We start from the raw sequence: 125,587 nt of genomic DNA on the forward strand, positions 1-125,587 counted from the left end.
TTTAAAAATGTACTCAATACTGAATGTTTTTATTCAATAATGAAGGGCTACTAAGTGGCTGTGACTGGAAAACACCATTTGGGGAGAAATACAAAATAGAGAAGACATTATCCTTACTTAAGTAACCCCAAACTCTACCAAAATAGAACACACATTTGAGAGGGTGCTTTTAATTAAGTTGTTTTAAACAACAGAGACCCATTCAAGCTGGCTCAAGTGAAAGCATATTTATTCCACGATCCAAAGGATATCTCATGACTAGGAAACAGAAAACACCGATATATAGATCTCAGAGGGTAGTGGCTACAAGCTGGGGCTCTGGAATCAGACAGACCTAGCTCAGCTCTTCCACTTACTAGTTGTTACTTCGACAATTTACTTTTCTCTAGGCTTTAATTTCCTATTATTTATAATAATTATTGTGGTTATTTCATGGAGCCTCAAGGATTAAGTTAGGTAATATATGTGAAGTGTTAGGTAGATAGGCTTTCTCAAAGTAAATGCTTAATATATGTTAGCTAATACTGTTATTCTTAACCCAAGAGCAGTTGTGCTCGTAAGGACTATATCTGGTATCAGACTGAATGTTTGTGTCCCTACAAAGTTTACATGTTGCAATTTAATCCCCAGTGAGATGGTACTTGCAGGTAAGGCCTTTGGAAGGTAACTGGGTTGTGAGGGTGAAGCTGTCATGAATGGGATTAGTGCTCTGATAAGAAATTAAAGAGCAAACGTACCCTCTGTTTGCCGTGTGAGGACACAGAAAGAGGGCACTCACCAAGAACTCGACAATGCTGGCACCTCCATCTCAGACCTCCAACCTCCAGGACTGTGAGAAATAAGTTTGTTGTATAAACCACCTTAGTCTATGGTAATATGTTATAGCAGCCCAAACTAGGTCACCTGGTCTTCAGAGAAACAGAATTAACTGGATATATGCATAGAGAGAGAGCAATTTTTTTTGAAGGAATTGGCTCATGCCACTGTGGGGGCTGGCAAGTCCAAAAATTGTAGCGCAGGCCAAGGCAGACTAGAAGTTCAGGCATGTGTTGATGTTTCAGTCTTGAGTCCGAAAATCATAGGACAGGACAGCAGACTGGCAGGCGTTTGTTTGTTGGGGCTTATTTTTGTCTGTAGCTGTTGGTGTTTCCATGTGGCTGGCTTCTTCAGCTCCAAGACTAAGATATAGGAGGCAAAGAGAAAACCCAGAGAACAAACCAAGTGTCATTTAGTAGGCAGACCCAGCAGGTCTGTCTTTGTTTGTTTTATATGTAACATCTAGGGATTTTAGTTTTACTTAGGCAGAGGAATAGGGAAAAGAATATCTATTTCATCTTTCCAGAAAGAGAAGTGTATGCATGATTTTTAAAATGTAGCTGAATTTGTTTCTTTTTGTGATTTATGGGGTTACTATCATATTGAGGAAGGCCTCCTTCATACCAAAATCATTAAGCATTCTCTCATGGTTTCTGGGATTTAAATTTTCACATTTAAATTGTATCCATTTGAAATCATCCTAGGATTAAGTAGTTTTATATGAATTTATCAATTAACTAGCAATATTGCCCTGAAGTGGCCAATTATGTACTTATCTTAAATATTCTAGCTAAGTTATGATCACCATTTAAAAAGATGCCTTCATTTATAAAACTAGAACTTTGTCTTTAAAAGAAATAGAAACTAAGTTAGAGCTATCTTTTGGGGGTAAAAAAATACTTCCTGTATATCTACTGAAGAAATTCTTATAAGGAAGAAATAATTTGCTTTCTACTAAATTAAGATATTGCTTTTTGTCTATGCAAATGATGCTTTAATCGTATACAATGTATTGGAATAGGAAGACTATTATAACCCTGTAGGTCCTATTTTTGTTTGAGAAAAATTTCTTAATGGCATTGTGAAAATAATTCCAACATGGTAAAAAAAAAAATAATTGAGATGACTACCTGTTTTGATGGTAACATTATGGAAACATCTGTTTTAGGTTATTTATGACAAAGGAACTATAATCAGAACCAACCTCATTTTCTCTTAAATCCTATTTTATGGTCACCTCTTCCCTTAAATACATTTGTGGAAAATTTTTTTTTTTTTTTTGATATTGACATGGTTTATACCTGTAGTTCTCTTTGGACAATGTAAAAGTTCCTACTTATGTCAGTTATAGCTGTTAGCGAGTTCTGATTCACATCGACATTCATTTCAATGAAACGGAAAATTACCTCTGCCACATCTCTTGATTTTCCTATTTCCTTCTGCTTTTTTTTTTGTAATTCTCCATGGTATCCAAAGATAGGGAACATAATGATAACACACAGAATAATGTCCACGCAAACACACATCAAAAAAAAAAAAAAACATTAAAAATCAGGGAACTCAGGTAAAAAAACATATTTGTAGGCAAGGACAGCCTGGGAGGATTATTTTACTATCCAAAGATAAATGTGTATCTGTGTGTAAATGAAATACCTTGAAGAATGAAGGGTGGCTTGTCATGACTGACAAGTTCAGACACAATCTGCCCACTGAATTCATAACCAGTTACATCCCTTAAATCTGAACTTACTCTCATGAGGCTTTCCATAAGCATAATGGTATAGGGTGTGCAGGAGATATATGTAAAGTTTGGGGCTGGGAGAAAAGAAACTGAGTGTAAAGAAAAAGAGAACCAGCAAGATAGAAGAATTTAATCAGTGAAGTGAGGTAAGAATTCTTGTCATATTGATTTGCAATTACACATATTAAAATAATGTTTATTCTGTTCTCCAATATTTGCTAAGTTTCATATTTGTTGAGTTCTCTAACACTTCTCTAATATTTGCCAGCCCCTGACAGCAACAAACTATGAAACGAGATGTGAGTTGGTTATATTAATAGGCACAATTTATTTTACAATCAACAGAAACTATGAAACACAGCACTATCTTCAGCTATCACATTCTAGCTCTGTTTAAATACTGCACACTCGAAAGACTGATGCCAGAACATTCTATAAATGACAGTTATAAATCAGTTTCTGGACAGGAAGGGTCGTAGGAAAAGCTTACAGGAAGATAAAATTCAGCCTTTCAAGTGAAATATGGCACATGAATTAGTTTTATGATAATTGTGGAAACAGTATATTTAGCCATTATTTAATCAAAAATTTTATGATACATTTTTTTAATGTACATGCTGAGATAACTCTGGCAATGCCAGAAATTTGACATTTCTAAAGGTACAAATACTATAGATGAAACATCACTGCGGGAACTACATAAAGATCAGATTGCTCAAGATAATTTCTATAGAAAACTATAATTAGCTGAACTATGACATAGTTCTTTTAACAAATAGCCTTTCTTCATTTTGTTACATCCTAATAAGCAGAACTTCACTACTGTAAATGCTATTTACATGCAGTTTATTCACATATAAGTTATGATTCTTTTAACTACCTATATCTGTGGCTATGAGTTTTCTTTCCTAAAACTCTTCTCTGTCCTGCACCTGTTCTGCTTTCCCCTTTGTTCCCTAGAGCCTGTATTTCTTCTTTAAGGGGATTTATTTGCCTTTGAGAACAATTGCTGGAAAGCTGGCCTCAGAAGGGAAATAGAAATGTTTCTCCTATATTTTGAAAAAAAAAATTTTTTTTTTCCCTAGGACTATCTGTCCAATTATAGAACAGAAACCAGTAGAAAATTAGGGCACAGTAGACAGAACTTTGCTGGAAAGCTCTATTCTATGAAATCCTGCCACGGCGCCATGCAGGTGTCACAAGGCAATAGGGACACAGTCACAGGAGTTTTCCAGCTATCTGCCAAGGTGAGCAGCATCCATGCTGGCACTGGCTCTGTCCTTCACTCCTCCGATACCTGCAAGCCTGCAGTAGCATCCTGTGAGCACTCCGACCCAGCATCAGACTGAAGAGACTCTTTTTCCCCTTCCACTGAATCCTTAGGACCACAATCTTCTTGGGAGATTTTTGTTTCAGCCTCTGACTGCTCTTCATTAACACAATTAGAATTGACATCAAGTTTGCCATCTGACAAAAGAAGGAAAAAAAGTCATTTGTTCTTATGTGCCAGATACTCTGCCAAGTTCTTTACATGTATTAAATTATTTAATCCTCCTAACAACCAATGAGATAAATTATTATCTCTATTATCATTATCAGTATTTTACAAATGGGGAAACTGAGAAGAGAGACATTTGGTAACTTGCTCAAAGCTTCCTAGCTTGTAAAGCAACAGACTGGCATGTGGATTCAGGTCTCTGGCTCCAAAGCCATTGTCGGGGATCTGACAAAATCACCATTCGAATGCAGCTTTGCCATGAATTAGCTTGATGTCTGTGGGTAGATAACTGCCTGTACGAAGTTGTCTTTTTTACCTACAAAGTGGGGGATAATAAAGCCTATCCTATGTTTGTGGCAAATAAAGGTGTCTGTAACACTTAGAATAGCATATGGCGCATGCTGACGGCTACCAGCTGGGAGTTCCCACTCCACCAGCAGCCCTATTCTCTCACATGCTTGTTTAGAACATGACGAGCTATTATTCACTGCTCAACACACAGGACACAAATTTTGCCCCCCCAAAAGGGGAAAGCATAGCAGTCATTTATTTATACAAATTAAATTTAATTTTGTACAAGTCATTCAATCCCACTAATAAGTGTTTCTCAACTAAGTGGTAAAGGGGACACGGTCCCTTGAGGGGTGAAAGTGGAAGTGCTCAGTATCAAAGTTACCTGTGCAACATTTTCCATCTCCAATATGCGAATCATTGCTGAAGCGACTCACTGTTTCTGATGAAAATGAGTTCTATATTTCATGAAGAAGGGAGAAGAAAAATACTATGGAACTGACTGCCCTGACACTTGTAGAAATTTAATCTGTGCATTCACAGATCTGCAATTTAATTTGTAATTCATAAATTTGCTCTGTAATTTCACCTGCAGTTTTATAATTAAGAAATTTAAAAGCTTCCAACCCTAATTTCTTTAGGTAGCCATGAGGGGACAGTTAATTATTCCTGCAATTCAGAGATTTTAAAATCTTTTATGAGTAGAATATGAGTAAATATTCACTGAAGGTCCCACTGCTGCAGAGCAGTCTCAGGAGTCAGAAAGCAGAATGTGGAATAAACTACATTCCTCAGACTTTTATGTCTTTTGCTTTCCAGTGACATCTAGGCTGACCACATTCTACACATTATCCCAAAGATTCAAAATAGCGACATTTTTAAGTGTGATCCTTATGTTGGTCACCCCCAAGCTTCCTTGGTCCCCAGAGAAGACTCAGTTCCTGAATGCCCTGTGTTAGTATCACCTATCTTCCTCCCCCCACTAGGAAGCATAATGAGCTCGGTTTTTATATACGTACTATTCTCCTTTTCACTCTTTTCTTTGGCAGCCTCCAACTGTTGTTTCTCATAAATGTCCTTGAGATTCTTACACATTTTCTTATGTGCAAACCAGTGTGTTTTCTGGCAGGTTTGATCACAATATATTACCTGAAAACAATTGTAGGTTTATTTTCAACAGCTGTGATTCCAGGACTTTCCAATTATGACATTAAACCAAGAACTACGCTGTAAAAATGTTGTTTTCCATATTTAAAAACCATGATGTGTGTATGTCTATTGATTTACATTTGTAATTTTTAGCTTACACTTTATTACAATAATGGGTATATAACAAATGGTCTATCAAAGATTCTAACAAATGATTTATCTAAGAATCTACTATTTGCAAGAATGGGTACCGTACAATGACAAAGAAGGTACCATTGTTATCCCAGAGGAAGCTAGGGTTGAGATAGAGCAGGATGGGGCAGCATGTAGGGAGGCAGACACCTAATGATATAATTTATGTCCCAGTACAGGATGTAACAGCAATGGGAGCACAGAGGAAGCAGTGACTCACTCTAGCTGGAGAAGTCAGTAGACAAAGAGATGGATAAGAAGCACTCCAAGTGCAGGGAATATCTTGTACAAAACTTCAGGAATAGCAAAATGAATGATATATTAAAGGATAGCAACCAGTTTTTGTAAATGGAGGTTAGATTTTTGCAAGATTATATGCCAGGCATTGTGCTAGCCCTTATACAGGGATGGTGTCACAGACCGTATCACTGGCCCCAATTCTTCACTCTTCCCTGCATCCATACACTTTCCCGCGTTATCACAAAATTCTTTTCACTGAAGGGGAGGAGAATTAACTTTAAATTTGGCCAAAGGAATGAGACAGCATGGCAATTTCAGGAGTCCTCATGTGTTCTTGCTCACTGATACTTCTGCCATCACCATGAGGACATGCTTAGCCAGGCCCGCTGGTTGAAGGAGGATGAGAGACACACAGAACAAAGTGCTCTGGCTGAGCCCAGCCAACCACAAATGTGGGAGAAATAATGACTGTTGCTGTAAAAACTTAATTATGGAGTGTTTTTATATGCAGCAATATGCTCTTTACAAAGATAATTCTGGCAGAAGTGGGTAGTGTAGTCCAGAGCTTAAAGGTTGGTGAGAGTCAGAAGGGAGTTATAGTTCTACAAGGAAGAAGAGATTGTAGTTAAAGTCAAGGTCAGAGGATTTACAAGTGTATATTTATGAACTGTCCAATGCTAGGTTCTCCTATCTGGATCAGCCTCCATCCCTAATGGATAATCTTTCTCTTGTTTTCCCATAGGCATTGATTTATTCATATCCTTTCTTTCTTTGGGGTGGTCAGCATAGATGTTGAGGCAGCCTGGGTGTTTGGCACAAGATAGGGCACAGAACTACATTGATCCTATAGTTCTCTTCCAAATTACTTTTACGTATGAGATATAACATTTTATATCTAATGTATTAGAATTTATTAGAAAACTAATGTCAACCATTATATTTAAAGAATATTATAACTGGATTATAAACTGGATGAAATCTAAACTCGATGTCTATGAACTTCAAAGAGCTGCTTTCTTACCGTTTTGCATACTGAGCATCTTTTACTTGCTCCTTTTTCTCTGCAGGTGGTGCAAAATTCAACATCCATAAAACCCACCTGACCAGTAATGGCTTGGGTAAGTACAGAGAATGCAGTAGGATCAGAACCCTAGAGTGGGAATAAAGAGGAGAAAAAACACTCTGAAATTACCATAGAAATACTGACATGATACTCTATGAACAATGCTGCCTAGAAGCAGACAAGCAAGAGACAAAATCATTAAGACCTGAGATCACACAGACTTTACCTACGACAAAATGATAAATACCCTTTTGAGTATACCTTTTTCTACACAGAGTATGTGGGAGGTAAGTCGTTGCTCCAAATACTGAAAGAGAAAAAACTGGCCCTATTTTAGAAAAAACGTATTTTCAATTAAGATTATTCAATAAACCCACAAAGATTTCAGTTATAGGACAATGAAGTGGAATTTTCTTAGAACATTGTTTTACATTGTTCTGTCTACTCAAAATAGTCAAACGAAATATTCGAAAGATTTAAGAAGTATTTTAAAAGTAGCACTTATTTTGAAATTTTCACGCTCCTCCTGAAAACAAATAATGACTGGATTTCCTTTCCTTTAAAGTGCTAAGAATTCTCTTTTGGAATAAAGATAGTAAAATGGTAAAGGAAAAAAAATAGATGAAACGAAACCTCAGATACCAGATATTTAAGTTAATAACTTCACCAGGAATGCAGGTCTATGGCGGTTGTGCTCAAATGATGGTGTGCCTCAGAGAATTTGTTAAAAGTTCACATCAATCCCGCCATCCCATACTTTCTAAATTAGAACCTCTAAGGATGTGGTCGATGTACCTGCATTATCACAGATAATTCTGAAACATACCAAAACTTGGGGAATTACTGGTACTTGATGCTACACTAAACACTTATTAATCTGTATAATCTTTTTGCCTTTAAAGTAGAGTACTGGATTAGACAACAGCCTAGTCTACAAATCAAGAGTATGATATAATCAAGAGAGTATAATATACTCAACAGATTTACAATTACATTTTTATGTTCAAATATTTTTTTTTCACAAAAGTGACTGAGACAAGTTCAAAATCCTCCCCAAAATAGGACTTTTGTGGGAGTCTGGACACAGTAACATTCTCACAGATGTAACTGAAGACAGTATAAAAACTAAAAGATATTTTGCTAGAAGCATGGCTGTTAATGTGAACTACTGCTTCAGAAAAAAATTGATGGCACAGCTGAGTAACCACAAGGAACCTTTCTTGCCACTATTTGATGACAAGCACTCTTTCTTGCTATATAAAATCTTGTCATCTACTCTCTTAAATAACAATCTGTTTAGGTCCTTACGTCCCACCATGAAAGGCTATCTGGGACACTCACAACCACGAGTATTCCAGGTAAAGTTTTCCAGAGAGCAGAATATATGTCTTAAAGAAAAAACATTTTTAAAGAGAGAAATTTTTCTAAAATGCATTAAATACTATCTTATCTTTATTAATAAACCTTTTCTCAATGACTCAGATCACTAGGATAAACTATCATTATACTCCATAAATTCTAACTACATTATTCAATGATATAGGGCTGAGATCACGAATTGTTGCCCCCCTACACTGACCTGCCTTGACTCTTTTTTCAGTACTCTGGGCTGCTACTTTTAGTTTTTGTTTCCCCCCTTGAAGGCAGAATGTCAACTACCACTTGTTAGTGCTGGAAATACCCCATAGCAGCCACTGCTAGTTGTTTCTCTGATAGCCATTCCCCCAACTTCCTTACTAATAGAATTCTGTTCAGTGCAGCAGTGTTTAGACCAACCAAAAATACTCATTTCCTCAGATGCTTGTGCAGCTAAGAGTGGTCATGTGGCACAGGCAGCGGGTTTCTCAGACAGCTTATGTTTTTCAGCTAGAAACTCCTTTCCCTTTCTTGCCTGCCAGGGATAGGAATGTGAGCTTGGAGGAAGAGCATCAGATGATTTGCAAGCATGAGGTCAAAAGCATAAGTGTGATAATCTATATGGCTAAAGAATATTGAATGGAAAATGTTTGGGTCCCCAATCTATTTTTGAGCCACTGTGCCAGATCTGGTCTGCCTACCTTGGGGTTCTGAGTATAAGTAAATAAACAAACTCATATTTATTTAATTCCTGGTTGGCTGAAGTTTGATATGTACAGCCAAAACACATTCATAATTGATAAACTACTCTCATAATTTGCTAACTTTAATCTTCCAAAAGCTTAACCACCAAATAGTCAAGTATATTAAAAAGGGTAAAGCATCTCTATGGAAAATCATGGAGAGCTTCCATATAGAGATCAATGCATGAACTTCATGAGATCACTGTCTGCTCGGGTCTTTCTTATGTCATGGTTCTGAATAAGTGAAGTCTTAATGTATAAAGGAGCATGTGGAACCCATTTCTAGTTTTGATTTTTCCCACTGACAAGGATATAACAGCCTAGAGAAGACAGAGAAGAAACGACATTGCCAGAGGAAGGGAAGAAGCCATGGATGGGACTAGTGTCAGAATCAATTTCTTGCCTAATAGATAAAAGCTGATAAAGGATTTGATTGAAATGTATAAAAGCATGTCTGGTGTAGAGAAGGTGAACAGAAATCTATTCAAAATAGTGAAAGCAGAGTGTCTTATGAAATACTACTTAAATAAATAAATGACAAAAAGGCAAAAAGAAATTTAAAGAACAGATGATAAAGTTAAAATTTACTTCCCATAGCTATAAAGTATAAATAGATATTTTTTTTCTTAGAGAAGGAAAATCTTTTAAGAAGAGGCATTAAGGAAGAATATAAGAAGCTGGGACATGCTTTGAGATTGTTTATCAGACATACAACGAGCCTTCTCATTACTTCACACCTACCCTGACCGGAAATCATCAACCTAAACAATCAATTTGTGCTTTCATCTAGTGTGGCACTTTGAACTGTTTTTTCACAAACTACAAGTGAATATGTGTGTGTCTGCATTACATAGCAGATGTGTATCCATCTTTACAGGTTTCCAATAGTTATTTAAAATGTAAGTTTTCACTGTAACTATCTATATTACAACAAAGGGAAATACTGTTTATTAAACCACGAGCTACATAAATGGGAGAAAAGGATCAAAGAATGGAAATGGATAAACAGAAACAGGGTTAAGGGGCAGACCTATCTCCATGTTTATTCCTGAAAATTTTCTAAAGTAAATAATTACTGGTTTATTAAATAATTACTTAATACTAAAGGAAACTTGCCTTTAATTGTACAAAAGTAATTATGTCTTACTGATAGAGTTAACTTAGTTATTTATTAAGAGTCTTACAATTTCAACAGGAGCAATGCTTCGCACCAGCTGCTGGAGGAGTGTAGCTTCACAGTAAGGAAATTTTCTGATACTTTCTCTAATGATCTTTTCTTGATATATCGGAAAGCCATCAGAAGGTCGGCCTTTTAACAAGCTGAAAGATATTTTTTAAAAAGTAATTGGAGTTGAATCACTAAGCATTTCCTCCCAGCTGAACCTATGAAGTTTTGGCAGTTTTCTTCTTTGCTACTTATGATTTTCAGTGTCTCTTCAAATCACCATGATAGACTCAATTCAAGCTCCACACTAGGCTAGGCTTTATCAGGTTTAGGGGCCTGGTGAGGTATTTATAAAAGTAACCCCTGCCATAAAACACACTAAACACTGTTAGCAGATTAGCCAGTTACTTATTACCCTGTCAGTTATCTGTACAAAGAATGAATATTCTCATCACACCATGCCCTTCTGCTTTAGTTTGCTTTTCTCAGTAAAACTATAAGATAATTCAATCCCTGATGGTCAGAAAACAGGTAAAACAGCTCTCCCACGTAGAGTAATGGAAATACACAGTGTCATTATGGGTCCAGAGTAGCAACCAATGGCATCACATACCTATCTTCACATCTGGAGTTGGGCTACCTTCTAGTCATATGATCTTATGAATACTATTTAACCTCTCTCAACCTTAGATTCCTCACTTGTAATTGAGATAACAAAAGTACTGTTGTAAAGAGCACAGAATGGAATAATCCCTCAGTCTAAGTAAAAAATTGTCCCTGTTTCTTGCAGACTAAATGTAATTCCAATGATAACAACTGCTGCTAAAATGCTTAAGCTTTAAATCTATCACAAGGCTTCATATAATAAAACATCATCCATATGAGTATATTTTATATATGACATGGTAAAAACAGTACCTTTTGATCAGAGTGTCCAGTTTATTCTCTCCGTCTTTTAAGAAGTTAATACATTTCTGAAGGATACAGCTGATGTAATGCATTTTCATAGCCAATACTTCATTCATGTCTCTTTGCTTCATACATTTCTCACAAATCAAATCCATCACCTTGTAACATTTATTCAGAGCTGCTTCTTCTGCCAGCAGAGGATTCTCATTTATAAGCATCACGATCTAGAAGAAATTCTAGTGAGCTTAGAAATCCTGTGGGACTTTTCCATGTAAAAATTAGGTAGTCAATTTTAGTGGCTTTCAAAAGATTACCAAATAAAGTCTTTCCTACAGTCATATGTTTACTATGTTAATTCAAGTCAGAATGCAAATTACCACTGATCAAAGTTATAAAACCAATATAGAAAAAGATCTTGATATTCTGGAATCTCTTGAACTCTTTGTCAAAGTTATCATATGATCTGCCATCTAGCTAAACCACGGCATTAGCATGCTACTTGGAGTCACGGCTTTATCATCTCTGATAAAAGCACTTTTACTAAGAGAAAGATGGCATAATTTGCACACCCTTTCTATATAGAATCAAATTAACAAGCAAAGTAATGCTAATTAGTTAACATTACTGAGCTTTAGAATTTCATGGCTAGAAAATTTTTTAAGAAAAGGCATTAAGGAAGAATATAAGAAGCTGGGGCATACTCTTTAATTTGTATTAATTACAAGAAAATGAGAATTTTACAGAAGGCAGTCTAAAAATAAAAGGTGTATTATTTTCTGATTAATTACATTTCTCTGTGGAAATTTTCCTTATATCTTCAAATCATCTATAGCAATGAGAACAGGTCAAAGAGGAAAGCAAAAATAGCTTTAAATTGAGGAATATTAGAGAGTTATTAAATCTGATGTATTATAAGTGCCATAGTTCCCATATATGCACGAATTAAGCTCAAATTTAGTGTACTGAGGAGTATCTTTTTTTTTTTTTGGCTTTGTTATTGGGTAGATTACCTGCAGTAAGTCTGCATTGGGTAGCTGTAAAAATTCCTAGTGACAGAACAGTAATGTAAACATGTGTAACATGGGCAGGATTGTATGCACAGAGCAGAAAGTCAGTCAGTATTTTTAACCTACGTGTCACAGCTAAATAACTGTCCTGGGTAATTAAATGTTAAGGAAGAACAGGTAGCAGATTTCATGAATTAGATCCTTTTCTTTAGACATGAAGAGAGATAATTTGTTAAGTAAAACCCAGGGCCTACCCTCCTACTTGGAAATTTAATATAAAGTGCTCTTGTGAAACTAAAATATGATTTTTAACTTATTTTTGACACTACTAGATTTATACATAACCTACTTAAATTCTACTTAAAATATAGCATTCAATAATAAATTGTTAGAGTTCATGAAATAAGTACCATTAGAATCCCTGTTGGTCAGTTTGCTGACAACTTTCCCTACCATAACATATATCAAAAATTAACTTGTGGCAGAGAAGACTCATTAATTACCAGTTTATATTTCTGTGTTAACCACAATCTTTGAAACTGTTTGCTCAATATTTTTGTATACAACATTTATAATCAAAGCATAAGGTCTTAAACTTACAAGTAGGAATTCTTCAAAAAAAATCTCAAACAACCTAGATTAACGATTTTTTTTTTGTTGTTTGCTAAAACATTAGGCTTTATTTTATAATATACAGCAATATATACAAAGAAAAAACGAAATGTAACCACAGCTCTACCATGAGCTTACTGAAATATTTACATAGCTACACACGAAAGAATAATATGTAAACTGGTTTCCTTACTTTAATCTCTGCAGCATTATAGTAATACATTTTAAAGAAAACCCTTACTTTTAATTATTGAGGAGGAATGAATACATTCCAATAGGCATAAAAGCCATATATATCACATCTCCCAAAGTGTGGCTACCTTAGAATATGTTTATACAGTAACATTTTGAATTCTTTTTATTTTTTAATTGCATTTAAAAAAAATTACCAGATCAATAATTATAGACTTAAAAATCATGTTAACAATCAAAAATGGGATCACTTGCACACATCTGCCTCCTGACCACTTAGATACCCTGCTCAACTCTGCTGTCATTTTGTCTGTGACTCTGGCTTATTCCTTCATAACCTCTGTATTCTGGGCATCAGCACAATTCCCTAAGTCCCTGTTGAAAATAAACATCCTTATTGCTATAGTAGCCACTTAACCTTGACGCAAATGTAGCTGTGTTAGATGCACTGCATTGAAAAGATGAATTGTGTATAGAGAAGCATTTCTATGCGTATTTTAAAAGGTTTTTAACTTTATAGAAAGGCTGGTAATTACGTTTTGATAATGCTCCCTATGAAAACTGATGCTGGCTTGAGAAGGAGTAAAGCAATGAAAATGGGCCACCACAAAAGCAACTGGGCAGCTTTTATGTGAAATGTGGACAAAAAAATAAGGTTTTCAAGTGAATAGACTATTTATACCTACAAAAAGCAAGGTCTGGTCTGAAATCATAGAATAGTCTCTCTTCTAAGACCAAGTGCTCTAAAAAACATACAATGTAGGCTATTTCAGTTTATATACCTTTTAATGTGTTGCCTGTATAAATATGCCCTTAATCAAACTTATTCAAAATATATGCCTTTAAAGATAATCGGACATACAATAATTCTTAGGACATTTAACCCTGAGAGACTAGGTTCCACGTAAACATCAAATTACTCCACAGACTCGATTACTGCAATAATTGAGATTACTACAGTCTCAAGGGGTAGAAACAGATACAAAAGACGGTGAACCAGAAAATGTGGAGAACTTCTTCAAATCGATCTAAACCAGAACATCCTATAATGCTCAGGCTGAAGGGGAACAACAAGGGCTTCGTAAAACCACATACATTCTCTACATTTAGAAATATTGTATCCTTGGGAAAAATCCTGACTTCTAACCCCGGCCTGTCCCACCCCTAAGAGAAAGAGAGCCACAGAGAGGAAGTAGCTACTATTTACAGTTCTCTCTTTCCCTGTGTGCTGGGTGGGCAAGAACCAGACACAGAAAAGGCTAAATATCTCTTAAAGGTTAAATTCCAAGTCACATAAAATCTCCGCTAGAAATATAAACGTGATTCACAGCAGAATTTCTCTTTTGACCACTTAGGATCACAAGTGTTGCCCATAGCGATTTTTTTCAGAATGTAAAGTAAAACATTTGAGTTTTGAAAAATAAAAAAGGAATAGATTCTACTCATCTGTCTTATGGGAAAGACCTGCTCCTTTGCCATCTCTATCAATGGTCCAGAAAATTAATTTGGGTGAAGGGCCACATGACAGGTATTTTTTGTTGGTTTGTTTCTTGAGCTTCAAAGACTATACACAAAGGTAAGTATTAATAAAGTAAAAAGATTATATATAGTTTGGAACTTATATCTTCAAATGAGTGTTAGCCATCAAAAGAGTTCGTTTATGAGAACTATCCACTTATTTTAATGGTGTTCAGTATACTCCACAGTCCTTTTGTAATACACTCTAAGAAAATCTATTTCACTACATTATAATGACAACTAATATTATTAAGGGAAAACCTCAATTTTTGACCCAATTTATTGTCCTGCTCACCAAACAGCTCTGAATAACTAGGAAGACATATGATGGACACTAATTTTGACAAACAGCGGCATCATTACAGCACACGTGGAGTTTTCTAATAATGTCTCACTAAAAAAATTATGTTCATTTGAATTAATTTTAAAAAATTATTTTATAAACAAACAAAAAGGCTGTATATAAAATACAAAGAAAATAGCAGTGAAAATAATTCAGAATAATTATTGGAGTTTCCCAGTTAAACCATTTGAACTTCCAGGTTGGTTTGCAAAGTTTGAAAATCTTTGTGAGCTGACTAATTATTGGAAGAATTGGATTACTTAAAGGCATCAAATAGCTACTTGCATTAAAAAAAAATGTGTTCATGACTGCATTTCAGAACATTTCTTGGAAGATAATTATTGTAGTGCATGCTGTTGATGCCCCACCCAAGTCTGCTTTACCAGGCCTGTCCACCAGGTCCCAGCTGCTGGAGTGTTGGCTGTTATGGGCTCAGAAGTGCCTTTTTCTCCAGGGAACTGCCTACATCCAAAGAGAGCCACTTGACCTGGCACTAGCTGGGAGGCTATCCTTTGCCTCTGGGGACAGGCTTCAGCCAATGACATATGAGCACCTGGCTCCCTTGCTTCTCTGGAGACACTTATGGTCCAGAGCTCCCTATGAGATGAAGTGGAAGCTAGGCTTCGGCTAAACCCACCTCTTTGCCTAACTTTTCTTTCTCTCTCGTCTGCGTCCCTCTCTTCTAGGTTTTGACTGAGAACACTCCTTCACTGGACCAAGTGAACAAGAGAGCCCATTGTAAGCTCTGCATCTACAAACCCAACTCAAGACAATTATGACCCTATATCAGAGAGGTTTAAACTCAGAATATTTAAATAAAAAGCAAATATAATAAACACTATACTACCTTGACGGGATGAAGGTTTGTTGTGGTGATAATTTTGTGCAGTGGGCCTGCCAACTTTGGGGGCAGTTTCGGCTCTTTATCCAGTCCCTGGGGTTTAGTGTAATAATCCAGTCTCTCTCGAGGAAAGAAATTGTTGATTACAGTCACACAATCATGTTGACCTTTTAACAGAAAAAGAAGAAATTTGTTATTTTATTCAAAATAAGACATTTTCCAATTTTTTCATTAATTATGCTGCTCTGTTTTCTTGTGAGGTAAACATGCATTAACATCTTTAATTTTCAGGAAGGAAGAGTACAGGAAGAAGAGGAAGAGAGATGTTCTGGGGAACATCTGTGAAGTCAAGGAATAATCTTTTAGAGACACAGAATGCATATGTATGAAGATTATGTGGATTATTAAAAGAGCAGTGTTCGACTTACAATTTATCCTAAATATTTTATAAACGTTGCTTAGTTGCTTGTAATTTAAATGTTTCTTCTTCCCCCCTACACCAGTGATGGTCATGATCCCCTAACCACATCTGGCTTTCTTTACATAGAATTTAAATTCATTCTAGAACTTTTTTATTATCGTTATTCTTCATATTGGAAAACTAATCACCCCTCTTCTTGAATTTAAGAAAAGCTTGACCTCCGTGTGAAATAAATTAGAGAAAAACCTTTTGCTCCCATAAGCCTGGGATCCACATTATGGCTTCTCTTAGATCCAGTACCTCTTCCCTGAGCCATGTCTAATCATAAATATGGTTCTATGAAAGCCAAACCTTCCATAGCGGAGCTGGTGGTCTGCATGTGTGTTGCTGGTGCCTACCTCTCTCCAGGTCCCTCTCGGCTACCTCTCTGGAGCAAAGAAGTGGCCATTTGGGCCAGCAGGCAGAACTTGCGGGGCACATTTGCAGGCAGGTCTTCTGGGACCTCCATAAGAGAGACTTACACTTCTTCCTCTTCGCTGCCTGATGAGGGCTGAGGGCCCAGCAGCAGAGTGGTCTGGGAAGCTCAGATGCCGGGGCTCCCGGAAAGTGGTCTGCCCTAGGCAGCCTGTGTGGCCCCTGCCCTCTTGTGCACAGTCCTGAAAGAGTCTGCTTAATCCTGCCGACAAGAGGTGATGTGCAGAAGGACTGCACTGCAGGCTGGGTGGACCCCAGACTTGGGGCTGACAGAGGGCTCTGCTTGTCCAGGAAGACCTGGAGAACAAGTTCAATGGCTTCCTGTTTGTTGTCTCAGCTGAGGGCAAAATATCTACTGGTTTGTTGACCCTGGGCTCACAGGTTTAGAAATGGGGCCACTTCCCTTCTCTGCTCCATGACCCTGTCAGCTTTACCTGACTGCCCAGGAGATACAGAGCAAAGTACCGAAGGGGAATCCAGCATCTTGGAAAAGTATGCAATGTCTCTAGCAGAAGCCTACTTCAGTAAGAAGTATACTGATAAGATTAATCACAAGCACCACCAAACCATAACCACAACACCGAACAAGAACAAATTAAGCAGAGTAATTAAAGTATGTAAAAATATTTTCATGGATCAAAGAAAGAGTCAAATTTTAAAAGTTAATAGACAAAATGAAAGAGGTGATCCTGGTGACTATTTATTAAGAACTGAAATAGTAATCTAGAGATGAAATAAATGAAATATCTCAAAACAGAAAAATTAGGAGATAGAAACCATAATGGAAGTGATGAGAGAGCTGAAAGACAGATACAGAAAATGTAGTAGCAAAAATAATAGAAACCATAGAAAGAAAAAAAATGGAAAAAAAATTAAACAAATGACAGAAAATATGTCCCTGATTTGAAGGTAAATTTTAGTAGTGATCATAATATTTTTGGTTCAATACTATTTCTAAGTACTGAAGCTTCTTTTTTTTTTCTTTTAATCTTTATTTTATATAAAATAAGCTTTATTTTCTATAAAAGTCAAACAATAATTGGACAGATTAAAAACCTGAGGTGCTCTGTTTAGAAAATGGTAGTCTTCAAGAAGGGAGAAAAATGACAGTCAAGCAAACCTACTGCAAGCAGGATATGAAAACAACTGCATCAAAATTAACACAGATAATTGTGTAGGAATTTACAACTGTATATGAAGAAACTAGAGTAGATGAAGACAAACTCTTGCTTCCTTAAAGCACAATCTAATCTACATCAAGCTTCAATGAAAAGATAAATGTTCCTACTGAAAAAAGAAAGGCGGTATAAAACAGCTCCCAAAACGTATCAAAATAGACATAGGAAGATCTGAAGATAAATGGGTGAGAGGAAAATGTGGAATTAGCTTGTAAGTATATCTTTTCATCAGTCCCCCAACAGTATAGTTAGAAATAGCCCTGTTAGCAGATGAAAGTATTTGTACATAACCTAACCACTGTTACAGGATGAGGGGTTTCTTAAAATTACACCTTTGGAAGGAGGAAAAAATATTACTTTACTTTTTTTCAAGATTAACCTTTTTCATTTTAAGTAAAAACAAGAAAAAACAGATTACAATTATCACTATTATTTCTTGCTTTGAAGGCTGAAGCTAATTCAAATAAAAAATAAAATTAAATAACTATATAACCTAGGAGACTCTTATAAAAATGACAAGAAAAAAAAAAAAAATCAATAGCTTTCTCTTTATTACCCGTAACCAGCTAGAAATGACAGAGTGAAGAAACAGTGGTGGGATTTATCTTTACAATATGGAAAATAACTACCAATTACTTCAAAATAAATTTTAAAAGAAGATATTTTAGTTAAATAAATTTTAAAAGAAAGTCTGACATGAAGGAATCTAATAAATATTATTGAAGGACCAAAAATAATTAAAAAAACAAAAAAACAAAAAACCATAGAAGTATACTAGATAACTGGATGGCAAGTTTTAAAATCATACAGATGTTAATTCCGGCAACTAATTACATAACCATTTAATAAAAGTCCAACAAGAACTGAAAAGGATTTGGGGAAAGGAGGAATTGCATTCAAAGAGGGATAACTAAGAGGACACTTGCTTTATTTTAAAGTCAATGTGATGAAAACAATATGGTATTAATATAGAAAGTGACAAACGTCTGTGGAAGAGAATATTGGATCCAGAAATAAATACCAATACATAAAAAAGTTTAACTTACTACAAAAGTGTCATTTCAATTCAGTGGGAAAATGTTGAGTGGCTTAATAAATGATGCTACCAAGATTAACTAAACATCCAGGGGGAATGAACTCTAAAATAGTTAGAAGTACAAAAGAAAAAGTTTTTTAACCTGAAGGACATTTAGAAGAATATTTAACCCATAGTCAAGAAGACCTCTTTCAGCAAGACAAAAAACACAGAAGCTATAAAAGGAAAGCCAGGACCACTTAAAAATAAACTTTCTATGGCAGAAGTTCTCATAAAGTCAAAAGAAAAACAAGACTGGCATAAAATATTTGAGACACATTTGATAAACAAAGGATTAGCATCCATAATATACATAAACCTCTTCAACTAATTGCATAACCATTTAAAGAAAATGAGTAATGAATAGGAGCAGGCATCCACAGAAGAGAAAATATAAATGACCAGAACAGAACCTTAATTTCATTAATAATAAAAAAGGAAATTCACAATATAGCATCTTCTCAACTATCATGTTGGCAAAAATGAAAGCGAAAACACCCAGGTGTGATGAGGACCTTAATGTGAATGTGAATTGCTATGCCCTTTTGGAGAGCAATCTGGACTTGCTTTAAAATTAAAAATACACACCCTGTGTCTCAGCCATTTTTCTTCTGTGAGTATGTATTACAGATATTAATGCACTACCATGTAAAAATATAAGATCAAGGATCATTATTACATTATTTGTAGTGAAGTGATTACAAAACAACTGCAAAATCTAGCAATAGGGGAGCTCTAAGTGAACTGTGGTACATCTATGTCTTGGTATATTAGGCAGCTGTTAGAATAACTGGATTTATTTTTAACTGCTGAGATGGGAAGGACTTTCACAGTGCATTGGTGAGTGAAGAAAACAAGTTTCAAAGCATATATTTATGTGATCATATTTTTCAAAATAACAAAAATCTTGCACAAGTGTGACTGTATATACACACATATATATACATGCATATACGCACACATACAAATATATGCTGTTCCACTTGAGGGGAATAAAGGGAGAATGAGTTTTTAAAAAAACTATATTGGAAAAGAAAATGTCAAGTCAAAGGGTGTAATTTTCTGTCTATGAAATTTGTCTAAACAGAGAATGAAAATTAAAATACAATGAAAACATTACTCTTATTTTAGGATGAGATTGTGGTCAATTTCAACTTTAGATTTTTATTAATATGGCTGTGTTAAGAAAAAGAAAAGAGCATTGTATTAATGGTTGAAAGAGCAGGTTCCTCCAATTTCAGCCCTGTGATCTGGGGAGTTACCTAACCTGTCTGAGCTCTGTTTGTTACATCATGGACATAATGAAAACTTGCACTTAAATAGAACTTCAGATTATCTTATTCTCCATCTTCATGGCACAGATCAGGAAACAGAGGCCCATGGAGGTGAAGGGATTTGCCTATGATCTTGTGACTTATTAGCAGTAGACACAAATTAAAATGAGTCTCAAGATCACTAGTTTAGTGTTCCTTTCTCACTGAACTGACACCCTCAAAATTAATTAGCTGAGAGGTGAGTTAGGGGCAACTGGAAAGCCCCTAACTATGGGAGATAAATATTTCTCTGAAGTCTTTACAGTAATGCCATACCTTTCTCAAATCCTCCTGAAAATGAATTAAAATAAGAATACTTGTTCTCACAGAGCTGTCATAAAGTGACTCACTGACTGTCTGACTTAACGAACAGTAGCTACTAGTAGTTAAGATAATTTGATAGTAAAATTTGACAAAATATACAGTTATCATTCCCCACAGCTGACTAATTCTCACTCTATCTCAACTTAAATGTAATTTCTCTCAAAACCCCCTTGGAACAGCATAGGAGATCCCTCTCTTTGATTTATTTCTATAGAAGTTTTAAGTCATCCCTTGGAGTATATTTCACAATACCTGCCTTGTTCACCACTATAACCAAAGCACCTAGAGTGATGTTTGGTATCCAGGTTGTGAACATTAAGTATTTGTTTAATGATTTATTAGTCCCCACAAGGCCACTTACTGAACTCTCAATAAGTCAGATATTTATAGCTTTGCTTTTCTATCAATGGACTCTGCTAACTGCCAATTCAGTGGGGCCAAAATACCAATGATCAAATATTCACTCCCACTCTCGTCTAAACCCCCTAAACTAAATTATATCCAGTAACAAGATTAACACACCAAGAAATTTTGGGCACACAGTAAATATTTGTGGTTGATGAGGATGATAATAAAGCAGCTATATATTATTATTAATGCTCCTTCCTATGAATTACATTATTGTTGTAATTATTACTAACAACAGTAATTGATGGCATTTATTTAGTGCTACATATAAAGCTCCTTAAGTCTATCTCATTTAATTTTTTCAATAACCACGTAAACATGTTATAATGAGGAAACCAAAAGTCAGAATCATTAAGTAACTTACTATAGAGTAGCACAGCCAGAATTTAAACCCAGGGCTATTGACTCCACAGGTCATATTCTTAAACATTAAGTTAAATCACTTCCCTTAAAGAAATAAAATATATTCCATCAAAGATTTGATTTCAACTAAAATAGCCCCACCATTCCTTGTACCTCACAGAGTGGAAATTCGAAATAGCTTGTCCATTTTCTCCAGAGTGCCACTGGGTATTTCACTAAATTAGACAAAACCTAGTGGGCTGTAAACAGTTTGTTTTTTAAATAAACATGAAGTATTTGTTCTCTGAGAAGCCAAGTGGTATTTTTTCCATGGAGAAAATCTGGTATATAACCTCATGTAAAACTGCCATAAAAACTTACCCACAAAGGCTGCCATCTGAGCTGCTGTTCTTCCTACAGAGTTGACAACATCTGTCTCAGCACCAGCTTCCAGTATTACCCACGTGATGTCTTTATTCCCTAGGGTTAAAAGGGAACACATTTGTTAATATTAAGGAATGCACAATTCGAATATCCCCTTCAGAATGATATGCACCCTTTTTTTTTAAGTTTTAGTTTTCATCTGATGAATATTCTCATTTTTTTCTAAAATATAAATCATAACTATGCTAAAGAACCCACACAGAAATTAAACTTATTTTCTGGAAAACACGTCAGGCAATACAAAAAAATTGAGTATCACGTTTTTAAAATAAGACAAAATACATTTTTCCTAATGATAATGCCTACTACAAAGTCAAAACAAAAAATATATATATTAAAACAAAGACAGAAAAGATAAAATGAGAAGAAGTCTCCACTTAATATCCACTAACCCATCTCATCTCTCTCACCTACGGGCCCTGGAATAAATATTAACAGCTGGGGGTCTATCTTTCTGCCCTTTTCTCTCTCTACACATCCATTTGCATTTATTCTATTTGCATTCTATCACCAATGAAATCACTGCAGATATTAGCTATTATAAACTATACTCAGGAGCAGCATTTCCATTAATTTTTGCAATCTGAACTACAATTTCCTTAGGAACAGTTCCTGGAAAACACTGTGGGATCAAAAGTTATGCATATTTTAAATGCATTTTGCCAGGCTGCCTTCCAGCAAGGTTGGGCTGATGGACCCAGAATAGTATAAAGAAGTTCCTATACCAATGCTGGGCATTATCATTCTTTCTTAACCACTGCCAAAATGGTAAGGGAAAAATGATCATTTATTGTTCTAATTTGCATTTCTCTGACTACTGTTTATTAGCCACTTTTATTTCTGTTTTCTATTCAATTTTCTGTTTAATTTTCTACTGCAGTATTTTCCACTTCTAATTGATTTCCAAATCTAATTGATTTTCATGTATAATAATACGACCCTTTAATATACGTAATAAATATTTTCCTTAGTTTTTCATTTGCATTTTAACTCTAAGTGGTATATTCTATTTATGAAATTTTAAAATTACATGTAATCAAATTGATCGATGTTTTTTTTGAATTCTGTATTTTATATCACTTAGAAATTCTTTCCATGATTATAAAAATACAGACTATAGCTTTTAAAGTGTGATATTATATTATATCTTCATTTTCTTAAAAAAATGGCAACAATTATAGATAATGCCACTTAATTTTAGATAGTTTCTCCCAATTGTCTTTATTCAGCAAATCATAAGCAACATGAGTCAGAGTAAATTTCTAAATGGATTGTCCAATTTAGTACATAAATATCAGTGAAGCAAACATATACCTCCATCACATCATCTATTTTCTTAAGAGAACAAAAAAGTTTTCATATTACTACAATATACAAAGATACAGGACATTAAAAGACCTAACTTGAAAGAATAGATCCAGCTCCTTAATTCCACACAAAATATATTATCAATAAAAAGAATCAGTTGATTTAAATAAATAAGTCACCAAATTAACTATAAAACATTTCATAACAAGTTTTCAAAAACCAATTCTTACCATTCTTTTCCATTAGAATTGACCTTAAAATTACCATAATAAAAATGTTATTTAATTTAAAAATATATATGTACTTATAACAATTTGTATAGGTGACTTATAATATGTTAAAATAAATGCTAAAACTTCACCAGAAAGTGCAGCAAACATGAGGGCTGTGTATCCATGCTCATGTTGATGACAATTTACATCAGCTCCGTGTCGCAAAAGTAATTTGCACATATCAAGTTTTCCTTTATATGCAGCATGCATCAGAGGAGTCATCCCACTCTTTAATAGAAAGAAAAAATATATTAATTTTACTTATTTGCTTTTTCCCCTATCTATGAGCAATTCCTGCAATTAAATTAAAAACATAAAATAAACATGAATGAATAAAATCATCTTATAATCTGTATTTGTATATTTACTTCCCTACTTGGATCTTCCATGAACTGCTGAGAGAAAAAGATGGTCTCATTACCTGATTTTTTTTTTTTTTAACAGATTAGCAAAGAGACTTAGACAACCTCACATAACTAGTCAAATGGCCAGGGCAGGGACCAGGATGCAGATCGGCAGGACTCTCATCTCTACCTCACATATTTAGTTCCTGAGGAAAAACTGAACAGACACAAATGCATTTTTTTTTGTTTTTAAATCTAAGGAAAAACCTCAAACAAATAGAATGCCTACCAAAGGGAAAATTAAAAAGTTATGATATATCCCTAACAAGGAATGGTATGAAGCTATTGACTGAATTCATCTGTATCTATTGAACTGGAGAAATTTCCAGGAATTACTGGCAATGAGAAAAACAAGATACAGGAAACATATATTATAGTGGTTTCATTTTTAAAACAATGATCTCCCAAACCACATTTATATTCCGATCATATGTATCATTTGGTCATATATATGATTGTATAAATATGGAGAAATGGTTGGTAGTATTTATATTAGGCTACATTGTTTAATCTCATAGGTTTTGTGCATATCCAATGAAACATCCAACCTTACATGTACTGGGTACCTAATATTATTTGCTAGATAAAAGAACTGTTCCCTGTAAATAAATTTTCTCAGTTATCCAGATGAAACTCTATAGTGTTAGAATTTCAAAGTTGTTTTGGATGAAAACCTCTCTAAAACATAGTCTCTTATAGTAAATCTTAGAATGGCAACATAATTTGAATTGTCCTTAATGATTCCAGACTATTATTATGAACATAAGCCATCAATATTCTAAAAGAATGTGAGAATGATGTGAGAATTATAGGGAAGCTGGGACCTTTCAGGTTTGTTGTATAAGAGGCAACTTAATGAGAGTAGTCAAAGTTTCTTGGAAAAAAATGATAAGAAGATTATAACTTTAAGACTCCTCTAGTTCAGTATGTCTACAAGGATGAGGTATTTGAATGCTGGGGGTGATCCGGGTGGGTGTGGGTAATCAGAATCTCATTGTACAGAGATAATTTAAAGGAAGTGGAACTGAATTGTATGGTCATTACCTTTTGAATGAGGCAAAAAATGCATTCAGAGCATAACTAGGGTGATAGACCCTAAAAGATGATATCATCTGTACATAAGAAGCTAGTATGTAGTCTTGGGGAAAAGGAAGGACACAGTACAGGTGGACAGTCAATCACTCATCAATCCCATCCTACAATGAGAGGTTGTCTAGCTCAGAGTGAATAATCCCAAGACTACAGAACTATCCTATAATTTAAAAATTTTTAAAGCAGCTTCCAATGCAATGAGATAATATGCTTAAGAGCAAGAGATGTGCAAAGTTTTTGGCTCTTACATTATAAACTGTCCTCATTTTTTTATGTCTACTTGCGTTTCAACTGTTATCTGTGTTAATAATGTCAGCCCATTTATCTGTCTGCCTGTTTCCTGATACTCTCTTTCCTCGCATTAAAAAAAAAAAAAAATTATTTCTTTTTTTTCATTTTTCTCTTTGGAGTTTCTTGTTTGCCAGCTGTCTTCTTAGCAGGAATTGGTATTCACAGCCAACCAATGAGAGAGCGTGTTTCCAAAGAAGGAACGAGCTACCCAAATCCTGTCATTCGCTATGCAATCTCTGAGCCTCTTTAAGACAAAGTATATTTTTCCCCATATCAATTTTTTGATAAAAGTTGTTTTCAGTTCTAAGGAGTAGGCAATTTCTAATTCTGTTTCTTCTTTTACCCAAGAATTATTTAGAATTAAAAAAAAAATTCGTGTTACATGTTTTATTATTTGGATCATATTTTTGTTTATATTTAATGTATTCTATGGCATTTCATGAATTTATTTGCAATTAGCTAAAATTTCCTTTATAAAATAGCATAATATACTACCTAATATTTTAATCAATGTCCCATGTAAAAAAACGATGTACTATTTTTTTCTGTCTTATGTACAGTACTCAGAGTGTTAATTAGGTTATTCAAATTTTGTCCCCTGAATTATTTTTTTCTACTCAATCCATTAGTTTTTGAAACATGCTATTATGGTCTTACAAATTTCTCCTTTTAATTCTATCTTTTTCTTTATAAACATTAAAGCTTATAAGCTTATGAGTGAAGGTTTAAGGCTGGTATGCTCTCGGTGGATTATTAATTTAATCCATAAGAAACAATCTTGATCTATTATTATGATTTTTTTGCTTTAAACTTTAATTTTGTCTGATATTAATTTTGCTACCCATTTCTGGGTAAAGGGTTAACAAAACCCACTCCTCTTCTGTATGAGAAACTGAAGTTCAGTTAGCTTTCTAGCATTAGAACTGTGCTGTAAAATAGAATAGCCACTAGCCATACAGAGTTAATGGCTAATATTGAACAGCTAAGTATAGAATTACCATCAGCAAGTGTTCCAGAAAGTTGAGTTTAGGTATAGTTAACTTTCCCTAGAAGTAGAATTGCTGATAAAATCCTAAAATTTTCTCCAGAATGTGATGCCAATTTAAACCTAATCCATTAGCATATAAAGTCCAATGTTTCTCATACTTCATAAGAAATGACATAATTTTGGTTTAATTTGCACTTATTTGTTTACTATAACATGTCCTTACATGATTATTTGCCTTTGTGACCGGTCTGCTTACATTTGGTTTAGATATTAGTATAATCTGAGCACTAATGCTAGAAAACAATTCATTAGATTTTTATATTATTAGATTCATATCATATTATCCATTCTCATAGGAAGTAAAACATTTCATTAAACTTTTTAAAATTTTACCTCATCCAAACAGTTGACACGAACATTCTTGCTGGCTAATAGTGTTCTAGCTTCTTGGACGGTACCTTAAAAAAAAGGAAAAAAGGCAAAGTAAGGTTATTTATCATTAGAACAGAAAAAAAAAGTCTAACATCAAGGAAATAAATTTTAAAGGGTTATCTGTAAAACTAAGACTACTCAGGTTAGGTTGTTAAGAAATAAAGTATCAATCACACGCTATTTATTCTATAAAGTAATAATCCAGAAGAACAGATTTACAGAAACTAAAATAGCTCCATCTTATTTTTATTTCCACTGACTTCAGACTATATTAAATCGTCCACATTTTCCTTTTGACAGTAATACAATAACCACAAAGCATAATATACTTAATACTGAAACAAATTTTAAAGGGCACCTATCTAGTCCAACCTATCATTTACAGCTTACTTTCCAGTCAATATAATAATTGGAGTTCAAAATAATCAGTATTTATATACTTTGTCACCACTAGGCCCCGTGAATTGATGGGATACTTACAACAGAATTCTTGGTTTGGAAATGCTTAGGTAAACATATCTTTAAAGTCTGATATTATATAAAAAGTGCCCTATGGTCAATAATCAGAGTCTCATACTGAAAAGTCCTCTAATGTAATCCTGAAAGTCAGTCCTCTATAAATTTGGAAATGAACTATAATTTGGGCATAACTGCCAGGTTTTTCCAGTCTTCTGTAAGACATACTGACAGAAGCAAGTAGTTGCAGGAGAGAATGTTGCTATTATCATTAATAAGAATTGGCCACATATTGTGCCAAAAATTTCTGGTTTGACAGGGAAGAGAACAATGAAATCGGATGTTCTCAGGGAAAAAGGATGAGATAAGCCTCTCCTTTGAAAGGATATAAAATAACAGGAGCATCCCCCAACTAGGAGTTATTTCTTTTTAAATTTAGAATTATAGTTCAAGAATATACTAAATGCTGCTAGTCTTCCAGTTAAAAGTGGAATGCAGAATAAAAATAAGCATGCTTCTCTCTCCCTGATCTGCTTCTTAGGCAAGTCATCTTGCCCCTCACCAATCTGGAATAGATAGAGAAATGTCTCCTAGATTGACAGAGAAATAGCTCTGTTGGGGAAATGTCAAGTGAATGATCTACAAATCCCTGGATTATGACAACAGCTATTTTGCAAACAGCACATTTTCTGACTCAGTACTCCACCTGAGAGCAGTTGGTACCACTGGCTAAATGACTATGGAACGAGGTGAAGGCCTTCAAGTATGTAGGCAGCATGGAACTTTATCTATCCCTGTGGCTTCTTCTCAGAGACTTTCTCAAACATCTTTAGAGAGAAATTAAAGCAGAACAAACCCTTCCCCATCCCCCGCCACTCCAGTTTCACCTGAGGAAGATGCTTAGCTGAATCCCATTGTCCTCCAAGGAATAAGTTTATTTTCTATCTGATCAGGAGATGTTTGAGCAGTAAAGCAAAAATACTATAGGGATTATGAGCATGTCAAGGCCTGCTAACATGTTAGGTTAGGGGAGGATGAAGATTATAATCAAACAAAGGCTCGCATTAGACAATAGGCCTATAGTTCTATAAAATATTTAGCCCAATGGCAAACAATCCAAGTTAAATCTGTCCTATCAAAGAACAATTAAAAAAAAAAAAGATAAAGCGTGCACACACATATTACTGTATACCAGTTAGCCTTTGAAATGCAGCGACCAGGATGAGAAATTTTTTTCTGAAATGCTTTGGGCTTCTAGGGAATGAAGATAGATTTTGGAAAATGGATATGAGAAAATACTCAGAAGAAAAATTTGTGATGATTTCTAATTTGATGTTCCTAATGTAATACCACTAATTTAAAAAAAAAAAAAAGAAGTCTAGAATAGCACAGAAATGTGAAACACGTGGCTCACAGTAAAAGATTTTTATTTTCTGTCATTCCTTACTGCCCACAGTAGGCTCTCAAACAATATTTTGCAGTTAAGTTTAAAAGATCTTTACTCCACGAAATATGTTAAATTTGATTTAACAAACTCTTAAGATGAGGGATACAGTACTCTAAGGGTGATGTGAAATGAGCCAACAATTATCTTCCATGGAGACGAAAATTAACAGATATAGCAGATGAAAGTAATATTAAATGTTTTCCTTTTGAGAATTTCTGACATTGCTCAACCAAGGAAGAAGATACCTGCCTCATTGGGGTGGATTGATCAATTTATCTGGATAGAGCAGTGTTTTAGCAAAGAACTGATGATACTAATCGTGATGTTCTCACTGTTAACTGCCCTCTCTTCTACCACACTACAGGACAACTATGAAATCGAACAAGTCCCATGAAATCCTTGGTTTTCTCAACTGTGAAGCAGAGTTAGTAGTATCCATCCTGTAGTGTTCTGAGGAGAAGGGTTTGTCCTAATGCAGGACCCAGAGAATACCTTCAGTGCATATTAGATGCTCTTGTTATTTTATATTCAGAGCAGCACAATTTAATTGTTACATTTCCAATATCTAGACTGGGACCACAGATTTCTTACTGAAGACAAGCAGATGTAGTCAAACAAACAAAAAGGGAGAAACAAAAATCTTTTTACATTTCTGTTTCCAGTAATCCATCAGATAACCATAAGATTTGGGTGTATATATTGGTTTCAAATATTTAGTGGGATCCACAAAAAGGGATGCTTTAAGGAATCTAAATCCAAATTAAATATTTAAAATACTATTTGTCTTGTTAGTTGCTGTAATGTGTATGTTAAGTAAAATCATGTATAAAATAATTAACGTGTCTAAATTTTAAATAATAATGTACAGATTTAGACTTAATTATAGATATATAATTATAAGTGTATTTTAAAAGTACAGACTTCTAATTATAACATATTTTGAAATAACTAAATTAGTTTAAGTATAAAGTTTCTAAAAGTTCCTACTTCTATTTTCAGACTTTGTAACCAAATGACCTAAAAATTAGAATATCTAAAAGAACTGTTGTTTTGTACATGAAGACAATGAAGCACATAGAGGTCTCACAACCTGTCCAGTTATTGAGTTAATGGTAACTACATATTTGTTAAAATTTTTCTTTGATCTCTATACTATAATTATTAGACCGGAGTCTTTCTAAACCATAAAGGTACTAGAAATAGTACACAGGAACTTAGAGCAGGATCTTCTTTTCATAGTTCAAAATTGGAAACAACTGAAATGCCCATCAAAGTGAACAGTTAAGCAAATAGATGTATATCCGAACAATGAAAATTTTAAAAAAAAAGGTAGTAAGAAACAGATTATTGATACAGCATAGGTGAACCTTAAAATCATGATGCTGAGTGAAAGAAGCCATGGCAAAGAAAAAAAAGATTATTTACTATAGGATTCCACTTAAATAAAATTCTAGAACAAAACAATCTGATCAATAGAGACAGAAATCTATCAGTGGTTGCCTGGAGACAGTGGTGGAGAGAGTGCCAGGTTATAAAAGGCATGAAGAACCTTTTGGGGCTGATGGAACTGTTCATTATCTGGACTGTAGTGATGGTTTCATGGATGTATACTTAAGTCAAAACTGATTTTTAAAAAAGTGTACACTGTCAATGTGCACCATTTATCATACTTAATTACACCTCAATAAAGTTGATAGAATAAACCTCATTATCCAACCCTGTTTCACAAATAATGAGAATGAAAAGAGTAAGTACACTGATTTGTTAAGTCAGCGACAGTGATTCCAGGGATCTCAAGTACTAAACAAGGTAAATAATGGAATATCTTCTGGTTTGTATCCTTAAAAAAAGGTTTCATTTATCTTGAAATAGTGCTTCCTCAGTGCTTAAGGAAAAAGATATCAGAACTTAGAAGAATGGGTCAATCTACAAGTAACATAAGCCAGTCAAATGCACGTCAATCATTTCAATTTTCCCTTCTTAAATGTTGCAGAATGGATGCCGTCATTAACTCTGATTTAAATGGGTAAGAAACAGCTCCTCAGTTTCGCCTGTAGTTTCTTCTTGGCATTCTAACAAATACATAATCTGTAGAATACTTGGCATGGGAATTCACTTAGACAATGAAATTGTTCTAAAAATGTCCAGAAGCAATGTGTAGTATTTTCTGAACTTAAGTTCCACATACAATCAGCTTAACTTCTGGAGAGCAGTGACTGGCAGAAGGGAGACACTCAAACACTGGCCGAGTTTATCCAGATTGGCCAAGATGATAGGTCACGCTTGGCTGAAAATTTATTCTTAGTTGTAAGTACTAGTACTGACTTATGTAGTGCTGAGTTGAGTAATGTACAAAAGGGGGTTAAAAATTAAGAACCCCCACTCCCTTAAAAAAAATGCTTCTTATGAGTACAAATATAAATTTTGCTTATGACCTTCATTCTACTATCGATCAAATATTATTTTACAAATTAAATGCACTCAAAACTACAAAATCAGTAACATTTAAAATTGAACTTAACTTGACAGATGACAATGTTTTGCTGAAATTAAATTACCTCTCGAAGTGAATATAGTATGAATTGCTCTGGGGCTGGTTTCATTGTTTGTTTAGTTTTCAAGTCCAGCATATTTCTAAGACTATGAGCCATATGATATCTCTGCTATACCATTTATTACCTATGTGACATTGGGCAAGTTATCTAATTTATCAGTTCCGTGGTTTTCTTGTCTATAAAGTGCAGATTATCTATTTACCATAATAAATCTAAGTGTAAAGAGAAAAAAATCGAATTTGAACTCAACAGGTGCTTACACAAATAGTATTTTAAATGTTTTACATATAACAACTCATTTCATCCTCAGGATTTTGTTGTGAGGTCATTACCATTTTTCACATGGAGAACCTGAAGCTAAGAAACAGTAACTTGCCCTAGGCCACATCACCAGCAAAAGACTGAAGCAGGATTCCAAACCAGACCTGCATGGTTAAACCACATCCCACAGTGCTGTAGCTGAAAAAAATTCTCAGCTCATCAAATGCTAACAGTTACACCTGGCTCATAATAACATTCAATAATGGTTGGCTATACTTATTATTTTCTCCTATCTCCCATTACTTTTTTTGAGTATAATGATATCCTATGGACGTTCACTTGACAAGAATGTATCATATATACTAAACCCATCCATCTCAGTTTTTTCATTAGCTTGGACCAAAAGAATCAGTGAAAGTTTCTGTGCACTGATGGTGCAACTTGACGCAGGATGTGTGCCCAGAAATACCATAGCATTAACCTGATTAAATTCACATTAATTCTTTTATTTAATCTTTAAAATAAAAACTGGTGGACACCTAAGAATACATCCAAGGATTCCCCACCACTACTACCACCACCTGCCCCTTTCAAAGACCCATCTTATAAAACTGCTCACTTGTTTAGACTTTTAAGAGAAAGTGATAGCTCTGGACTGATTAAAAACAGAATTTGCATCCCTCCTAGATTGAGTTCCTCCTTTGTCTTCTTTTTGCCCAACACGGTACTTGGCACATAGCTGGACTCACATGTTTGCTGAATTAAATCCCTGAGCCACCAAAGGCAGGGAGAAATTACCCAAAGACAGGCAGAACAGAAAGGCTGCAGTGCCAAATAGGTCAGTGAGAACCGTGCAGAACAAACAAAATCACCAACTTCAAATCCCACAATTCCAGGCAAAAAACACTTATGATACATGTAGCTGTGACTGATGTCAGATGGGGTGGGCTCAGCTCACCAGCACCTGTTGAGTTCAAATCCGATTTTTTTTTTTCCTCTTTACACTTAGACTTTCCTTGTCAGTACGAAGAATAAATATGCCTTACTCTTTGGGGGTCCAGATTTCAGCCTGGCTACTCAGAAAGAAATAAGACTGGAAACTGGGAAGCCTTTACGTTGTAGTGCCTGGCCTCTCTGCCATTTGAGGGCAGACGTGGATTCTCATTCTTGAGTTTATAACTACATTAACTATACCCGCAGTCCCACGCATCCCCATCCCCGAGCGTGACCGTACAGAAGAAGCCATGTAGCCACGTTGATGTCACTTGCCAGGCAATGAGACTTAGCGGGGAGCTCCTCTGGGTTGTCCACTCCAGGAATGAAGGGAAAACATGGCTTCTGGGCTGGTCCCTGGGGCCTGCGTCTCCCTCCCTACGACTCGGAGGGGCGGAAGCGGGACACGCGTTGGGAGAGTGGAAGGGAAACCGGGAAAAGCGCGATTAAAAGGTCGCTAAGAGTGCTTAAGGGTGGACGCCCAGCCAAACTCCTCACTTCTCTGAGGGTTCCTGGGCTTCTGGAAGAAAGCTCCAATGTGGCAAATTATAGAACTTATTTGTGTCCTAATAAAGAATGCTTCCCTTAGTCGCTTCCTCCACCCCCCAAGCGGGGGCGGAGACAGCCAAGGAATCCAGATCTTTTGGCCTCCGGAAGTCGAAAGGGCCCTTTAGACACCCGTCTAAAAGACTGAAACTACCAGGTCACTGTCGCCAAGACGGACCGTGGGCAAAATCACCTGAGGAGTGCTGAACGCACATCCTACGTCCCACACCCCGGGGTCGCCCATTATAATCCGAGATGGGGCCTAAAAATGTGCACCTTTCCAAAAGCTGATTTAGAGGACGAGTTTGGCAACGTCCGCTCTCTTCTCAGCAGTGCTTCTCCCTCCCCACCTCTCCGCCCCCGCAACCGGTCCCAAACCAAAAGGGAGAGACGGTATTTCCCGGTCCCGCGCTGCCAACCTCGCAGAACCGCAGCCCAGGGTCGGCGGGGCCACGGGCGCCCCCAGGGCTGCGCCACGCCCCCTGCCCAGACCGGCAGCGCCTCGGGCGGAGCCCAGCACCCACACCTTTTCCGATGACTTCCAGCAGCTCCTGTTCCTCCTGGGTCAGTTCGCCTTTCTTCACGTGAACCATTGCTCCCGCCAGCTTGAAGGTTATTCTGTTTCTTTGGAAGTATTAAGAAGAAACGAGGTGTCTAGATTTGGAGCGCCGGTCGCAGTGGGACGGCGTGAGGCCAGAACACTGAGTTGCCAACCGCGGAAGCATTCGAATTCTCCCCTCTCTCCCGCGGCCCGGGGAACAGCCGGCGAGCTCTGGCGAGCCGGGCGGGCGGTCTCTGCAGGCCCCGCGACAGTCACCGCCCCCCGCGCCTCATTGGCCCAGCCAGGAGGAGGAGCTGCAGGAGGTGGCAGCCGAAGACTCCCATTGGAGCAGCCTGGGAAGAAAAAAACAAATGGAGAAAACCAGAGGGGGGATATTAAATTCCTCTCACGTGTTCCCCATCCCCACGCTGCCCGGTTCAGATATTTAGGGACACGCAATATTTAAATTCTCTGTCTGTAAGTTCTGTGTCCGGCGGTGGCTGCTTAAGGCGTGCAGAGGTCATCGGCCCTCGCGACTCCCCCCCGCATTTCCTCAGGAATAACGCGCCCCGGCCGAGGGCGGACTGGGGGCGGGGCGGCACTGCGCGGGAGGCGGGGCTGCGCCGGGCTCCGTGTGTCGATGTCAATGTGTCTGTCCTTCACTCCTCCATTGTCTGCCGCCGCCGCTGCTGTTGCTGCCGCTGCTGCTGCCGGAATCGCCGCAGCTCCCAGCCTCGCGCGTCGCCGCTACCTTCTCGGACAGGTGAGAAGCAACCCAGGTGGGGCAAGAGGAGCAGGGAGGGCTGCGGGAACCGCGGTGGTCGCCCCACTGGGGGCTTCCATCCTGGCCGGAGCTGGCGGAGAGGAAGCATGTGCCTGCTGGGGCGGCTTCCTGCCTCTTGGTGAGGAAGCATCCCCTCGACCCCATTAACCTCACATATACCGAGTATCAGTGCCTCAGAGTGAGGGCCCGCCACTCGCCACATTTGGCCGCCCGGTGAGACCCTAGGACTGCGAGCGGGTGGGCGCCCGCCATGCGGTGGGAAGTGGCGGTGCACATCGTGTTGTGCGTGGCCCCGCCAGATGCGTTTCCCGGCGAGGCCGGGGTTGAGGCTCTAAGCTAGGGGTGGGTGGGGAGGAAGAAGGTAGTTATCTTTTGGCAGCCCTCTCCCTTAACCACCACCGCTTCATGCACACTACTTGTCATCTCCTCTGGCCTCTGTGGAAGCTATGGAAGAAAACCGGATCTGATTCGCTTTATGGTGCCTGTTAAGGATATTTGGAAGCAATTTACACTTGCACTGATACTCCGTTTATGAGAGACGGCCTAGTAGGAGGGGGTTAGGAAGGGCCTGTTCGCTCTGCTGGAGTTCCGAGTCTCTTTGTAACTCTGATCTTGAGATTTATGGAAACAGGGAGGGGAGAGAGAGGGGGCGGAGATTAAATTGGTCTTGGTGTCTATATATAGCCTTAGATTAGCCTCTTAATCCATTCTTCATTCAACTGCAATACGTAGCCTCTGAGCTTAGACTGTAGGTAGCTAGGGGGTAAATACAGGTGTGGACCCTCTTGTGGCTGGGAAACAAGACTTGCTTGCTAATATGAAGTCAGTCATCCCTCCATGGTGCACATCGGTAACATGTACAGAATCAGTGAAAGCTGTTTTAGTGTGTACATATTACTGTTGTTTCTCTACAGCTAGTATTGATGTTTCTTCCAAGACCCATCTGCTTCAAAGAGAAATATTTGAATAATTAGATGGTTTTGTTAAGCATCCCCACCACTCCCCACAGTGCTGTACATGAAGTGAAATGCATTTTTCTCTGGCCTTATGTTTTCATTTTTTTTGAAGCATTCACCGACACTTCTGAAATCCTGGAAGATGTTCATCATTATTTCCTGCCTTTAAAATTTTTTTCCTTAAACCCCAGCTGCTTTCTTCTCAGTCTGCTTCATCTTTACAGGCTGAGGCAGCTCTGACCCAGAATATCTCACATAAAAATGATTTGAAATTATTCATCTCAACGTATAACAAAGAAACTTTTGTTTGATAATGCTTTAATGATGTGGCTGTTCAAACAACATGTAGTAAGGCTTTTGAGAGTGACCAATTTTTTGTAACACGTAGAATGCTGTTACTGCCACAGTCTCAATTGATTTAAAACATAGTATTGTGTAGAAGAACCTACCTAAGAAAACCCACCTAAGAAAATGTTTGTAGAGTAACCTCTCCTAACATATGACTTAACATCTTACAGCAATGCATGGCCAGAATTGGGTACTTCATTGCCAGTATTTCCATCTCTTGTGCCAAATTGGGGCCATGGTTACTTGAAGGTCACACCTGTTTGTCTCACTGAGGTTGTCAGTTAGTGGAGGATAGCAACTTATTATTATTTCTTGGTGCCTTATGGCACCTAGTTGGTCCTCTGTGAATACATGACTTCAATAAATTGAGTCAATGACATTTAAAGACAAACTAACATCTACCTAGAAATGTAGATAAATGTTAAGTTTAAATTTCTAGAAACATATGTAGTGGATAGTGTTCATCAGATAGATTACATAAATCATTTTGTACAGTGTAAATATTTAATGTAGAGATAAGATTAGCTAATGAGTACACCTTAAACTAGATCGAGGAACTTTTCTTGTACCAAGAATAAAGAATACATCCACATCAAAGAAATTTTTTGATAATAAAATAGCTACTACTTATCGAGTATTTAGTCTGTGACAGATATGCTACTAGATGTTTTGTATAGGATTATTTTAATTATTGTTATAACAACTCAGGAATTAGCCAATATCATCCCCATTTCTGCAAGTAAGAAAACAGAAACTAAAAAGTTAATCAGTTTGCCCACACTCTACAGTTAGGAAGTGTCAGAGCCAGAATTGGAACCTAGATCTGTCTCCAAAACCTTTTCTCTTTTCCCCATTTTCTGCCTATGTACCTGACAGTGAGAAGTTATATATTAACTCACTAATAATCATGTGGTTCAGCATGCCAAAGGGACAGAAGTCTTTCTCCTCTCTCCCCAATCCCTTATCCATGTCCTACAACCAATGGTATCTATTTCTCTCATATCCTTCCTGAGAGATATTTTATGTGTTTATACTTTATATATATATTTCCACTTTCTTTTTACAGAAATGGGAACATCCTAACACACTGATCCACACTGTATAATAGAATTTGTGTGATGCTTAGGTCTTCCTTCTGTTTCTTTCTTCACCTTCTTAAAAATAATGAATTCTGAAATTCTTATGTGTCCCCTCATCTCTTTTATACTACTGTCACCCTAGACCTCACCTAGCCTATTACAATGGATTCCTAAGAAGCCTGTTACTTACCTCACTCCATCTAGCTAATTCAAGCCACTACAAGTTCAATAAACACTGAGCACCCATCATCCAGGCAAGAGTGAGACATATTCTGTCAAGACAGAACTGATTCACTTAAAACATGTCAATGTCTCTTCTCTGGCCGTAGAATTGAGGCTCGGTTCTGTGCCTGGAAGCCTCCAACTTTTGGTCCCAGCAGATATTTCCAGTCAGCCAGCCCCTCCCACACACTCTGCTGTAAGGTCACCACAATGCTGGTTCCCTAATGTGCCCGTAATTTCCACCCATTTGTTCCTGCTTTTCTCTTCCTGGAACGACCTCCCTTCCCTCTTCACTGAGTCTCCTTCCCAGATCTGAAGGACTGCTCAATTTTCAAAATGCTGCTTATATGTAACCTCTTCTCTCCAGCTTTCACGATCACCTCTCCCACCCCATTTAATGAGGGGAGTACAGACACTGGTAAACACATTTTATTAATGTCCTTCAACTAGAGAGATAAGTAAAATCTTCCGACAAGTTGCTGGTACAATTATCAACATCCTCTACAATTCTCTCCTATCTTCCTATGACCTCTAGTGCCCCCCACCTATGTGACATTTTTGCTTCTTTATTAGAGCCCCATGCAAATACCTACAGCAGGCCCCTTTCTCATGACATTCTATTAGAGCTATTATTAATCTAATGGCCCCTTCTCCTAGACTATAAATTAGCTAGGATTAATATACCTTTGTTTATCAAGATTGTAATCCATTATCTTACATCTACTGTATGCTCAGTACATGCTGAGTGGAATTGAGTTTGATCTCTAAATTATTGTAGGTGTATTTGTTGCTCTACTTGACTAATTATTCCTAGCACTGTTAGGCGATAGTGGCAGAATCACATAATCATAACCAAGGGCAGAGGATCTTTAAATGTTTTCAGTCTCAAGCTGTTTGACATTCTGATAAATGCTATCAACCAAGAAAAATCCTCATGTGCACACATTACAGATTTTGCACACCATTCTCGATTTCCCACATTGAAGCACCTGACCTCCAGCTCTCTGCTTTAAGGAAATACTGTTTCCTTTTTATTGCAGGGGAATAGCTTATTTTTGAGTATTCTATCTTCCAACGTAATGCCTTCCTTGACATTGACTTTCTTTTCATAGATTTAGGTCCATTTCTTGACTAGGTGGATATTTGATGGTATTAAGGAATTTTGTTTTCCTTTAGGTGTGAAAATAAAATTATAGTTATAGTTTTAAAAGATCTTCATCTTTCAGAGACATGTATTGAATTATTTAAGGAGGGAATGATATGACCTGAGATTTGCTTCAATGTAATTCACTGACAGTGGAAGACAGGGAGTGAGAAAACAGAAATGAGACAAAGTTGACTGTTGTTAACAATTGAAGCTGGACGATGAATGATGAGTACGTTGACTTCATTGTACGGTTTTACTTCTGGATATGGTTGAAATTTTCTGTAATGAAGTTTTTAAAGTAAAATTTGGAAATATTACAGCCTCTAAGAAATTGTTGTTTTGCTTTTTTTTAACACAACATAAGAAATTTGAATACAAATGCTCTTTCTCTATACATGACATTTAGCTTATGCAATTATTCATTTAAATGTTAAAACAGTTACACCTAAATCTGCAAGTGACTGTTTTCTGAACAATGCATTTCCATAAACTGTTCATATCACATTTTAACTTCTCCACAAAATTAAAAGGTAGGTGGCGTTACTCAGTGCTGTGTCACAAGCTTATGAATATCTTACTGGCAGCTAATCTTCATCTTTTTTGGAAACTGACAAAGTAATTTGCAGACAAGTCTGAACAGGGGTGCAAAAAAATACATTTAGTTTAACTGAGAAAATCACGACGTGAATGAAGCAGAGATACTAAATTTCTTTTATGTCTCATAAAACAAGTAGGTGCTATTTCCAAAATAAGGTGTACCAAAATGGTCCTGAGCAACATCAGCACTGTAAACATAAAGACATTGATGTACAAAATCAGGACCAGACTCATGGCCACTGTGCCTGCTCCGTTCTCAGGGTTTGCTTAACTAACTGCTTTCGGCACCGACTTCCTGGGGTTTTGCAGCTTATAACTTATGTTTCTTGAGGTTTAAGTTTCTTTTATTATGTTTCAGACTTATTAAATGTCAATGTTTCCAAAGACCAACGATGTAAAAAAAAATTTTCTTTTTGTTATTTATAACGTGTCTCCCCAGACTGTATTAAAGGGTTTCTAAGTACAAAGCCAAATCTTCACAATGTCTAAGGACAGTGTAGCCAGTCCAGTGTTACTGCCAGGTAATGTTGAAGCACACGTTAGTATATATCCAACTCAGACTTATATTTATATTAGGTATGTCACTGTGGAATTTAAAACTCTGGGCCAGTGCCTCTTATCTCTGAGTATAATAAAACCGTTCCAATAATTAAAAATAGAAAGCTATTTCTGCATCAGAAGGAAAAGGTAGCATTTACCTTCCCATGAATAGATTTAAGCAAGAAAATTGGAGTTTTTAATGTCATTTGGTTATCTATTGTGGGATTATATTAAAGCCTGCAGACAAAGTAGCCCTTAAAACTATATTCATCAGCCTCTGAGTAAAATCTCTTCCTGGTCTGTTGGTTTGTAGAGTAAAGCAGTCCCATTAAGTAGCCTCTTTTGACCTGGTAGGAAATGATTATGGATGGTCCCTGGGAGACAGTCAAGCACAGCCATAGACATGGGAATTGGAGTGAGAAAACCAAGGTTCCAACCTCCGGGGTCAGATTTATTTTCTAAGGCAATCTCTCTTGCTTTCACTTTCTTCATATATAAAACAGGGATGTTAACCTTACTTTGAGGACCCTTGAGGATACCCGTGGATTAGAAAATATTATATAAAACATAAATTGTTATCTTTAGGGCCGATTCTGCCTATTTTTGCAGTTGGGAGATATATGAATAACATAATTATAGGCCTAGTTGATAAAACATTTCAAAGTAAAATTGTATAGACATTGGTGTTTGCCATAAGCTTATCTTCCTACATTTTTTAAAGTAAAAATTATTTTTAAAATTAAAGAGAGACTTTCATAAGAGAGGATTCTAGTAATTATGTAATTATATCTCAGGATTAACATTTTTTTTTTTTACATCAATAAGAAACTTGGTGTGCATCTATTATGTTCAGTGAATCACAAAGAATAAGACATGATCTTTGTCCTCTAGAGGCTTATACTATCCTACAGGAGGCTGGCCAGCTCCCGAAACAATAGGGACTAAGCTCTGCCCACTTACCTCAGGCCACAGGTTAGACACCTTTGAGAACTTAACCTTTGCATGGTTAAGTAGCTGTCTAGCTCCGGCCAATCTTTCAGCTCTAACTCCAACAATATCGTCACTTTTCTACCCACCCACCCCACTTCCTGCTCCTGGAATGCCCTCCTCCACCCCTTTCTGCATATCCGATGTTACTCAAATCCTCAGCTCAAATGACGCCTGCTCCACAGAGCCTTCTCCAGTCCTCAGCCAGAGCCGGACAGACATAAGGGTGGAGCTCAGTGGGAGGTCTCATTCCTGGAGACTGGTGAATTAGAACAGGCAAGCCAGAAAATTGAGAGCATTACAGGGAGAACACCCCCCAAGAAAACTATAAAATATTATAACATAAATATTTTAAAAGAAAACATTGGCTGTAATTTTATGGCCAACCATACTGGAACTAGAAATGATTTAATTTAAAGGCATGTTTTCCTCAATGTCCACTTTTTAAAATCAACAATATAGTAGGTTATGTTTTAAAGAACACTTTGATGGTATGTTTATGCTCTTTAGGAATTTGTAAAATGTGACATCGCAAGTTCAAGACTCAGTTGCAAATTATAGAACGGTATCTCCAGAACTGGTGATAGCAGGAAATTTGGTAATGGACATTTTTTTAAAAAGGAAGAGAAAATTATATACTTATTAGAATAGTTTTCCCTTTAATACAAAATGATTTGAAATTATCCAAAATAGCTAGGATATAACTAGCCAAAACAGCTAGAAAATTAAACAAGAAGGAATTTCTTTGTGGAGTTTATTTTGCACATGAAATGTCCGACTATCCTATCCATAGAACCTGATCTATCCCTTAAAGGAATTTTAGGATTTGTTATTCTCTCAATTTGACTTTTTTCCAATTGGACTGTTTTTGTTTTGTTTTGTTTTGTTTGCCACTTTTATGGATGAATGTAATAAAGACATTGCTGAAGCAGTTAAACCTGAGAGATTTAATGACTCCAGGATTTAATAATCAGATTACTGTGAATCATTTTAATGCAGAATTATAGTTATCATTAGGAGTTCTCACAGTTTTTTTTCTTTGTATCTATTAGGGAAAAGAACACATGATGATTTAGAATAATTTATAACTTTTTAAATATAAAATCTACCATTATTAACATGGTACACATACACAAGACTATTTTTCATTCGTAGCTCACTCCGATGGCTATACTGAGGCCATGGGTCTCTTTAGCCAGTATCTTTTAGGCAGTAAAATGCCCAGTGGAATGGTCTGGCCTGTTCTAAGTTTGGCCTGTGTTGAGTGAAGAATGCCAAAAAATATTCTAATCATTATATTTGTAAACTATCTACTTTGAAAATAAAAGTTTAGATAATTCTCTGAATGAACCATTCTTTTTAGTAAATCCCAAGAGACAATGCTAAATTCTTTCTGGATTTTTGATATCAGATGTATCTTTTGTTTGGTTTATGTCAGAAAGAAAGAAAACAATGTAATGATTCCATGTAAGGAAGAGTAATACTCCACCTTAATATTTAAACTCTAATCCTTTGGCTATCTTTAATTCTCTTAATTATGGAAATAATATTTTATTAGGAAAACAATAATTACCTAAATCTGTGAAAGATTTAAAGTTATGTTTCCACTTTTCATATTTCAACTTATTTTTACATTGGGTAAAGAAAGGCTTAAAAGTAATTTTTAGGTGTCCTTTTACTTTGAGAACTTCTAAATAAATCTCAAAACCACCAGGCAGAGGTGAATAATAATAAGGAATACTAACTCTTAGCACTATAGGGAACATATCATAAGCCACTATGGCCTGTGCATTTTATGATATTCTACTGTCATCCTCTTCGTATATTCACACGAAGGACTTTAATAATTTTAAAACTAACCTTGATGGCTTCCTGGATTTGTGATTATTTCTAAGGAAAATAAAAAAAAGATGACATATGTTGTGTTCTTTTTCCTCAGTATACAAGGTAGTAGAATGGGGTTATTATAAACAGGAAGGAGAACCTCAAGTTGACGGTACAGAGGAAACTGCTGGCTAGAGGAAAGGGATGCAGGGTGTGAAGATTGCGTTTTTGTTAGAGTTGAGCCTCAGTAGGAAACAATTTGAGAACTGGCTCCTGTCATTCTAGAAACCATGGTGCCATAAATTTCCTACTATTAACATGTCCCTAAGAGGCAGGATTTTTGTTAAATCCTCTCACTAAAGACTTTTTCTTTTTTTTTTAATAGCAATCCATGTAGAAATCTTTTGCATTTTGGGGGAAATATATACTAATCCAGTTTATCCAAGTGCTGAACTAGACTTTAAAATTAATATTTATTCTTTTTTTTCTATCTAATTCTAAACCATAAAATCTGAGGCAGAAAATGAAAAAGCTGCCTTCAAGAGTCATATAAATAATTTCCCAAGACACTGCACCAACTTTGGTAAGCAACTGGGAAAGGGCACTGAGTAGAGACTGAGATAGTCAGATTCTGGCCATGACTATTCCAGGCATGTTCCAGGCATGTAAGCCCCTGATGGATAGGGATTTTTCAGTTTTGGTGTCTGCTGTATCATTGTTAGAATGCAGTGCGTGACTTCAAGCAAGTGGTGTGACATCTCAGAGCCTTACTGGAGTGTTAGATGAGGGTCTGGGTTTAGGGCCATGGTTTTCAATCATGGATAACAATTATAAGCGTAAAAGCAAAAAACATTTACTTATTAAAACATTCATAAACACAATTGCAGCTCAATGCATGTGATGTACTTTAACATACTGGAGACCAGTGATTCTTATTAATTCGCAGTGCCAGACTTTTTGTGCAGTGCTTGGATCAAACCTCCACCTGCTAGAAAGTGAGCACCATGCAACTTGTCCGATTAGGCCCTGCTGCATCTCTATTAAGTAGTACCAGATGTATGTTTAGTAAATGAATACAAATGAATGATTTTCTATATGTTTGGACCTTTTTTGAAAAGTATACTTGAGAGAGTTTATAGTGCTCTGCTGTTTTGGGTTTTCTGTTTGTTAATTGGTTTGTTTTTTTCCTCCTCTCTCCTTTAATTTGTAATGTGTGGTCTACTCCTATAAAATTGCATCGGAGTGCAATCCCATATCATCCATGTCTCATTAAATCCAAGGCTTGGCTTTGGTATTTATCCAGTTCATGCTCTCCTCGTTGTGCAATAGGCATGTGTATGATAAGTAACTTTTTTGTGTATACAACTCTTCACATAAAACTTCATCTGCTAGACAGGCTTAGGCAGGTTCCTTCCTGGGAGGATGGAGGATGCGGGGAGGTGGGATTTGGTCATGAGAACTCAGAAATGAAATGTTTGGATGCCTGCCTACCACCTTTGAGCATCCTGAAGATCCATTACCATGGTTTCAAAGCAATTGCTCCAAAGAAAGTATCTCACTAATTACCAGTCTAGGGTGTTATTTTTTCCCAAAAGATTCTATTTTCCTATCCTGCTTGATTAAAAGGCTAAGAGAGAAACACACTTCAATCCTCCTTGCTGTAATAACTTATTTTCTAACTTCCCATTTGAATCAGTAGTCATAAACGCTTCCATCAGCAACAAAATCAGCCTGCATAAACTGAAACTTTCTCTCTGGCCTTTGACACCACTCCCTGCAGATTTTTTTAAAGACTATCTTTTTAGAGCAGTTTTAGTTTCATAGCAAAATTAAGAGGAATGTACAGAGATTTCCCGTATACCGTCTGTCCACATGCATACATCGTCTCCTCCATTATCATCATCCCCCACTGCCCACCAGCATGGTACATTCGTTGCAGTTGATGAGTTTATGCAATTGCTGAAGACTGTTTCATAGCACATGGTTTTATGTGCTTTTATGCTGTTAGTTTGACATCAGGGTATTAGTACTTTATAGTTTAAATGAACCAATTAAAATAATATAGAGAGACCATCTTGTTTTTTCTAAGCTTGAAAATACAATTTGATTCAAGGATATTTTTCTCTTCAGGAAAGGTTTCTGATTTTCCTAAAGTGATGCATTAGAACACATGGCTTTTAAAATAAATATACTAGAAGATGTCATTGAATAAAGTCACATAACTGCAAGTTCTAATGCAAGAAAGTTTTTTTGAAGTTGTGCTTGGGTGTAGTATTAGAAAAGATGATAGAATTGTATTGACAATTTTTTTTTCTGTGTGTGTGCACTAAAAAAAAAAAGAAAAGAAAGATTATACCATTAAAATGTGTACAGTGGCCATTACCGAGAATTAGAATTACAGATACTTTTTTTAATCTCTTTCTCAATTTTTCCCTATTTTTCAACATTGTGCATGAACTGATTTCATAATCAATGATCTTTAAGGAATTATTTTCTCTACAATAAATATTCGTTTTTTACATCATTATCAAATAATCAAGTAGTATGTATTATATTAAATGTATGATCATATATTAATGAGATAAACAAACATAATGGGTAACATGAAGCCATATCTTGGTAGATATGGACCTTCCAAATCATCACCTTGTAGGATTGCATATTTACTCTGTTAATAATTGAATTGATCAATAAATACTTTAAACTGCTCTTTGAAAATATATTCATTGCCTCTGAACACTATATAAAATATTCAGAAAAATATTAATCAGAAGGAGTTTTGATTAATGAAATCATTATTAGTTTAATTTATAGCTATCCTGCATTTAAGGAAGAAATTATTTGATTGGTAAATCCTGGGATATGTTTTCTAATCAGTAAGTTACTACATAAATTTTGTACTTATATGTGTTTTGCTTTGATAAATATTTTTTAAATATATAGAAAAAGTAATGGCCTTTTTTATTTAAATTTTTTTAAAACCTTTCCTGTTTAGGAATCATATCTTTGCCTTTAGGTATTTGTTTTGGATTAGTAGAAGTTAGAACTTCTTATCTTTAAAAAACTCAAGTCTTGTTTTACATACCCGCACATTTTTTTCATTGTTGACTTTATTCTTTCTCTGATTGTGATCTTTAATAATATTCAGTTTTACTTGATATACTATTTTGTAAACTTCTGAATCGCTCCTCAATCAGGACTGCGATGTAGGAGAATATGTCCATGACAGGAATGATCCAGGTGGTGCAGGGTGTGGTTGAGCAGTTCACAGCTCGCTTATGCCAGGGATGTTCTCTTGTCTAGGAATGCAGCAGAATAAAGAGCCCCCTCTTCTGATGTACCAGTAAGGGCATTTTTTGTTTTTTTAATATTTAAATATCTCATCCACAGGACAGTCAAATACAAAGAATATATTAACCAGAGTAATATATTATAAGCATCTTGAGATTAAGAGTTGAGGGGGTTTTGTGCGTGTGTGTGGTTTTTGTTTCCTGGTGAATGTAGTCAGTGCAGTAGGGTTATTTCCTTCTTTCCAGCTGAGCAAATCCTGAAGGATTTGAAGTTAATGACTTCTCTCTCCATGGTAAGGTTTATTTCTAAGCGGTCCCAGAAAATACAAAATTCCTGTGTTGGTCAGGTTCTTGGGCTTTTTCAGCTCCCCTAATTGTTCTCCTTGCACATGTTCATTCCCTAAAATTCGTATGGCTTGCAAAGTTTGCCTTTGCTCTCTGTGGTTCTCCGCATACATACGCACTTTTATTTCTGAACCATATGAGAACAGGTTGCATACACTTTGCCCCTTATTACTTATCCCTTATTATTTCACTGTGTATTTTCTAAGAACAAGATACTTCTTTTATAGAAACAGAGTGTAATAATAAAATTTAATGAATTTACTATAGGTACCATACTAATTACTGTAGTCTACACTGCAATTTTATCAATTATCCCAATAATGTTATATATATATGTATATGTATATGTATGTAACCCCCCAACACCACTTCCCCCGCAAGTGTAGCATCCACTCCCAGTTTACATACTGTGTTTAGTAGTGTCCTTTTAGTTTTCCTTTAATCTTTAAATTTTTTTTAAAGGCATTGACATATTTGAAGAATACAGGCCAGTTTTGGAGACTGTCCCTAGATAGTGTATTTGTTTCCTCACGATTAAATTCAGGTCACGTGTTTTTGTTTGGAATGCCACATAAACAATATCCTGCCCTAAGTGTAAAACATCTAGAGATATGGGATGGCTGTTGTCTCTTGGTTAAGGTAGCTCGTTTCTCCACTGTGTAGTTACTGTTTTTCCTTTCGTAATTTATGTGAAGATGCTTTAAGGCTATGTAAATATCCCATTGATTGTGAAGCACCCCTGCATGTGTATGCACACACACTTGTCAGGGTACACTTAGCATACATCGATGACTCTTGTGTGAATCAGTTTTTGGACAATGTTTGAAAAATGGTGATTTTCGAACCGTTTCCTTTTCTATTTATCAATTGGAGTCTGCTGAAAGAAAACTTTCCCTTCTGCCCAGTTACTTCCTTTCGCTTGTGCACTGATAAATTTGCTTTTGATCTTTTTTTAAAGCAGTTCTGTGTTTTCAAGCACAAGATGTCTCAGGATCATATTGAATCTTCTCTGCTTCAACCTTGGAGTCAGCCATTTATGCAAGAAACGTTGGTTTCTTTTAGTAGGAATGATATTTAGATCCTGTGACATACTTATTTTTATGTACAATATTATTACTTATGACTTTTGAAATTGGTTTGAGCTTAAAGAAGAGGCTAAAGATATTTTTATTTAAAAATATATAATGATCTAATTATAAAAGTTACATATATTATAGAAAATACAAACATGTAAAATGAGAGGAATAAAATGTCCCTTGAACCTGCTGCTCATGTTGACCACTAGTGTATTTTATGTACCTAAGATCCTACCACATATATATGAATTTGATTTTTTCCTGTTTTTAGCATCACTGTTTTCTCCAAGTCATAAAAATTAAACAATTGTCTTTTTCATAAGCCAGACAGAAAAAATTAAAAATCACATGATATCACATATATGTGGAATATAAACCTGAAAGCAACAAATAAACAGAGACTCATGGACATAGACTAGTGGTTACCAGAAGACTGTAGAATAGTGGTTACTAGTTGGGTAGGCAAGGAAGCGGGAGGTAGATTGGATAAAGAGCGCCAAATATAGGGAAATAGGGAAAGAGTGAAGAGGGTAAAGGGGATCAAATATATGGTAGCTGAAGGAAACTGGACTTTGGGTGGTAAACACGCAATAGAACATACAGATGTCAAATGATAATGCACACCTGAAAATTATATAATTGTATTAACCAATGTTACCCTAATAAAATTAATTTTTTTTAAAAAATTGGTTTTTTTTTTCAGTCATATATTGCATTTTAAAGTTCCTTTTTTTCTTGTCTTTCTGTTCTTACTACTGTGATATCAGGAAGTAGGAAAGTGTCTGCTGATGCTCAGCTTTCTCTGTTCTACCTTCTTCAAATCCTAGATTGTTGCCTATTTTCTGCCTTCCCTTTGAATATCAGAGAATATAAAATTATCATTGTGGAAGCACATCAATTAGTATCAAAGACCGTAGGAAGCATTTATTTTGTATACTAATTATACTTTGGATTTTAGCTATGACAAGATACTCAGTGATAAATTTGTGTTCTCTAAACTTGACATCAATATTTGGCAAACATAGACGAGTCATTCAAAGAAAAATCTGTCTGGTTGCTGCTCCGGTATGTTTAGACCTGTGCGTATAATTTTTAACTCTTGAGAGCAAAGAACGTGCCTCGTTTTATTCACCATTGTTTCCTCTTTAGTGCAGAGTTTTCCCACTTTGGCATTAAAATTTTGGACCAGATAATTCTTTGGGGGGAGGGGGGCGGGAAAGGGGAGGAGTTGTCCTGTGCACAGCAGCATTTCTGGCCTCTACCCATTAGATTTTAATAGCACCCCCCTCCGCCACGGCATGACAATCAAAAATGGCTCCAAACATTGCCATATGTTTGGGTTATTATGTCCCCTGGAGAACAAAATAACCCTTAAGTGAGACCACTGCATTAGTGGTCTGACATACAATAATCACTCCCAAAATACTTGATAGATTAATAAATATACTGAAACGACTGCTGGACAGTTTCTTGTTTTATGCTATCATTTCCTCTAAATTCTCAGAATTTATACTTTGAAATATTGTAGGTATGCAGTCTTATCTCAAAATTCTGTTGTAGACAAAAGTTTTAAGGGTCTTATTTAGAATAGAGGTTTTCTGGCATTTTGCTATTAAAATTCCCTAAATCATTATATTTGAGGGATAGGTTTTCCAGAAGCCAAAATATAGTTTATGTGTTTGTGTCTTTCAAAGTATTGAGAGTATAGAATGACATCAGCAAGATTAGATCATCTGGTGAGTTGTTGGGGGAAAGGGAGGGATCTGAAGGGATTCCATCTAGGGGAAGTGGAAGGGCCCAGAGAAGGGAATGTGCATGCCCTAGGGCAAGGATCCCCAACCCCTGGGCCAGAGACCGGAACTGGTTTGTGGCCCCTTAGGGACTGGGCCGCACAGCAGGAGGGGAACAGCAGGCAGAGAGCAAAGCAGCGCTCCGGAGCGCCATCATCATCACCTCAGCTCCACCTCAGATCATCAGGCTTTAGATTCTCATAGGAGCACTGGTCCCTGGTGCCGGAAAGGTCGGGGACCGCTGCCCTAGGGGACTTCTATTGCTGTGACGAGATTGTACATTAATACTTAAAATGTAACTTGCGGAATCTTCTATTTTTATTAAAAGGGAAGTAAAAAATCAGCATTCAGAAATAAGATAGCTATATTAATAAATTTGATAGTTTTGGAAATGTTATAATGAAAATTTTATCGTGATGCCTTTATATCTTAAGAAAAATTTAGATGGACATAGTTAACACTTAATGCTGTTTTTACACAGCACAATTCCTTTGAGCTTTGATCATTCTTTCCCTACAAGGTAGTTGCTTCGCACAATTTATGTTTCCACTATTAATGTCTCACGGGAAAATAAGCTGTAAATTTTTGAGGAGAGAACTGCTGTTACGTTTCGTGCTTAAGAAAGATTTTTGCTCTTTTATATCAATAGAGATAAGAATGAAGGGGATATGAATATAATAGTAATATTTCTATATTAAAGAAATGAATATTTGATTTTATTTAGAAACATTTTTCTTCTATAGGCTATCTGTTCTTTTAAATTTTTAATGCTTTTTTTCAATTATTGTAAATGCTAAAACATACATAGAATTTGCTAGGAGACATGAAGCTTTTTGTAGAGACAGTGATTTTGATTATAGAGAGGTTGTTACAAAATCGTGATAAGGATATTAAACAAGTTAATGTAATTCTGGGCAACAAATTATATAGTATTATTCTAGGCATATATTTACTTTATTGCTATAAAGTCTTAATAACTTAAACTTTTAGAAAGCAATTTAATTATTTTTGCTTCTTTTGAGAGAATGGTGGTGCTACAGTGTTATTATCAACCCAAATGATTCCTGGATATGATAACTTTCTGTAAAGGATTTTATGATGTTTGTTCTTGCAGTTTTAGCTTTAATGGAAAGGAGAATAATTTATAATTATGGGCATTTTTTTAATTTTTTCTTTTTTATGGTAAATTATTTTGCTCATTTGGAGTATAGAATAAAAGGTAATTCTTAAGGCTTGCAAGTATACACAAAGTATTTCATGAGAATGTTGCAGCGGTGGCCGAATTATATTATGAGTTCGAATTATATTATGAGTTCGTGTGCTAGTGTTGTTATATCTCTATGAAACACTTTATCCTTGTGGGATGCTGTTGCTACCCAATAGTTGTTATTATCTTAGGACCAAAAGATTTTTTTCTCTATTGTCTTAAATAATATTGACTCCACACAGAGTTTCACTTTAAGTTTGGTCCTTTTTCTTTTCTTTCCTGCTATAGCCACGTGGTTTTGAAACTTGGGCAAAGTGCTCCTCAAAGTTACTTGATTTGAAAATTATTAAATAATTCCTTTTTATCAAATTAAAGTGTGTTGGGCCATAAGGAATGCTTTAAAACCAGGGTGCCGAACATGATAGCCGCTAGCCCCACTGGCTATTTCAATTTTAATTTTAAGTAATGAAAATAAAAGGAAACAAATATTTAGTTCCTCAGTCACACTAGGTATATTTCAGAGGCTCGATAGCCACATGTATCTAGTAGCTTCCATATTAGACAATGCAGATACAGAACATTTCTATCATTACAGACAGCTCTAGAATGAGCGCTGGCAAACTATGACATGGGGACCTAATTTAATCCACCACTTGTTTGTAAATAAAGTTTTATTGGAATACAACCACGATCGCTTGTTTCCATATTGTCAATGGCTGCTCTCAGGCTACAACAGCAGAATTGAGTAGTTGGAACAGAGGCCATGTGGCTCACAGAGCCTAAAATATTTGTTCCTATTCCTCTATAGAAAAAGATTGTGACTTCACGTTAGAGTATTCATATTCTTAAAGTTGGGGGTGTTTGAATAGCATAGTTATTATACATATAGCATGGATTTGTAGAACAACATATTATATAAGGCAGTTTATCATAGTTCAAAGATGAACCAGACCAGAAAAACAATCTAGAATAGAGTATCAGGCCAATCCTCTGGATTACTAGTTAAGAACAGTCATTCCCTTCCAGAGACAGCTAGAAGGTAAGTCCTCTCATAGATCAGATTCTTTTCAAAAAGAGGATTAAAGACAATACATAAAAATGGTCAATCTACTCAAGGTGAGCTGGGCAACTGGCAAAATTGGTACACAGTCGGCACGAGGCCCATTCAAGCTGCTGGCCCATGGTCACACTTGGGCCCAGAGTCTGATTGGGAATGAGTGATGGAATCTGCAGAGGACTCAAGGACAGTTAGAAGATTAAGAGTGAAATGGGGTGAAAGTTATCTAATATGTTAGACCTGAAAATCTTTCAATTAAACCTTTTATTTTATTTAAACAGAAATTTATTTTAAAATGTTTATTTCAGTAATAGAATACCTGCTTTCTAATTTTTGATTTTCATTCTAGTATATTTATGGTCTTTTATCTTGTGGGATATCCAAGGAATTTAGTCTCTTAGATAACGTGAAATACTTCAATCCATTTTATTCTAGCATTTTGCATGACACTTTTTAAAATGTTTTAAACTATGGAGCTTTTCCAATTTGGGTGAAATGTGAACTCATTTTGTCTATATGTGTTTGGCTTATAGTTTTTTTAATGGAAGCCAAATCATAAAGTATAGGTTGTACTCCCAAACAAATTTGTCCTGGAGGAGTCTGCTAAATACTGATTTTAAAATATATATATATTTTTTTAATTAGTTGATTTCAAGTTGTAAATGGTAATGCAATCTGATGAAAGTAAGCTTTTGACATTGGCCTAATCGACTGTCTTTGCTGCTCTTTCTTTGTTACTTTCTCGGGTTTACGGTAGCACAGTTTTTTATTGAAAGTGCCCTTGCTTTTCTTTGGCCAGAGCTTCAGTGAATTCCTTATAAAGGCTGACCCTCACTGGAGCAGATTATAATGTAGCAGTGAGAACTAAATTTAGAGGGAGGCAAACCTATGCTCTAAATAGTAACAGCTTAAAGGATAGAGACTTTAGGTGAACAGAGTATCTTCATTTAGTCTTTCAATACTAATAGGTGAGTCCCTGTGTATGTGTTTTAATTTTTGATGTTTTGTGTGTACATCAAAATCTTAGCATAGTTTTTTTTTTTAATGTTGTTTTTGTGTGATTTTCCACACAGTATATTGAAGGTGTGAAAAATAAGCCATCATAGGCTATGAAGAAACAAAACTTTTGTGTTTAGAACTGAAGAAAGCATAAACAGAGCTAATGATTTTTATAATAGAGTAATTATCTCATAGGTAGGCTGTGTTTAGTGGTAATTCTTTACTAGCAGAAAAAATAGAAACGAAGTGCAAAGGTAGAGTTAATTGGGGAATCCTGTGTGTTTATATTCTGGACCCTAAAATAAAACTTTTAGAGAGAGGTCACACTTTAAAACTTTTTTTTATTTCAAAATAAAAATATCTTTGGCAAAGAGTAACTCCTTCCTTGCATGTTTGCCTACTAGAGAAGTTTCAGGCTATTTGTGCTATGTTTTATAATTTTGTTTTGTATCTTGGTATGAGAACTAAACTCTTTAGCAGGTATTCTCAATCACTAACACAATGAAACATTTTAAATAGTATTTGTTGTGTTTTGGGAGGTGTGACAACAATAAGAATATGCCAGCATCCATGTATATATATACATACATACATACATACATACACACACACACATATACATATGCGTTACTTGTCCTTCGATCAAATACTTGCTGATCTAGAGTAAAACTGTTGAAAAGACCAACAGGGAAATTTTTGAATAAACTTTTGCAGTACATATATTGCATTAGAACTTCTATTTCCAGCATCTATCAAATAAAATGAGATTTCATTGGTTAAGTTCACTGCATTTATAACTATTTCAATATGTAGCTGCTGCTCTGTGCACAAACAGCAGTCACTTTCTGTACCTTTGTTTTAGGACGGTACCACTGATGTTTCACTTATTTCACTGTATTGTAAATTTGGGGATTTTATCCCCATAGGCTCTGTGCTTTTTGAGAGAATGGAGTCTGGCTTAGTCACCTTTATATCTCAAAGCACATTGTAGTAAGTTCACATTATAGGATTGCTAAAAATTCTCTCTACTTAAACCATAAAAGAAATTACTTTTGAGGTTCGTTACTTTATTTTTAATTAGTTTCATTTTAAAGTTATGATTAAAGTTTTCAATGGTAAACAAATTGCTCTCTATGTGAAGATAGAGTTTCATGGGCAGGAAGAAAGATTTGGTAATAAATTGAACAATAATTTTTCCATGTTCTTAAGATTTTTTTTTAATTTTGAGACATAATTAAATAATTTACTTGAATACTGCAAATTTTCTTGATTGTTTAATGATGTAAGTAATGGAGAAAATCTAGACATTTTCAAGCCATAAATTTTAAAAACTTTGAAAGGTTAAATAATTTGCTTGACTATCTTAAGTGTTTGCTCTTCATGATTTTACCAATCTAGACATATTTTTAGATTATAATATTTATGCCAGAAAATTTATTCTCAATTTGTAAAATGTCTTACAGAGCAGGTATTTCACTTTTTTCAAAGATAATTTATTATATTTTTAATTGCATACAAAATCCAATAGAAGAATACAAAATATCTAAATTTCCACCCTCTGAGATAAACAAATGAAAAACTTAACAGTTTCTTGTATCTTTCTGAAATTTTGCTTGCTTGGAAAAGCAGATATTACATATACCCCCTTTCTAACTTAAAAATCATTATATACCCTCTTATTCAACTTGCTTTTTCCCATTAATAATATGCCTTAATCATCTTTCCATATCAGTGCCACAGCTTATTTGACAATTATTTATTAAATGCTTACTCTTTATTCAGTGTTGTTTTAGGGCTAAAGACACAGTATTTGGTAAACCTTACAAAGTCCCTACCCCCATGGAGTTTACACTCTCATGGGGGGCAATAGGCCATGGGAAAACAGAATAATAAAACGGGTACTGCCAAGTACTGTGAAGGGTAATAAAGCTAAATAAGGAGAGAGAGATAGAGACCAGAGACAAGGGGCCCCCATTATTCGGGGTGGTCAGGGAAGGCCTCTTTGAAAAGGAGGCATTTGAGTGGGTACAAAGAGTAAGCCAGGTGAACGGCTGGGGAAAGATTCTTCCCAGGAGAGAGGTGACCTTTGGCACATTGGAAGAAGAAAGGGCAATGCGGCTGGAGCACCGTGAAGGATGGGAAGAGAAGTAGACACAGGAAACATAATCAGAGAGGAGACCGGGGCAGATTTGCAGTACATTCAGATCTAACTCAGTCTTTAAAGCTTCATAATGCTCCATTTGATAGCTTGTTATAACTTATTTAACCAGACTCATGTTTATGTGTGATTAACTTTTATTTTTAATCTATGCTGCAACTAAACCCTTTTATACGCACATACAGACACACATGCACACACACGAATACAGGTATATTTGCATATATGTGTGGATAAGTATAGAATAACTACAGAATAAATTCCTAGTAATGGAATTGCTGGACCACAGGTTATGCACATGTAAATAGTTATAAATATTTATCGAATGCTTCCTCAATGTAGTGCATGGAGTTATGGAGTTTATCCCCTATGCCAAAGTTTATGTCTTTGGTTGTTTTCCATATGTCTTTTGTCAACACTAGATATTATTAAACTTTAAAACTCTTTCTAGTTCAATAGTCAACATTATGTCACATTTTTAAAAAGTATATTCAGCATGGCTGAAGTTTAATATATATTTATTAGCCATATGTTTTATATAAATTGCTTATTTGAAACATATAATCTTTATTTTCTTTGCTTTCAGAAATTTTATGAATAAGCATCAGAAGCCAGTGCTAACAGGCCAGCGGTTCAAAACTCGGAAAAGGGGTAGGTTGTGTGTATATGAGTGTGTGTACCCTTAAAGTTATAATCAAACTATGAAATTATGGAAGAATTAGAATTATCCTTGTTCCCACCTAACCTCACTAATTCTACTCTTTTGAACTCTGGATGTAGACTCAAAAGTTCTGAGATCAAGCCTCAGAACTGCCAATAGGTTAGGTGTTTGATTTTGGACAAGCTATTTGACTTGTCTAAGCTTTGTGTCTTTATCTACATGATGAGGATAATTATATCTGTGCCTTACTCTCAGATGAGGCTATGAAGGCAATTGATAAACTTTCCAAGTTTTGACATCAGCATTTGGTGTTCGTTTTCTTTGTTGTTTTTAAGAGAGTGTTGAAAGCAATGATGGTAAAACTATGAGAAAAGTATTAGGAAAAGAGTTTTTACCTTTTCAGAATTTAAGGAGTCAGCTTAAATTTACTTCCCTAAATATCTTTAAAACCCAGGATATTTTTTAAAATTTTATTTTATTAGTTTCAAGTATACAGTACATTGATTAGACATTTATATAGTTTATGAAATGATCACCCTGATTGCTCTTTTTCTCCTCTGGTTTTCCACCTAGCCATTACATTAACGCTAACTACATTCCCTATGCCGTGCTCCCCATTACTGTGACCTATCTATCAACTACTAATTTGTACTTCTTTAAGTCTTCACCCCTTTCTCCCAGCCTCCAAACCCCCCTCCCCTCTGGCCATCACCAGATTGTCCTCTATAATTGTGGGTCTGTTTTTGATTAGTTTGTTCTTTCTGTTTCTTTGATTCCACATATAAGTGAAATCACATAGTATATATCTTTCTCTGTCTGACTTATTTCACTCAGTATAATAATCTCTAAGTCTATCCATGTTGTTGTGAATGGTAGGATTTCTTCTTTTTTTTTTTAATGGCTGAGTAATATTCCATTGTATGTATGAACCATAACTTCTTTATCTAATCATCTTTTGATGGACATTTAGGTTGCTTCCATATCTTGACTATTGTAAATAGTGCTGCCATGGACATAGGTATGCATAGATCTTTACAAATTATCGTTTTGGTTTTCTTTGGGTAAGTACCCAGAAGTACAATCACTGGGTCAAAAAGTAGGTTCATTTTTTAATTTTTTGAGGAACCTCCACACTATTTTCCATAGTGACTATGCAAATTTGCAATCCCACCAACAGTGTATAAGAGTTCTCTTTTCTCCACATCCTCACCAACACTTGTTGTTCTTTGATTTATTAATGATAGCCATTCTGACAGGTGTGAGGTGATAACTCAGTGTGGTTTTAATCTGCATTTCTCTGAAGATTAGTGACCTTGAGCATCTTTTCATGTCTACCGGCCATCGAAACTCAGGATATTTCTAAGTGTCTTTTATTGTGGGAAGAGTAGTGATAGACCCAGTTTGAGGATAACTGGTAAAATTTCTATTGATGTGAGGGACTTCTTTTTATGTTATGTTCATCTTACCATCCTTTCTGTGTAAAGATTATTTTTTAAATGTTTATGTTTAATCAGTTTCGCATAATTATATGGAGATCCTCTTGGATTTGAAAATAGTTGAGCCGATACTTAATGGAGAAAATTTTTAAATTTGTATGGAACTTTCTGAAGTCCTCATTGCTGATAAGGAAGAGTAATGCCATGTAATGGTCATCAAGTGCTAAATTGTTGAATTGATAACCCATTTTATGACTTTGGCATTTCCAGTTGAGATATTAAGGCAGCACCTGCAGCTGATGTTCCCTTGCAGTGCTGTGTCTGAGGAAGTAGAGAGTCTAGTCATATAGAAAGAAAAAAGTCTCAATATAATAGATCATTTGGATTAGAAGAGTTTATGAGTCACTAGATATCAATAATGCTGAATTTAATTGTTCATGCTGCCTGCTGGAAAGCTTCACATTCCCAGTAAAAAATGAAAGTGTAAAAATATGAAAGTAACAAAATGGTTATTTTGTGCAGTATTTCTGTTTTGTGCTTCTCTTATTTTTATTTATTTTTAATCCCCTTTCATCCCCATAAGCTGTCTAAATACAAGGATAGCATGAGCTGCTGCCCTCTATTTAGTCTTCTTGCAAAGTGCATCCCCACTGAAGTCTGGAATCTAGACAAGACTCTACGACCAGCATGCATTCATTGTCTTATCTTTCAAAGCAGTCATGGGGAAAAAATAACTATAAAAAAAATCATCATTGATGATTTGAAAAGCACTTAATCAGAAAGGAACAATATAGTTCAGAAACCTAATTACTGTTAAGGCGTGGTTGGGCCTAGTAATGTGATAATATTTAGTATATGCCCAACCGTGAGGTGCAAAAAGGTTTGCCGTCACCTGCCTGCTGAGGGAATGTGTTAATCTCAGACTTGGATCTCCAGCACTAGCAGCTTTATTAATAGTGTGACGCTGATTCATGGTAACTGAGCTCCAAAGCCAAGAGTGGGCCCAAGATGTGTTGCACAACAGCAGACGTGATTTGACAAGTAAAGTGGCCTTACAGTCAGCTTTCAGTTTTGAACCGGAAAGGTCTTCTCTAATTCTGAGATGGTTTGCCTCTGATTCATTTGGTGAGCAAGTTTATGCCTGTGTTTTATTGCTGTTAGACCATTCAGAAAAAGCTACCCAAAAATCTATTATATATCATTGGTCAGTTGATCTGGATTTCAATAACTCAGGCCTGTCAGAGATTTGAGCAGCACTTGATCCATTTTGTGCTTGACAGCTGTCTGGAAAAAAAAAAATGGAGTCAATCTCATTTTCTGCTCTTAGTCATAGTGGATTGCCTCCTGATGATTTGTGGTGCTTTGGCTTTTCTTTTGCTATTATGATGGAGTTGGGTTAGATAAATGGTTGGCATTTTTGTAAAGCTGAGGAGAAAAAATGAGGATATTTCAAGGTCATCTGTCTTCCATTTGAAAATGTTTCCTAGCAAAGCAAATGTTCTTCCATGCACAAGTTAGTACAAAAATGTATTTTATATTGCTTAACATTAAAATTTAACATTATGGTAGAACATATCATGCAGAACTCTATTCAGACTGTCTTTATCTTTATGAAATATGAACATCTTATTTATGATATCTCCTTCAAAGGAAATATGTTTTCTAGTGTGGCTTGTGGGAATCTAAAGAGATGAAAAATTGTCCCCTGATCCATTGTTATACGTAGCTAAATGAAATATTTAATAACTGAAATGACTTCCTATGTAGGAAAATTAGATTAAAATTAGTGAAAATAAGAGGAAAAAAAAAAATGCAGGCATTCAGAGTGACTGCTGACTCAGAATTCTCCCTGAGACTTTAGATCTGTGCTAGCAGTTTTAAATCACTCTTAGATTTACAGTAACTGGTGTTGGCAGCTAATCAAGTAAAGCTTTAAATGTTTAAATATATATGTAATATGTGTGTGTGTATCGTTAGAAAAACCAGGGTAGTTCTTATTCACTTACTATACTTCAGTGACCATCAGAAGGGAATGTAGGTTATGTTATTTGTCACTTAATTAACAGATCAGAAAAATGCTGTATTAACCAATTACCGTAGTTCCTAGAGAGAGCCATGTGTTTAGATAACTTACAGGAATATTCCAGTGTCAAAAATAGGCTCATTTCTCTCTGTTAGTATAAGGGCTGTTACGACTAACTCTTCAGTGTCACACTTGTGATTCTCCAACACTGTAAATTTGAGACCCTAACTATATACATCCCACTGCAAGGGAGGTTTGGCCTGCCAAATGGAAACTCAAGGAAGGAATGGCATATTTTCCTTAGGATTCTGTTGGTATTTCTTCTAGACTGTCCTCAAATGAAATACAAAATTACATATACGATTGTTTCAGATGGAAAAGAACCTTTGGGTGAAATGTTGTCTTGTTTCCCCAGACTTCCATCAATGTCCTTGACATTTTCTTGTACAGGGATTTTGTATTCCTCTGGATGGACACTTATCTTAGCAGGTAGGAATTTTGTTTTTCAGCCTGTAAAAGAATTATTAATCCCATCATGCCTCAGTGATCATTTGCATCTTTAAGATTCCCAAGCCGTAAGTGGTCCTTTTGACCTCATACTTTATTGCTCACTGTTAAGATACCTGGCCACGGTATGCTATCTTCTTCCTTTCACTTTTCCTCTTCCTTAACAAATCTTTTGGGAAAGTATAACTGGAGGACGAAGGCCTTTTTACAAACAGAAGTTTTTCAGTTGACTCTTAGAGTCTGGGTTTTACCTCATTTACCAACTGTTATGTTCCAGTGCTTTGAATTTATAATTTTCAAATCATCCAAGTCTATCCTGCCATCTGAGTCAACATCCAAGCATATTGCAGTGCCATTAGGGATTGCCTGAATCGATTTTGGAAGCTGGTCACAAGACTTTATAAACGGTTTGTGGTCTTTACTTCTCATGTTCTCATATTCCAGGAAAAGGGAACTTTTTCTCCATGGAGAAGGAGAATCACCCTTCAGCTAGGCCCTGAGTGGGGGATATGGTTTCCTTTCCTTGCCAGTGGTTTCCTCCTGCCCAGAGTCAGTTACCCACTCCTCCAGCTCCTCATAATCTATTCCTCTAGAGTTTCCATTCTACTCCTCTCCTTCTACACAACAAGACTCTAATTATATTTTTTTCTGCAGTCAACATTTGCATGTTCTTGGCTGCATAATGTTTTGCTTATGACATCAAAAGGACTTTTATCTCTTGTTCATGATGAGTAGTGTTCAAGTTAATTTACAGCTGTCTTTACAGTATCTTATGCTGCGTGATTCTGACTGTTACTGGAATGTCAGTCCCTCTGGTTCTGATGCTGTGGTGTTAACTCATTACAACACATCTCTTCCATGAAAACACTGTATGTAGTTCATCTATAGAAACCAGACAGGTATTGTCTGGCTTTTAAGTGTAGGTTTTAATTGTATCAAAGTCATGCACGCTCTCGTTGTTTAAATAGTCAAACAGTTCTGCAAGACATGTTTTAACAACAAGTCTGCCTTCCAGAGGAACTCCTTCTGTAATTTAACTGCTTCTTTTAACTTTTACATTCATGTATCCAAATAGCATTCTTACAGTGCTATTTCTGTTGTAGGTATTATATGTGTACTTCCTACCGGGGAAGTTGAGGATTTGGCTTTTACTGTCCCCACCACCTGCAAAGCTCTCCTCCTCTATCCTTTCATTATACTACAGTTTTAGCTAGATCATTGTTTAGAGCTTACATTATTGTGACTTTGTATGTGCTATTCATAGCTGAACTGTTATTTGATTACTTGTCTTTTTCTGAACATCATTTTATCTTTAGATTTAAGAAGTTTAACAGGTTTTTTTTTGCTTTGTTTTCTGCCTTAAAACTAGTCGGCCCTAACTTCCCCCTTCATTATCTAAATCTCTTAATACAAACACTAGGAATCTAACAATATAATATTGAAGGAATTCTTATATCACATTGTATTATCATATTGAAAAACATTCTCCCAGTCGGTTTGCTATTCAGGCCACCTGTACAGCTGTCAACTTGAAATGCTTAAACTGTTTTTTTTACCACTATCCTGGAGAGGTGCCCTTCTCTTGTATTTTTTTGCTTTTTCCTGGGATCTCATGACTTAATAAAATCATGAGATCACATTATTCTGTCATTCTGATGGAGTGTCTGCTTCAGTAGCTTTAAAAAAGTAGATGAGAAACATAATTTTCGAGACCTTGAATATCTCAAAATATGTTTATTCTGCCCTTACGCTTGATTAATAGCTTGATTAATTGGAATTCTAGTTTGAAAATAGTTTTCCCTCTGAATTTTGAAGAACTTTCTTCTGATTTATGGTATTGCTGTTGAGGAATTCAATATCATTATGTTTCTTGATACTTAATATGTGATTTCTTCTTTTGCCTCTGAAACTACAGGTAGTTGCTTTCTTCCCAGTATTCTGATAATCTCAATAATGGATGCACCTTGTTGTGGATTCACTTTCAATCCTTGTGCTGGGTACCCAGACAGCCCTTTATTGGGAAACATTGCATCTTTTAATTCTATAAAACCTTCTTAAAATGTTTAAGTAATTTCCTTTCTTTTTTCTTTTTTTCAACTATCTTTTTATTATACTGATTATTTGGTCATTTGACCGATCTGCCTTTTTTGTTATCTTTTTGCTCTTATTTTCTATGTCAATTCTTCTATTGACTTTTTTCAACTTTTTCTATTGTATTTTTCCTTTCCAAGAACACTTTTCTATTCATAAAATGTTTTTTATAGCATTCTTTTCTTCTCTTTTCCTCCCCCTCCTTATTTTATACAGTTGTAGTATTCACTTATCTCTCTGAAGATATTTATGATAGGAATTTTTTAAAGTTTTTGGTTCATGCTTTACCCCTCCCTCCCCACATTTAGCTTCATCCTCATAAAAAGGGAAAAAAAGGTGAAGTCCTTTGAATTTATTTAGATCCTTTACCTTTAATTTAGTCATTTTTAAAAAATGCTTCATCTGTCCTCTAGTTTGTCATCTTTACTTATTTTCAACAGTATATGATCCTTAACTTTCTTCAAGATCAGGCTCCAAACTGGCCTTCATCGAGAGGTCTCTCTAGAGTCCACTGAAAATAGAAAGCTACATAATATCTATGTTCCTGAATCCTCTGAAGCCCTTTCAGGAGATCTACAAAATCAGAACTATTTTCAAAATAATGCTAAGGTATTATTTGCCCCTTTCACACATTCTCTCATGAGTTTACAGTAAAGTTTTTGAGAGGCTAGAGGATGTGTAATATCACAGCAGACTGCATGCAGCACATCGGGGAATCCATCTATTAAGCCAGGCATTAGAGAGATTTGCAAAACTGCAAAACAAAAACAGAAACAAAATGTAAAACAGCACCTCACTTCTCACTCATTTTTTTCATTTAATAAATATTTTTAAATTTCCTTTTTTACTTTCTATAAAGTATGTATCCATAGATATAACTAACTTCTTTGGAATCCTCAGTACCTTTTAAAGGTGTCAAGGGTTGAGAACATCTGCTCTGAAGCTATATGTATATGCACATATAGAGCATGATAGATATTAAATATATAAGTACCCTAGAATAATTTATCTCACAAAAAGAGGTGTCCCTCCAAGGAATAACAGGTGTTGGTGATGATGTGGAGAAAAGGGAACCCTTGTGCACTGTTGATAGAAATGTAAATTGGTGCAGCTACTATGGAAAACAGTATGGAGGTTCCTCAAAAAATTACAAATAGAACTACCACATGATCTAGCAATTCCATTTCTCAGTATTTATCCTAAGAAAACAAAAACACTAACACTAAAAGATATATGCACCTTTATGTTTATTGCAACATTATTTACTATAGCTAAGATATGGATGCAACCTAAGTGTCCATCTATAGATGAATGTATAAAGAAGATGTACATATATGCGGTGGAATATTACCTGGCCATAAAAAGAAAGAAATCCTGCCATTTGTGACAACATGGATGAACTTTGAAGGCATTATGTTAAGTGATATGTCAGGCAGAGAAAGGCAAATACTAAATGTTCTCACTTATATATGGAATCTTAAAAAAACTCACAGATGCAGAGAAAAGATTGGTGAGTGCTAGAGGCAGCAAGTAGGAGATGGGCAGAATGGGGGAAAGTAGTCAAAAGGTACAGACTTCCAGTTATTAAACAAATAAGTCTAGGGATATAATTCACAGCATGATGACTGTAGTTAATAATGCTGTATTGTGTATGTTTGAAAGTTACTAAGAGAGTAGATCTTAAAAGTTCTCATCCCAAGGAAAAAATTGTAACTATATGTGTGATAGATGTTAAATAGACTAATTGTGGTGATGATTTTACAATATATACATATATCAAATCATTATGTTGTACACCTGAGACTAATATAATGTTATATGTCAATTATATCTCAATGAAAAAATAAAAAAGAGATGTCCTTTATTTCTCCCTCCCAATTTTTATTATATTTTTTATATATTCTCTTTTATTTTTAGGTGATTCTCCTTGGATCATATTTTTTCTATCTTAAATAAAACAAAAATTTAAGTTTTGAGTGTTATACTCTATATTTTTTCCCTAATGTTTAGAGTTAGTGGATTACATTGGCCTATCCTATAACTGACACAAATGATCAGTCATCAGTTTTTTTTAATGTATTACAGTTAGCATGTTTTTGTGGCCCCTTTAAACCAATAAATTATTTGCTTGAATGAATATTTAAATAAGGGGTTTCAGAACATGGAAATCTAGTAGAAAAACTTAATTGTCCTACTTTTAAATAATTACACTATCAAATATAGAACAGTGAACAAAGGAAACTATGGTTGCATTTGGGAATATGATTTGTAAATAAAGGAATAATTTTATAATTTTTTACTTTAGATGAAAAAGAGAAATTCGAACCTACAGTCTTCAGGGATACACTTGTCCAGGGGCTTAATGAAGCTGGTGATGACCTTGAAGCTGTAGCCAAGTTTCTGGACTCTACAGGATCAAGATTAGATTATCGTCGCTATGCAGACACACTCTTCGATATCCTGGTGGCTGGCAGTATGCTTGGTAAGCCATGCATTGTAGCATCTTCTTGTAGAATGTTTACTTTTAATTCTATTGAAATATTTTCTCATGAGGTAGAATCTTTATAAGTTTACATTTATGAGAATTGATAAAAAATACCATGGAAGTCTCTACAGTTGTTACCTAAATTACAATTTGGAATGGTATTAATGTGTATGTGAAATAATTATTAATTAAGAGAGGCATAGAATTGAGCATTTTTGTTGACATTACAACACAATTGGCTACTTTGCTTTAGCTAGAAGCCAACTTTCCCATGTGTCCCTAAATGTTTCCAGAGCATTTAACATAGGAGGGGTAATTTCTACAGTAGAATATAACTTTGTATATGTCATCTAGATCCCTTCAGTATTTTTAATTAACCCCCAAATGTCATGGCAACTTTTCTTTTGAACTCCACCCTTTTTTGGGTACAGCGAAATGTCACTGTGTCCACACATTTAAAAATAATTACCACTGTTTCATTAAATGTCATTTCACCCATAAATAATAAAATGTCTAAGAAATATAGTTTAGATCCAGTTTAAAATTTTTTTTGGTAATTGTGAGTCTATAGCTGAAAGGATTAAAGATAGAAGGTTAGAAATTATTAAAGATAGGTAAAAAGCAAATTAAAAACTACTCTACTTGTAGAGTAGAGGCATCAGGGAGGAAGTCTTCAGTATACTATTTAAGTGATATAGTACGTCGATCTAAATGTTTTTTAGTTAGTTATCATAACCACCCATTTTTTCAAGTTATTCTTAGAACTTAGTTTTTATAATCCCTGTTATAACCATAAATCACTAGAAGTGGTCGAATCCCCTAGGCCAGTGATTTTTTAACTTCCTAGGAGACATTTGCAAATGTGCGGAAGTGTTTTTGTTGCTACATAGACTTAGAGGTAGAGGCCAGGTATGACGCCTACTTTGCTTTGCAAAGGACTTTCAGTACAATGAAATTTGCCCCTCCCAGTGTGCTATTAGTGCCTTTCATTGAGAACACTGCTTAAGCCAATCTATTTTAAGACAAGTGTGTACATTTCTTCATTATTGAAGTAGAACCACCCTTTAATTCCTACCTCTGTACACCAAAATAAATATAAGAGCAAAACTTGGTACTCTCAATTTTGTCCTTTTTTGGGTGGGGGTGGGATCTTTGTCAATAGGTAAGTAATAAATATTTTTTATTTAAAAGTTTTAAATTAATAGTGAAATTAAACATTTTTTGATATGATTATTGGCCTTTTGTATCTCATTAATTATGATATACTTCTGTTGATGCACTGGTAAATTCCATGCAAGAATAGTCTTTCGTGAATTTTGGTTCTTGCTAAAGTCACATGTGACTTAATTGGTCAATTATATGGGCCTTTTTAGTTCGTAGTGCCCTCCTGGCAGTACCGTTGACCCTTCTGTCATTCTTGAAATGTTTTCCTGTTTTCTCTTTCATGAGACCATTTAGACTTCCTCCAACATCTGGATGTCACTTCTTATATGACTCCTGGGTTTTCATACTTACTCCCCCCACATATGTAGTAAATTACCTGAACAGTTTGCATTGATTATCTGAAGGCTTCATTTATCATCTGTGAAATGGTGATCAGTAAATTTATACCTGCAGCAAAGATTTCACTCCTTCACTCCACATCCACACATCCAAGAAGAGGGTAGGACAAAATGTTTGGTACAGCTATGAGCACAGGCAGTGCAACCCCAGATGTTTATTAGGTCAGATCTATGATGTAATGAATGAAGCCAGTCAGGTACATTCTTTTTATATAAATACTTTGTTTATTTACCAACTATGTGAGATTTTTTTACTTTACACCAACAAAAAAAAATTTGTTCTCGAAACAAAGTTATCTTGGTTTTTCAGTTGTACCCTTCAAAGAGTAGATCCATGAAACATTGTACTATTCTTTTACTTCTACTTTGAGAAAAACAGTCTCACCCAAAATTTTAGAAAGGCAAGTAATGTTTGGTTCCAAAATCAGAGAAAAAAATTTTTTAATGTAGCAATGTTAATATGTAACAAATATTTTGTTTTGTAAAAGAATGTAATTTTGAAAACTTCTTAAGAGAAAGACTATAGTTTCAAAATCAGACTTTTCAGTTCCATAACTTCTATCAGATAGGAATTGTTAGCCCAGAGTTTTTAGAACAGTATCGTCTTAATAAAATTTTGTTCCAGGTTGTTGAATTTATTACAAAGAGCTAATTAAGTATTATGCATAAATTAATTGAATGAAAATAGGCTCCTGAAGGAGCTGACATTTATAAAAGCTAATTTGCTTATAAAACTATATGCTGGAGTCTGGAAAAGGTTGGCTATGTGTAGATCTTTTCATGAAAGATTTGAATCACAAGTTAAATCGAGGTAGTTATACACTTAAATAAAGTGGTTGGTACAAATATATACTCTATAAATATATGTTGAGTATATGAAAGATATTAATCTAACTTGGCTCACTCAAACTTTCCATCCTAATTACAATGAAGTATAATCAGAAAACAAATACCTGCTGTTCTGATTCTATTCTTCTAATCGACCAATGTTTTAATGGCCATCATTAAAACTTACAGGAGAGCCTTTGAATGTGGAAAGTTGAATCATAGAAAAATGGCATTATTTTGTTTTAGTTTATCCCATGATACTATATAGGCCATGGGGAAAAAAAAAAAAAAGATGAAAAAATAAACTACACTCTTTCCTAGCCAATGCAGCTGCTAAGTGACCAAATACAAATGGCAAGGGGTCAGAGTGTATGTATACAGTCCAAGCTTGCATGGATAACTTGGTTAATCGAGGAGGGAACACTTAATACCTACTCCAGTAGAGACCAACAAAATCTATAAGAGCTAGGTCCGATCAATCCCAGTGTTGGTGAACTAGAGTCCGACAAAACATTATCATGCCTGAAAAGTGAACCATGTCCTGATGTCTGATGTAGGAAATATCAGGAGCTGAACTGAGAATGATTGAACTAAGTTTACTGAATAAATGTTATTGTTTAATTTCCATGTTAAGAATATATTTTGGAAAGAACTAGACTCACAGTGACAAGATCTAGTGAAGGCAAGGATATAGAACAACAATCTCATACACTATGGTGGGAGCATAAAATGGAACAACCAATTTGCATTATATTAGAAACATGAATACATAACAGCATATCTATGCCTACATGTGCACATCATTGTATAAAATTTTATGTGACACTTAGATTTTATATCTGCTTTTATTTTTTTTTTTCTTGATATGCAGGAATCGAGCTCTTCTCATTTCAGTGTTGTCCTAACTGTAATTACCTTTCTCTTTTCAGCCCCTGGAGGGACACGCATAGATGATGGTGACAAGACCAAGATGACCAACCACTGTGTGTTTTCAGCAAATGAAGATCATGAAACCATCCGAAACTATGCTCAGGTAGAGCCTGTCATTGAGAGATTATGTTAGAAGGGAAGCATCTGAACAGGATTTAGGGATACAGTAGGTTCAGAAATTCTATGGGTCACTTCATAAATAGGAATGATAAGTAGCTCTTAAACATATAAAAAGATACTCGATTGCATTCAGAATAAAACAATGAACATTAAAACACAAAGGTAGAGGTTTGTTTGTTCGTTTGTTTGTTTTTGCCTCTCACCTATAAGGAACATGAGGAATCAGATAACTCACATAATTTCTGGTGGGTGTATAAATTGTTCCAACCTTTAGGGAGAGCAATTTTGCACTGTCTTTCAAAACTAAAATTACACAAAAATTACACATTCCCTTTGACCTTGTGATTCCACTTCTAGGACTTCATCCTGCAGATAAGTATACAGTGTTAGTTATAATGTCACTTATAATAATCGCAAGGGATAAAAAAAAAAAATTTAAAAGTCAATCAGTAAAGTATTAAGTAAAGTTTGATAATTCATATTAATAGACTATCATTAACTGTTAAAAAAAAAGGCAAGAAATATGTGATGTAGAAAATCTATAAAGGATTCAGATCTAGATTAAATAAAAAACTGCAAATCAGTAAGAAAAGAACAGGACACAGGTGAGGAAAAGACACAAGCATTTCAAAGAGGAGGAAGCACAATTCCCCCACAAAACAGATGAAGACATGTTCCAACTCATTAGTAATGAAAGAAATTTCAAATAAAATCATGAAATATCCTTTTGCATTCATAAGATGGGTAAAAATTAAGAAGTCTTTAGGCCCTAGAGAAGGTCAGCAAGTGGCGAGAATGTAATTAACTTGTAAAGCTGATCATATATATAACATGACTAGCCAGTTTAGGACTGGTTGTTCCTATTCTGATTCTATCATGAACACTTCTTAAAAGTCAGTTGTTATTCCCAACTGAACTTTGAGGGCAAGTCTGAGGTCAACAAGTCAAGTTATACACATTTTAGTATATTCATGAAAAAGGCAATAGGACTTACTGGCAATTAAGTGGTTGAATTTCAGAAGCTAGAAACTGTCTTTGCATTGGTCGTTAAAAAGAGTAAGGTATGCTAAGCCAACTAACTTAGGATATGTGGCCATTTATGATTTAAACTTCAAAATATTATTCTAATTATGTGATAGTTTAGAAAAAATATTTCTTTCCTCTTTTATATATAAGAAATATGTAACAACAGATAAAACAAAGGAAATCTTTAAAAATGGACTGAAAGATTAAGCACTCGAAATTGAGTGGGCAGGTTCTTACCTGTCCTATAAATCTTTGCTTCCTCTCTGTATGTAAATGGCCACAAACCCCTTGAGCAGTTGTGTGCTGGAGCAAATATACTGGATTCAAAAGCTAGACTTGTAGTTCCCACTCACCTTGTGGTATATCAGATGAGAACAGTTCATTAAGGATCAGAATTTCTGAGTTCTGTTCCTGCTCTGATACTTACTAGCAGTTCCGGGATCTGCCAAATAATGATTTTAATGCCTGCCTTACCTTACCTTCCTCGTAAAATTTTTGTTAGGATTAAGTTAACACAAGTACAAGGTGTATTGTTTGCTATTTGAATTCTACTGGGAAAGAAAGATAAGAAGACCAGGAAGAAAAAAATTAGTACTCATTAATTTCATGCCTGGGTTATTATTCTTTCCCCATAAGGGACAACGCTATAATTTTTACTCTTAGACTCTATCTTGATTATATTAAGAAATAAACACTGGAAGTTTTACATTAGATCTAATTTAGATTAGATCATGTAGATATCAGAAAAAGGAATTAAATTCAGAAATCCTTTCCACAGTTATTAAAATAATCAACATTTATGAAATCCCTGTTTAAGTATGTATATCATATTAGTCTGTTTGGGCTGCTGTAACAAAATACCACAGATTGAGTAGCTCAGATAGCAGAATTTTATTTCTCACGGTTCAGGAGGCTGGGAAGTCCAAGATCAAGGTACCAGCTGATTTGCTTTCTGGTGAGGGCTTTCTTCCTATAAGGTTCTTCTTATAAGGCCATCAGTTCTGTCAGACGTGAGCCGCACCTTTATGACCTTGTTTAACGCCTCCTAAAGTCCCCACCTCCAAATGCACAATAAGGGGTTAGAGCTTCAATCTGTGAACTAGGGAGAACACAAACACTCAGTCCATAACAAGCATTCCACTTGAAAACCAGTCCAGAATTCTACGGATGTGATTGTAAACCCTACTTAAGAGTTCTAACTGGGTTGTGGGGACCAGTAATCCTTCATTGCCGTTAAGTTATATCAAGTTTTGCTCACCTGCCAAAAACATTATTGTGTCTACATAGAGTATCATCTCACCTGAACTCTGATCTCCTCTCCATCAAGTCCATTCTATGTATTATATCTCCAGCTCCTTTCATTTCAGTTATTTTCAATCTCTGCATTTTACAGTTTTTAAATTATATTTATTTTCATCAGTTACTTTTGGCTTTTAACCTGTTATATTCTTGAATGAATTATTTTATTCTGTGTAACATTTTGATGCCATTTTTCCCCCTACGTCATGATAATTCCTTTGAAATGATTATAGTTCTCATATCATAGTATGAGCATGTTTAACTACAAATTTTTTTATTGTAGATCCATGTTGTTGCTTGGCTGAGTTTCTACACCTCTTTCTATTGCCTTCTTTAATTGTTTACATAATATTTAATGATTTTCTTTTATGCTTAGGTCTTCAATAAACTCATCAGGAGATACAAGTATTTGGAAAAGGCATTTGAGGACGAAATGAAAAAGGTAAAAATTCATATGTAACGCCTTATCTGTTTAAAGTGATGAAGTAGGGGTGACAAAAATTTTGCATATACATCAATCATCCATAAGTACCATGGACATAGTAAGTTTTTAATAAATGTTTGTTGAGTAAATAATGATTAGCCTATACTTTTTTCATTCCTATTTAATATAAGAGCATGCTTTGATCAATAGGAATAATTTTATAAAATATCTCTGAACTTTCAGAGCTTAAAATAAAAAGTGGAGATTCCAAATATGTAAGAAAAATAAATATATCAAGAGAAGGATCAAGATAAAGTGATTTAATTAGTTGAAGCACATGGAAAAGCATTGTATAACAGCTAACACTAAGTAAAATTCTTTAATGTTAGATAATACAGTTTAGCAAAGTGGATAAAGGCACATCTTTGGAATAATGTATAGGTGTATATCTCAGTGTTTTTTTTCATCTGTAAAATAGCTAAAATAAGATTACATACTTCGTGGCTGTTGTGGGAATAAATGATATAATATATAAGGTGCTTAACATAGTAACCGACCTCTTTTAGTGAGCTTAATAAAAACAGTAGCTTTTATTAAAGACCTCTTTTCAGTAATTGCAACATGGTCTCTCCTCTAATTTATAGTTGCTCTCTGTTTATATGTAGCACTCACTACATTAACTTATTACAAATTTGTATGATTCTTTGTCATTGTTTCCAGTTTTAGATATCTGCCTAAGTTATAACCCCAGGAAATAAAGCAACTATAACATCTACTTTGCTATTTACTTACTTGCTTCCCCCTGTTCAAAGTGGTTCGTATAAAAAATTTTTTAAATTAAAAAAAGTAACATTTTTTTAAAAATTCACATTCTTCGTGACCCAACTTTCTATTTCTAAAATATCCTTCAGCAAGGATACATAAAACTATATGTAGAAAGGTATTCATCACAGTATTGAGAAATTACCTAAATGTGCACTGGTGGGAGACTGCTTAATTAAATTGTGGTCCATTCATACAGTGGAATACTATGCAGTCTTTTAAAGAATGAGGCATAGCCACATGAATTAATTAGGGAAAATGTCCATGATAAATTGTTAAATGAAAGAGCAAGGTGCGGAGCAACCATTTGCTAATAGTTCAACCTTAGGCAAGTTACTTAATTTTTTGTGCCTCAGTTTTCTGTAAAATGAGGATCAAGGCTGTTGTTATTAATACACATAAAGTTTTCAGAAGATTATCTGGTCTACGCAATGAGTTCTAGCTATTATCATTATATAATTCTGTAAAAACAATCTGTGTTTATACATGTAGTTATTGGTATTATATAGACATAAATGAGTGCATTTAAAAAATCTGGAAGGACACACATCAAATGTAATGTTAATTCTAAAGGAGTAAGATTAGTAGAGAGGAGGTTTTTTCACATTTTTATGTTATTCTATATTGTTAGATTTTATTATAGCATGTATTATTTTTTTAATATGAAAAAAATTTTAATGGAAAAAAATGGTGGTCAATTCCATTATATTGTAGGTACTTAGATAATAACAAGTGCTTGATTAAATAGAGAAATGGATATGATGAAAAAAATGAGGTAAAGCTTTCAAATAAACATCTTACTGCTTCGTCTAATAACATCACTCATGTATTTTACTTCTCTTAGCTCATTTTAACCATGGCAACTTCCTTAACTATTTCATTCATGTGATGATGAATATGCTTTCAAGGATGATTTATTTTTCACAGTCTATCCATTTTTTTATTAGTTTCAAGTGTACATACAGTACATTGGTTATATATTTCTATAGTTTATGAAACAGTCCCCCTGATAACTCTATCTTCCCTCTGGCTCTACACGTAGCCATTACCTTACTGCTGTCTCCATTCCCTATGTCATGCTCCCCATCCCTACGATCCTCTATCAACTACTAATTTGTACTTCTTCAACCCTTTACCACTTTCTCTCATTCTCTTCACCCCTCTCCCCTCCGGCCATTGCCTGATTGTCCTGTATATTTCTGAGTCTCTTTTTGATTCATTTGTTTTCTATTCCTTAGATTCTACATATCAGTGAAATCATAAAGTATTTATCTTTCCCTGTCCAACTTATTTCGCTCAGCATAATCACCTTTAGATCCATCCATGTCGTTGCAAATGATAGGATTTCATTTTTTTATTATTATTACTAAGTAATATTCCATTACATATGAACCACAACTTCTTTATCCAGTCGTCTGTCGATGAGCATTTAAGTTGCTTCCATATCTTGGCTATCGTAAATAGTGCTGCCACGAACATGGGGATGCATAGGTCTTTACAAATTATTGCTTTCGTTTTCTTTGAGTAAGTACTCAGAAGTGCAATTGCAGGGTCAAAGGTAGGTCCATTTTTAAGTTTTTGCGGACCCTCCAGACTGTTTACTATAGTGGTTGCACCAATTTGCAATCCCACCAACAGTGTATAAGGGTTCCCAGCATACTCATTTTTTAAGGAATGCTGTTGTGTTACGTGTGGTGTCTGATTTTAATGTTGACTAATGGAATTGAGCAATGTGAATATTAATTTTAAAAGAATGATCTAATTTTTGCACCATTTTGTAATAATTGAATAATTTTTCCTGATTGAGTATACGAATGTCTTTAAATAAATAGAATTAAAAGTTTTAATTTGAAGCCATTTTTCATTATTCACTTGAATCTTGTTCATTTTTATAGTAGGAGAGAAAGGCCAGACTGATATAAAGTATCTATGGTTTTCTTTTCTTTTTTTTTTCTTAAGTATCTATGGTTTTGTCAGTTCTTTTACTCTACCCTATTCCTGATGCTTCCTGGAGCAAAACCGTTGATGCTTTCATTTCCTCACTCCTGTTTTCTTATAGTCTTAGAAGATGACTTTATTTTAATTCATTGAGACTTGCATCAGTATAAATTGGTAGGGTACTGGACTAGTCTGATTCCAGTTCTGCCACTTACTCATAAATATTTGAAGTCATGTAACCATTCTGTAATGTAAGAATCCTTTAGCTGTTGGGGATAGTAAATTAATATCACCATACCCACCACACAGAATTAACGGAATTTCATTGGCACTAACACACTTAAGCCTGTATTGATGCCAGTATCTTTTCATTAGTGCAAAGTAATAAGAAAGTCAGCAGGGCCCCAATGGTGATATTGAGCCCTGGAGATCTCAGTAACATGCCTAAAGACTGATGAAATAGAGAAAATAGCCATGGAATCTAGTCAGAGCACTAGGTGGTGGAGGGTTGAGAAAGAGGAGAGAACATTCCACATGACTCAGTACTCTTAGAATTCAGAATGAAAAGTGGCATCTAACTCCCTTTGCTTTGGCTTCCTAACTCTTCTGGGGTTGCTTTTTCAGTCTCCTCTCCAAAATTGCTCTTTCCAATTCACATCGGAGGCCTTTTCTGTGTTAGGAACATTCATTACCTAATAATCCCCCATTACCTCATCACTAGGGCTAGTGGTAAACCGGCATGATCCAAGAAACACCAACTTTGAATCTCATTATTTTAAAAAGAGCATCAGGAACTTAGAAAACCCCTATCTCACTCAACAGTCTTGTTTGAACTCAGAAAAGTATATGGTGGATGTCAAAACTTATTGACACGTTCCTGGTTTTTGTTTATTTGTTTTGCTATATAATAAACCCAAAGAAAGTAGGTAGTAATATATTTCAGAAAACATGCTCGTTTTGTAATATTTACCTTTGTCGTATACAATATCACATGTAAATTATGTATGAACCTATTCACACTATTCTAAAATATCTCTTTTTCTTCCCATGAATGTTATCTGTAGCAATATGTAAGTGAACTTGGAAGAAAATCATTTTCAGTACCATCCAGTTTATAACTGAACATCTGCATGTGTTTCCAATGACTAATAACTATGCTCTGCACATGACCTACGAGCTGGGTACCATCTATCCATGGATGTACATTCTGTTTGTTATTTGCCTACGTTAGTCCTTTGCTTTATAGACATGGTTTCTTTTGTTTGACCCACAGCTTCTCCTCTTCCTTAAAGCCTTTTCCGAAACAGAGCAGACCAAGCTGGCGATGCTGTCAGGCATCCTGCTGGGCAACGGCACCCTTCCTGCCGCCATCCTCACCAGTCTCTTCACCGACAGCTTAGTCAAAGAAGGTGATCACTCCAACATTTTCTTACCTGTCAGATGTGAAAAGTAAAGCCACAGATAGAAAAATCCAAATACCTCTTTTTATTTAGGGTCCACCCATTCCCCACATGAGAGAGAGTAAGAGAGGGTATGTGTGTGTGTGTCTTCAAACGATAAGAGAATTGGACATGTTTATTGTAGGAAATTACGAGAAAAATATGTGCACCTATACAAGGATAAATAAAGACTAATGAACTAGAATTTTCGGTGTAACACTCAATGCCTAGGTCAGACAGACACCCTGATGTTAATCTGGTCCAAACTGTTTCTCTCTTACATGCTACTGGCGTATTCTGTTGGGACAGGGCTTCATTGTGCAATACTCGTTTGTGCTTTGTGGGACAGTTAACCTTTTTGCCCTCAAATGCAAAATGCCAGCCTGCGTGGCCGCCTCTGTTTAGTTTGACAACCAAAAATGCCCCTACACGTCCCCAGCCCCCTCCCCCAAACTGTTTTTCATTTCCCCGGTTAGGGTCATTCTTCTAAACTGTTACCTCTCGAATCTTGTGCTCAAATGTTCATTTCGAACACATTTTCAAGACATTTATGTTCGTTTTAAAAGTCCAGATGGGTGCATCAGAGTTCTGCTTCAATTTTAAAGCAATAAGAGTTTGATAGGCATACATATAATTACTTGGTTATAGATTAGAATGAAACAAAAGTGGGCTCTTGTAGGAGGATAACGATAATGATATTCAAGTTATAATAAAACACAAAACAAAGAGTTATTTTCTGCTTAAAAATAAAAGAGCTTTTGTGAAAACATCTGTTTCTTCTTAGAACTTAAAGTTTTTCTCCTATAAACATGAAATCTCAGCCTCATTCATGCCTACAGTGAAAAGGATTATAGTTTTCTGAGAAAAAGAATTGTAAATTCAGAGTCAAGTGATGTTATTTAGAGATTATAGTTTCCAGCTTAAAATAGCTCAGATTTATGACAATTAAGACTCTGTAATTGCTAATAATGTTTTGTTAATATTATAACATTTTAAAGTAGTTTCCTGAAGAGAATTCATGATACTTCACAGGTCTTATTTATGTTATTAGCCACTTCACACTAGAAAAACAAGGTAAAATATAAACAGTAATTATTAATTACATCAGATTATTTTAGCTTTCATAACAAAATAATTGCCTTTCTGGTTGTATTAAAAACCTAAGTGAAATATAAAACTTCTTTTGAAATGTATCAAAAAATTAAATTATATGGTTAGATAGACAGACATGTGATAAAGCAAATATAGCAAAATAACAGCTGTGGAATCTAGATGTTAAATATATGAGTTTTACTTTTCAATTTGTTCAACTTTTGCATATGTTTGAAAATGTTTATAGTAAAACGTTGGGGAGATTTGGAAGAAGAAAAATATTTTTGCTATGGAAGTGACATACTGCCTGTCATTATGGTTTTTCTTTATACTCCACCATCTTTAAAAACTAAAGGATTAAACGCTTGCTTCCTAAATAGGAAACGATTAAGATATTACACCTTTTCCCCAACCTCCTGCCCAACAAATAGCTAAGGGAGATAGATGGAGTCATCCCACTCAATAGAATCTCCAGTACAAAGAAATTCGTCAAACCTCTCCGCCGAGATCCACTTTTAATGTGAAATAATAGGTTCAAGCCTAGATTTTGACTCGTAGTTTCAAGCATACTTTCTCTTACAATACAGATTATAACATTTGTTATTTTTAATGTTATCTAATTACATAAATTAATATTAAATTTTATATTGACTTGAAGAACTAATGGTACTGTTAAATCCATGACAGCAAGTGAATGAATAACATAAAATTCTTCAGCTTACAACACATTTTTATATCATAGCCAAAAATTTTATGTAGTTCCTCTGCTATTCAAATGAAGAAAAATTGGGGAAAGTTGATGTCTGTATAAATGATATAACAGTCTGTTTGCCTGCACATTAATTGGCAGACAAGACTCAAATTAGTATATAAGAATGCTTATTTCTTATGTAACATTAAATATAAAAGGGTGGACTTCAAATGTGAATGGCAATATCATTCAGGATGCAGGTATTTTCCTTCGTGTTTTCCCCATTACCATTCACAACATTAATTTCACTCCAGGAACGATGTCCCTGGTCATAAAAAGAGGTCAGCTGGTGCGGTTCTGGCACAGGCTTCCTCATTCAGGTTCAGTAGATATAGGATATATAGGATCATTTATCTCGCCTTCAGCTAATTGGCTGAAATTGGCCACAGGACCAGTTCCAGTCCGGGAGTAGTTGCCAGTGGGATGCCATGGGCAGATGAGCTTAAGCTGAGGTCACTAATCATTGTAAAAGGAGGTGGTGCCAAGACTTAGACTAATTAAAAAGTACCTGGCCTGAGCAAAATAGGAATTCTCTTAGGAATGGGAATAGACACTGCTCGGGCCACTAACAACAGGGAAGCCTTCAGTTCAGAAAAATCAGTGTTAATATTTCAACAACTCCTTAACTCTTCATTAAGTAAGTGGAACATTAATTTAGAGTTTGAAGTGTTCACAGAAGAGCTGTCTACTAGTTATCTGATTATTTATATTTGGAAAGAAATCCTTGTGTAAATATGGATATGTAATTGAGAGGTTTCCTAATTAACATAGCTATTTTAAAAAATCTCTTTAAAAAACACCCAGAAAAAAATTCAACTTGAAATAGCATTGATATTTTTATAACTAACCTCATGAATACTTTTAAATGCTTCTGTACTCATCTATAGCTTTATTTATATCTGCCACTGTTAATGTTCTTTTACTGGCATCATTTATCAGCAAGTTAGTTGACATGTTGACATTTCATCTTTATGTCTCATGATGTATTTGTTGTACCTCAGGAACTCTCTTATAGACCTGAAATATTGGTGAACCACAGGATGAAATCGAGGCAAAAACACTAGAAAATCTTGGCTTTAAATCTGGTTTTGACCAAGGTAAAAATAAATAAATTTACAATTATACTGGATTGGAATTAAGAAGTCCAACTTTGCAAACTATTGTCACCTTTTGAAAGTATTCGAAGATGAAAATTTTTTCTTTTGAGAAATGCATATCACAGTGCCTAGAGACCTATCCATTTTTCCTTTGTACCAAATCAAGTCTTCGAGTTATTTAATCTCAGGAATCCTGGTGGGAAATGTGACCTTGTGCATCATCACAAGTGCTTTTACTTATAAAAGGAACAAAACTCCCTCTCACTCTGTCTCTCTCTCTCCCTCTTTCTTTTTTCTCAACAGGCATTGCAGCCTCATTTGCTGTCAAGCTTTTTAAAGCATGGATGGCAGAAAAAGATGCCAACTCTGTTACCTCTTCTTTGAGAAAAGCCAACTTAGACAAGAGGCTGCTTGTAAGTGTCATCTGGACAAAGGGGATTGTGTGCTTCATGCTTCTGTCATGGCTTAGTCAATGCCTGCAGTATATTATGTGACTAAAATGCTTGGGTCTGTGTTGGAGTGGAGCATTGTTCCTCTTATTTCTATATTTTTGGCGGATAGAAACATTCTATTTTAATCTTTCTTGTATAAATAAATGGAATGATAGTCATATGGAATACAGAAACTTTCAAATTTGGAAGTTTGTCGACAATGTTGACATTTACCAGAATTAACACTTTCTTTTTTAACTAGTAACTATAGACATTTGAAGTTTACATGTGGTAAAGTCACATCGATCCCACCTAATTAGATATTTGGGATATCTTGGATCATAGCTGGATGACACTTATCTCAAATACATGTTATTTTGTTAACAAAATAAAAATTTAAACAGGATTCCTTGTTTATACCAAGATTCCTTGGAAAAAATGAACTATTTAAGAAAGCAAACAAGTTCATTGTAATTAATTTGAAGTTATCACTATTATCCATTATCACAATTGCTCGATTATATTTTTTTCTCTATCTTTGTATTTTTAAAAGAAAATCAAGAAAAACATATTGTCCTCATAATTTCTATCTGCTTCTTCTAATTTCTTCCTGCTAGAAGGAACAGCTATGCAGATGACAGCGATTTCTCCAAGTGAAATTGTTTTTACAATTTCAGGACAAAGTCTAAAATTAAAAGATACCTCTGCCATCTTCTCTTTACCTAGTCTCTTATTTGGTTTTCTCTTCCAGTGTGTTCCAACATGCAATGACTTAAAATTTCTTTGTCTCTTGAAGTTTACCTTAAAATAGCCCTATTTGTGTCTCTAACAGTCTTTAGAATGTGATAAAGGAGAGAAATTAAGAATTCTAGATTCTAGTTAATTTCTGCCACTGGTAATAATTTTCATTCAACATGTACCTCTGAGTGCTTACTTTGTGCCAGGCGTAGTCCTAGAAGCTGTGGAGCGAGTAGAGAACAGGATAGAAAAGTTCTGTCCTCGTGGAAACCTACTCCCTAGTGACTTAAGTGGATCCCTTCCATAGAAGGAAAGCCATCAGAGACAAGTTAATAAGATGTTGAGCAAGGTGGAAGTTCATGTGAAGGAACATATTTTTGTCCCTGAGTCTGTAGATAGCTTATTCTTGGCTAGGCTCCTCTGAGATCTATATGCCTTTTTATTCTGGGACCCACACTGAAGGAGCAGCCCCCATCTGGGCCATTGTATCCTCTCATGGCAGAGGACAGGAACACAGGAGACTGAAGTGAACCCCTCCAGTGCATTACAAGCTCACTTTCTGTTGGCTAAAAGAAGTCACTGAGAAGCCTGGCCTGGGGTGGGAAATTTTCTGTCCCCGTGCAGGAAGAGGCTTCTCTTAATACTCTATAAAGGAGAGAGGGGAATGATCGAGAATAAAGATACAGTCTATTACAACTTGCCACAAAAGACTGCAGTATTTCTTAAAGAATGATTCCTTAAAGATACCAATAGGCAGAGCTTGATTAACTTAATTTGATTGCTTCATAAAAATTTTTTCTTATGTATTTCCTTTTCGATAAACACGTATCATTTAGCATTTCTTTCTAGGTTTCTATGTTTACATATATTTGGGGTAAAAGAAGCATAGGTTGCTGTATATAGTAGAAACACTGTAAGCTCCATGAGGACAGGGTAATCATCTATCCACAAGGACCACGCCTGCTTGAAATGTGCTGACTCAGCAAGTGAATGAGGAACTAGAGAGTCAATTCCACTGTCGAGGAGAAAACTTTTGTTTCATTAACACATACGGTAAAATTCTCTTTGGGTCTATGCTAGTACGTTTTAGGAAAATAGCATACTCTCCAAGTTTGGCAATTGTCCACTTTAATGATATAGAAGAAAAAAGAATCTATAGCCACTCAGAGAAAAGAGGAGATGTGAAACATCATTCTCCAATCACCAGAGAAGGGAACGATGGTCAGATTAGTGGCCAGAAAATTTTCTAGAGCTGGGAACAGTGAAGGAATCAGACAGATCAACCCCAGCCTTCATGGGGCTTGCATTCTATTGCTGGGAAGCAGGCAATAAACCAAACAATTCAAATATGTAATATAATAAAAAGTGAAAATGCTCTGAGGAAAAAAATAAACAGGGAAGAGCTAATTTTGGTAGTAAAGACCTTGCTGATAAGGTGAATTTTACACCAAGACTTGAAGGAGGTGGGGAAGCAAGCTATATAGATATCTCCAAGAAGAGTATTCTAGGCACAGAGAACAGAATATGCGAAGGTCTTGAGGCCTAGCATGTTGGGGACTGCAGAGGAGAGTATTTGGTAAGAGCTACAATATAGGAGATGAGCTCAGGGAAGTAGCAAGGTCCCTGTCATCTAGGAACTTTGACTTTTATTCTGAGTAAGATGGGCTTTTGGCTCTGCAGAATTGTGCTTATGTGATTTAGAGTCCTAACGGGATCACTCTGGCTGTTGCATTGAGAATATAGACACAAACAAGGGCAAAAGCAGGGAGACCTTAATCTAGGGGTGAATTAGTAGAGGTCTGTACCAGGCTGGAGTTTTTCTGACATATGCAAACCATGTTCCAAACCAGTAAATGTCGTGATATGATTTAGACAAACTTCGCCTCAGTTTAGTCTGAACGATAATTCAGTGTGTTATGTAACATTCATGAGGACTTTGGATGCAGTTCATAAATAAACCATGAGTAATGTGTTTGATGATATATTGCTCTGAACATAATTTTAGATCCAATTTTGCAGTCAGTCTTTCTAAACACAATATTAAATGCCAGCGCAGAGTAATGGAATAAGTATTGACTTTGAGATCACATAGCTCTATCCTGGCTGCACAGTTTGGGTCAGGCTGCTTAACCTTGCTGAGATTTAATCATTTATACGAATTTCTACATTACACAATTATGAGCAAAGGGCCCACCACATCTTGATTTATAGAAGAAACTCAAAACTAAATTGATTCCCCGCCTCCTAAATTCGAAAGACTTCTTGAATGTTAGCACAAATGTCGGTGACAGAATTTTAGTGTGGTGTGAGATGTTTGCTTGAACATAAATGTGTGTTCGATACTGCTCCCACCAGCTCTGTTCTGACATTTTGAAACTCATGACTCAACAAGGGAAATTATGGGATGAGGATATAAGAATATCAAAAATTGAGTCATGACTTAAAAGCCATCTGGCTATGTCCCTATACATGGCGACAAAGCCAACTCTTTCCACTGAGATTTTTATTGGAGCCACAAAGCCATTGACCATTGACTATATATGTATGTATATATATATATACACACACATATATATACACATATATGCAAATCTAGCCAATATAAAGGTTTAGATCTATTTTTTAGACTGCAACAATTTAAAAAAATGTGAGAGCTTTGAAAATTGTTTTAATTCCTTAGTTGGCTGTCGAAGTCACACAGGATTAGAACATGACTAAGTGTTACTTAGACTCTGCCAAGCTGTGTAAGGTAAAATGGAAATGAGGTAAAAATATGAGTAGCCATGGTGTATTGCTCTTTTTAAAATTTCCAACAAAATTATGCAGTGAACTAAAGCATTGGTAGAGGATTTAGATCTTGCCATGAACTTAATTGAGAGCCACCATCATTAACAGAGATAACAAAATTCTCTTCAGCTCCCAAGCTAGTATTTTAGAAAACATTTTCTCAGACTGTAAATAGAGGTCCTTGAGATGACAATAGTCAATATTGTTTCTCTACTATTATTTCAAATCACTTCAGCATTATTAAAACTTAGTTAACTCATAGTTAAGGAAACAACGTGATTATCTAATTTCAGTTTTTTCTTGTCAGTTTAAAACACTCCAAATATCATTCAAAGTTATCATCTTAGTTTGCATTTAATTTAGCAAATTTAGTTCTGTATTTACACCTGCTATACTTTGTTAAAGTAAAAGTAAGTAATGGCTTAAAATGAGTGAATCTAGTCTACAGCCATGCTACCCTGAACAAGCCCGATCCCGTCTGATCTCAGAAGCTAAGCAAGGTCGGGCCTGGTCAGTACTTGAATGGGAGACCACCCAGGAAGAACAGGTGCGTTAGGCGTAAAAAATAAAAAATAAAAGATTGTAAGCTGACAAAGTCCTTGCAATCTGTGAGGTCAACCAAGGGCCTCACCTTAAAAAAAAAAAAAAGATGTTTATTTAAATAAATAAAATGAGTGAATCTAGTTTACCTAATTTGCTTAGAATTTTTTTCTCTTTATAAAGCTGTCTAGTTTTAGAAGTTGCTTAGCAAATGCTCGAGAAATATACTCGAGATTTATTCTTTTGAAAATCAATCCTTATTCTTTTCTTGTAAATGCGAGATATTCTAAGTGCTATTTTAATAGTAAAATTGTATCCTTTACACTCGCTGAAATTTGAATAACTTGTCGTATAACAGTCTTTCTTTTCTCTCTCAGGAACTCTTTCCAGTTAACAGACAGAGTGTGGATCATTTTGCTAAATACTTCACAGACGCAGGACTAAAGGAGCTTTCTGATTTCCTGCGAGTCCAGCAGTCCCTGGGCACCAGGAAGGAACTGCAGAAGGAGCTCCAGGAGCGTCTTTCTCAGGAATGCCCGATCAAGGAGGTGAGACACCACGGGCTGACATCACTGCAAAACACAGTAATGGGAGAAATAACATAGGTTGTGTAGCACAAACTTTGCCTTCCTTAAGTAGACCTCCCTTTGTTTATTGCTATGAGCCTTATGCGCTTGCCCATACCATTTAAATTAGTTCGATTTCAAAGTACTGATTCAGAATCCTCTAGAATCTTTCAGAAATTAATGATTATTTCCACACAAATAACCTATTTTACAAGGCTGCCATGATTATCAAAATATTTCTTCTGTCAAGTAGACTTACCAACCACTATCAGTATACCTCATTAAATGGTAATTTTTCTATTTTGCTGCAGATGATATAACATGTTTAGCATTTTGTTGTATTTGAAATCAACACTGGGTATTTTGTGTCACTAGGTATGACTATGTATGTTTATTTCTTTTTTTAATTTGAAGATTAAAAAAAGGTTGGTGATTGTGAATTCATAGCATGGGAAAAGATCAGCTGGACCAGTGGCTTGTTTTTTGTTTTGTTTGGTTTGGTTTGGTTTGGTTTGATTTAGTTTGGTTTTTAAGGCCAGGCAACCCTTGGTTGACCTCACAGATTGCAAGGACCTTGTCAGCTTACAGTCCCTTATTTTTTATTTTTTACGCCTACAGCACCTGGTCTTCCTAGGTGGTCTCCCATCCAAGTACTAACCAGGCCCTGCTTAGCTTCCAAGATCAGACAGGATCGGGATTGTTCAGGGTGGCATGGCCGTAGACAGGACCAGTGGCTTGTTTGATCTGACTCACAATAGCTATGTAGCCCCATTAGGTAAATACTACATTTTTATATAGCTATTTATAAATATACTTTATATAGCGATAGTTCATATGGCTATGACTGTTTTTTAAAAAATTCATGCCTGGAGAAAACTTCCTATTTGAACTTAAAACACTTTTACATGCTAATCCAAAAATTAAGTGAAAAGAGTCCTTTCCTTTTGCCGCTTAATCCTGAGTCCCTAACCCTCACCACCCCACATGCTCTAAGTCCTGCAAAGCATCTCATGTGGCTCAAGACTGGAGAAGTCCAGACTTAACTATCCAACAGATGGAGGTGTTGGAACACTAAATAGTCCTAGGTCTAATGACATTAAGATCAGTAATGTATTCAATAATGTGTCCCAAAGCAAGAACCTGAATGTGATTTTCCATGGGGAAAAAAAGCAAAACCAGAAGAACATTATGGTGATTTTATTTGCAGCAATGTCACCTTTCTTTGCAGCATCCCCTAGCCAGCCCTGGGACTGGGACTTTCCAGTTCCTGTGTTCTCAGAGCCCGCTGACACCTCTGAAACCTAGGTTAGTCAGCAAGAAAGAAAGCAATATATTTTCACTAAAAAAGGAAAGGTAGGGAAAGAAAGCTGTCCTACTCACAAAGTAGTATACTTGAGATATATTTGTGATTTTATTTCAAAAGGAAAAAGATTTTTCCAAACAAGCTTGATACATGATTAAATTAGGCAAACCTATATTCCAGACTATGAGATTTGAGAGTAAATTTGCATATGTAAGCATAATTCTAAGGGGGAAATAACCTGCTGAATGTTGCAGCATTGATGTGTTATATAAAAATTGCCTTTGCACTTTACGATTTATTTACAAATTTTCACTGAGATGGGGCATGAAGATCATCAAAAGTAATAATTAAAGGATGAATCATGAAGAATGGACTTATATAAACCCAAGACATTATCTTTCAAGAGGTTTAAAGTTGAGGGTCCCAGATAAAAATTGACAGCTCTGTGCCTTTTTTAAACCCTAAGAACATAAACTGGTTCAAGTAAACCCTACTCTGCTGGATCCACAGAGGTTCCTTAATGGGAAAGAATAAATCCTAAGAGACAAAGATTCTCTCTTATTTCCTATTATCCAGGAGCTCCTGGCCAGAGCTAAGCCTTTTATTTTTTGGACCAAAAATAAACCTGCTTTGTGAAAAAAAATCATTGTGTTTTTCATCCCTCTATTAATCTGAGAATAAGTACCAGAAAGAGAGGGAATGAGTAGAATACTTATCTGCCCCAAACTTTTCATTAAGCAGGACGCTGAGAGGGGAACGCCCCATTTGCCTGTTATTTTCTGACCCCTTTTTTTCCATGAAATTTAGGTGGTGCTCTATGTGAAAGAAGAAATGAAGAGGAATGACCTTCCGGAAACAGCAGTGATTGGACTTCTGTGGACCTGTATCATGAATGCTGTTGAATGGAACAAGAAGGAGGAACTCGTGGCAGAGCAGGCCCTTAAGCACCTGAAGGTACAGAGTCTCAATAGGGACCGATCCTGGCTGCAGGCCAACTGCAGCTCTTAACATGTGACATGTGGGCTCCAACCACGATCTGTCCAGACTCAGGCCAGACATATATTTCCTTTTTTTTTTTCAAATTTGCCACTACCTGAAATGTTTCCAATATAAGAGCCTATGAAACATCTAATGGTAAGTTCTTACTAAAAACAGAAAATTTACAGAGTAATCATATATTTGGTATTTAAAGTTGAAGAGAAATATCATCTAACTATTGGTTTTCTGTCTGTTCTATGTGACGGAAATTTTTAGTGAATATTTTTGTTTAAGTAAACTACAATTTGACATTAGAATTTGAAAAGTATCTGAGTGGTGGAAGAAATTAACTGATTGTGTAAATTGTATATTTTTATGCACAGATATATATGTTTTTGCTTCTAATCATTGTGTTCTCCCTATAATACTATATTAAGACAAGTGGAAGACTTGGATCCTGCCCTAGGGTTTACACTTGAATTATAAAGTCAAAGACTACCTAGTATAAACTAGGTTAAAATATAAATTAAAGGTAACTCTCGGTGTTGATGAAAACAAAACAGTGAGTAAACAAACTATGCAGGTTAAGCTGATCAGGAAAGGGTCTTGGGGTGGGTAAGTGTTGACCTGAGTAGGTTAGAGAAAACAATGGCTGTATGTCAGTGACTGGAAGGTAAAGACATCGGGCAAAGGGAACAACATGAACAAAACCGTACAGATGACCTGAGATGGGGTCTGGACGTCTGCGGGAGGAGAACCTCGCTCTTCATCTCATTTTCACAGCATCCAATACACAGACATAGCAGCATACCAGTTATCGTTACTGCAGTCAGAATTTCATATTTGGTCTCTTTTTAGTGGTACACTGAGAGAAATCTGGTAAATGCCGAGATAAAAAATTCATTTTGATCGAACACAATAGAATGAGAAGGCAATCCAAAGTGAAAGTTTTCTAAGCAACTCTCCAAGTTACTGTTTGCGACACATGTTTTGTCAGCCCTGGACCTCCCAGGAAAGTTAACAGTTTTGCTCCCCGCTTCTCTTCTAGCAATACGCTCCCCTGCTGGCTGTGTTCAGCTCCCAAGGCCAGTCAGAGCTGATCCTTCTCCAGAAGGTTCAGGAATACTGTTACGACAACATCCATTTCATGAAAGCCTTTCAGAAGATCGTGGTTCTCTTTTACAAAGGTACCGTCCATGTGCTTCCGCCTCTGTTGCTATGTTTTGTTACAACACTTTGAGGGGCAGAGCAGGGGGTGAGGCAGAGGGCAACATGGGGTTCATGCTATTCTTTGCAAGTTTCAGTGAGGCAGTGAGTGGTGGAAGAAATCATCTTTCTATATCCTGTATAGAAAGAAGATGCAAATGCCATGTTCGCTGGGCCTCAGGCACCAGTTAGGCCCCTGGGCACTTCCTGTTGGTGGAACTTCCTAGAAGACTGGTGATGAACTGGTTATTATTTGGTCAGGGAGGGCAGAAAAAGAATGTAATTACATAAAGTAATTAGGTCTGTTTTTGAATTATAAGGATTAGCGCTATTAACAGTGATTATCAAAATGCTACAGAAAGTTATGTTCAGACCTTTTTGGGTGCCATAAAGCTGACTTTAAAATTATTGAAATAATTAGCCTTTTTAACTTTGTATTTTAGTTATTTGTTCCAGCTGTTCTCTTATTTTCCAAGGAATTGGCTATTTTGAGATTTTCACATTTACTGCCTTTTTATTGTATTTATAAAGATGAGGTTGCCATGACAACTGGCACTGCCTTTGATAAATGAATGCTATTAGGGTTTTAATTGATCTCAATCTCTATATCTACAGCATATAAAAAATGATCCTGGACAATTCTTTGGTCTGAGTTTATATAGTTTTATGAAAGAAAAAGGAACACTTCAGATATTATATATTTTGAATATTATAAAATGCTTATTAGAAGTTACTACAATCTTAAATGGCATAATATCAGAAAAACAAAAGTATAAATTAATACCAGCCAAATCTTTCTTTTCCTTTTGATGTGTTCTTAAATTTGTTTCTATTGAGTGATAATTTGGCAATGAAGTATAAAACTTTTACGTTATTCATCAATAGCCATTTTTAAAAAATGTTTAATAGCATTTACAAAGAGTTTTAATCAGCCATCCAGATTCTTCAGTTGCATACATCTTGCCCACAAGTTTGGGTGATATTTTTTTACTTTCACAGCACCAAGTTATCTGGCACAATTTTTATATCAGTAGGAGGATGCAATGATTGCCAAGTCCTATTTGAAATTCAGTAATTGGTGTTTTTCTCTGGCCAGATCCGAATAGGTCCTCTTGGACATTGTCATGAGATAGCAATGCCCTAAAACTAGGGCTTCACTGATGCCCAAGGTGACTTTTCAGAACCAAACCTGCAGGTCGTATTGTGGACCCACCTATGGTACCCAGCTGCCAAGAAAGAGCCGCAGGGCCCTCCCACTGGTGGCCATTCTGTCCACGCTGCCCGTGGTGGCTCCATTTGCAAACTGGTAGAGAGACCTGTGGGCTAGGTTTCACATTTGCTTTGTGGGTAGTCGATAGTTTCCACTACAGAGAAGCAAACTGATTATAAACTAGTGGCCTAGGCACACACTTTCCTTTCTTGTCATTTAATTCCTAACCCAACCAGTGTCTCTTACCAAATTTTTTCTTTAACTGAGACACAGTTGTTTGAGCCACATCTGAAGAAATACCTCATTTCGTTATTGTATTTAATTCACAAAGAATTAACAAACAACTTTCTATCAGTAATGGCATCTAGCTTGCATAGTGTTAGTACACACAGACCCAGGGGAAAACTCCAAGACTGAAAATCTGCCTCCTTAAAGCAGAAGGCAGAGAGAGACCAAAAAAAAGTGATGGGCAACTCTAGTCTGGCAACTAAGGATTTATTAAGGGAGACTTCCACAGGAGTCATGTCTTAGGTGGCTGTAAGGTGAAGTGGGTATACTCTGTGCCACTTGGCAGGCACCAAAGAGTTATATGTGGAGGGGAGCGAGGCATACACCCAGGTACTAGTACGCGAACATGACCACATATGGTAAATTACATGCTTGACCAGGTCAGGACAGTGGCCTGCTCCAGGAATCAGCATATCGAAGGATGCTTTTTTGTCAGGATGAACTTTGATTACAACAGTCCCTGAGAGAGGTTGGTGGTAAGCAATCTCCATTCTCACCGGGGTCCACCTCACAGGACAGAGAGTGGTCACAGAATAGTCAGTCGCAAAACAGTCTCTCTTCCCCATATATAAACTATTAAAATTCTTCAAGATTCTCATTTTTACCATTAATGCCAGCATCCTTCCCTATTATACTCCTGATAAAAACTACTGATAGCTAGCAAAAATGGCTACTTTGAGTAATTTCCTATTCATCCGCCCCAAATACTAAGGAACAGTGACCTGAAATTATAAATTAACCAAGAAGTAAAAAGAAGAGGCATTAGCTCTGCCTTAGGCTGTTGGTTAAGTAGGTGATCAGCTTTTAAGCAATCTAAAGTTAACAAGTTCCTTGGCAGGTTATGAGCAGGCCCCAGGAAACAGGAAGGTAAGTGTCGAAATCAGTTTTATTCTGGCTTTGTTAGTTTTGGAAATGAAATCAGGAAACTTTAAAAAAAAAAAAATGAAAACCTAAAATATAATCACTGAGATATTTAAGCTAAATGTCATTTTTTATGTAATTTCATAATTTTCCACAAAATTACACATACAGTCTGTTTTCCTGCCTGAAATAATTACGTTTTCTCCTGAGAACATGAAACCCCTGAAGAACGATTGTTCCATACCCATACCACTATTAAAAGAGTTACTGTGTTTACTTTCTTATCTTTTTTGAATAGTCATTTTTACTCTGACCTTATTTCATTCAACAAACATTTGTGCACCAGGACACATATATTTTCTGTTTTTATAAAGATTCATATGCTTTTGTTATATATTTTATATGTCTAGAAAGGGTTGATGAACACTGTGTATTAAAACACTCCTTTCCCAAATCTAATGTGCATGTGAAGCACCTAGAGAGCTTGTTATGTTAAAGCACAGATTTCCTGGTGACATTGTGACCATTGGTCCAGGACCACTGTCTAAAAAGTATTTAAATGCCAGAAGTGACAAATTCCATGCACTGTAGTGATGTGTTTATGATTATACTTATCATTAATCCCATGTACTCGTATACATTTTACAAATAACAAATATCAAATTGTGTTTTGTTTGCCTCTTTTATCTAATGATGTGGATTCCTTTTATTATAAGGAACATTTTTGCTTTAATACAGGTTTTAAAATAATGGAAAGTCATTCTCTTTTTCCATTTTTGTCTCTCTCTCTCACTATACACACATACACACACACACCTTCCTCATATTTCCAGATTGTAAGGACAACAGAAAATTGGAGATGCTATTACCCATGTCCCCTTTGATAAACCTAGTTACTTAAACGAATGCTATTATCGAAAGACTTTAAAAGTATTTTCTATAAGTAACGTGCGATAAAAGTGAATAAACTATAAATAATGCTTTTCAGCGATGAAAGAAAAAGTGGTGGTTGGTCATTTAGTGAAGATTCACTTTATATATTAAAATCTTGATTTTAATATTTCTAAGGCAGGAAGGAAAATAGTAAATTCATCGTTAATTTTCAAATATCATATTATTCACTTTTAAAAATAATTTCTCTTTCTTTCTGTCTTTCATTCTTTCTCCTGAAGCTAAGTACTATATTTTTGGCATGTAGGTCTAAAAAAATATAAAACTACTTTCTCAAGTGCTATCAGTATCTCTGTCATGGGTTTTATTATCTGCAGAAGTTTCTTAGGTTAAATTCTGTCATGCAAATTTTTCTAAAATAAATTTCTTATTCTAAAAAAAGGTGAGTGGCCTTCTCACCATATATTCCCAGCATTCTTAAGATAAACTATTTTTGGCTTTGTCCCTTTGCGACATCTTTAATTAAAATGCTGAATTTCCTATTCCAAGTGACATAAGTTTTCAGCTTAAATATCTGAATAACTAATGTTACATAAAGCTTTGCAATTCTCATACCGCTTTTACAATGTCTGTTTGATCTTCATGAAGACCTAAATTTTAAATTATAACTCTACCAATTGAGAAATACTTGTTTTTTCTCAAGCAAATGAATTTGTCCCATTTACATTGCTCAAGTTCATGCTAGATGAGAGTTCTTACATTATATGCTAGAAATTACATGAACAAAGTAGTCCCTGACTTCCTGAATTTCAGAGTGTTGAAGAAAACCAAGAATCACTGTCAACGTGTCAATGGCTAAAGGCTCATAGAGTTGATGAGAAGTAGTAGGATGGCAGTGAAAAGGCACCTAACTCATAGCTGAAACTAATTTGGAGGAGAAAGGCAAGGCTCTCCAGGGACACAAATATTTTACCAGAGATGATGAAGAAATTGGCATAGAAGAGGAGAAATGTATTTTAATCCAAGAGAACACTACATGCGTTGGAGGATGTCTTCCTTTTTTAGTTACTTTTATTGATATATATTCTTATTTGGCATTTCTGGGAGATCCTAACAAACACTTTGTAGTCTCTCAATTTTAATTAACTCTTCTCATTCTTTCTTAGAGGAAAAAAAAATCTCTCTCTCCCTCATTCCTCAAAAAAAGAGTTACTTCCTTTTAAAATTAGACTTTTTACTAAACAAAAGCTGATTTTTTTTTTTTTCCAAACTTTTTAATGCTTTGCCTCCTAAGTTGCCCTGTGTGGTTGTTTCTGTCCCTTCTTTATTATTTATTCCCAAATACTAGAAATTTGGTCTTGCATCAAGTATGTATTACTAAATTAGGGTCTTCTAAGAATTCAACTTTGATCATTTTGTCTGATTTTCAGTGGATAGTACATCTAGTAAGTTTTAGCTATCATTTAGTGTCCTTGTTTCACAAGAACTGTCGTTAACAAGTGTTTTAGTTGTGTGGCTTCTTTCAGCCTCTGGGGGGCAGTAAAACACAGGAATGAGCTCTGACTCTTCAGAAAGAAACAGCCAAACTGCAGTCTAAATCAGCTTTCCAACATGTACATTGTATCATATACAATTCATTAAGATAAGGAGAAAAAATAGACTATCTCTTTATATGTTAGCCACATTAATTTTTTTTTTTCATTTTATGACATTACTAGCAATAGGTCTATAGAACATATAATTTATAAACCAAAAAGTTGTCTGATGGGGAAGCAATTGGGGAATTAGTGATGTAAATCAAAAGAATCTTCAAGATCTTGTAAAGAGATCTCAATTATGTAAAAGAGACTTAAATTCTGTGTTTAAGCTAATTAGTATTCTTGGAAAATCTCTGTAAAGAAGACTTGCACTGTTACAAGTCACTTCCTTAGGCTGTAAACTGCCTGCTCCTCATCTCTACAAAAATTGAGCTTCGAAGGCAAGTGGGTGGGGAAGTTGTTTCATCATTGTGAGTGCAGAATATGGAGCTGTAAACAGAAGAGGCTAGAAGCTAAGAGTAATTCTGCAGGACTCCTGATTAAACCTTTTCTGTCCAGTCCTTATAAATGAATAAATCCAGACTTCCTCTTTCCTTTGCAAAATGTAGTATATTGAATGATAAAAAGAAATAAAAAACGTGTTTTCTAATACCAATCGTGTGCATTTTTAACCATTTCAATCTCTCCGTTAATCCAAGAGCCAATTATTAATTTTTTTTTAAAAAAAGGTTGTGTTATAAAAAAGTCAGTGATGTTTGAAATGAAAACTATCAAATCATTTCTCTCATTTTCCTAAGTTAAAATTATATTTTAACTGCAAATACATCAGTAGAGTGATTTATCAGCATTTGTAATGGATTGGGTAGGCATTGGGGACAGTAATAAATTCGTTTTATTGGTTTTGCATCTCTTATTTCCTACTCCAAAATCCCAAAAGATAACCCATTAGAACACTGGCTATGGATGCTATTATTCATATTTCCCTTCCTATTCTTAACATTAAATAGTCTAAGTTAGTGGTAACTTAATGGTATCAAGGCATATTTGCAGAATTTAGAGTTTTAGGTAATCAATAGTTAATTGATAATACTTTTTGTTAGACACCTATAAGAAATCTATCTAATATGTCTCTGTTTTTCTCTTAATGGACTACAAGAGAAACATTACTCTTGCAATTTAAAATACGATGCCGTAGGGAACTAAGTTAGTGATTTAGCAACAGAGTTAAGTGTAGAACTTCGGGTTTTGTGTGCATTGATTCCATATACCCAGGAAGCTCATTTTTATATCTAATTGTTAATATCATTATTGCATCCTATCTACATTTTTTTTCATTTGCCCTTCTTTTTTCCTAAAATTGTAAATCCTCTTAAACGTCCAGTCATCTGAGGTTGCTGCTTAATCAAGATGTGTTTGAAGTTGGCAGGACACAGAGTGTTCTGAAATGCTGGAATTGCTGATTCATTTGCAAAATTACAAAACAACCTAGTTTCCTACCGGAAAAGTAGGACTGTAAGAGATTTGTAAGTCCCAGTGTGACTTGCATATACACTTGCATTATTTCATGCCTGATGAGCTGTATATCATCATCACTATTTACCAAGCTAACTGCTAAAATATGCCACTGCTCTATATGGAAATGAGCTTGGGTCCTAGCTTCTGATAAGTTTCAGGTATGAATTTCTTTTATAACAGAGCTTTTAGTGTTAAAAGTGATTGCTTTCTATTAAACTCTAAGAAATGGAATTGCCTTAAAACATCACATTTATGTAGTAACTTTAAAATCTTTGACTTGAAATTGTAGCCGATGTGCTGAGTGAAGAAGCAATTTTGAAATGGTACAAAGAAGCACACGTGGCCAAAGGCAAAAGTGTTTTTCTTGACCAGATGAAGAAATTTGTTGAGTGGTTACAAAATGCAGAAGAAGGTACGATTTCATTTAACAACTTTGGTGGCCATTTAGCAAATGCTTTCTCATCATAATTCAAGATATCTACATCTTTCACAGATTTTTCTTGCTTTCCAAAAACTAAAGTTCTTGAAGTGTCTTCCATATCATTTTGCCTACATCTTAGCCTTTCTCTCTGAAACCAAGGCAATGAAAATGTCTACATGGCAAAAAGAAAAAAAAAAAGCGGGGGGGGAACTCTCTTAAATTATCCACCCTAATGGAGAACTAAAAGAAAGAAATAATTAGCAGATCTAAAAGTGGGGAAAATATATATTTGCCTTAATCACACTTGGGATTATATCGATTTTCATAAGCACCGTTAATAGTTAACTTATATTAAAATGGCAACACAAAGCGGAAGAATAATGATGAGAGTGAATGCAACTAAGAATGAAAAGTTTATTTTAGGTGATTCAAAGAATAAAATAGTGTTTTCTCTAAAAGTATTAATGAGCATGTTGCACTTTTAGAAAGGCAATAGTTATTTCAAAGCAAAGAGAGCTAAAGTTTGCTATCTTCCCCTGTCTGTGACTATCTTACCTGGTAAAGGATGCCCAGGACAAAAATATCTTTTGGGTGGCAGAGGCGGGGAGTGGATTAGAAACTCTTTCATGACCTTTAAGGGAAAAAAAAAAAAACAATTAAAAATCTTGCTTTCTTTCTTCTCTCCTAGAATCCGAATCGGAAGGTGAGGAAAATTAGATGACTCGAGAAGCACAATACCTAGGGTTACTACACAATACTTTGATTGGGAATGCTGAACCATTCGAGAAGAGAAACTTGGCTTCTGTTTTCACAAAGGATTAAAAATAGGATAGGGTTCCCTTGTGCAGAAGGGGAAAAGTGGTTTTGTTTTCATTTTGTTTTTAAATGGAGCCCTGAGGCATCAGCTATTACACTTGGGACTCTACCTCTCACTCACTGTATGCTAACTTAAAGCCATTCAACAAGGAGTCAAGTAGGAATCTGAAAGTAAATACTCAACGGACTCCTCTTTTTTAGCTGTATTTTTCAGGTACTGTGTGGTGAATGCCCCACTGGTGTCTATTACAGGGCCACTTTGGTAGTTGTGTATCTGCTCGTGTATGTGATTTGACAAACCAGTTTTTTTAAATAAATGGCTTTATAAAAATCTGGGTCTATATTCTCATAGTTTTTATTTCTTCCTACACAGATGACATTTCAGCATTATGCTTTATGATTTTTCCCCATCCAAATTCTGAATCACTACTTTTTTTGTCATCTGTGAAAACAACGCTGCTCCTTTAAGCTTCATAAGTAATAAATTTCAGTTATCTTCATAGTGAAATAGAAACTGACACAAAATTACATGTGCATTTGCCCTAATACCATGAAGTGATATTATTAAGAATAATTATTAGATATGCAAATACATAGTTCCACACTTCTCATGTTTTCCTCAGCTCTATTTCCTCCCTATTTAGAGAAGAGAGACTATTTGTGTATGTAAATAGATCTTTGTTTATATTTATTTACATCTAGGTGATTTTATTCTTTAAATTATCCTATTCTCAATAGTAGCAATGTCAAACATATTACTGTTCGGGAAAGCTCATAGTTTTATTACACGTCTTCCTTACTCTTGAAAAATGTAAGGACTGCCCTGTTGCAATGGTAATCTCCAAGACAAACTATCTAAGTAAGAGTTAGGGGGGAAAAAGGAGATACATCGGAAACTGTGTTCACAAAGATATGATGTTTTCTAGTTTCTTATTTGTCTTCAGCAGAAAAAAGGAAAATTTTCCCTACGACTTGACCACATACCTAAATCTTTAACATGATGGATTTCTTCCATTTTTTAAATACTAAGTCTTTGAGAAATGCCTTTCTTCCTGTGCAGTAAGAGCACTGCTGAGTCCTCTGTCCCAACAATGGACAGAGAAATATCAATGTGAATATATTTTTGAAAACTTATAGGTGAGAATGTCCATTTCATTCCACAGAAAATAAGGACAGACAACTGTGACCAAGCATGGTTGGAAGCCATAGAATAAAGAGCTTTATGGGACCTCGAAGTGCTTGGCATACCCCTGGATGTGTTTATACATTCTTTCCTAAAATGTGTCTGCTCTGTGTTGCTCCTGTTTCATACTGATTTTCCTTTCAGTTTGACCTTTGACAATTGCTCTTCTCCTATCTTATAAAAGAGCTCACTCATTCATCCCTACATGGTACACTGTCCTTGAAATGAAAACCACATGGTACCAAAGAAAGGGGCACTTCTAGGATGCGTTGCTCTTACAGGATAGTCCGTTGAGAGGAGAGCAAGAAAATGAAAGAAGAGATGTCTGATTTCTTCCAGGCCATCAATTCAAGGCAGGTCTCCATTACCTATATACCCTTCCTCTTATCTTAAAAATTAGAATTATAAAGTTAAGTTGGTAGTCACATCATAGAGTGTATATTAACATATTTGTTTGAATTGAAAAAATTAGAAATTTTAATTTAAAAATAAATTTGGCCAACTGCATAGACAAGTGCTGACTGCTAATGAGGATATGTGTAGACATATTTCATGAATAAGTAAAATCTGCATCTCTAATATTTTGACAGAAATACATTTAAAGGTAAAATACTGAAAATTACATTCAATTTGAGATAAGAAGTTATATCTACTTTTATGTTTTATATTTATATTTAGTTTTAGATGCCAATATATTAAGAGGGTTTTTCCCCCCCTTCATTTTAGAGGATTATGAGTAAAAAGTATGCAGGTCACTTTATTAGAGGGTATTTGACTTTGCCCCACTATTTTTAAGATGATCAAATGGACCTGGAAAAAACACAGAATTGTCCAAGGTTGTAGAGTTAGTGACCAAGGTGGAACTAAATTTCCCATCTTTAGAGTCACACCTATGCTTTTTTTTCTATATTCTGCTGTCAAATTGTTTATGATGAGAATCTAAGTTTCTACAGTTTAAGTAAAGGTGTTTTTAAAACTTACACTTCTATTGAGTAAACAGCTGGAAAAGCTATTTTCTAACCTATAAACTAGAGAAATTATAGAATACTAAATATTTAACATTTTCTAACAGAATATTTTTTTCCCAAACAGAACTTGAGATAGTGATTTTAAGGTAAGCAGGCCTAAGGGTAGGAGTTGAAGGAGTTTGAAAAGCAAGGACTTAAATAAATTCTCAAACCAAAGCCTTTTCTTTCTCTGAAAGACAAGTGTCTCTGTTTTCTTCTTAAAAATAAAACCTGTCTCAATTTAGCAGATTTAAACAACAAACATCTATTAAGTAGTGGTTTCTGTGGGTCAGGAATTCAGGAGCAGTTTAGCAAGGTGGTTTTGGCTCAAGGCCTCTTGTGAGGTTGCAGTCAAGCTGTTGGCTGGGATCGCAGTCATCCGAAGGCTGTAGGATCTGCTTTCGTGCTGACAGTGGTGATTGGTGGGTCTCAGTTCCTGATGACTTTTAGCCAGAGACCTCAGTTTCTCACCACAGGGTCCTCTACTTATGCTGCTTGAGTGTCTTCATGACCTAACAGGTGGCTTTCTCCAGAATAAGTGGTCTTGAGAGAGGAAGCCCAAGAATTAAGCTGTCTTTAAGTAACCTTATATTGGAAGTGATATAAAATTCCTTTGCCACATTCTCTAGGTTACACTAACCAATCCTGGTACAATGTAGATGAGGACTGCATGAGGTGTGAATACTAGGAGATGGGGATAATTGAGGGCCATCTCAGGAGGCTGGCTACCACAGTAGTATATATATATATACATACTAAAATAGTTTCTGGAGAGATTTAAAATCTTCACCTAATGTTTAGACAATGAGACCCTAGAAGAAAATCTAGGGGGAAACTTTACAATGTTGGCATGAGAAAAGTATGACACAAAAGCAAAAAAAAAAATTCTGATTTTATAAAAAGTTAAATTTTTTCCTTATTGAAAGATACATACATGAATGATAAAGATCAAATGCACGTGGAATCAGTAGAGCTTTAACAGATTAAGAGAAAATATTTTGCTAAAAATAACAGAATTAACCATACAATATAAAGAGCATATAAATCAATAAAAAAATTAAAAAATGCAAAAAATCAAAGAGTCCATTTAAATGGGCAATTAATATGGAAAAATGCTCAACTTGTTAATCGGAGATATGTGAAGCAATGAGATAAAACTCATCGTGTTAAGGGAAAGAATGCTAACACCAATAATCAATGGTAGTGTGGGAAAAAAATGACTTTTGTACATGGTCTTCAAATGGTCTTCAAAAATGACTTTTGTACATGGTCATCAATAAAAAAATTAAAAAATGCAAAAAATCAAAGTCCATTTAAAATGACTTTTGTACATGGTCTTCAAATGGTCTTCAAAAATGACTTTTGTACATGGTCATCAATAAATTAAAAAATGCAAAAAATCAAAGAGTCCATTTAAATGGGCAATTAATATGGAAAAATGCTCAACCTGTTAATCGGAGATATGTGAAGCAATGAGATAAAACTCATCGGGTTAAGGGAAAGAATGCTAACACCAATAATCAATGGTAGTGTGGGAAAAAAATGACTCCTTTTGTACATGGTCTTCAGAGTTAAAATTCAGCAATAAATATTAACACTTTAAAATGCATATTCTTTGACTCAGCATTTCCATTTCCGAAATCATTCCACAAGTATAACTACATACATACATGCAATGATCACTATTAATGATAAAACTAGAATGGACTAAGACAACCAGTAAATCTAAAATGTCTATGAAAAGGGGACTAAAATTACGATAAGTCCATATTGGAGAAAGATGTGGACTCAAAAAGATGAACATACTATATCATTAAAGGAAAAATGCAAGTTGAAAAGAATGTATTCTTTCCATTAATGAAAACTGTGTGTATATAATATACACTTGTAAATACACAGTACACCTGTGTAGCCAACAATCAAATGAAGACAGTAAACGTTAGCGGTCACAGAAACCCTCTTCCAACCTCTGCCTCCTAAAGATAAATCATCCTGAGTTCTAACAGCACATTCACTTTCTCTGCGTTTGAAATGGATGCATACGGTCGTTTGTTTATGCTTTCTTTTATTCAACATCCTGACACCTCATTTTGTTGTTCTTTGTGTTTAGTTCCTTTCTGGTACGTGATTAAGTAGGCACAGTTGATCTACCAAAAATAATACCCAGCTCTTTCAGCAAAAACTGTGAAATATGAGAACATTATTTTTTAATGAGCCAAAATGTTGCACTATTCTCTTTAGGCCCAGCGAATAATTCCTAGGCACATATCTGTTTTTCAGAGATAGTTTGAGAACACATGCATTTCTTTATAGATTTCATTTCAAAAAAGAAAATCATTCCCTGCCTCCTCCTCCTTTATAGGGGCAACATAGTTTTTTTTTTTTTTTAATTAAATCATAAATTACTGTGACTTCAACTGTTTGTACTTCCGCCCACATTTTGCTTTAGCTGCTGTGTAAGTGGAGGAGTACAGAGATGCACTTAGAATTGGTTGGCTTGAGCTTGGAGGCACCGTCCTGCCATTAATTAGCTGTTTACCTAATTGGCATGTACTTACTTTGCTTAATTGTAAAATAAGGGCCTGGACAAGATCAGACTTCACAGTTCACAGCACCCAGTTAGTTATAGGCAAGACTATTTTCACCATATTCTCAGTTGTCTGTGACCTAAGAAGGGTAAAATATAATTAGGCTAGATTGCTGGTTCTCAAACCTCAGCATGCATCCAGATCACCCAAAGCATTTAAAAATGATTGTTGGTTGAAACTCCCTACTGAGTTTCTACCTCAGTGGGTCTGGGGCGAGGTCTGAGGACAAGTTCCCTGAGACATGGCTGATCCTCCTGCACTACACATAGCCACTGGGCCAGATAAATACTAAGGTCCATTCCTATGCAGACTTTTCTGCAGTCCATTATGTCTTCAGAAAAGGAGGTGGGTTGTGTGTTTCTCATATGTGTATCTTTGATTGCCATTCAGCGCAATGCATTGCTTGGCAAGAACTGGTGTTCGGTAAATGAATGAAAAATGAACGAATGCGCATTAAGAAGTCCTTTTAAAGGGTCGATCATAAATTCACCTAATATGTTCCTATACCTTCTTTAAAGTTCAGCATTAGGACCACAGCCTGATTGCTACTTAGTAAGAATTTAGATTACTGCTCTAAATAGAAATGCATCAAATTGATTGTGTCATTCTCTGAAACAGAGCCAATAAAGTGTGGGCCAATAATTTATAAAATGATCCTAATGCCATCCTGTGTTTGTTTCTAAAAGAGGCAAAAATAATTTTCTCATAAAGACAGCCCAGTAGGGCTCTGTAACAGCAAATTGTGAGTGTTGATCACACAGTGTTGACCCACTGTAATCCCTTTAGCCACACCCCTCCCCCATACACATGCCACCCACCCTCTTCCATCCTAGAACAAGTCTAAGAAAGGTAAAATATCCCGGGGCTAGGTCAGTCTTTCTCAAACTTTGCTGTGATTGGAATTGCTTGGAGGGCTTAGGAATAGTAAATTGTTGACAATAGCTCCAGAGTTTCTGACTCAGCAGGTCTCACTGGGGTGGGACATGAGGTTTTGCATTTCCCAGGTCCAGTTGCTGCTGGTCTAGTGACCACACATTGAGAGCCACTGGGATCTACTAAGATCCCTTAGTAACAGGTACGTTGAAGCAACCCAGCTCCACAAACTGGACCTTGATTTAGACTAGCTTAAAAGCTATTGATGCATTCATTGGAAATGGAATACCTAAAAAAAGAGAAAAAAAGCCATTGAATTTCTATAATTTCTTCCCTAGCTTTCTCAAACTCCTATCTCTGAAATCCTAAAGTATTCTTAATAGGTGCAAGGGGGGTTGAAAGATCTCAATTCAGACAGTCTTGACTATTTAAAATGGAAAAAAATCCTTTGAATAAATCCTGGAACCTTTCTCAACATTCTCTTCCCCCTTTAAAAGGAAAACCCAATGGTTTTCCAAGTGTAGACCCCAGACCAGCCACGTCAGCATCACCTGGGAGCTAGCTGGAAACACAAATTGTCAGGATCCACCACGGAGCTCCTAAATAGAAGCTCTGGGGGTAGAACCAGCAATCTATTTTAACAAGCTTCTGAGTGATTGTGATGCATGCTCAGGTTTAGGAACCACTGGCTTAAACTTTACCTTTCAGACTGTCTTGGAACAATCCCTGAAATGACATAAGGATTGGAGGACAATTAGAACAGAGGCAAGACCAGGCTTTGGGGGCAGTGAGATGGTAGATCTCACTTTTTTTGGAAGCTGATCAGAAACTGGACAATATCTCTGGGGCAAGATGGCATGGCACTCCTCTATCGTTTTTGCCTGAAATAAGGATAGATGATGTCGATGCCCTTGTAGCTACATGACCCAGCTATAGAAGGAGCCGGTGTATAATAATAACTCCTTCAAGTGTGTGGGAACACCTTCCAAAAAGTCTTCTCCTAAAAGCTGGTTTTCCTCAATTTTTTATCTTCGTATTTAACAATGAAATGAAAATATATTTGAGGGTTTTTTTCCCTCCTTTCCAGCATGCTCATCAAGCACAGCAGCAGGTATCTGTGGCAGTGAGCGGCAGCTTTTCTAAATACAATGGAATCTAGAATACGAGCATTCTCAACATATCTCAAAATAAACTTCTGGCTGATAGAGAAGAAGAGAGAGACAACAGAGGAGTGAAAAATTAATTTTATGTACATGTATATAGGAGTCTAGGAGGGTTTCATTTAGTCTAACTAGCTTGTAACAAAAGATTTCAAAAGTCTGACGTAGCATTAGTGCTGGGGATAAAACAGCAGATGAAATATCTGATCATTTATCTTTTATGGCAAACCATGCAGCTTTTCCATGGCCTTTTGAAAAGCTGCTTACTTCAGCCATGTGTCCTCTACACTTTTGTTCACATCAAAGCCTGTTTTACATCATAGCATGTAAAATGATAAGTGACTTCTGATATATTATGAACAATGACAACTCATGGATTATAAGTACCTTTTTTGAATTTCCAGGTATTCAAATTTTTCTAATATATTTTTTCCTAGTTTAATTTCTTTGTGGTCAGATAACATACATAGCATGATTTCAAAGCTTTTAAGTTTATTGAGACTGATTTTATAGCAGCATATGATCTTTCCTGATGAATGTACTGTGTGTGCTTGAAAATAATGTGTATTCTGCAGTTGTTGGGCAGAGTGTTGTATAAACATCAGTGAGGTCATGATGATTGGTAGTGTTCAGAGATTCTGTCTTTAATGATTTTTTTTTTTTTTTTTTGCTCAGGAGTTGTGTCATTTGCTGAGAAAGGGGTATTAAAATCTTCAACTCAGATTATAGAATGTCCACTTCGCTATTTAATGTGACCTATTTTGCTTCATGTTTCTGGAAGCTCTGTTATTAGATGCATACACATTTATGATAGTTATGTCTTTCTCATGAATTGGCCAATTTTTCATTATGAAATACCTTTCTTTGTCTTAAAGTTTACTTTATCTGGTAGGATAGCCGCTTCACCCTTTTTAGGCATACTGGTTGTGTGGCCTATTATTTTTTATCCACGTACTTTCAACCTGTAAAGTATGACTCCTGAATAGAGCACATAACTGAGTCTTGCTTTTTTAAAAAAAAATCCTGATAATCTCTGCTTTTTAAATGATGTGTTTGGTCATTATTGATGTAGTTGGATTTAAGTCTACAATTTTACAATTTTTTTTACTTGTCTCTCTGTTTATTTCTCTGTCTCTCCTGCCCTTTTTTTTTAATTAATGGAATGTTTTTTAGAATTCCATTTTATTTAATTCCTTCTGTTCTTTATCATGTGTACCTCTGTTCTTTATTTTTTTATTAAGGTATAGTTGGCATTATATCATGTGTAAAGCTCAATGATTCAATATTTGTATATATTACAAAATGATCATGACAATAAGTTTAGTTAACATTTGTCACCATACATAGTTACAGAATTTATTTTATATCTGGTGATATGAACTTTTAAGATCTACTCTCAGCAACTTTCAAATATATAATAAAGTATTATTAACTATAGTCACCATTATGTCCCCAGGACTTATTTATTTTATAACAGGAAATTTGTTTCTTGTGACTCCCTTCACCTATTTTACTGTCTCTTGCTCCCCACCTCTGTCAACCACCAATCTGTTCTAGTTATACCTCTTTATGTTATCTTTTCAGTGGTTGCTCTAGAGATTACGATGGACAATCTTACACTTTCAATCTAGAGATAATATTGTAATACTTTGTATAAAATATAAGGACCCTGTTACTGTATAGGTCTATTTACTCTCTCTCTCTCATCCTTTATATAATAGTTGTCATATATATAATAGTTGTCATATATATAAAGTCAAACATTCCAGGATATGATATTAGTGTTTTTTGTTTTAAACAGTTCTATGCATTGTTTTAAACTAAACATGTTTTATACCTATCCATTTATTACAATTTCTAGTGCTCCTCTTCTCTCCTAAAGATGAGTTTTCTTCTGGTACCATTTCTCTTAATTATGAAACAAAAACAAAGACAAAAATCTGTATTTTTAGAATCTCTAGCGGTGTGGATCTGCTGACAAACTCTTATTGGAAATATCTTTATCTTGCATTTATTAAAGGATATTTTCAGTGGATATAGTGATCTGGGTTTGCAGCTTTATATTTTAGCACTTTAAAGATTTTATTCCACTGTGTTTCATCCTCTACTTTTTCTGATGAGAGGTTAGGAGTGGAGAATTCAAATTATTGTTCTACAACTGCCCCTATGCTTAAAGCTGTATATATACTATATACTTTTTTAAAAGACGTGGGGGTTTGGGGAGACACAGTCACCCAGGGCTCTCCTCTTCCTCTAAGTGTCAACTCCTCCCATTCTTTGCCTTCCCACTAGTTCCTGCCTAATTTTTCGTTACTCTCCAGTACCTTCGGGTAATTCTTTTTCATATTTTCTTTAAAGTTTTTAGTTGTTATCTCTGGAGAGTTTGTCTTATAGAAACTACTCTGCCATTACCAGAAGCAGCACCTGGAACAATGAATTCTTTTAGGAATCTTATTGACCAGCCCATCTTTCTAGCTTGTGGGTACAGCCACACAATCCCCACACCTATTTGTGTTCATGTATGTGTTTATTAGATGTAAGCTTTTTTTTTCAACTCTGCTACATTCATATTAAATCCCGAAAAAAAAAACTATAGCTTCCACATCTGGAGTGCTAACTTTAGGAACAATTTCTCATGTTGTTGTTAATGGCTTAAAGTGGGGTTTATTTAATTTGCCTTAAAAGTCAAGAGAGATCTAAGAGATAACAAAGGAGAGACTGTGTCTGCTGTGAACTTGACATCTGACTCTACCACATTCAAACAATAGTTGACATTCTATACCCTACCAAGATCCTGGTCAGAGATATGTATGAAAGTCAGTTAACTCATGTTCAACTTGTTTGCTCACAGCCTCAAAGAGAAAGCTGTGGTTCCAGAAATCCTCCTTCACCTTAAGTTACTGTCTCTATCAGGTATTAGTTACCTTGGCAACAGCATGGAAAACCTTGATGTTTTATAAAAATCATCGCAGGTTCCATAGGAAAGAATTTCCAATAAGACTTAATCAAGAAGGCAGCTATGCTCACTGCTATAAAAACTTAATCAGGGACTGGAAATTTATGCTGTCGTGGGGAAGAGAGAATTCCTTTAGGTCATAACTTATCACAAAATTAATATTGCACAGTATATGAGCATCAATATCACACAGCGGAGAGCGGGGTAGTTGTCAGGCCTCTGGTGGTTTTGCATTCTTAAAAGCACCCTTAAAACCTATTGTACTTTGTTATGTTCTAGTTGATAGGAAAAACACAAAATTACAAATATTGGCATATTTCCTGGTAGTTTTAGTGTCACCTCTATGGGCAGCTTGTTCAAGCACTTAAAGATAATGAGAATAAACCACTTTAGAAATAGATTGTGAGTTTCATTACATTGCATAACTTATTCAATGATTCAGTGTTTTTATTATAGCATGATATCAAGATATAAGGATACCAAAATCTGTATTAATCAGAGTTCTACCAGAGAAAGAGAACCAGTAAAATATATAGATACACACACACACACACACACACACACACACACACACACACACACACACACGGGGATATTTACACTGTTTTACGTGGAAGCGACATGGAATAAAAAATTGTATTATTATATATAATAATACATATTATATATAATAAATATATTAATATATAATAAAACATATATAATAAAAATATTATTATTATAATCTCATTTTAAAGTGCCACAAATATTATCAAATCAGTTCCTCTTCAGATCAAATGATACCCCCCCAAACTATCAAAGAAATCTCTAAAATGAATATTATAACCTTTTTGTTCTTATTATAGTTTTTGAAGAACTAAATTTGTTTATGTTCAATGTCTGAAGTAACATAGTTTGGGAGACAAATGCATCATATTGGAATTTAAGAGACCATAGTCTCCAAAAATATTTCTTAATTTAAAACTAGTAGACCATAATCTCTCTAGTCTTCAATTTTTATTATTATTTTTTTACTTTTATTAGCATTTATTTGGTGTTAAATTTACTCCCAGGCCATAAGTTTTTGTTTCTTCAATTTCTTCCGGGATTTCTTTTTCTTCTGTGCAAATTCCTCTTCTGGTTTAGGGACAATCTGCTCTTTCTCAGTGAGGATCGTCTCAGTATGGCAGGGGGAGCTTAGGCAGGGGTTCATCACCCACCAGCTCTGTCAGTTCTGTGAGGCATCTCGGGAGCTTTGTTCATCTGGATGTGCTCAGTGAGTGACCAGAGACTCTACATCTAAATCCTCAAGTTCAGCATCACTCTGCATTTTTAAGCATGTGCAGCAACAATTCAGCACTCCTTTTGGGCCACCGACCCTGAGTCCAGCCCCACCATTTGGCCTGGGCACACCTACCAACTCTGCCACTGTAACAATGGAATGGCACACATTACTTCTGTAAAGTGGTATCTTTCAGATGCTTGGTGGCTTTTTGGATATGTGTGCCCTCGAGGGCCTGGGCAGTTTCATGAGTGTTCTTAAAGTGAACACAAAGATTTGAACCTCTTGATTTGCAAGATTTTGTGGGGTTTTCTGGGTCAAGTGAACAGCAAACCATTTTCAGAGGTCACCTCAGGCCGCTTATGTGAAGAGTCTAGTCTTCATTTTTATCTTCTTTTGACTTGAGTTTCTTCTCTTGCAAATCAGGTAGTTAGACATAATGACCTCTAAGAGCACATATCTTTCTTAGTGTCTATGATTTCATAATTCTATAATAGGACCTGAAACTTGGAGTTGCTCCAGACTGCCTTTTGACTTCTTTGAATCCTTTCGGTATGCTCTCAAGAAACCCTGGAAAAAGGGTAGAGAGATAACAAAAAGATTTAAAGATTTACCACAAATCTCAATTTCTGAAATGCTTAATAAAATTCATGAAAGCCACTGATTAGTTTTTCTGCTGCCCTGTGGTTAAAAACAAACATTTAAGTCAAATGTTAATTCCTAAAGTTGTATTAGTTAGATGGAGTCCAAAAGTTTGTCCATTTTTCCCCCCATGTGTATATAAAAAAAGTCATTTTCCACATACAATGACCAACGATGTTTCAAGCAAACAAATGAACTCCCCAGAGGTTTTAATGATTTGTGCACTGTTTTAGATGTGGGGAAAATATTCTTGTTCCTAAAATCATGCTGAAAATAATTATTCTAATAGTGAAAATATTTGCAAGTAACTACATGAATACAGTCAGTGCCTCTGAAGATTGAGCTGCAAATATGTTAGAAATATGTGCATTCAGGAAAGTTACATAGAACCTATGAAAGAATATGCTGCTTCTAAAAAAAAAAAGAAGAAGAAGAAGCCATCTGACAAGAACTGGCCAAATAATGGGATGAAGGTAACTCACATCAGATAGTTACAGCTCAACAGCCCAATTCCCATATGAAATGTCTGTGCCATTGTCGATATCAGAGTCTCTTACTAACATCTCATTTTTGTCCTGGGGACCATTCTTCCTTTTTTGACATACTCTCACAATGGAAATATAAAGAGGAAAGGGAACTCAGGATGTAGAGAATTAAAGTACAGGAAACGGAAGAATTGGGGCTGACTTAATGAACTGCCTGTTCAGAGACTCACTTTTTGTTCATCTCAGGAGTTGGCCTTAGAACACAACAGGGTATTATTTAAAAAAAAAAAAAAAAAGGTGATAGCCCATCCTCCAGGAAATATGGAGTAGCTTTGATAACTCACTGTATGTTTCTGTTTTATCAACTCAGGTAATAAACTTGCATTGTCCAACAGAATAGCCAACTAAGAAATAAATGGCCTGCTAGTGTCTTTGGAAGAAAGCAATTCTTACCACTTTACCACCAATGCTGCATGTATTTGTGTCTGTTTTGGATGAATTGGGTTTTCTTTCTCCTTTTACTTTATAAACAGTGAAGAAGAAATTTAAAAAGTAAAACACATAGTGCTAAAGATCTAATTTTTAAAACTTGATTGGAGTGTTTCGAGGCAATAATAGCCCAGAATTGCAATATATGGAGTGAACTAAATGTAACTTCGGGCCTTGCCTTTTAAAAAATTTGATCTCTTACAGGCCATCTATCAGTAAGATTTTAGCTGAAAATACTGGAGGGCATGAACACGCACGTGCGCGCGTGCACACACACACACACACACACACACACACCAGCTCTGAGGTTATTATCTTGGAAGATAAACAAAGGATAAGATGAAAAAGAAATCACAGAATCCAGCCCAGGAGAATGAAAGTAGACGAGTAATATCCTTAATTTAATGTGGAAGCAGAAGCAAGTCATCAGACAACCTGGGCTCTCAACTAGACAGGGGAAAGGGTAATCAGAAAAAAACCTCAGATCAATATTTAATTAAGGAGAAGAAAAGTATTGCAGTTGAGATACATTTTTCATATCAATTTGGTCTGATAGTTCTATTGTCAAAACAATAAAGGATGAGTATATTCTACTCAAATTTACAGGAAACTCAAAACAGATTAAGCAATGGTAAAGAACAATTAAAACTTACTGAATAGAGTCATTAATTGGGCCTACGGATTGGCATTTCCTTAAATCTTCCTCTAGATTGTCTATCTTATTTAAAATTAATGTATTAATGTGTTATAGTGAACAGCCTTTTAATCTATATCCTAGATAGTTACACGTAGGAGCATTTAGCTGTTTATTGTAAGGCAGCTTAGGCAACACTATTCACCTAGGGTTCTGACCAAGTTCTGGGTCAGCAACTGGAGGCACTGGCTTAAGCTGTGTGAGACTCACAAGCACATAGAAAAGCACCATCACAGGCAACACCGTGTGTGCAGATCCCACAAAAGACAGGAGAGGAAGCTGCTTACAGACCGAACCTTGTGTGAGTTTCCTGTCCGCACTATAACAAATCACAAACATAGTGGCTTAAAACCACACAGATTTACTATCTTACCAGTTCTGGAGGTCAGAGTCTAAAGCAGGTCAGCGGAGCTGTGTTCCTGTGCAGACTTTATGGAAGAATCCAGGGCCTTGCCTTTTTCAGTTTCTGGAGAATTCCTACACCCTTGGCTTATGGCCACTTCTACCTTCGAAGCCTGCAGCATGACCTCTGCTTTTCTGTGCTGCCCGCTGTCTCTCTGTTGTGATTATGTTATGATTCCATTCCACCTGGATAACCTAGGATAATCTCCCCATTTTCAAAATACTCAGTTTAATCACATCTGCAAAATCCTTTGCCATGTAATGTAATGTATTCACAGGTTTGGAGATTAGGACATGGGTATCTTTTTTTTTTTTGGCAGAGGAGGCATTATTCAATAGTCAAAATGCCAATTGGAATATAAAGAAGCTTAGCTATAATGCTCATCCACAATAAATTGGTATAAGAGGAAAAGGAAATCATTAGCCCAGGATACTTTAACTCCCCCTTGGTTAAGTTTAAGGAAAAAACTCAATAGACAAAAAGTCCTAAAGTGAAATCTGGCAGGAAAAATAAAAGGGTGCTGACTCCACAAATTCAAAGCACTAATTTGGTCATTACTACATGTATGTTTGGAAAGATAAGGAAGAAAGATAAAGAACATAGAATATTTAGCCTTTGTTTACTGTGAAAAGTAAGTTTAATCTATATTGTTTGTTCCTTATTATCCTAAAGTGACTATCTTAATTTGCTTACTAAAAGAAGGGAAATTTCTCCTAATATTTCAATGTTTTAATTTGTTTTTTATATTGACATTCAATATTTGCTTTATTAGGTATGCTCTAAGCACTGTTGACCTTAGAACTATTTTGTTTTATGGAAAGCAGTGTTTGTGGAAATATTTGATTTGGAGAATTATGTTTGTTCATTTAAAGTGGTAAATAATGTTTGTCTTAGGAGGTTGAATTTTCTCACCAGCCTCTCGATAATTGCTGCGATTTTTCACTGATCCTGTTGGAAGCAACTCAGCCAATAAAATTTTTAGTAATTTAAATTAGAAGAGTCTCCTAGCTTTTTTATTTATACAACTTGATTTTGCAAGTGAATGCTATGTTGATTTTAGTTATTTTTTAAACACAACAAAAAGTTCTTTATTCCTCAGTGGCACAATGTTTATCTTTTATCAACTCTTTCAATAGTGCGCAGTTGAATCTTAAATGTGAATATCCAGTTGTCCCAGCATCTCTCTTATTTTTTTATATATTTGAAATTTTTTATAATTAAAAGTGAAAAACATTTAAACTATTATAAAATATACATTTAAATTATATTTTAGAATCTAATGGCACTTCGATTCCTTCAATGACAAATGTAATATTGAAATTTCTGTGATAATGCAAATTAATTTGAAATCCATACAAATTTTTAAAATATCAAGTATTTCAAAATAATATTGAACCTTTTATTTATAATATGGATTTTAGAGCAGTAACACTTCAGCTAACCTAAACCTAATACTGCACACCATCAGCCATAAATGGAAGGAAGTCCCAAAACATAGAATATCTCAAAAGTCTTAGTGATGTCAGAAGTATAACTGCTTCAAAATCCAAAAAAATTATTCAAAAATGTAATTATTTACATTTATTACACTTTGCAGTTTTTAGAAAGTTTGAATTATAATTTTTTATTGTGATTAAAAAAATCCATAACATAAAATGTATCATTTAACCATTTCCTAATGTACAGTTAAATAGTATTAAGTATATTCACATTGTTGTGCAACCAATGGCCAGAACGTTTTCATTTCGTAAAACTGAAACTCCGTATGTATTAAACATTAAAGGCCCTTTACCCACTTCCCCCAGCCCCTGCAGTCACCCTTCTATTCTCTAATTCTATGAATTTGACTGCTCTAGATACTTCATATTAGTGGAATCATACAGTATTTGCCTTTTTGTGACTGGGCTTATTTCACTTAGCATAATGTCCTAGAGGTTCATTCATGTCGTAGCATGTCAGAATTTCTTTCCTTCTTTCCTCAAGGTATCAGGGACAAGCAGTGAGTACCCATGACACTCATTTTACTCATCATTTTGGGGGGCCACAGACATGCCCTTAAAGTCCTCTTGCTTTAGGAGCCCATGAGGCAACCACGCAGGGCTGAGCGGCACCAGATAAAGGCCTCCAACATCCCCAGAGCCTGCCTGGTCTCCAAGGAGGTGCAGATGTCCCATTGCATTATATAACCAAGTCTTCTTTCTTTTGGTGTGATTATTACTTAGCTCTTAAAAATCTGTATTATCAGTCTAATGGTTCTTCCACAAGCTGGTAAAACTTTTAGTGCTTCCAATTTTTCTGGACTTTTAAGTGAATATACAGAATACTTCCAGCATATTCTTGGCTTTTGATCTCATCAGAGAAGGGATTACCTGGAAGCTTTCTCTAAAGACTAATGGATACAAAATCGAAAGAAATAAAGCCAAATAGTTTTTTGAATTTACCTTGAATTGTTGTGTGCCAGTGGGCCCAAATCTGCAGAATGTTACTTGCTAGTTTTTTCTAAATCATTTGAATACCCCGAGCGGTACATGAATAATTAAATAGTGACTTTTAATTAAGGCTCTGTAGTGAAAGCTGCTTTGTGCAAAATTAAATGCTTTTTAATAGCTAATTTAAAAACCACTTTTAAACACTGCAAGTACCATACCAGGAAACTGAGCAAATTGCTAATTTGATTTGGCTAAGTGTTCTCAGATGACATTTAGGATTCTGTTTCTTTTTGTAAATGTATATTCCTTTCTGTCTACCAAACTTGGAATTTTATTTCAATATTGCCAATATTTCTCACAGAAAAGAAGATATCAAGTAAGAAAACATAGACCATGTAATATATTAAATAATATTTTATATTAATGTGAAAAAATAATATAGCCTATAAATGTTTGAGAGCTAAATAATGTTTCATATCCTTATCTAAGTTTTATAGATATTAAAGTCATTATAAATTGAATTGTATCCCCTTCAAATTTATACTTTGGTGTCTTAAACCTCAATACCACTAATGTGACCTTATCTGGAAATAAAATCATTGCTGATATAATTAGTTAAGATGAGGTCATTCTGGAGTAGGATGGGCTCCTAATCCAACATGACTGGTGGCTTTATGAAAAGGGGAAACTTGGACACAGAGAGACAAAAAGAGGGGAAAAACTATGTGAAGATGAAGGCAGAGATCAGGGTGATCCAGCAGAAGCCAAGGAACACCAACGGTTGCCAGCGAACCACCAGAAGTTGAAAGAGTAACATGGAACAGACTCTCTTGCTCAGCTCCCAGCAGGAACCAACCCTATTGACACAATGATTTTAGACTTCCAGTCTCCGTGAGACTGTGAGATAATAAATTTCTATATTTGAAGCCACCCAGTTAGTGGTCCTTAGTCAGGACAGCCCTAGCCAAATGTTATGGACTGAATGTTTGTGGCCCTCCATATTCACATGTGGAAATCCTAACTTCCAATGTGATGGTTTTCGGAAGTAGGCCTTGGGAGAGGTCATTAGGTTTAGGGTAAGGTCCCCATGATGGGATTAGTGTCCTTATAGTAAGAGACACCAAGAACTGCTGGCTCTCTCTGCCCTTTGAAGTCACAGTGAGAAGGAATCTGCAAGCCAGCAAGAGAGTTCTCACCAGAGCCCATGGTGGGTGGCACCCTGATCTTGGGCTTCCCATGCTCCAAACTGGCGAAAAATAAATGTCTATTTTTAAAGCCACTCATTATATTTTGTTATAGCAGCCTGAGCTGACTTAGGCACCAACTAATATATTAGACAACCCACATGGGACTACAAGTTGAATATAAAGCACAAACACCTTTGCTGGTTGTCTGAAAGCAAGTGAACATAAAAACAAAAAATTTTTTTTTTAATATTTAGGATAATTATGATTAAATGTCAAATTTGCAAGCATCCTAAAATTGATCATAAATTACTTTTGGAGACAGACGAATAACAAATACTATTAAATATGCAATGTAATACTGTGTTCTAAAATGCTTCAATCCTGGGAATCTTGCCACACTCAGAACTAATTTAAACATTTGCCAAATTAAAACACATAGTACTCAAATCAGTGCACAGGCTTCTGTAAATGTGACTAGGCAAATACAATTGTTATTTCAGTAATTATATATAATTCCCTAAGGCTAAATAATCAATTTTCTTTTTATCTTTAAAACAAAAGGGCAGAGTAGAGCTATTATTAATCTGTAGGATAGAGTTATTATTAATCCGATTTACAGCTAATGATCAGCTTAGCAAAACTGAGTTACTTATCCAAATTTTTACTGAAAACAAGTCTGACTTCTAGGAATGGGTACTTAAATAAACACTATATCCCCCTCAAAGAAAATGAATGAAATTTGAAATACAAATTCTAATAAGTTTAATTTACAAGTCTATAATTATTTTAATAACAAACTTAAAAGTGGAAGTTATCCTTGGAATTTACCACCTCCCAAAGTTAAGGCTGGCTCTTTGAAGTATGTGATTACATTAAAGTATATGGAAATATATTATCTCAGTGAGATTTTTTTTTTCTTGAGTAGACAACTAAAGGAAAATTTTAAACTCATTTTTTCATGGACTCTTAGACCCTTAATTAGGATCTGTTCTTTAATTTTTTCCTCTATTTTGAGAATTATATAAAATGAAACTAAATGTGTTTTTTAAGTATAAATTGTTATTTATTATGATTGATACAATAGAATATGTCATTTTAATATAGAGTTCTCTAATCTTATGTTCTGTTTAAGATCTGTTGTTTCCCCCCATCAACTATTTTGAAACATTCTACTCTTTTTTATCTAATGTTTTACCACAATAATTAATTTTCTACAAATGTTCCCCAAGCCTCCCTTTATTATTATAGTTCCTATTACAAAAGTTTATTAATTTCTCACAAGGTTGCTGTCACAATGAATAAGATGAAAGTTATTTCATAATACAAGTTATCTCATATGTAAGATTATGCAAGTTGCTTAGCTGCTCACAAAATTATAGTCATAATTATATAAGATTCATATAATATTCTTAGCACATTGTCAGGCACATAGTAAGCACTCATTACATATTAGATGTTAATAATAATAAGATGAGAGTCTTTTAATAATGATTATAGAGATTTATGTTATAATAGTGGATCATTATCTTGTATACACTAATAATAGTTAATTTAAAATAATTCTTAATAAGAATAAGAAATAAATTTTTCTTACAGTCAATAAATTAAAACAAAAAAAATACTTTCTTCTTTTTCTTTGTACCTGTATACTTTTATACTTTTACTTATTTATCAGTAGGGATGTTCCGGAAAGTTACACCACGAGACCCAGATTGCTCATGGTGACCTTGGAGAAAAAATGGTGCCTGGACTGTTGTGGCACTTGGTGCCTCATTTTCTAGACCTCCGGGACCAGAAAATTGATCTCAAAGGTAAGGTTGACTCTATTGGTTCACTGCCCTGAGACTGCTTCCTGTGCAATATTTACTATGGAGAGGTACTAAATAGCTTGGAATGTGCAGCATCTCATGCAGATGACTAAGCTCATGATATCAGATGCCTAGAAGGATGAGTGTTCTGGGTACTTTTGCTGAATGATGCCTCCAGTAGTCCCCAGAAATTTCCTCTGTGAGTTCTGGGCCTAGTTAATTGTGTCAATGCCAGGTGGCCGAAGCCAGAAATATAGGACATTATGCCTATGTTGTCCTCCTTCGTAGTTCTAGGCACTAGGATCTTAAGTTTTGTTTTGTTTTTTTTGGACTAATTGCCATAAAAAGTAGATTGTTTTTTGATGGGTACTTTAGATGATTGAATGATTGCACCTCCCTCCCTCCCCCACAAAAAGAGTAGATTGCTCTTTGATGATTTTAATATCTGTCATATATTCTTGGGCCAGAATAAGACTGGGAGAAGCAGTTTATATTTTTGTGAGTAGCCTCTAAGGCAGAAATGATTCAACTATTCAAATTAAATAGAAACTTTAATTAAATATCTGATATAACACTGAAGGATCTTTAAAAATATCTATGTGGTGAAAGAAAAGGTGATTCCAGATGATAAGGCTCCTCATGAAGAGAGATTTATTGACGTTTCCTGGACCAGATGTTAATGATTGGAAATCTCCGGTTTGACTGGTGTCAATGGGTGACCCAGGTGGTATTCCAAGCTGTTGTGCCTCCCCCACTGCTCATGTCCCATGATCTGCATCACATCCTGCATGCCAGACCTCTGCTTTAGAATAGCACCACAACAGCAACCAACCAGGATCCCATGGCAAAGCAAGAGCACGCTTCATGGAGGAAGACAATCTATCAAACACCAACTGGGTCAAAGGGCGCAGATTATTAGGAAATCCCAGTGCTATACCTATCCAGTTAGGATCCTATCTAAAGTTTCCTATAATCTTGATTTCTTCATCCTCAGCTTCTCTTGTGAGGGCCAAGCAGGGCCTCATGAGTGCTCATCAATCTCCCAGAGTCAAGAGAGTCCCATGGAAAGAGGAAGCTCCTGTTTTAATCATTCGTTCAACAAGTATTTAGTGTTTGAGGACTACGACACCCACACTGTGATATGTGGTGGGCATTTTGCACTAACAAGACAGACCTAGTCTGTGACTTTGTGGAACTTACATTCTACTGGGAAAGAAAAATACATAAATACACAAATAAATGTTTAATTGCAATTATTGAAAATGCTTTGAAGAAACAATACAGTGTTTTAGAGCAATTATGAAGTGGACCTAATTTAGAATGAGGGTAATATGTAATGTGAGAACTAAAGGGTATATAGAATTTAGTCAGGCCGAAATGACATGGCAGTGGTGTGAGAAGCTGGGGTGGGGAGTGGGTTGGGAGAGAAATTATGTGAAGATGGACAGTTCATGCAGAATGAACAATGATCCTGTATGAAGTCCCCTCAGGAAACCAGAGATTTGCTGTGGCCTAGAAACGAAAAAAGAAAAAAGGTCAGTGAAGACATGGAAGCCTGGTGAATGAGGGGAGGGGAGTGGGAGGCGAGACTGCAGAGGAGGCTCCTGCTTAGTAGGTCAAATGAAACAAATTGGATTTCATCCTTAGAGCAAAAGAAAAACTTTTTTTTTCCTTCAGTTTTATTGAGTTATAATTGACATATAACATTGCATAAGTTTAAAGTGTGTAACATGTTGATTTGATACATTTATATATTGCAAAATGATTATCACCATTGTATTAGCTAATACTTCCATCCTTTTACATAATTGCCATTTCTTTTTTTGTAGTGAGAACATTTAAGATCTATTCTCTTAGCAACGCTCAAGTATATAATACAGTATTTTTAGCTACCATCACTATTCTGTACATTAGATCCCAAGAACATGTTAATTTTATAGCTGGAAGTCTGTACCCTTTCACCAATATCTGCCTGTTCCCCTGCCGCCACCCTCCCCGCAGACTTTGGTAATCACCAATCTAAGAAAGACCTCGAAAGCTCTTCAGCAAGAGTGTGTCATAAACAAATTTATGAGGAGCGTGAATTGCCCGAGAATAAAAATGGAAGAAGGAAAGCTGGTTCAGAGACCATCCTAGGGAAGATCGGGCACTGTGAAGGCAGTGGAAATAAGGATAAGCGGACAGATTTTCTAACAGTAAAATCACCAGATTTTGTTCACTGAATATGAGGATTGTGTCAGGTACCTGAGGTGTCAGGAGGTTTTTCACGTGAGTCAATGGCGATGATGTTTATTTGCAGGGATGGAAGTATCTGGGAAGAGAAGGAGAACACTGAAGAAGAATGAAGTTGGATTTTGGGAAAGTGGGTATAAAAATCAAGAGTTTAAGTTTAAAGTAAAACAACACATGAAGTCACATGAAGTTACCAGTGTGTAAATCAGAAGAGAGCTGGTCATGTAGATAGAATTTAATACAACAGGAGACCAGCAGATCACTTAGGGCAGAGATACTCAGTTTTGGATTATCATTAAAATTATCTGGAGAGAGGTGTTTGTGTATGTTTAATATGTTCAGAACCCACTCTAAAGCAACTGAATCAAAATAGGCAGGAGTGAGGCCAAGAAATTAGTATTTTAAAAAACTACCTTGGATGATTCTTATGAGCAACCGAGATTAAGAATTACAGGCTAAGATGAGAAATAAGCTAAAATTAAATTTTCACTCAGTCTTCAAATGTTATCTTGTTTTTGTGAATCTTAGTACTCACATCACTTAACTGATGATTAACTTCACTTCTTCACAGACCATTCCTTTCGACTATATTATCCCTATGCCTAGGGTGTTGCTCTTCCCTATTGCCTAGATTAAATCACCTGGGGTCAAAAAAAGACAACAAAATACTACAATGAAAAAAAATCAAAGGAGGGGGCATGATCAAAGGAACATTTTGAAGGTTAAGCGGTCTGAATAATTAGAGAATGAATGACTCTGGGTGACATTACTAAACAAAAAGAATCGTGAAAAACAACCATGTTATCATAATACTGTCAAAAATATCTTTTCAAATGCAAACATATCAGATGATTGAGTACCTTTTACTCAGACCTTTCGGGACTTTGCCCATCATCTCTGTTCTTCTGTCATTGCCATCATCGATGCAATCAAAAGAATCACCTCATTAGCCACATTCCCTGATAAATAGTTACCGTTATAAAGAAAAATTTGTACAAGAAAATAAGTTTGACAAATACATAGATGGTTTTACTATTTTTTAAATGGAATAACACTGTTTATAGAATATAAGAATGTCAAATTTCAGGTACTTTAGGATATAGATTTATATCCCCTCCCTCAACTCTTTTATAGACTAATCACAGTGTGCTCGTTCAGGAACACTATCGACACTCCCAGAATCCCCCTCTCACCCTCTCCCAGTCGCCATTTCCACACACACCTCCCCACGTTCATGTCTATCGTGACCTTTATGGTTACCAATCCCTCACTTTCATTTGTAGCTTTACTCTAACTTTCATTGCTAAATGGTCTTTAAAATTTATTTTTTTGAGTTTTATAGAAATGGAATCATACAATATACATTCTTGTATTTCTGGTTTCTTTTACTCAGCTCCTCGTTTGTAAGACACATTCATATATTGAGGTAGCTTTATTTTGTTCATTTTTTGGCTTAGGATAGGTTTCCATCATGTGACACGTGCCATGATTTAGTGATCCATTTCTAATATTGATGGATATCTGAGTTGTTTCCAGATTGAACGATTTCTAGTGCACCAGGAGCTGCATTAGACTCTATCAATCTTGCTTTTAGAACTCGTAAACTCTTTCTAGGGAAGAGGCAGAAAGATATGTTTTTATAAAATTTAAGAACACATAGTCACCCTTATAAATTCAAGGTTTTCTTCCATTTTCTCAAACATAATGACAATTTATTTAAATAAACTTAGTTGACCACTCTAACTGTGTCTTTCCCTATTCATGCTGATATATTTGTATTAATTAAGGCAGTATTATTAGCTTTCAAATACAAAAAACCAATGTATTTACTGAATGAAGTAGCCATGGAACTAAATTAATACAACATGTAATGATCTATAATACTCAACATGAAAACAGATTCAGGCCTCAGACTCAAAATAAGGTAGATGTCCAGAAAGTATTTTTAGGTGTGATGTAACATCAAATATATCATCAATTCACTTTAAATTGTAATCCCATTTGTGCATTGTTAATACAGTGAATAAAGAAAAATTGGAAGGGAGGATGTGGAAAAAGAGGCAGAGTGTAAGAGGGTTATCCTGTTATTAAAGCTGATTGTCCCCCCTCATTAAAGTCAGCTGATCAGTGATCAGGTTGGATTTGTCAGGCCGTCAAGCTGGATTTGCCCGTTAGGCCCTGTAATTGTACATAAGCTGTAATAGCTGAATATGCCACTAAAAATAGTCACAGAAATCTAGAACTGGGATTTTAGTGCCATATCATATGACAAGATAGTCATATATATGCATATGTTTTAGTCCTGTTGGCATCATATGCAGGGAGAAAAAAGCTGGTAAAAGCAAGGAAAAACTTCAAGTTTAATTTGTAATTGGAGGAAAAACATTTTCTGAAATTAAATTATGATTTGACGTTCTTTGGCATGAATAGTGAAACATCCTGCATAGCAAAAGGGAGACTGAATATTACTGTAGGAGGGAAGAAAGTATTGCATTTAATTGCTAAAGTTTGGCAAAACATCAAAAAGGATAACACGGGGAAAACAGAGCAAGAGATGGACTTGGAAAGAGAAAGGTGGCTTATTGATCAGCTTTTTTTGTCTTATTCTTGGCCAAGAAACACCCTTCCCATGATTCATTGAATCCAAAAGATTGCAAATCATTGCAAAGGAAAGTTTCTACAGTTCTTTCTTTTACTTGCCCAGGAGACAGAAGACTATCTGAAGAATAATGAACAGAAAAATTTTATAATAAAAAAAATGTTTGTCATTAGAAACCATTTAACTGAATCAACTTTAGTTAAAACCACTGACAGACATTTTTAAAATTGGCATTTAATTTATGTCATAAAAATACTTTATTGGCTAAGGAAATATACTGGGGTTTGGCTATAGTAAGGTATATTGTTGGTGAAGCAATTTAAAATTTGCTATATCACTGATATTTTATGTGACTATAAATTGTGCATGAACAATTTTATGCTTATCTAATTTCATATTCATATTTTTGAGAAGTCTAGAAAAATCTTTTGGCAGGGAGGTCAACAGTGCTATACAATGCCTTAGGAGTAATTTTGCCTAAGATTTGTTGAACAAAATTAAGTCCTTGTATTGAATTATTAAAAAGGAAATGTTGACCTTAAACTTGAATGATAAAAAAAAGAATGAAAAAATTTTAAGCTAACATCAAGCTAAACCTAGGCCACGAAAAGCTTTTAAATAAAGATTGTTAAAATCTGAAATGGATTACATAGATGAAGTTAGATAATTTCCTTCCCTGATAAAATGATGAGGACTGAAAAAGTAAAAGATGGTTTGAAATGCAATGACAGAAATGCAAAGTTTTTAGGGCATACAGGAAAAGTTTAGTTAGAATTATTTTTCGAGAAAACACTCCTCTCAGATCGGTTGTGGGGAATGTAATTGAAGCCAGCCCTAATGTCATACTCTGACATCCACCATTGTGTTTGTACAGATGTTTCCAGCCAGTGACTGAGTGGAGCAGGGATACTAAGGCAGGCTCGTCACAAAGAGGTGTGTCAGATTTCTCTGATATCTGGCTTTGGCTCAGATGCCCTGCTGGCCTTGTCAAATTTTCTTAAAACCCTACTGCAATCTAAGACCTTCCACCCTCCCTCCCTCTCACACTTCCTTCTTCTTTCTTTTCCTTCCTTCCCACTCCCCTTCACAGAGGTCAGACCTGAATTGCGTTTTACTTCTCCTAGCTCCTTTCCTATTTACCCCTACAGATAGATGTCTCTCTCAATTAATCCCTTGTGTGTCTAAGAAAGTCTTGATATTTGCTTCTCAGAAGCCCTGGAGTAATGCACAAAGATTCTGTTTGCCTTGGCTTGAAAGAATCTTTAAAATAAAGGAGAAGGAGAAATGACTATAGCAATCTCCTAAATTGTTAGAAATTTATTTCATGTTAAAGATTTATTCTGGGACTAAGAAATTATGTGTAAACTGATTAGATTTAGATTGTCTTTGTTATTCTTATTTAAAAATGGTTAAAAAACAGTTTACTTAGAAGACCTATTTTTAAAAATAAATTTCAATTATCCATTCTATTGCTTTTATGAACAAAGATAGATTTATTGTATAAATAAATCCACTTAACAAAATACAGTCTCTCAGCTTAGTCTCCATGTAACTGAGAACTAGAGTCAAATGTCTTATTCTTTTTCTCTCACATTAAAAAAAGCCAATTTGTCAGCGAAAGGGAAATATGGAGGCATAGTATGAAAAAGAGACATTGCGTGTGGTAGATTTTATTTTCCAAAGATACAATATCTCACATCCTATGTGTTCTTCCTCACTGTGGCTTGTAACTCTCCCAAGGAAAGGTGGTGTCTGTGCTCCCCTCACCTTGAGTTTGGGAAGTGTTCTCTTCCTTGGATCAGTAGAGAATGGAGGAGGTGACCATTCTTGGATTTGTGAGGTGGTATTTCTTACTAACTTTAGAAAATTCCTTACTGTTATTTCTTTACATATTTCTTCTGCCCCATTTTCTTTCTCTTTTCCTTCTGGAACTCTAGTCGCCCACACTACTTGATTTTATCCCACAGATATCAGATGCTCTAATCCATTTTTTTCACTCTTTTTATCTTTGTGTTTTGGTTTGAACAATTGCTATTGACCTATTCTAAAATTCACCTTTTTCTTTCATTGTGTCTGGTCTATAGAAATCACTTAAAAAAAAAAAATCTCTGTATTTCTCATTGCTTTATTTTCCCAATAATTTTTACCTTTCTGCTGAAATTTCCATACTTTCCTACATATTTTCCAATAAATCATTTCACATATTTATCATGTTGTGTTTTCAGGACCTGTCTGATAATTCTAACATTTGGATCATCTCTGATTCTGCTTCTATTGACCATTTCTTCTTTTGACTATATCTTTTCTTGGTCATCCAAGTCTTTCATAATTTTTTGATATGTGTCAGATGGTCTATAAAAAATTGAGACTGAAACAAATAATATTTACCCGCAGAAAACAGTACATGCTTTATTCTGTCAGTCTGTTACTGTAGGTGCCTAAGTCAGTCTAAACTGTAGTTGTACTAGGTCAGGATTTGTTACCAGTTTAGTTAGATTTAATTCAGCATAGGTTTCAAATATTTTTGAGGAACTATCAAGACTTTTCTTCTACAGGAAGAGGTGTGCTTAGAGATCTCTGTACTTCCACCATCATCTTGCCCAGCCACCATCTTTCTGAGTCTTGAGAGATTTCTGTGCTTTTATAACCTGGCTGTTACCTTTTGCTTGCTGGGGAATATTCTTTGATCTCTAGTATGTCTTTGGCTTTCAGTAATGTCCCGTGACATCTCTATCTTGTTGTTTTATCCCTATCTTGGAGGGCTCTTATAGTATACCATGGAGAGATTTTCCTCTTCTGCTACTCCCTTACCTTTGGCAGCCATTACCTTGGATAAAGCCCAGATTAGGTAAAGACCCAGATCACTTTGTAGGGATTTTTCTTATCTTTCCTGTCCTGACTCCAGCTTTTAGCTACTGTCTTGTACTTGGGAAAGGCCTGTGTGCCTTGATGTAGTTTGGGAGGAAGCACTTTAGTCTGACCACAGCTGTTGGGCTTATAACATTTGTACTAAGGGAAAATCCGTGAGTTAGAGCTAGCAAGTAGTTCTAGACTCACTCTGTGGCTGGGGCTCCTTGTGTAACAGCGTGGAATGCTCGGTCTCTCTGACTCTATCTTGTTTAAGCCTGGTTTGTTCCCATGGCCTTCAAGCCAATAGTTTCTGCTTAGTCTTACATATAGACACATGCTAATCATTAGAAAAATTCTGCTTGATCTTGAGGAGATAAGGGAAGTATGAATTGTTTATCAAAGAACCTTGTGACTGGACTCACATCAACAAGCAAGGCTTCCTCGTACCCCGACTGGCCCCCTCAGATATCTGTGGGGTCAATCACCTGTGCCCTCTCCAATTTCCCCTTCCCTTGACATAAAAGAAATCTGAACTCTGTGATTTCTTAAGATAGATTTGAGGTACCACTAGGGCTCCCATCTTCTCAGTTGGCACCTTCTTGATCAATAAACTTTTCCCTAAACTCTGACATTTTTAGTTTTGACTTTTTGAAGATTTGGGCACATGGTCTTTGAACCAGCAACGTTTGGATTATAAACTGTCACACTAATCTACACACAGGCATTAAGAGATGATTAAATGATCAACTAGTTTCTCTTTATCCCTCTCTATAGCAGTCTTCCTTCTACAGTCAATCCACAAGAGATAAAAGCAACTATGGGCTTTTTCTTTCTAAGAATGTCTTATTATTTCCCAGATTTTAGTTTCTTTAGATGTCTTTGGGGCCTCAGTTCTCTTAAAGGTTTTTTAAAAAGCTATGATTTTTGTAACTTACCTAGTTCCTTAACTAGTTGGTGTGAACTAACGTCTTTTGTAAAGTTCTACATCCCAATTCTAAAGAGAAATCCTTTATGTTCATCTTTTTTCCCTCAATTTTCAGTAGTTTCTCAGTTTTCTATATTAAAGACCACAACTCCTATCAGACAGCTCTCCTACAACTACAGCTTGTGGCTGGCTTCTGTAACTGCTCTCCAGACTTAAGGGAAATCATAAGTGCTTGCTGTTGCTGGGTCTGAGCTGCTTCACCCTCGTCGCTAGCTTCTTTTAAACTTGTCCACGCTTTTGAAAGTAGTCCCTTTATTAAACTCTTCTCAATTATGCTATTTGAATGAGCCATTTTCTTTCTGCCGAATCCCTGACGGATAGGTAGCATTTCTCTGAGAAAAAGAGATTAAATCCATAGGAAGATGGCAGAGAATATAATGAAGAAGGCAAAAAGAAAGTTGCCATAGTTGGTTGACTAATGTTGAAGTGGCACCAGTGTTGGTGACACCCAGGAATGGGAACAGGAAGAAGAGATCTCTTTGCTAATACATCTTCTTTAGTAAGCCTCTGGCTTTTAAAATGGAAAGCCAAGCACCAAAGTATTATTTGGGCTAGATGGCCACTTTCTAGATTGAATTTTGGTCTACTTCTTGGTGTATACAAAAGGTTAATTTAATGTGGAATACAAAAGCCAATGAATTAATGGAGCCTTCTTGATGTGGTGGGGCTTTGGGTGGTAAGGAGAGGTTAGATGAGAAAGCAGAGAATTCCAAGGAGACAAATTATTTTAATCAGCTGTAATGTTTTATTAAACATATATTTAGTGTTTGTTATCATATAATTTACTGAACACTTACATGAACTCTTAGGTTTCATGTAAGTATCTGAAAATGCCTCTATAAGAACCTGTTTTGGTAGAAGGTACTATGAAATAACCAAACCTATTGGTTTATCTCAGTGCCTGGAACACTGTAGGTATTCAAAAACTGTTAGATCTACTGATACTATCTGACATTTATTGAGCACTTACCCTGTGCCAGGTACTGTGCAAAAAGTACCCTAATGACACACTAATATTCCAATTTATAGGTTAGGAATCTGAGGATACGAGATGCATTTCTACAGTAGACACTTAATAAAGTGATAATGACTTGACTGAAGTGAAGATTGTGTCATTTAAAAATTTTCAATTACGCGGGGAAAAAAGCTTATTGGAAACCAGTATTGAAAGTCAAAAATAATCTCTCTTTTCTTTTGCATGCACGTATTCATAAAGTTTATTAATATTTTGCAAACCCCCGTAGGATAAATCTGAGCCGACAAGAGTCACAACGACGTTACCTATTTTCTGAGAGCAGAGATTTCATTCTCTTCTTTTACTCTTTATTCTTTCACTAATTACCTTCCTTTCATTTTTTTGCCACTTCGTTTTCTCTTTTAAATCTTTGACATCCCTTTACCGCTTCATTTATGCCTTCCTGCCTTCCTTCCTTCCTTCCTTTACTCAAACAAGGACAGATTTAATTTTTAAATCTTATTCAAAATGGTGCCACGTCATCCGCCGGGTGGAGAACTGGGAAGTGCTGTCACGTTTCTCCCGGCCAGCGCGGATCTCCGCTGGGCCCCACCCTCTTCGCCTCACCTGCTCCCAAGGAAACGACTGCGAGGCCGAGTCACAAGCTCTGGCCTCGGGCTCCCTTCCCCTCGCCCCAGGGCCGCCCCGCCCCTCCCGGATCCCGACTGGCTGAGCGCATTTATTTGCATATTTCTACCTTTGTTTCCTACTGGCGGCCAATCAGCGCGCGGGGCGAGGCGTTGGTGCTGGGCGGGGCTCGGGCTCCAGCTGCAGCGACCGCAGGTTCCCGAGCGAGCAGGAGCCGCAGCGGGCGCGGCGCGCATAGCTGCCCGGGCTCTCGGTTCCCCGCCGGTGTCCGCGCCACTGTCTCACCTCCGCCAGGCCCCGAAGGCAGGACAAAGAAGGTTGTCTGGGAGGGTCCGTTGGAGCCAGATTTACCTGCAGTTGCCGGAAACTACAGGCTCCAAGATGGTTTGTGGGGGCTTTGCGTGTTCCAAAAACTGCCTCTGTGCGCTCAACCTGCTCTACACGGTGAGTATCCCGAGCCCGTTCCCTCCCGCCCGGGGGCTTTGCACCTGCTCCGGTGCTCCTTTGCTTCCCTGCCTGGCCAGCGACCCTCTCACTTCGTCCCGCGCCCCCTTCGCGTCTTCCCACGCTGTGCGCGCCCCGGGCCTCGCCATCATTCCCTACTAGCGACCTGGAGCGGGCGCTTGTCGCAGTCTCTTCCTTTCCTTCATTGTGAAGCTGCTGTCTTTCTGGCTCGCTGGCGGCGTCTCGGCCACATTGCTCTACCCCGCCCCCTCACCCACCGCCTTGTTTTTCAGTTATTTGACCAGACCATCCCACTTTTCTCTTCTGCAACTCCCAAACCCATCTGGGACGGGTTTGGAGGCGGGAGAGCCGCCTCGGGTTTGAAGACCGTTTTGCAAAATAACGTGGTGATCTGAAACCGACAAGGAGGCTTGTGGACGGTGTACATCTAGGTTAGCTCTCCGTGCTCCTGTGATTTTAATTGAGGCCACAGAGGAGGTTCACAGGATATCCGCACCTTCCGAAGTTTGTTTCGTGCTTACATAAAGGGATGTCTTTTTTTTTTTTGCTAGCTTTGTTCATACTGTATGTCTTTCCCATATGTCTCCCTGCCTCTTATCAATATCCTAACTCCATTTTAAGCGAAAATTTCCAGTAAATATGCGAGCCTCCACCCAAGTCGTTTCTTTCCCTGCCAACCAACGTGGGCCTTTTAGTTTTAACGTTGCAGTCTTGTCTTTGTGATTTTTAAGGCGCTATTCTGGGTGAACTAGAGAATGGGAAAGCAGGTTGCCCTTTATTGACTGCCTACCATGTACCAGGTTTTACATACGTGATTTTCATTCGTCACACTGGCAACCATCCGAGACAAAGGGCATTGTCTAAATTTTATCCATAAAATAACAGACCAAACAGACCAAGAAGGGTCTTAATAAATTTACATAACTGATAGCGGACGAGTGAGGAGTAGATGGTCTCAGCCTGTGAAATCTAGATCCTTCCACAGGCTCTACCAGACAGCAGAAACTCCCCTCTTCTGTCATCATTCCTCCATCATATAGTCTTGCGCCCTTCTTTAAATACACCTGGCGTTTTACAGCACCCACCCTGAAAACAAACCCAGCTCCCCTGCTAGCTAGGCCATCTGTGCAAGCTTAGGTTACATCTTTGGAATGGAGAAGCTGCCCTGTGGTTACCAGCAGGAGAGAGAGGCTGGGTCACTTTACCATTACTGATCCTTTGTATGTGAACAGGGTTGCAAAGCTTTGAAGGCAAGACAGGAACTGGAATAAAAGTATGCTTTTTTTGGTTAGTTAGGAATCGAATCAACATGGTTACAAATGATGGACTTGGGGGAAACACAATGCTAGAACACCCGGTGATACAGCTCCTTGTATTTGGAGATCATCGCAAGTTTCAGATCAAAATCCACCTTTACCTTAACTTGAAGCATGCTTATCACATTGATTATTAAGTAGATGCTGACCAGTTTTCCATGTATTTCCTTTTATTAGCATAAATGGTCTGCTTAGAACTTAAGATTCTCCATTTTGTGCCCTGTCTTTTGGCCCACCCCAGTGATTTAGTCACCTATATATCAGCCGCTTAACCTTATAGTGTATGCTTACACGCAGTAGAAGGTCTACTTTGCATACTTACATGACTGAGGGGTCTGTCTGTATAGGTTAATGTGCAATGTGTATATTTTTTTAAAAAAGGAAGTTATTTTTAAATCTAGTTTTGTTGCTTTCAGGGTATATCATTTCTAGTTGTATTGACTGTGTATTAGGACAGCAAGAGGAAAGGTGATTCTAAAGGAACATCTTAAGACTTTTATATCTCTTCTCAATTTTTGACCTTAAAAGTGTATACTGTTGTAATAACTATGCAGTAAAACTTAATTGGAAATTCATAGGACTATAAGCTCTTGCAAATCCCGCACCTTTTAGACAAAAGAATATTTCTTAAAATGAATTAGTTCTTATACAGTGTGAACAAGCTAAAATAATTTCAGTAGTTTAAATTGGAGATGAACAAAAAGTAAGAGTTGGACCAGGTTTTAAATAGATGTTGAAAATGTTCCACAGCTGTTATTTAGATTCTGTATTTTTCCTGATTGCTCTCAACATTTTTTTTCTGCCCCGCCCCCATCTCTCAACATTTTAAGATTAAAAATGGAAGTGGTTGGAGCGGGGTCGAGATGGAAGACTTGGGAGACATTACTTTTTAAGGCAAGAACAAGAGCACCTTTCGTTGGTTCTAATCCCACCTGAGTCACTGACTCTAAAATATGCTCCAAGTCGCACGATTAGCTTTGAGGTCATTTCTTAAAGTGTTTACCAAAATCAAGGTTGCATATGGAGTAGCAGTGGTAAAGACCACAGACTGCCTTAAGCATCATCTCTCTTGCGTTGATGCATTTTCTTGAGGAATTTAGGACTCTATCAGCCAAACTGTCTTACATACTCAAGTGGTCTGCTAATGAGCCTGTTATTAGAGCAGAAATTCTGATCGGTCTAGAAAGCATTTCACTTAAATAGGTCAGAAGGAACGTCCGCCAGGCTTATCATGGACATTTGATCACTAACTAAAGTTTTGGTTAATTTTTGTTGTTGTTTATGGTTTGGTTGTTTTAATAGGATCTCTAGTAGTGAGCAACTTTAAGCGTAGTGAATATAAACAGTTGATAGATATGAGACTCTTCACACACCTTCATGGTGTCATAAGAAAGAATGACTTGATTCAGAATGTCCCACTTTTAAAGAAACTAAAAAGTTTCTTTATAAATATTTATTGAGTGCCTACTATGTGCTAAGCACTGTTTTCAGTCTGGGAATACAACAGTGAAACTGGGCTTTCAAATTAATATGCTTTTTTGAAGCCTCTTTTTTATTTACTATCTTTCTAAGTATGATTTCAAGAGTTTTATTCAGTCAATAAACATTCGCCTACTGGGTGCACTCTGCTGGGAACTGTGGGAAATAATAAACACATACAAATGCAAATACCTACTCTGTGAAGACAAGATCTACTTGAGATTCATGGAGTAGGACAATTAAATGCTATGTAAGGAAGGGACTGACTTTAGGTACCAACATTTAGGGGAAGTGTTTCCTGGTCACAGAAGTTAGGGGAGTGCAGGTATGATTGGATTGGGGAAATGTAGAAATAATGTGGGTGTTTTTTATACTTTTTATGATAGAATACAAATTAAAACTACTCTGGGAAGATGGCTTATTTTACCTTTAATAGTATATGTTAAAATAATTTTGATTGAAAATATTTTGACAAAGTGAAAAACAACTTTTGAAAATTATACTTAGTGATTTGTGGGGAATTTTAGGAAACACGAAATAAGTGATGTATTCCAATATGTAACATTTTGAAGATTTATAACATATCTCCTTGTGCTTCTTAAGCAAAGAAGAAAAGACTTGGGAAT

General features: G+C 35.8%; 3 protein-coding genes, 1 long non-coding RNA gene and 2 pseudogenes across 6 annotated transcripts in view; 4 read left to right on the forward strand and 2 right to left on the reverse strand.

Moving 5' to 3' along the window:
• Nucleotides 1-2,737: 2,737 nt before the first annotated feature.
• Nucleotides 2,738-33,460, reverse strand: ANKMY2 (ankyrin repeat and MYND domain containing 2). 3 transcript variants are annotated; one of them, XM_039862445.1, is made up of 10 exons: nt 32,431-32,737; nt 26,404-26,468; nt 23,325-23,463; nt 21,593-21,691; nt 15,683-15,843; nt 11,173-11,387; nt 10,274-10,409; nt 6,949-7,077; nt 5,366-5,495; nt 2,738-4,024 (listed from the first exon to the last, which is right to left on the reverse strand). In XM_039862445.1, exons 3-10 carry the CDS (start codon nt 23,455-23,457, stop codon nt 3,840-3,842), a joined length of 1,188 nt encoding a protein of 395 aa, XP_039718379.1. In that variant the 5' UTR covers nt 23,458-23,463; nt 26,404-26,468; nt 32,431-32,737; the 3' UTR covers nt 2,738-3,839. The 3 variants fall into 3 exon arrangements, with proteins under 3 accessions (XP_039718379.1, XP_039718378.1, XP_039718377.1); XM_039862444.1 differs by having other exon boundaries at nt 32,396-32,737; XM_039862443.1 differs by lacking the exon at nt 32,431-32,737 and adding an exon at nt 33,227-33,460 and having other exon boundaries at nt 2,858-4,024.
• A 393-nt stretch (nt 33,461-33,853) lies between these two features.
• Nucleotides 33,854-92,602, forward strand: BZW2 (basic leucine zipper and W2 domains 2). The gene is made up of 12 exons (XM_039862446.1): nt 33,854-34,004; nt 54,234-54,298; nt 62,671-62,847; nt 66,170-66,273; nt 68,992-69,057; nt 73,073-73,208; nt 76,482-76,591; nt 81,052-81,222; nt 83,351-83,497; nt 84,570-84,708; nt 91,320-91,442; nt 92,140-92,602. Exons 2-12 carry the CDS (start codon nt 54,241-54,243, stop codon nt 92,166-92,168), a joined length of 1,260 nt encoding a protein of 419 aa, XP_039718380.1. The 5' UTR covers nt 33,854-34,004; nt 54,234-54,240; the 3' UTR covers nt 92,169-92,602.
• Nucleotides 80,575-80,693, forward strand: LOC120602627 (uncharacterized; annotated as a pseudogene).
• LOC120602597 (uncharacterized) lies at nt 81,850-81,963 on the reverse strand (annotated as a pseudogene).
• An 18,698-nt stretch (nt 92,603-111,300) lies between the features above and the next one.
• On the forward strand, nt 111,301-113,976 carry LOC120602305 (uncharacterized). The gene is made up of 2 exons (XR_005652686.1): nt 111,301-111,435; nt 112,427-113,976. It is a non-coding gene; the product is annotated as an uncharacterized LOC120602305 (long non-coding RNA).
• Nucleotides 113,977-121,881: 7,905 nt separating this feature from the next.
• The window catches only part of TSPAN13 (tetraspanin 13), a 29,963-nt gene continuing 26,257 nt past the window's right edge, over nt 121,882-125,587 (forward strand). The window contains exon 1 of the mRNA XM_039862449.1: nt 121,882-122,145. Coding sequence (XP_039718383.1) covers nt 122,083-122,145 — 63 coding nt within the window. The 5' untranslated portion in view covers nt 121,882-122,082. The remainder of the gene's footprint in view (nt 122,146-125,587) is intronic.

Source organism: Pteropus medius, unplaced genomic scaffold, assembly GCF_902729225.1.
Source record: "Pteropus medius unplaced genomic scaffold, Ma_sr-lr_union100, whole genome shotgun sequence".
NCBI classification, from domain to species: Eukaryota; Metazoa; Chordata; class Mammalia; order Chiroptera; family Pteropodidae; genus Pteropus; species Pteropus medius.

What these genes read in the sequence shown, in the direction of transcription:
- BZW2 (XM_039862446.1), top strand. Translation starts at nt 54,241, where the DNA reads ATGAATAAGCATCAGAAGCCAGTGCTAACAGGCCAGCGGTTCAAAACT. An exon ending in GGTGGCTGGCAGTATGCTTG is followed by an intron (nt 62,848 to 66,169) that starts GTAAGCCATGCA and finishes TTCTCTTTTCAG; the next exon opens with CCCCTGGAGGGACACGCATA. An exon ending in CGTGGTTCTCTTTTACAAAG is followed by an intron (nt 84,709 to 91,319) that starts GTACCGTCCATG and finishes TTGAAATTGTAG; the next exon opens with CCGATGTGCTGAGTGAAGAA.
- ANKMY2 (XM_039862443.1), bottom strand. Translation starts at nt 33,293, where the DNA reads ATGGTTCACGTGAAGAAAGGCGAACTGACCCAGGAGGAACAGGAGCTG. An exon ending in CTGGACACTCTGATCAAAAG is followed by an intron (nt 10,410 to 11,172) that starts GTACTGTTTTTA and finishes AATATCTTTCAG; the next exon opens with CTTGTTAAAAGGCCGACCTT. An exon ending in GCATTGCTCCTGTTGAAATT is followed by an intron (nt 7,078 to 10,273) that starts GTAAGACTCTTA and finishes TTCCCACTCTAG; the next exon opens with GGTTCTGATCCTACTGCATT.